Genomic DNA, 144,179 nt, shown 5'->3' with positions numbered 1-144,179 from the left:
AAAGCAACACCAGAATGAATAGTGGATGTTGGTAAGTGGTAGTATTTTAAGCTTTGAGAAAACTACAGGAACTTCTCTTGTAACCTTGGGATAAAAGGGAATCTCCAAAGCTAGACACTAAAAGTATAGAGCCTAAAGAAAATTGTGGTTGTTTCTGACATTAAAAGCAAGCACCTCTGTTGATCAAAGACCCCATAAAGAACAGGGAAGAACAAGGTAGACTGGCAACTTACAGAATCCGGTGGGCCACACTTTCTTTGCAAACATGTTTCCGAATTCCCAGAAATCTATAAAGATGGACAGTCCACCCAACACTTGTATCACATGCCCTCCCCCTGCTCCACATGCACAGCGCACGTGGGCCCTTACGCCCTCGGAAGCATACCCTCCTCTCAGGGAGACTTCTGCCCCCTCCCAGAGTGGGAGAGTCGGGGAGTGAGGGCACAGAACCCTGCACCCCCTGCCTCTCCTGGAGCTCCAGGCTTGTGGCTTGGGGGCATCTGCGTGCTTCTCAGAGCTTCAGGAACAAAGTGCCATGAGCTGGGGGTTCCAACCAGTTTTCTTCCCTCCTATTTTCAAAAGTGTTTTTAAAATGACTCACTTAAAATTTTATTGGAAAGGATCTTCCATCCATTGGTTCCCTCCACAAAATGTCCACGTGAGTCAGTGCAGGGCCAGGCCAAACCTGGGAGCCTGGAGCTCAGCGTCTGTGAGTGGCAGGGTTCTGAAGGGTTGCAGCATCACCTGCTACCCCTCCAGGTGTGCACTGGCAGGATGCTGGACGGGAAAGCGGAGTAGCTGAAATCCCAACCCAGGCAACTCCAGCACGGGCTTCAGGTGTGCAAACATCCTTGCCACAGTCCCACCACGCCCACCTCCACTCCTACTTCCTCTAAGGACACCAGTCAGAGTGGATGAGGGCCCGCCCAATGACTTCATCTTAACTGGTCACATTTACAAAAGATCTGATTTCCAAATAAAGCCGCATTCCCAAGGATTGGGAGCGAGGATTTGTAAATGCATCTTTAGGGGAAATGCAACGAAGCCCTCAGCATCAGCTTCCCTATTTTGCCTTTCTAACCAGGTCCTCTGTTGTCCAGACCTGGGGCTCCCACCACCTGGGTTAAACGAAGTCATGCATTTTTCTTTATTTTAAAGGCAGGAAATCAGAGAGAGAGTCTTCCATCTATTGGTTTAGTCCCCTGGTGCCCACACTGCCAGGGCTGAGCCAGGAGTGGGGCTTATGCACAGACTACCCTAGGGGTTGTACTTGGACCCACCTGCCTCCAAGGCTAACATGAGGCCAAGCACAGTGTGGCAGCCAAGAATGGAAGATCGAGTCCTGGGTCTGCCATTCACAGGCCATGAAAACTTAGACAAGCGGTGTCCATTGTAAGCCTCAGTCTCTCCATCCATAAAATGGAAAATGCTTACAAGTCTCTCCAAGCTTTGTCCTAAGGCGCAGAAGGGGCGATGTGTGTGGTGTGGACCAGGCATGGGCTCGGCATTCAGTGAGTGCATCTTCTCCCCGCCGGCTTCTGTGCACGCCTCCGGGAGCGAGCCCCGCCAGGGTAGCGCTGTGTCATGCACTTCCTAATTCCTGCTTGCATGCGTGGTCTCTGCTGCTGTCCCATCAGCGTCACCGTGTCTGAGGCCAATGACCCGGGCAGGGGAAAGAGGCCTGCCTGAAACCAACAGCAAGTTAGTCACTCCTGGGAAAGCAGTGGGAGGCACCACCCCCATGTCAGGAAACAAAGTCTTGACCCCAAGAAAGGACCTAGAAGGACACAAACTGGGACCTCCTAGTGGGCAGCTGGCCACGTGCTTGATCCCTTTCCCCGTCTCTAGAGTCTGGGCCCACCGAGATTTGGGGATGTTTATTTTCTTTTTTGGTGGGAAAGCAGAGGGGATCAAATCTTTCCCTGAGACTGGAAAGCTATTTTGAGCAGGGCCAGCCTCGGGTGGGGCTGGGGGAGGCTCCTGGTGATGGACACTGGCTGCCCCAGGCTGGGCCCTGGCCTTCTGGTCCTTCTCCCTCCCAGGACCCAATGTTTTTGCAGCCACCAGGCATGGGGGAGTCTGGGCTTTAATCCCCGCCTTGGGACTCAGCCCCGGGGGTGGGCGGGGGTCAGGGAAGCCATTGGTGCTCCTTGGGCTTCAGGCACGGATGGGGAGACCGGGGCCTCTGCTGCCCCCTCCTGGCAGGTGGCCTCGCTGCAGGCACCCTGAGGGTGTAGGCCAAGCACTGGCCTACCACACAGCTTGTCCAGCTCAGGACAAGCCCCTGCCAGCCACTCTCCCAGCCCCTTCTCTCCACTCCGTGGCCACCCTGCACTTCTGGTGGGCCAATGATTCGACCCCAAACTCTTTAGCTCACCCCTAAGACTCCCATTGCCAAAGGAAAGAAGTCAAATTCACTTATGGTCTGCAGACTCACCTGTGGTTCTAATATATCCACCTGAAGTCAGTACGCTTACCTGGTGTCTGTGCTCACCTGTGTGCTCACCTGTGTGCGATCTATACACTCACCTGCAGTCTATTCGCTCACCTGTGTTCTGTAGGCTCCCCATGAGCTGCCCTCCTTCCCCTGCCCCCACCCTAGCCTCCTCTTTCTTCCTGTTCTGAAGCCAGGCTGGCCTCTGTCCACTCCCCACACTTCTTCTTACTTCCCTCCCACCCGCAGTGATGCTTCAAGGCAAGCGTATGTTTCAGGGTCAATGGGTGGCCGGAAGAGATGTTTGTGAATTTGCCTGCCATACAATAGGACTTTAATAAATGTTAGTTTCTTCCTTCCTTGTGGACACGCACCCTCTCCTCACAAAGCCCCGGTGCTATACACATAAATCCCACCCCCGAAGGTGCCAGTGGGAGGCCGGGAAGTGCTTGCTCATACCGGCCAGCACAGCCAGGCCTCCGACCAGACCCCCAGTGGCTCTGCATGGGGCAGGGGAGCCAGGAGCTGGGTGCCAAACTCCCAACAGCCACAGGGATGGGCGCTGGCTTCTGTCAAAGGCAAGCCCCAGGGGAGATCTGAAGGCAAGCAGGAGCAAGTGGGGGGAGGCCCAGGAAAGGAGGAAGCAGCCCCTCCCTCTACCGTCATGCACCTAAAGGAGTTCCTCAAACCCACAGGCCAGTTCAGCGAGGGACAGGATGAGAGAGGAGACGTGGGTCCCACAGTTCCAAGACCTGGAAGCTCCTGGAGCAGCAGCAGGCCCCCCTGGGTGCTAGCTGGAAATGCAGAGTCACAGGCCCAGCCCAGGCCTGGAACTAATTCAGCAATTGAAAGCCCATGAAGTCGGAACAGCATCGTTGTTGGTGATTCTCCCACTTAGAAGGAAGCTGCAACAGTGCCTCACCTGGAGGCCAGCCCTGCCCATCCTCCCCCAAGCTGCCCAGGCAGGGTGCCACCTGCCCTCCCTAGGTGGCCTCAGCACAAAAGCAAGGAAGAGACCCTGGCGTTCAGTCCTGGCCCTGTTACCAACTCAAGGGAGACCCAGTGCTCCTGAGGGAGCCTCAGCTGCCCCTGGGGAATCCCTGAGCTGAGCCAGGCTGGGTTCGGCCATGTGGTCAGGTGGTACCATTAGTCACGCTAGTTATCTCACAGCCACCTGGTGAGGCAAGTGGCCAACAGACAGTACCCTAGAGAGGAGGAAGCCAAGGCCCCACAGGAGGTACTTCTCTGGAGGTGGCCAGCTTCCACTGCTGCACGCAGCACAGGGGGGCTCTGCCGTGGGCCCCCACCACAGCCTTCCTTTCCAATAGCTCTACTGGCTCCTGTCAGATACCAGGGGCCCTGGCTTGGCTGACAGCCAGCAAGCATATCAGGTGAGGGGGCTTAGGTGCCCACCTCCCTGGGCTGGGGGTGCCCAGTGGGAGTTCTGCCTGGCTGCGCAGGGTGAAGGGGAAGCAGGATGTTTGGGAGGCGTCAGGAGGTCATGAACCTTCCCCTTCCCCTCCCCTTCTCTCTGTTGGGGGCACAGAGGGTACCTTGAAGGCTGACAGCGCAGGGCTGGCTCAGGCATTGATTCCGCCAGACCCCGAGGCTCGGCTCACATGGCTGTGTTCCTGGGGAAAGGAAGTCTGAGCAGGGCACCAGCCAGGGGCTGGCCACGGGACAGCGTCTGCACCACACAACCCAAGAGCTCAGGTGAGCAGGATGGATCTGCTGGCTCGCCCACCAGTGTGCGACCAGAGTCATTTCTGACCGCAAAGTCCTGCAGAAAGTTTCAGCACATACAGAGGACGCCTGTCTGCATGAAGCCAGGGCGGCTCGCTGCAGTCATAGGGCGTGCTCATGCACTTCTCGCACTTGAAGCTGCTGGAAGGACCCCCCACCTTGCAAAGAAGCAGCACTGGTAGGCTCCTTATCTCAGCTCTCTCCTTCTTCTCCTGCCCTGAGCCTGCTTGGTTCCTCCCTCCTCAAACCCCTGCCCTGACTCACCGAGAAGACGCTGCCTTCTCCTTTCAGCTCTGCCCTTTACCAAGGGGCCTGCTATGCCAGAGAGGACCTCTCATTGGGAGACGGAGCAGGAAGGAGCCCAGTCTGAGGATGGAGCCCAGGAGGGAGACCTCACTGACTGCCATCTCACATACAGAAATCTACACACTGCACGGCCTCTGGCCTGTCAAGGAAAAGGCTGGGCAGACGACCAATCACAGTGTCCCTCAAGCCCATCAGAGGGCTGAGGTCAGAGCACAACCAAGTGTCCTGGACTCCAATGAGACATGGGCACCTCCAGGACAGATGAGGCCACGGCTGGGCTCACCAGAGTCAGGACACTGCAGGGAAAGATGCTGTGGTCACTGCACATGCAAACAAGAAAACAGCCAAAGGCTGAATGCATTACCTGATTGGCAGCCTGGAGCTCCAGGCTCAAGGAGACACATCCTGCAGAGCTCCTTGCCTTGGCCTCCACCAGGGCCTGGAGAGCACGCCTTAGGGTGTGCATTCCCGCAGGATGGGTTCAGCAACTAACTCAAGAAAGATACACAGCCCAGACCCTCTCCTCATGGACAGCTGAAGCTTTAAACACCCTTGGACACAGGCAGAATATTACTACTATGGGGGCAGCACAGGGGGAAAGGAACTCACCCAGACCCAGTGTCCTAAAACAAATATCACTGGAGATATTTCCTACTGGCTGGGGAGGGCAGGAAATCTCAGTTGGTACAAGACTTGCCCAGGTGAAAGAGAGAAATTAGCTTCTGGGGAAGAAGGGCAGGAGTGTTGCGGCCCATGCCCTGTCTGGGGCCCAAGCTGGAGTATGTAACAGAGAGGACACCTCCTGCCCCTGACAATGAGCCCAGCAAGCTTAGGGGAACAAGCAACATCAATGTCCTACAGGAGGAAGACCAAGAGTGCGGGGAGAGACACCGTCTCTGCACCAGTGTGCAGGGGTGGCTGAAGGCTGAGGGGAGAGGTCACTGAGAGAAACCCTCCAGCATCCCAGTTCCAGTCCTCACCATGAGGCAATTCTGCAGGAATCTGAAGGCCGCAGTGCACTGAAGATAACCATGATAACAAACCCCAAACCCAACTTGATTCCGCATGCTAATGCTCTGACAGGAGGCATGCCTGATTTAGGTGTAATACCTACCCTACATTGCTGAATCCTCAGACAAAACTGAGACATACACAGCCCATTGTCCAGAGACAAGGCTATCGATGAACCCAGACTCAGAAATGACCCAGAGGTAGGACCTAAGAGAAGGGTGGCTTAAAGCAGTTGAGGATGATGCAGTGCAGAATCGATGACTCACGCATGTAAGGGCAGGCAGAGGGCTTCAGCAAAGAGCTGTCAACTCTAAGACCAACTCGAACAGAAACCCTAGAAACAAAGATCACAGCCCCAGAGATGAGGAATTTACTCCCATGGCTTATCAGAAGACTCAAAATGTCTGAGAAATGAACATGGACTTCAAAGGGGGCCTCAGAAATGATCCAGACTGGACAAAAGGAGGCAGAAATGCAAACCAAACAAACTCCAAAAACAGAACAGAGAATCCAAGAGCTGCAGGGCAACACCAAGCTGACTTAATGAGTTGTGTTGGGAACCTCAGAAGGAGAGATAGGAGATGATGGCTAAAATTTTTGGCAAAAATAATAAAAAGTACAACTCAAATAAAACCACAAAGAATCGCCAAAAGAATATTTTAAAAAGCAGATAAATAAAGCCTAGAGGCTTTCATTTGAAAGCAAAATATAAAAAAAAATCTCCAATGCCACTAGAGAATAAAAATGAAGATACAACAGATTTCCACTAAGTAACTCTACAAGCCAGAAGACAAGTCAGATCCACAAATTACTGGAAGAAAAAACAAGGACTATGAGCCAAAACTCTATTCTAAATTAAGAAAAAAATATTTCAAAAGTAAGCAAAATACCTTTTCCAGACAAACAAAAGCTGAGAGACATCACTACCCAAAAATCTGAGTTAGAAGTTCAGGCAGAAGGAACAGGACACAAGATGAAAAAAAAAAATCGTGATACACATGAAAGTTGAGCCACTCTGGAAATCATTTTAAAAAGTTATTTATTTATTTGAAACTTAGAGTTATAGAGGAAGAGACAAGAGACAGAGATAGATATTCTATTCACTGGTTTACTGCCCAGATGACCATACCGGCCAGCACTGGGACAGGCTGAAACCAGGAGCCAGGAGCTTCACCCAAGACTCCCACATGGGTACAGGAGCTCAAGCACGTAAGCCATCTTCCACTGTGTCCCCAGGCACGTTAACAAGGAGCTGGATCAGAAGTGAAGCGGCTGAGATGTTGGCATTGCAGACAATGGCTTCACCTGCTCCATTACAATACCAGCCCCTTTGGAAATATATCTTTAATGTTTTTATTTGCCTTTATTTTCAAATAAAAATAAAGAAATCTTTAAAACATCGCCTTTATGTTTAATTATTGTGAAATAACTATGTAAAGCAAAACATGGTAATAATGCAGTGTGGGTCTTCTATATGAAGGCAAAATGTGTGACAATAGTAACATAAGGGGCAGTCAGGAGGAACTGAATATAGATTGTAAACTTTTACTGTTTACATGCAGGTCGAATGTAATAGGATTTTATGGCCAATTATAACAAAGATACACTTAAATTTCTAAACTAAATTTTTTAAAAAGATAAGGGAAGGGAGAAAGATTAGGAGAGAAGCAGAGAGAATCTCTTATTCCATTCGCTCACTCCTCAAATGATCACAGTGGTCAGGACTCCCAGATGGGCGGCAGGGACCTGACTACTGGAGCTGTCCCTGCTGCCTCCCAGGGTGCACATCGGCAGGAAGCTCGACTCAGGAGCAGAACCAGGAGTGGTCAAAGGCAGGAGTGGTCAAGTGGCTGCATCAGTACTTCAGGCAATAAGCAGAAACACAAGCGCAGCAACCGGATTCCAAGCAGTCTAAGCCCCCATGCCAAATGACTATAAGAAGACTTCAAAGCCCAAGAAAAACGATAGAGGAAAATTTTAAGTAGAAAATTTTAACTAACATGCCAATAGCTAAGCTAAAGTAGAAATTAAGATATTCCTGACCCAAAGGAAGGCAGAACAGGAAAAATAGAACAAAGAAACAACAAGACATTTAAGGGGGAAAATAGTCTATCAAGATAGTAGATGTAAATGCAATAATATCAATCGTTTAATTAACTGTAGATAGATTGAACAAACCAATTGAAAGTTAGAGCTTATCACGTTGGATTAAAAGGTATAACTTAACCATGTGTCGTTTCTAAGAAACACTTCAGGCACCCGTTGGAACGCCTGCACGTCACGTTGGATGTCTGGGTTTGAGTCCCATCACCATCCCTGACTCTGGGTTTCTGCTGATCACCATGGAAAGCAGCAGGTGACAGCTCAACCCACACGAGCAACCTACATTGAGTTCCTGTCTCCTGGCCTCCTCCTGCTCCAGCTCCAACTGTTCCAGGCATTTGAGCAGTGAACCATCAGGTACAAGCTTTCTTTCTGTTTTTCCTTCTTTGTCCCTGTGCTTTTCAAATAACCAAGTAAATAAAACCTGGTTAAATGCATATACACACATAGGTTGAAAGCACGGAAATGGAAAAGAATACACTGTGAAAACATTAATCGGAAGGAAACTCAAGTGGCTGCATCAGTACTTCAGGTGAAGGCAATAAGCAGAAATACAAGCGCAGCAACCGGATGCACGCATCTCAGAGACAATGCTGAGCAGAGCACCCGGGGAGCGAGCACCCGGGGCCAGAGCCTTTTTCCACCGGTGCAAGGGGACTGCAAGAGGACGCACAAACCAGCTCACGCTGTCAGATGTCAGGCTGGCAGTGGTCCTCCAGCAGGTGACGGTCCCCACTGCGCAGGGACATTTCAGAGTGCTGATGAAGTTCCCTTTCTTGATCTGAGACCTGGTGACAGGGATGTTTTCAGTCTGTGAAAACTCACTAAGTCAACATTTTTTGCTATATGTAGTTTTTCACACGCACATTATACTGCAAGACGAAGTTTCTTTTTTGAAGTATTTAACCGAGCAGTTGAAATGCCCACATCCCATGTCAGAGTGCCTGATTCAGTCCCCTCCTCCAGCCTCCTCCGGATGCGGAACCCGGGAGGCAGCAGTGATGGCCCCAGTAACCAGATTAACCAGATTTCTGCCACTCACATTGGATACCTAGACTGAGTTCCTGGTCCCCAGCTTCGGGCTGGCCTGTTCTTGCAGACATTTGGGGAACTGGTGGATGGAAGCTCTCTTTGTGTCTCTTTGCCTCCTAAATAAATGTCAACCAAGACTTTAAGGTATTAACAATGTTTTCCTTAACAAAAACATTTGAAGATACATTACAACAATAGCATGGAGTTAACAGAGAAGGATAAGTATGTTCTGAGGTTTAGGAGGAGGTAAAGACAATGACTGCATTGGATTTTGGGTAAGTTCAGGAAGATCTAATAATTTATAAAGAAACCACTGAAAAGATTAAAATAGCTTATATCTCTTGGGGATGGCACGGTTACTTAGTGGTTAAAGTCCCTGCCTTACAAATACCAGGAGCTCATATGGGCACTGGTTCGCATCCTCACTGCTCCACTTCCCATCCAGCTCCTTGCTTGAGGACCCTGCACCTACATGGGAGACCTGGAAGAAGCTCCTGGCTCCTGGCTTCAGATCAGCTCAGCTCCGAAGAAAGCAAAACTCCGAGAGGAATAAAACATTGGACAGAAGATCTTTGTCTGTCCTCTCTGTATATCTGCTTTCTGATAAAAATAAATAAATCTTTTTTAAAAAAAGCTTATGTCTCTACTAGTATAAGGAAGATCAATGAGATGAATAAGAATAAGCACAAGTGAATGACAGCTGTCAATCCAGTGTATTTGTGCTTAAATGTAAATAGAAGAAAAGCTTGAAAGACAGATTTTCTGTCCACTAAAAGGTATCAGAACGAAAAGCAAGTCAAGAAGTAAAAAAGTTGACTCTGTGGCAGAGCGGGTAAAGCTACTGTGTCCAGTGCCAGCATCCCATACGGGAGATCTTTCTCTTGCTGGTTCACACCCTCAAATGGCCACAATGGCCAGAGCTACACCAGGCTGAAGCCAGGAGCTTCGTCTGGGCCTGCCATGCGGGTGGCAGAGACTAGGACACTCAGCCATCTTCTGCTCCACTTCTCAGGTGCGTTAGATGGGAGCTGGAGCGGAAGTGGTGCGTCCAGCACATGAACTGGTGCTCAAAAGGCGTGCTGGCATTGCAGGGGGCAACTTTACGCACTACACCACAATGCTGACCTCCAAAATGGGCAAAACCTTATCAGGCATTCTAGTAAAATGAAAAATCAAATGGCTGATAAATGCATGAAAATAATTCAACCTTAATTATGACCTCAAAAGTGAAAACTAAGAATATGGTGACGTCCAAAAATTGTTTGGCACCAATGGAGTGCAAATTCAAACAGCCGTGAGGTTCTGCTTCCTGCTTCTTAGAATGGCTAAAATCCTCAAACCTCACAATAGCAAACACTGACTGGGTGAGGACAAACAGCAACTCTTACCTGTGGCTGGTGGGCAAGCAAAAAAGCAGAGCGACTTTGGAAGCTGGTGTGGCAGTTTCTCATCAAGGCAAGCACAGCCACGCCATATGACCCAGCAATGACACTCAGCATGTACTTGTTCAAGTGAATCTGTAACTCAAATAACGCAAAAATGGTTATGGTAGCTTTACTCATCATTGCCCCAAGCAGGAAACAAGCAAGGAATCCTCCTCCTTCAGTAGGTGCAAGTATAAAGTGTATGTGAGAATCAGGATTGTCCAACAAAGGCTAGAGGGAGGGAGGGAGGAGGGAGAGAGAGAGAGAGAGAGAGAAACAAGAGGAAAGACAGGGAGGTATAAGGGAACAAGCTCGTGTATTGTGGGATTGGCAGAGCTGCAGTGCATGGGTTCTGTTCTGAGGGGCTCACCCAGGAGCATGCAGGCTAATCCGTCAACTGTGGTGCCAACATCCCACATGGGTGTTGGTTAATGTCCCAGCTGCTCCACTTCCCAATCCAGCTCCCTGCTAATGGCCTGGAGAAGCAGAAGAGGGTGGCTCAAGTCCTTGGGCCCCTGTGCCCACATGGAAGACTTCGGAAGAAACTCCTGGCTCCTGACATCAGATCATCCCAGCTCCAGTCGTTGCAGTCATTTGGGGGAGTGAATCAGCATGGAAGATCTCTCTCTCTGTAACTCTTTCAAGTTAAATAAATGAATATCTTTAAAAATTGTTCCAGCTGATTGGCTGAAGCCCCCCACTTCACCCAAAGATTACCTCTTTCACTTACAGATAACTGTTGAGAGATGTTAACCACAGTTGCAAAGCACTTATCCAGCAGCACCTAAATCATGACTGGGCCTCAAGCCTGGCCAACCTGACTCGTAGAATTAACCAGCACTCCATAGCACAGTGGAATGCTAGTCGGTGATCAAAAGGAAAAAGCTATCAGTTTGTAGAGAAAGTATGAATGAATGTGAAATGTGTTTTACTAAGTACAGGAAGCCAGACCCAAGAAGCTACACCTTATCTGAGCCGATGTGTGTGACATTCTGGGAAAAGAAAAACCACCAAGGGGGCCAAAAGGTCAGTGTCTGCTAGGCTTTTGGAGAGGGAGTGTTGCCTGCAGGGGCTGAAACTGCGGGGATGTCGTGGGAGGATGGCGTACTCATCCTGCCCAGTGCTGGCGCTGCGCTGCTGTCTAAGCCCATAGAACGGCAGTGCGTGCAAGTTTGTTTTTTAATAAGAATGCATCAACCAGGAGGTCAGGGGCTCCTCAGCTGGAATGTAGACCATGAAAAAGAATCTTAACTGCACTGCAGATGCGTGGCGTGGCATTTAAAGAGTTTGGGGGGTGGGGGGAAGAGCTGACCTAAGTAACTGAAGAAACCAGTGTTTTGACTAGAGGCTAAAGACGAAGGGAATGCTACCCACTTTGTTCTACCTGGTCGAGATTTCTCACAGGCATCCACACGAACAATTCCAAAGCTGTCACAAATGTACATGGGAGGCTGAATGCCCGGCTCACCGGTGGGTGGTGGATGAAGAGAGCTATGACTCTCACTGCTAAGGAGCAAAACTATCGGCAAGGAGGAAAAGCTGTAAAGAACACTGCAATGTTGGCTCAGAGTCAGAGCTTTCAGGACCGCTAACCACGTAGATGCAGAGGTCAATCGGCCTGTATTCACGCACGGTGCGCGCGCTACTTCTGACCACTCTCCACTGAAGGGCTGGCAAAGACACTCCAGCAGCCAGAAGCACACTCAGCACTTCGTCTTGTTTTTGTTGCTGTTTTAAGATTTAGTTTATCTTTATTGGAAAGTCAGATATACAGAGGAAGAGAGACAGACACCTTCCATCCACTTATTCACTCCCCGAGGGCCTCAACGGCCGGAGCTGAGCCGATCCAAAGCCAGGAGCTTCTTCCAGGTCTCCCACATGGGTGCAGGGTCCCAAGGCTTTGGGCTGTCTTCCACTGCTCTCCCAGGTCACAAGCAGGAAGTTGGGTGGGAAGTAGAGCTTCCGGGATTAGAACCTGTGCCCATGTGGGATCCCAGCGTGTTCAAGGCAAGGACTTCAGTCACTAGGCTACCACACCAGGCCCTCAGTCGTGGTTTTATGATCATTCTTCACTCAGAGAAACAAGGGCTGCTTGGACAAATGGCTGACTAGACTGAGACAGGGGTGGGAAAAACACCAAAAACCACCACAGGATATTGCAGTGCCAGAACATTAGAACGTATTCTAAGAATAGATGGGCATGGTTAAGCCCAAGCGCGGAGTCAATGGTCAAAGCTGAAGCCATTTCAACAACAAAATAAATATTGTAGTATTATGATAGGATCCAAAGTATCAAATAAATATTCATAAATCCCATTGAGATACATGAATCAGGAGAGAAAGCACGTCTCCCAGACAAAAGAATTCCAAATAATGCATGTCCAGGTGTCCCCCAGTCCTGATGGGGAGCGCAGTGTTCTAGCACCTGGAGGGTGAGCCGTGCTTAGTCATTTCCTTCTGCATGGTCGCGTGTGGGAGGGGTCGTCACCACTGATAAGTCATACTGATAGTGTGTGCTCTTGATGTTATGTGATGAGAACTTCGCTTCTGTGGTATTCTTCCCCAAAACCCACAACCCAACTTCAACCAGTAGGAAAATACCAACCTGCAGTGTAACACCTTCTTCAGAAATATTTGATCGATACTCCCTCAAGTTGTTCAAAGTCATGAAAAACCAGGAAAGACAGAGGAACTGACACAGACAAGAGAAGAGCCTGGAGAAATTTGCACACATGGAAAAACACTTTTAGCCTCATTTTCGTAGTAGCAGAAAGCTAGAAGCCACCCACCTACAGCAGACTGGAAAATAAAATGAGATGTACTCACTCAATAGCAGCCTAATCAATAACAAGCATGAACACAGACCGGTCTTGTGAACATAAGGTGGCATAAAAAGGGTTAATCATGAGAGGAATCCTTCATTGTAACTATACTCTTATGAAGTTCAAAAACTGGGTAATACACTATTTAGGTATTTTTCTGCATCAATTCAAATAGTCACATTTTTAAAAATTGGGAATGAATTAGTTCATTTCAAATGTTAAACTAACCTTGCATTTTTGGAATAAATTTCACTTGTTCATAATACACTATCCTTTTAAAGTTATATTTAGTTTGCTGAAATTTTGTATAGAATTTGTGTATCTATTTATAATCTTAAATTGCACTTCTGTTGTTATTGTTGTTGTTGTTGTTAGGTTTTGCAATCAAGGAAGGACTGTCTACTCTAAATGTAGTTCCTTTTCTTCCACTTTCTGCAAGAGTTCATATAGAATCTGCATTATGGGCTTGACACATGGCTCAGGATCCTATGTGGGTGCCTGTTCACATCCCAGCGGCTCCATTTCCAACCCAGTTCCCTGCCTGTGGCCTGGGAAGGCAGTAAAGGATGGCCCAAAGCCTTGGGACCCTGCACCCACATGGGAACCACATGGGAAGAGGTTCCTGGCTCCTGGCTTCAGGTTGGGTCAGCTCTGGCTGTTGTGGCCATTTGGGGAGTGAACCAGTGGATGGAAGATCTTTCTGTTTGTCTCTTTCCTTCTCTCTGTAAATCTGATCTGCCTTTTCAATGAAAACAGATAATTTTTTTTAAATTTTATTGTTGTTTACATTGTATTATGTGGTGCAGTTTTATAGGCGCTGGAGATTCCCCCCACCCTTCCCATACCCCTCCCCCCATGGTGGATTCCTCCACCTTGTTGCATAACCATAGTTCAAGTTCAGTTGAGATTCATTCCTTGCAAACACATGCCTAGTATAAAGTTCAGCGTCTTATTGTCCAGATAAGTTCAGTGGCCTCTTGGGGAGACCTTCTATGGTCTGAAGGTAGGGCTAACAGAGTAAAGATCCGGTCAGTTAAAAGCCCCAACAAGACCTCAGTATCAATATACAACATTATGGAATTAATTGATTGACATAGTATTGGGTAAACAATATGTTAAAAATAATGCAAGTTCCATTCTTCGAAACATCTGGGTTGAGACAGTATCAATGACAGGTTCAAAAAATAACAAACAACCAAACAAACAAAAAAAAATTACAGGTTAAATCAAGGCAAACATGTGGTATCTAACCTTTTGGGATTCGCTCATTTCCCTTAGCATTATAGTTTCCAGTTGGGCCCATTTAGCCACAAAGACCTGCATTTTGTTTTTTTTTTAATAGCTGAGTAGTATTCCATGGAGTAGATGAACCAAAGCTTTCTTATCCAATCTTCTGCTGATGGGCATTTCGGTTGCTTCCATGTTTTTGCAATTACTGATTGTGCTGCAATGAACATAGGGATGCATGTTGGTTTGTCGTAAAACAGGTGTTTTGGATATATTCCTAGGAGTGCTATTGCTGGGTCATATGGTATGCAGATTTTGAGTTGTTTGAGTGTTCTCCAGACTGATTTCCATAAAGGCTGTACCAATTTGCAGCTCCACCAGCAGTGGAGTAGGGTTCCCTTTTCCCCGCATCCTCGCCAGCAAGCGTCGTTGGTGTTCTTGTTTATGTGGGCCAATCTTACTGGTGTTAGGTGGTACCTCATCGATGTTTTAATTTGGATTTCCCTTATTGCCAGGGAGCTGGAACATTTTTTCATATGTTTGTTTGCCATTTGGACTTGTTCCTTTGTGAAATGTTTGCCCATTTCCCGTGCCCATTTCTTGAGTGGCTTGTTTGTTTTGGTTTTTTGGTTGTTTTGAAGTTCTTTGTATATCCTGGAAATTAGCCCCCTATCGCCTATATCGTGTGCAAAGATCTTCTCCCACTCTGTGGGTTGCTTTTTTACTTTGTTGATTGTTTCCCTTGCTGTACAGAAGCTTCTTAGTTTGATGAGGTCCCATTTGTTTATTCTGTTCTCAACTGCTATTGCTTTTGGTGTCCTTCTTAGAAAGTCGGGACCTACTCCTAGGTCTTGCAGGGTATTTCCTACATTTTCTTGCAAGAGTTTGAAGGTTTCTGGATGTAGGTTTAGGTCTTTTATCCATGTAGATTGGATCTTAGTGTATGGTGATAGATGTGGGTCTATCTTTTTGTTTCTACAGGCTATCAGCCAGTTGTCCCAACAACATTTACTAAAGAGGCCTTCCCACTTGCTTGGACTGTCATTGGTCTTTTTGTCAAAGATTAATTGGCTGTATCTGTGTGGGTTCCCTTTTGGTGCTTCTATTCTATTCCATTGATCTTCTTTTCTGTCTTTGTGCCAGTACCAGGCTGTTTTGATAACCACTGCTCTATAGTATGTCCAGAGGTCTGGGATTGTGATAATTTTTTTTAAAAAAAGAATTTGTATTATTTTTTTCCCAAATGTGTAATGGGATTCACCAACAAATCCATCTGAACCTATAGTAATCCATGTGGGACAATTTGAAACTATAAATGTGTCTATTTCTCCTTGTAGTTCTATCCATTTATTTCCCCTGTATGATTTGAAATTCTGTTATTAAGTGTGTATGCTTTTACGTTTTCTTGATGATGGCCCTTTTCTCAATATGAAATCTTTATCTCATAAAAATCCTTGCTCTGAAATCTACTGTGTCCTACATTTATGAAGTCATTCCAACTTCCTTTGCATGAATGTTGACATGGTATCTATTTTTGTATTTTAATATATTTATTTGGAAGTTATTTTTTTAAGCAGTCTGCTTTTTTTTTTTTTAGATTATTTATTTGAAAGGCACAATTTCAGACAGGAAGAGGCAGTGAGAGAGAACTTCCACCCACTGGTTCACTCTTGCATCCTTTGCTTCAATCCCCAAATGGCCACAATGGCCAGGGCTGGGCCAGGTTGAAGCCAGAAGCCAGGAGCATCACCAGAGTCTCCCACATGGGTGCAGTGGCCCAAGTACTTAAGCCATCTTCAGCTACCTTTCCCGGCCATTAGCAAGGAGCTGGATTGAAAGTGGAACAGTTAGGACTCGAACCAGTGCCCATATGGGATGTCACCTCTGATGTTCAATTTTTAAAGTGCTTCTGTAGCTTGTTCTTGCTTTTAAACCTAAAGTAATTGGACCTGGTGCAGTAACCTAGCAGCTTGAGTCCTTACCTTGCATGTACCAGAATCCTATGTGGGCTCTGGGTCATGTCCCTGGGGACCTGCTTCCCATCCAGCTTGTGGCCTGGAAAAGCAATCAAGGATGGCCCAGGGCCCAGCATGATGGCGCAGTGGTTAAGGTCCTCACCTTGCACACCTGGAATCCCATATGGGTGCCGGTTCTAATCTCAGCAGCCCTGCTTCCCATTCAGCTCCCTGCCTGTGGCCTGGGAAAGCAGTCGAGGACGGCCCAAGGCTTTGGGACCCTGCACCTTGTGGGAGACCCGGAAAGAGGCTCCTGGCTTCGGAGCTCCAGCCATTGCGGCCACTTGGGGAGTGAATCATCAGACGGAACATCTTCCTCTCTGTCTCTCCTCTCTGTAAATCCGCCTTTCCAATTTAAAAAAATTTTTTTTAAAAGGAAGGCCCAGGGCCTTGGGACCCTGCACCCGCATGGCAAATCTGGAAGAATCTCCTGGCTCCTGGCTTTGGATAGGTTCAGCTATGGCCGTTGTGGCCACTTGTAGGGGGAATGAATCAGCGGATGGAAAATCTTCTTCTCTGTCTCTCCTCCTGTCTGTATACCTGACTTTCCAATCAATCAATCAATCAATCAGTAAGTGTTAAAATATCTAATCTAACCAAATGTCTGTCTTTTTAGTTGGACCATTTACAGTTAGTGCAATCATTAAGTGTACAACTAATTAGGAAGGGGAAACACAGACATAGAGATGATGCACCACAGAGAGCAACCACTTCAGGAGCGTGGGCCCTGAGGCCAGAGCTCTGGACGGCCTGCCTAAGGGCCAAGAGGACATTCAGGAATGTGGTGCAGACCCATGGAGGGCAGTAGAAGCAGCAGGTGGGAGGAGTATCTTCATCTGTGCTCCCCAGCAGACCCCGAGGCAAGAAGTTGGGAGGTCAGTCCTTAGTTCAGAAAGATCCCAAGAAGGCCTTCACTGGAGTGGGAAAGCAAGACAGGGAAGGGTAAGCAGCATTTAGAGAAAATGCCACCAGGCAGGTCAGCACAGTGAGCAGTGTGGGGCACAAAGTCTACAAGTTACCCCAGTTTCCAAGAGCTGGGCCATAATGCTGTCAGCTCCCATTATATCTTGCTGGCTGAGCAACCCTGATTCCCCAGTACTCCACGGCAGAGGTCAGCAGTCGTGTTCAGCTAGCCTTGAAAGGCTTACAGGATGGGGTGCCTACAGCACTGTAGCTCATGTTGCAGGTGGCACTTTCAGAGAGCTGCAGGTGGGTGGTGATCCCTGCCACACAGGCCTTTAGCACAGGGGAACAGTCATTCATTTCAACTGGGTACACCACAGGGGTGTTCATGCAACCCTGCTGGCAGCATATCATGGTGCCATGAGGCCACTGGGCTGTCCGTTGCTCACAGCACAGAAATGACGCAGGACAGCAAAAGGCAGTGCAAGGTACTTAACACAGATGTATGCTTCTGGCCTGATAGCCATGCCATGTAAGGAATGGGTTTCCCAGTGGGTGGGTTAGTGTGAGGATACGAGAGCCCCAGTTATAAATTTTAGAGTGGTGTGCATGCCAAGGAATGACCACTGCTGGAGATCACCTGGAGACACTCCAGAGGTTGTGGCATAGCCAGTTAAGTTGCTGCTCACAGTATCAATATCCCATGGGCTCTGTTTTGAATCCTGGTTGCATCAACTTCCACCCAGCTCCCTGCAAGTGCACCTGGGAAAGCAGCAGATAATGGCCCAAGGTCTTGGGTCCCTCCACCTATGTGGGAAGACTTGGAGGAAGATCCTGGCTCCCAGCTTAAGATCAGCTCAGCTCTGGCTGTTGCAGCTATTTGGGGAGTGAAATAGTGAATAGAGGAGCAATCTGTCTCTCTCACTGTAAATCTGCCTCTTACATAAAATAATCTTTAAAAAAATACCCCAGAGAAGGAACCACTAAAGTTTCTAAGATCGTAAGAAAACCTCCAGGAGGTCAACAATAAGATGTAGGAAGTGGGGCAGAGGCCAGCACCATGGCGCAGTAAGTTGGACCTCTGCCTATAACACCAGCATCCCATATGGGCTCTGGTTCAAGTCCTGGCTGCTCTGCTTCCCACACAGCTCCCTGTGAATGGCCTGGGAAAGCATTGGAGGATGGTTCAAGTCCTCAGATCCCTGCACACCTACAGAGGACCCAGAGGAAGCTCCTGACTTTTGGCTTCAGATCAACTCAGCTCCAATTGTTTCAGCAATTTGGGGAGTGGATCAGTGGATGGAAGATCTTTCTCTCTCTCTCCTTTCGTAACTCTTTCAAATAAGAATAAAATTAAAATAAATCTTTTAAAACGTGAAGATGGGTAACAGGTGGTTGGCCTCCAGTAATACCTTTGTGTCTCATACTCCAGTGCTTCAGTCAAACCCAATCTGCTAGTGCAGCAGAAACGGCTCAGCTTGCCGGGTCCTTGCCACCCATGTGGGAGTCCTAGATTTGAGTCCTGGCTTCCAACTTCACTCAGCCCAGTCCTGATCACCCTGGCCATTTGGGAGCTTTCTTTCTCTTACTTTCTCTGTCTCTCAAATTAAACACGTTTTAAAATGCAGAACTCAGATCTGAGCCCAGAACTGAATTTGGGTTTATTGGATTAGTATCTGCATTTTACTTTATTATTTTTTTTTCAAGATTTATTTATTTGAAAGGCAGAGTTGCAGAGAGAGATTGAGATCTTTCATCCCTAAATGGCTACAATGGCTGGGGCTTGACCAGGCTAATACCAGCAGCTTCTTCCTTCCTACACATGGGTGTAGGAGCCTTGGGCCATCCTCTGTTGCTTTCTAAGTCATAGACAGGGAGCTGAATGGGAAGTGGAACAGCAGGGACTGGACCCGGTGCCCATATGGGATGCTGATGCCAAACAGGTGGATTAGCCTGCTACACCACAGGTGGAGTTTAAGCTTGCTACATCTCAAGTACAGGACTGAATTGATTGCCTGCCACACTGCAGGGTCGGCTCCAGGAATTTGTATTTTAACAAGATCACCTACTGCGATGTACAGTAAGGCCAGGAACTCACTGGTCCTGAGCTTGCAGTCAGGCCTGACTCTTTCCCTCTGATTTCTGAAGCAGCTCATCTGCCTTCACTTTAGATCTGGGGCCACAGTCAGGATCTGTTTTGGGCTGAGATGGAGCCTGCCTCCCAGGTGCCAGCCTCTCTGCATCCTCCTCTAGGGAGACTGTCATCTCGTGGCCGAGCTGGACAATGAATAGAAAATCATGTTCACCGCAATGATTCTGAAGAAATAAGAGATGACAGACTCACGTGCTAAAAAAGTATTTTACCATCTCGCATAGTTAAAGTGAACAACAACAACAACAACAACAACGTCCTGTTGTTTATTTGAATTGTCACAATCCGGAAAAGTCGTCAATGCAAAATGACTCACTCACTAAAGGTTCCGAATAAGAGTCTAAAATCACCACCCATGGTTTTCCTGCACTTTGAAGTGACAGAACAAATGACAGCAGAGATGGGCACTGTCCCCTGAGTCCAGAGTGAGCGATACATAAACATCTCACAACAATAACATCCTTGTCTAAAAACAACCCGAAATGAGGATGTTATTTCTGGGCTTGCTTGTACATTTTAGGTAGTAAGCATCTGCACACCTGTGGCAGAGAATGGCTTGTGGGGTTTCTCTTTCTTTTCTTTTTTCTTCTCTCTTTCTTTTTTCATTCAGTTGATCACCATACTCGGTGGTGCTGCCTCCAGGCCGTGCACTGTTCTAAGGGCATGAACCTGCCCCCACGTCTCAGAGAAAAACCCGTGTGAAGCTAAAATTAGGAACAGAGCCACAAAAGAGAGGAGAAAGTCACAGGAGAGGGCTGGACTAATGACCCAGGAAGTGATTCTGGAGACGAATGCTCAGCAGTCAGAAGGAAGTGCATTCCACACACAAGGTCCAAAGGGAGAGAGGCAGATACCAGGAAGAACAAGACACACAGCACTTTGGCCAAGCAACCAAGCCACTCTGGGTCTTCCACACACTAGGGTAGTGTTTTGCGGGCATCTTGGAGTGTCATATTTGGGCCCGGTGTGCCACCATGTCTTTGGGAGATCTGCCCATTTCCTCCTTATACCCCATTTCCCACACAGTGAACGTCCATTAACCTTCTCAGCTTCATCCCAGGGCCAACCATTCCTCCCCTTGGCACAAATGGGATAAGGTGGACAGGTAGTAACAAAGAGAGAAGGAAAGGCCTTGGCTTGGCTTGGGACAACTTGATGCTGAAGCATGCACAGATTTCAAAACTTCCCTTTGACACTAAGATAAACTTTTCATTTAATTTCATTTTCCAGGAACTTTTTGATGCACCCATGTACCTTCAAGGAATCCAGTTAGGTATAACCCAATGCAATGGGTTTTTGAAAAAATCATTTCAGAGATGAGGAGACAGAAAAGACAGGAGAGAGGAAGGGAGCATTGCCATCCACTAGCTCATTCTCTGAGTGCTCACATCAGCTGGCACTGTAGTGGGGCCACAGCTAGGAATATAATTCAGGGGTCACACACAGGTGGCAGAGACCCAATGACTTGAGCCATTGCAGTCACCTGCCTGGGTCTGCTTTAGCAGGAAGCCAGAAGGCATCCAACTCAAGTATGCTGATGCCTTTACCACAAGGTTAAATACCTGCTCCAGAAGATTTACTATTATTGTTACTATTATCATCATTTACTTGAAAAGCAGAATTACAGAGAGAAAGAGATCTACATGCTAGTACACTCCCCAAATGCCCACAACAGCCAGAGCTGAACCAATCCAAAGCCAGGAGCCAGAAGCCTCCTCTGGGTCTCTCACGATGGATGCATGATCCCAGGGACTTGGGTCATCCTCCGCTGCACTCCAAGGCCAAACACAGGGAACTGGATGGATAGCGAAGCAGACAGGACTTGAACCAGTGCTCATGTGAGCAGAGCTTAGTCTACTACTCCACAGAGCCAACCTCCAGGAGTGTTTTGACTCAAGAAGACATGGTGATCATACAGATGAAAGCAAATGCACCCCCACTTACCTGTTTTTGTTCCTGCACCTCTTCCTTCTGTTAAAACGGATGATCCCTTAGCCTCCACTAGACCCCATCCCCTCCTAATAGTTAAGGACAATGTACCAGCCAATCCTCCTCTTTCTTAAATCATAAACTTTCTGTTTTTCATTGGATCAGTCCCATCAGTAACTCCAATTCCATGGACAGATGACAGATACAAGATAGATCTCTAATTGCTCTTCCAGCAAGTTTTTCAATTCTCTGCTCTTCGTTAGTGATTTATTAAATCATTCGGGTTTTGTCTTCAGTTCTCCCTTCCCAGTTTCTTATTTTTGTCCCCAGTTCCACCAAAACTCCCTTTTCCAAGGTTATCAAGGATTTCCACATAGCCAATCCCATGAGTTCTCATCTCATTTGCCTTAGCAGCAGAAACACCGCACCTCCAGCTTTTCCTCCCAGCCTGTCACCTCCCCTTCTTAGTCTCTTGAGTTCTGCTTAACCTTCCCAAGTCTTTATCTGCCACATTGCCCAGGGCTCAGTCCTCAGGCCTTTTTTCTCTTCTAATTGTCTACTTCTCTCCTGGATGGCTCCTAGGTATCCTAAATATACTCCACAGTAGCCCTGAGGTTCCATTAAGTTAGATTGTCCCATCACCTTTCCCATCTCAGCAAATTATTATACTCTTTCAAGTGTGCTTAATATTGAGAGTGATGTAAGAAAGTGACAGAGCAAGCAGCCTCAAATCCCCATCCCCAACCAAACAAGAGAGAACAACCAGAAGCCATTAGAACCAACTGGGTCAGAACCCCCAGAAAATAACTAAACAAGTGACAGTGCCAACTGAACATTTTGTTTAAAGAGAGAGAGAGAGAGGCAATTTAGCAGTAGTTAGCAGTGACTGGGGTGAAGAGGTGGGGAAAGGAAAGAGAAGTCATTGTTTAATGGGTGAGGAGTTTTAGTCTGGGTTGCTGGAAAAGTTTTGGAAATGAACAGTGGTGAAAGTTGCACAACAATATGAATGAACTTAATGTCACTGCACTACATGCTTAAAAATAGCTAAGATGGAAAATTCTGTTATGTGTTTTACAATTAAAAAACAAGATTTAAAAAAAAAAAAAACCATAGGAAAGCTCTGTAGGATTTTTCCTAACCTGGCCCTACTTCCTTCCTTGATAGCTATCTTGAAAATGCCAGTCCACTTTGTTCTGGAATCAGACTTTAGCACTCATCTCTGTTTTGCCTGTGCTCAGAACTCAGGCTGCACCAGAGCAGCAGCAGCCTTTATAAGGCTAACAAAACACCTGTCCATGTCCAAGGCAAAAGATGTGGGCTGAGACAAATTGTAGACCACCCAATGCCAGCAGAAGGCGGGGAGAGCTTCTTGAGGAAGTGAGGGCACATCGTTAGGGAAGGGGGATGTGGAAGAGACTGAAATTTTCACTCAGGCTGGCTGAGACTCAGGAGAAGTCTGGGTAAATGCTGAAGTGGGTCAGAGCAAACAGACTTTCTGCAAAGACTCAGAGCAGGACAGCACTCCACTTATTGAACTCTTTGCATTCAAACAAAGCAGTCAAACATCAGTTGAACACAAATGATCAGACAGGGACTGAGATGATTACATGTGAAAAGGAACACAAATGGAGTACAAGAGCCTTCAATAAGCAAACAAAGGGGGGGTGCAGAAAAATATAGAGAGTGGGTGATATTAAGACAGGATTTAGAGGAAATCAAGATGGCAGAATAGGGTAAGGACACGTTTAAACGGATGGAAAAACATTTAATCAGGATCAAGTAGAGAGGACACATTCCAGGAAATAGGAGAGGACAGAACAACAGCAGAGTGTAGGTACCTGGGGAGTGACAGACACAGGAAAGCAGCGGACACAACAGTGGTATTGCAGTGACAGATATTCCAGCAGCATTCAGCTACCGGCAATCTGAACTCCACCAGCAGCCTGAACTCCACCAGCAACCAGGTGGGAAGGGACTTTCACTAGGAGCTTGGGAGGTGAACCCAGACAAAGAACTGTCTGTCCTGCTGGTCCGTTTGATTTGACCAGGAGCAAAGACAGAACAGCAGATCTCAGATGGGCAGTGCAAGAACAGGGTGGATTTCACAGCCCAGTCAGCCCCCTAGAGCCGAATTGGGTGCCATTTTGCATAAGGAGGCAAAGGCAAGGGAAAGGACTGAGCATACGCTGATCTGGGAGTGAACTCATTTCTGACTCAGTGAACTGTGTCAACGTGGCATTCTACAGGTTCCACCCAAGACAGGTCTGGGTAGCCCACAGACCTGATGGCCAGCAGCTCAAGAACTGTAGTAGTGGTACGTCAGGTGCCATTTTGTACACTGTGGGAAAAGCTTTAGGACTACAGGGGACAACAGTGAACTGCACATGTGCTGAGCTCACAAGAACTCACTGAGTTCAGTGGACTGCACTGGTCCTGCAGGAAAATAATACCGACTGGGCATTATACAGGTCAAAATAGGTCCGTGTGGCACCCAGATCTAACATCCAACCGGTTCTGGCAAGATCAGCACCACCAACAACCTAGCTATATAGGATACCTGGTGTCTCCCTAATCCTGGGACCTACTCTGATTGGAAGTGGGAGAAAGGTTGTACAGACAACAGTGCAGCCTCAGCAAGGTATCACAGGAGGTGGAGATTGGTGAGCCAGAAGTTGGAGCTATGGAGTTCTCTGACAAAATCTAACATAAGAACCCAGACCTGGAACTTGCTGGAGGGAGTGGCACAATTGACTGCAAGCAAAGAGTTGTGTACCAACTGCAATAAGTAAAATCAACCTTGGGCCTGGGGGGTTGAAATTTCCAGCAGCCTGCTAGCTGCTGATGGGTGCCAGGCTGGGGCATCTCCATACTCGAATCCCTGACTTCAACCACTGTGTCGTACATGGTGAGCTGTCCTTGGGCCTACCTGGGCTCCAGGGGCTGCTCCCTTCGGGGTGAGTACACCGAGGGGGGAGGTTTCAAGGGCTGAGCATGCTCAGGGTCCACCCACAGCCATCATTGAGTGGTGGATGGGATTGGGGAGGGGCACCACCTCGGGCCTGGGCGTTGAAACTTCCAGCAGCCTACTGGCTGCTGGTGGATGCCAGGCCGGGGCGTCTCCATGCTGGTATCCCTGGCTCCAGCCACTGTATGCACTTGGTGAGCTATGCCCAGGCAGCCAGTGCACCATTTGGTACCAGGTCCACCTGCTGGCTGCCTGGCCAGGAGCTCTGGGGTTTTGCTTCTTTGAATTGCTGCTTAGGTAGCTCCACATTGAACCACTGTGCTTCTAGGACATGGAGCAATCATAAAGATTCCCAACAACAGAGTAACTTTTCCTTTGAAGAACTTGTAATCACTGAACAATGCTGACCACTGAACACCAGTCTACGCAAAACCTAAGACTCGGGGCTTGTCTAGCAGAATCCTATCCTGTTATCTGACATGATGATGGATCAGGAGACGGGTCACATTAGGTAGGGTCACGACATTAACTAGCACTTGAGAGAACCATATACGGGGGTAGATTCTGTAAGGGATGTGTGGGCCAAACCCTGTGGAAATTCTAGCCCAACTGATTAGCTCAAGAGTTGGGGTGGTGATGGACTAAGCTAGGTGTGACCAAGGAGCCTGCCATCAATCACAGGTAAAGGAACCCCCAACAGTCTGGACTGGTCAAGGCAGCACCGAAATTGCATCCTGAATAGGGTGTAGGGTGGGCCGGACTGCAACATTCACCAGTTCATAAAAGGCCAAATAGAAGGCCAGACTACGCCGGAACCTGGCCTAAAACCCAATGGCATGTATGAGAACTGGGTCTGGGAGTGGATCAAGTGGAGGAACTTGGGAAACTCCCCTGGCAAGTCATACCTCCTGCTGGTGAACATGTGGTCCAGACCTGGGGGTCGGGCAAGCTGGGCATAGTAGCTATAATGGCTGGCTAATGTGTGAATTGAAAATAGAACGGGGTATACCGGGCAGGACTAAACAAATCTTAGCCCACAAGCAAAATTAGAAACCAGGAGGGAGCACAGGTCATGCTGAACTAGGCTCTTGCACCTACTGGTCTGCATGAGCCAGGAACGCTAAGCCACAGTGTCTAAGGCAGGGGTTGGAACAGGTGAGGGGCTGTGCCGAGCTGAGTCAGAGCAACCACTGGCATGTATGTGATCTATGGTTGGGAACAGGCTCAGTTGGGGAGCTAAGGGGACACCCTAGCTGGGTTGAGGTTCCCACCAAGGGGTGTGTGGGCTGGAATGGGGGCTGCGTTCTGACCAGGACACCGTTGTAGTCTCCCTTGGCACAAGTGTGGACTGGGATTGGATGCACCAAGCCGGGCCAAACTCCAATACCCTCTGGTGTTCTGGAGGACCAGGGTAGATGTACGACGGACTAGGCTAGGTCTCAACCCCTACTGAGCCATGTGTGAGTCATATGTGGGTATGGACAAACCATGGCTGGGCTGAAACATCCAACAGCAAGAAGCAGGTTGGGTTGAAGACCAGTCAGGAAAAGCCACTGTTCCTGCTAGGATAGGAGGTGAACTGAATAGGGCTGGCTCATGGATCCACTGGTATGCACAAAATCTGGCACACCTGAGTACCAGGAAGGGAGGGTACAGAGCCGGCAGGGGAATATGAGGTGGTTCCCTTGCTGGACAGCTACTCCCACTAGAGAACATGAGCTGGGATTGGGGCAGACCAGAGTAAGCATGGGTATAACACCTGTGTACCTCAGGTGGACTAGATCAAGGAAAATTCAGGCTGGGCTGATTGTTCCTACTGGTGCAAACAAAATTAGAGTGGGTGAAGGTTGTTGGGGCTTAGCCGCAGCATTAGCTGGCAGAAGCTGGCACTGGGGGCTAATTCTGTCAAGTTAAACCACAGAACCACCCGGAGAGTGAATAATCCAGGAGTAGTAATGGTCTGGGAGGGAAATAGTGGGCTCCTCCCTCTTGGGTTACCACTCCCATGGGAGGGCACGAAAACTAGGACAGGGGCTGGGGTGGCTAGGCAGAGAGGCACCCAACAACATCCATGAGGGCTGGATAGTTGAGCTGGTTAGATGAAACTAAGCTTTAATACCCACTGACATGTATGAGAGCCGAATGGGATGTGGGACAGACTGGACTAGTCTGCTGCACATACTGGCAAACCAGGGTAGGGGGCAGGCCTGGTGGGGGTTATTGTGGGTCGCTCCGACTAGGCTGCAGCTCCCACTGGTATATGTGAGGGCCGAGTGTGTGCTGGGCAGAGCCAGGCTGGACTGTAACACCCATTGGTTCCAGTGGAAATCAGGGCTGAAAACAGAACCAACCCAGCAATTGTAACCACCAGCTGATCGGGGCGATGGACTGTGCCGGGCCCTGTACATACAAGAATCTGGTCTAGGAACACCTCAAAATTTCTTTGGAGACCTCCCCAATCTAACTGCTAGACTCAGAACCCTAAGCATGAAAAGACAGAAGACAGAACAAGTCAATCAACCACGTCAGCTATATGTTGGCAGTGAAAAACTGGGCAAACGGAGACTCTATGATGGACTAAGTAAATCAGTGGATTTGTCAACGACCTCATTGTGCTTAGAGTGGTGAGACTGGCAGCAATTCAGAACTGTTGAGCAAGAATCTCAGAGCATGTCCCACAGCTGGGACCTGGGATGGATGGGAGACTGGGTGGGGCTTCTCCCTTAAAATCTCCCTTTACCTCAGATACATGAAGGAAATAACATGGAAATATGGGTCTTACCCACTTTCCTGTAGCCCTTGAACCTTCTTTACCCTAGTTAACTATGTAAAAATTGTCAAAAATAAAATGAAAAAATGGAAAAAGTTAAAAAAAAAAAACAAGTAAAATCAAACTCTAGATTTGTGGGTGACACAGCTTAGAAACCTGTCCCAAGGAGAAGACTCTGATAACCAGAAGTACAACGACCAAGAGCAAAAGAAGAGACAAAGGCACAATTAATAGTACCGAAAACTCCCTGCAAAAGAGCAAAACCCTCTGCCAACCTCAGAGTTAACTGAGGAAGACATCGAGACCTGTGGGTGACACAGAATTCAGAAAACTCATTTTAAAGCTTCTAATCAACAATGAGAAGCACATATAAGAGTTCAAAGAATTTAAGGAATATTTTACACAAGCAGTAGCAGCAATAAAGCAAACCAAGGCTGATATATCAGAAATTAAGAACACAGTAGAGCAAATTAAAAGTACGGTGGAGAGTCTCCAAAATAGCAAGCAGAAGAAAGAATCTCAGAATTGGAAGGTATTTCCTGTCATCAGGGGGAAGCAAACAAAAAGCTGGAAGCAGAACTGGATCAGGCCAAAAAAAGTATTCAGGAATTGAAAGACACTATTAAGAGTGTCTTTTTTTTTTTAAGTTATGGGAGTCCCAGAAGGTGCAGAAAGAGAAACTGGTTTTACAAATATATTTAATGAAATAATAAAGGAAAAATTCCCTAATCTAGAGATCCAGGAGGGGCATAGTACTCCCAACAGGCTTGATTAAAAGTGATCTTCACCAAGACACATGATTATCAAGCTCTCTTCAATTGCACATAAGGAAAAGATCCTTAAATGTGCACGTGAAAAAAAAAATCAAGTGACATATAAAGGAATGCCAATTAAACTCACAGGAGATCTCTCACAGGAAACTCTACAGGAAGAAGAAAATGGAGTGACACAGTCCAGAATCTAAAAGAAAAAACTGTCGGCCCAGGATAACATATCCATTTTGTCTTGGAAAATGAAATACAATTCTTCCACAGTAAAGAAAAATTGAAAGAATTTGCCTCTTCTAAACCTGCTCTACAAATGATACTTTAAGATGTTCTCTTGACAAAGAGGAATAGCACCAAACAAAACCAAAGACAAATGCAAATAACATCCCAGAAAAATAACAACAGAAGACTACATCAATGAACAACCCATTCCTAAAATGACAGAAACAATGTATCTCCCATACATATTAACCCTGAAAATAAATGGCTTAAGCTCAATCAAACTTCATAGATTAGTAGACTGGATTAAAAAAACAAAACCCATCTATTTGTTGTCTAGAAGAGACACATTTCACCAACAAAAATCAGCGGAAACTATATCACATGGGTTTTGATGTTTTCTGTTTCACCTCTTCAAAACACTTTCTTTCGATTAAATTCATAGATTCATAGGTCATACAGTAGCATCATTTTCTGCAAGAAGCTTCTTGATTTTCATTTCTTCAGCATCACGTTAGTCATTTTAGTAGCATGTTATTTAGCTTCATGGTGTTGTTAATTTCTTTTTTCTCCCTGATATTGATTTTGTTTTGTGGCTTCTCATTTAAGGTGCTGTATAGTAGCTGTGTAATGGAGACTGTCATATCTAGTAACATGTTATTTAACTTCATGGCATTGTAAATTTCTACTTTTCTTTGTATTTTTGATTTTGTATTATGACTTTTCATTTGAGGGGATGTACAGTAGCTGTGAAATGGAGACTAACATATCCAGATATGAGAATACAATGCATTTCTACTTCCAGACAAAGATGGACTTAGGATGAAACTGTTTACTATATCTTGGCAATAGGATGATGGACTCTGCCATTGTCCATGTCTGCAATGATGGACATATGACTGTGTATGAAGAATTATACTTTAGTAATGAGATAGAGGAAGTAGGTGGTGGGGGATTGGGGCTGGGATAAGGGAAATACCAGAAGCTTATGGAACTATATCATAAAATTATAATGATAATAATAATAGAAATAAAATATAAAATGTAAAAAAAGACAGGATTTAAATGAAAATAGGGCAAATGTATAAAAATAATATCAACATGTTATTTGGTATATAATTTAGAAAGGTATAGATTATGACAACATAAAGAGGGAGAGGGACAGAGTTGTATGGGGCAGAGTTGTTGCCACTTACATTGTTGGTATAAATTCAAATGCATATATTTTGATTGCTATATTTTAGGATTATATGTTAGGATATAATCTCCATGGTAATCATAAAGGAAGCATATGTCTAAAAGATATACACAATAAACATTAGAAGGGTATTAAACATTTCACTACAAAAAAACTCAATTAAACACAAATGAAGGCAATATTGGAGGAAATTAAGAATAACACATGTGAGAAGGTAGAAAACATTTGAAAAACAAATAGCAAATTTTCAAAGTTAAGTCTTTCCTTATCAGTAATGTATTAAATATAAATGGGTTAAACCCTCCAAATCAAAAGCAGAGACTGGCTAAAAGGATCTAAAAACCATGATTCAGGGTGGGCATTTGCTTCCTGCTAAAGCAGATTACAAGAAGCCTCAGATGGTGGCTCAAGTGACGGGGTCTCTGCCCAACCACATGGGTGAGCCAACTGAGTTCCCAGCTCTTGCTCCACCCAGCTGCTGCAGACATCTGGGGGCAGAAACAGCAGAAGAGAGGTCTGTCTCACAAACAAGTAAAGACCATCTATGCAAAAGACTAACTTTAGAGTCAAAGATACAAATAAGGAGGTAAACAAAAGGATGAAAGAAGATAGTTCACACAAATTATGTCAAAAAGAGAGCATGATTATACAATAGATAATACAGAATAAAAAACACACCTTCTACTAAAAATGGTTTTAAGAGATAAGAGAATATAGTAGGGGTTTGCACTGTGGTGTGGCAAGCAAATCAGCCACATACAGTGCTGGCATCCCTCATGGACACCAGTTCACATCCTGGATGCTCCATTCCTGATGGTCCTTGCTCACGTGCCTGGGAAAGCAGTGGAGGATGATCCAAGTCCTTGGGTCCCTGTACCTATGTGGGAGACTCAAAAGCATCTCCTGGCTGCTAGTTCGGATGCATCTAGCCCCAGTGGTTGTGGATATTTGGGGAGTGAACCAGTGAATGAAAGACCTCTGTCTCTCCCTCTCTCTCACTGTAAATTTAACTTTCAAATATTATTTTGTGAAAGTACATCTGGCATAAATCGTACTTCAGACTTTCTAAACCAGCAATAATCTAAACACAATTGTCTTGTGATACTGAGGAAGGGTGGTGAGCCAAAGCTGCCAGTCAGCTACCCAAGCATGAGGGTAAACAACTGACACTCTACAGAGTGCTATGTTGCTAGGCTATGAGGTCTGGAAGCTCAGATATAGTGACTGCATGTCCAACTTAAGATATTTCCTACACACGCTTGAGTTTCTCAGGAAGTAATTCCATCATAAGTTGAGGAGCATCTGCACATATACACTGAACAACCAAGTCCCAAAACATATGGGGCAAGTGGTAATGGCATTAAAGGGAGAAACAGGTCTACAATACTGGCGGATTGTAGAGATTTTTTTTTTAAGATTTATTTATTTTTATTGGAAAGTGAGATATACAGAGGAGAGACAAAGATCTTCCATCCACTAATTCACTCCCTAAAGGGCTGCAGTGGCCAGAGCTGAGCTGATCCAAAGCCAGGAGCTTCCTTCGGGTTTCCCACCCGGGTGCAGGGTCCCAAGGCTTTGGGCCATCCTTGTCTGCTTTCCCAGGGCACAAGCAGCGAGCTGGATGGGAAGCGGGGTTGCTGGGATTACAACTGGCACCCATATGGGGTTCTAGCATGTCCAAGGCGAGGACTTTAGCTGCTAGGTTACCATGAAGGGCCCAGTTTGTGGAAATTTTAATACATTACTTTGGATAATGGGCAGATCTAGATACATCAATATGGACAAAGAGGACTTGAATAACACCACATGTGAACCAGACTAGCAGACACTACAAAACACATCAAATCACAATGATTAGAGTACATATTCTTCTCAAGTACACATGCAACATTCTCCAGCTAGACCCTATGACTCACCACAAACAGTCTCAATAACTTTGTGAAGTCATACAAAATATCTTCCCTGACCACAATGAACAGATAGAAATCAACAGAAGGAAAAGTGAAAAATTCAGGCATGGAAACTAAACATGCTTAAACAATAAATGCATTAAGAAAAGCAAGCATTAAGGAAGCTACAATAGATCTGCAGATGAATTTTAAAAATACCCAAATTTGTGGGTTCAGCAGTGTTCAGAGGGAAATTTATAGCCATAAATGTTGTTTAAAAAAGACCAATCAGTAACAAAACTTTACAGCTTGAGAAACTGGAAAAAAGAAGAAAGTCTAAACCCAGAGTTAGTGAGAGGCAGGAAATAGTAAGAATGGAGTCAAATAAAAGAAAGAACAAACAGTAAAATCACAGGAGTCAAAGGTTGATTCTTGTGAAAATGTTGGCAAAATTCAGAATGCTGTAGCTAGACCACACATACTCACAAAGCACAAATAACTGAAATCCAAAATGAAAGTACTTACCAAAATAAGTGGGATTTAAAATAATTACACCACAAATATTAGATTTTTTTGGATGATAGGACATTTTTAGAAACAGACAAATTACTTACTGATTCAAGGATAAACAAAGCTACAAGAGGTAGGGGCTGATCCAATCATCAAAAATTTCACAACAAAGTGAAGTCCAAGATCAGATAGCTGCACTGGTGAATTCTATTGCATATTTAAATAATGAGTACCAGTCTTCCTCCAGCTGTTCCAAAAATAAAATGGGGCACATTGCTGCTGCTGCTTTTTAAAAATGAGTTATTTATTTTTATTGGAAAGGCAGATTTACAGAGAGGAGAGACAGAAAGATCCTTCATCCACTGGTTTACTCCCCAAGCGGTGGCAACGGCTGGAGCTGAACTGATTCAAAGCCAGGAGCCAGGAGCTTCTTACAGGTGTCCCAAGTGGGTGCAGGGTCCCAAGGCTTTGGGCTGTCCTCAATTGCTTTTCCAGGCCACAAGCAGGGAGCTGGATGGGAAGTGCAGCAACGGGACATGAACCGGCTCCCATATGGAATCCCAGTGGTTATAAGGCAAGGATTTAGCTCAACATAAACTAGCAATTGGACCTAATGGCATACTGAAAGAATTAAATAACATAAATATGTGGGATTTATCCCAAGATTGTAAAGCTTATTCAACATAAATACACAAATAAATAAATACCCATTAATCGTCCAAAGGGAAAACGCATGTGACAAAACCCAACATCCTTTCATGAACACTCAGAAAATCAGGAATAGCTCCCTGTTCCCTCCCTCCCTTTGCATTCTGCCATTCCCTGTCTCCATTTGTTCTATCTTGTGCCATTCCTCTTTGTGCTTTTCTTCCATGCCACACACATACCTCAGGCCCTCTGCATTTGCAGTTCCTTCCTCCTGCAACACTCTCTATGCACACACATTCTTGGCTAGCTCCCTCACTTTCAAGTCAGTTTCTCAATAACTTCCCTTGTCTATACTACCTAAATGCTCACTGATACACTTACAAATCCTATTTTGCCCTTTGATACTTTTTCTTATTTTCTCTAAGAGACTATGGAGTTTTCATGTATTGCCTATTTAGAAGTTACCACAGGGCAAGTAATTTGTACAGCTGTGTTCACTACTGTCTCTCCAGTAGTTGGCACAGTGTATTAGCTTTTTATTACTATCACAAAATACCCGAGAGAAACTAACTTAATCAAGAAAAAGGGTTTACTCAGCTTATGGTTCTGGAGATTCACAGTCCAACTTCAGGCAGGCTTCATGGGCTTGGCTGTTGCTGCTGCTGGCACTCCTGCTGAGCTCCAAGGTGGCACACAGTACCTATCACATGGCACCAGGGGAGCTTGAATGTGGTCCCACCTATGTGAACTCTTACAAAGGCCCAAGGATTTGGGGTAGTACCACGGCATAGTAGGCTAAAACTATCTGTGATACCAGTATTCCATAAGGGCATTCAAGTCTTGGTTGCTCCACTTTCCATCCAGTTCCCTGCTAATGTTCCTGAAAAGGCAGTTGGAAGATGGTCCAAGTCCTTGGATCCCTGCACCCATATGGGAGACCTGGAAAAATACTGGCTTCTGGTTTCGAACCAGTGCAGCTCCAACTGTTGTGGCCATTTGGGAAGTAAGCCAGCAGACAGGTACAAGATGTCTTTCTCTGGGTCTCGTTCTCTTTCAAATAAGAATAAATTAAAAAAAAAGCCACCATGATGGTTTCATTAGATTCCATCTAATTCAATCATTTCTCAAAGGCCTCAGCTTCAGATCCCATAATTGGATTAAGTTTCTTAGGAACATTAACTTAAGACTTTAGGGAACCAACCAACACAGACTTTTGTGGGACATACAACATCCAAGCAAATATCCAGACTACGGCCAAGTGTCTTGAGACTCAAGTGATATACAATCAATGTACCACTTAGCAAAGCAATATGAGCTGAGAAATGTGTCATCAGGCAAATGTTACAAGTGTATTCACAGACCTGGACAGTATAGGTCAATCACGTGGTCTCACTTGATAGAATCCAGTACCTGCTGGTCATCTTTGACCAAGCATCATTATGTTCTATAGTCAATGACTCAATTAACCCATATGTAGGTGAAGCTGTTGTTGTGGCATTGATTGAGGGACCCAGAAGACTGCAGAGTTAGAAGGGACATGGGTTGAGAGCAGCATTGTGTAAGGGAATAGAGGACTAAATAGGAATACTACTAGAAGAATGTGAAAGTGAATCTCATCAAGTTTGTTAGTGATCTCATTACACTTTGTGTTAATGATGGTAAATATTAAGCCCGAGATTCAAATAAGAGAAAAAGAGCTGAGAAATCTAGGTACCTGGAGAGTGGTTTTGAGAATGATTCGCCAGAACTCTAAATTTCAAACAAGGCTGCAAAGGAACCCTCACACTGCGGCATGATGCACAGCTAGAATTTCTGTTGGGAGATCAGATGATAAATCATGTGGTAACTTGAAAGAATAACATGTAAATCCTTGCTCATTCTGAGGATCCTTGAGCACTGTAAGCAAAGTACAAAAGGTGAACATCGTTTCCCCCAAAGCAGGAGGAAGCCAGCAGTGGGTGGCATGACTCTTCATTAAAGAGATCTGGACAGTCTTAACGAAGCAAGCAGATTTCAAACCAAACTTTTGAGGACTAAAGAGACTCAGAGGCAGAACATGCAGTAGGTAGGGGGAAGATTGGCAGTAGGTCAAAGCAGTGAGATGGAATACAAGCCCAGCAATGTAGGCTGAGGCTTTGGCTAAGAGCCTTCAACACCAGATTCATATGTAAGGAAATGAGACCGATGTCAACAATGCTGTTAGAATGAACCAACACAACTCCAAATACTTCGGATAGAATTCATCCATTTTGCCAGTTTCAGTGACTTACAACTTCTCAATATCTATTATCCTTAGAATACTCACACCTGCTTCAACCTGCAAATGTCATACAGCTGGGTCTCCAATTTCTGCTTTGACCACACTTGCCCTTGCTCCCCAAATCACAGTCCAGGTTCTCTTCCCCCAGAGCTTTTGCACCTACTATTTCATGTTTGGGGACAATTTCCCCTCTTTTCTTTGCATCCCTGAAGGAGACCCTCCCTCCTCTCCCATGTCATAGTTCTGCACCTTTCTCTGTATGTTAACTCATAATTTAGTGTTTCATTTTATTCTTTGACTTATGTGACCCCCTTACCAGGCTGGAAGCTCTGCTGAGTGCAGAGGCTTTGTTCCCTGATAACTGTACCTTCACTGAGTATGCACAGGAAGTGCCCAATAACTACTGCAAGGAAGAGAAAGTAAAAGTTACAGCACCAGGCAGACTCATTTGAGTGGAACTTGTTTAGGTAACAGTCTTTCTTAAAGAATCAGATAACGTAGTACTCAAACTTCATCCTCTACTGTTTCAAACCTTGCAAAGTTTATCCAAGCTCACAATCGTGCCCGGTTTGTTTTGATGCTTAAGACAAGCATGTTTTCAGTGAGTGGATGTGGCAACAGGGAAGAAGACAGAGGGCAGCTTCTCACAACTACAAACCTGATTTGTTTCTTCTTTGTGAATATATAGGTCATTGAGTCTCGCCAACTTAAACTCGTGTAAGTCTGTCACTATCTTTTCTGGGAAAGGCCTTGCTTATGTGGTGCCTTTTCACTCCACTTCCTCCTACATGGCATTTGTGACACATAATTGAACTAAAAAAAATTTTTTTAAAGACCTTATTTGAACATTTCTGTGTGATGGCAGCTAATGCTGATGAACACACAGGACAGTGGCCAGACCTGTGCGGTGGTACAAACACCTCCTGTAACAGGCATTGGCATCTAATCTGTGAATTGTGGTGCATCACGAACCTGCTCTGAACCTTCAGCACACTGTGATAACTACTGGACCAAAAAACACGGCACACCTGACCCTGGGTCTGGTATTTTATAGACACTGGCTGCCTGCTTGCCACAATAGTTCTGTTAGGTTAGAAATACCATGTTACCATGGAAAAACTAACTTGGACAGGGACTATTACTCGCTTAGCTCACATGCTCATAAGCAAAGGAGCCTGCGACTCACCTGACCACTATTTCCTTTGTACTGTCTCCTTCCCCGGGATGCTGTTACACTGAAGAGGGAGGACCAGAGTCTAAGATGTAAAGGGAGAAGAATGCATTGCTGGGGAGAAGAGCAAGTCGCTTTTCTCTGACAGCAGTGGTATCTTCTGCACTTCAAAATTCTCAATCTAAATAAAAAGAAATTAGCTCAACTGAAAAATGGGTAAAAGGTCTGACTAGATACATCCTCACAATGTTCATGGAAAATGGAAGTAAAAATGTTGAAATCCACACTGTGTGTGTGTGTGTGTGTGTGTTTTCTGTGAGCTAGCTGAAGACACCTGACAGGTATGGATTTCAATATTTTTGCACCAAAATAAACTTGACTTTTAATTCCATTTCCAAAGTATGCTCATACCATTAGCCAAGATGGACATGAAAAGATGCTCATTACTAGTCACCAAGGACATGTAAATTGTAACTATCATAAGGTACCATTTTACATACCAGGGAGCTATAATAAAGTACAAAGAGGGTCCAGTGCAATAGCCTAGTGGCTGCTGGGATCCCTCACCTTGCACATAACCAGGATCCCATATGGGCGCCAGTGCTAATCCTGGCAACCCCGCTTCCCATCCAGCTCGCTGCTTGTGGCCTGGGAAAGCAGACAAGGTCGGCCCAAAGCCTTGGAACCCTGCACCCAGGTGGGAGATCCGAAGGAAGCTCCTGGCTCCTGGCTCTGGATCAGCTCAGCTCTGGCCATTGCAGCCATCTGGGGAGTGAATCAGCGGACGGAGGATTTTCCTCTCGGTGTATTTCACTTTCCAATTGAAATAAACCTTAAAACGCACACACACAAGTAATGGCAAACGCTGGCAAGGCTTTGGAGAAACTGCGGCCCTCCTGTACTTTTGGTAGAAATGTAAACCATTCTCTTGCTGTGGAAAGCAGCCTAGCAGTCCCTGAGAAAGTTGCCCACCAATACTGTCTGACCCAAGTGATGGCACTCCTAGCTAGGTATATTCCCTTGAGAATTCAAATCACATATAAAGCTTGGGCCCACGTATTCTTAGCACCGTTATTCATAATAGCCAAAGTGGAAATAATGCAAAAGCTCATTAGCTGATGAACAGATAGACAAAACGCGACCAAACTAAGTGATGGCATGGCCATAAAAAAAGGAGAGGGGAGGACAGGCTTTTGGCCTAGCAGTGAAAACTCAGGTAACTGGGTTCCTCTCTCCCACATAGAACTGGCCTGAGTTCCCCATTCCTGGCTTTGGCCTTTGCCCATTCCCAGGCACTGCAGACACTTGGGAGTGAACCACAGAATGTGAGTTCTATCTCTCTACCTTTCAACAAAATATTCTGTAAAAGAATGCAAGCACTGAGTTTCTTCAGCGTGCTACACTGTGTGTGCAGATGCGTGCTACAACCTGTGTGAAGCTGGAAAGTAGATGAGGTCAGACACAAGAGACCATCTATTGAATGATCCCATTAATATGAAATGTAGGAAGAGCCAAATCCACGGAGATGGAAGTAGATTAATGGTTGCTTAGGGCTAGAATGGTGGTGGGGTTTCAGGAATACACGGTTCCTCTTCGGGTTGATGAAAATGTTCTAAAACTGACTGGTAATGGGTTGCCCTCCTCTGTGAATATACTAAAAACTGGATAACTGCACACTTTAAATAGGTGAGTTGTATTGCATGTATATTTATCAACAAAGTTGTTGAAATTTTTAAGTTCTTGAAATTTGCCATAAATTGCATCTGCAATATCACTTATTAACATTTACCATAAAGCAAATGAATTTTTCTTATTACAGCCTAACAGTGGTCATGACTAACAATAACCATGTATCATTTGCACTGTCACCTCTGAAAATCCCTCACAGTGATTACTCAAGATGATTTTTAATTAGTGAACTTAAACATTAAAAACACTAATAATAACTATAATGCTAAGACTTTTTGTTTGGAGATCCACATCACCATTTGTCCCCATAGTCGAGAAACCTAATAACCATTCTTGTTTTCTTCCTTCCTTCATCCTTTAAATCCATCTTATCAGCAGGAAGTCCTGTTTATAAATTCCATAAAAGGAATCTTCCATTTGTTCACTATGGTGTCCCCAGTGCTTAAAATAGCAACTGGGAAATGGAGGATGCTTAACTAATATTTGTTGAATAAGAAAGGAAGCTTGCATTTGAAATTAGCCCCTTAAAAACACTGAGCATTTGGCCAGGTATGAGTGCTGCCTCTGTTCCAGATTCCAGCTCCCTACTAATGTACACTGGGAGGCGGCAGGGGATGGCTTACATGGTCGGGCCTCTGCCCCTCACACAGGAGGCACGCACTGAACTCTCAGGTCTTGACTTTGACCCGGTCAAGCCCTTGTTGTGGACATCTAGGGGGTAAATCAGCAGATGGGGGTACTAACTCTCTTTCTCTCTGTCTTCTAAAAAAAGAAAGAAATTTTAAATGACTTCTTTGATAATTTGTCAATACACCATTTCTTTTTCTCAGAAATCAAAGACTACAGCAGTTTCCTATGTCATTCCAGTGGCTGAGGCATGTTAAGACTAAATTTTCAGAGGGACACGGGTATAGGTTATGCTGTCAGTAATGCAGACCACAATTTTATTCAAATTTGCTTTCATTTCCTGATTCACGAATATTTAAAAGATACTTTATTTTTTATAAAAACTTACATACGTAAGTAACGGATTGACCATAAACAGAGGGCTTAACCTGGAATACATGAATAGGCTTGGGGCTCACGAACCCGTAAAATTGTATGCAAAGTCTAACATGTATATTGGCATGTATATCTTTTTGGTGAGAGAGTTTATAGTTAAATCAGTTTCAAAGAAGTCTATGACCCAAGAGAAGTTAAAAAAAAAAAAAGTGACCTAACTAGAAACAGTCACAAATTTTCTAAACATGAATTTTGTACAGTAAAATAATATCCAACAGCTCCATCTATGGGCAAGTCATTATCACCCAGCAGAAATATTAACGGCCACCAATAATGGGTGCATTTCATGAATCTTTATGTTTAAATCTTCAGTGTCACTCTAGTGGGAATTTATTAAGTATAGTATCACAGCTTTCTTTTCCAGATGCAGGTGCCAAAATTAGGAGGCTGTTGATGAATTACTTACAGTACTTCAGCACCAAAAAAGTGGGCAGTTATGCTGATACACATATATACAGTTCAACATTTGTCAGTCTTAAAACGCTTATTTATAGTGAAATCTATATAAAACCGTTAAAAACTTCTCTATTTACATTTTTTTTTTAAAAAAAATGGAAAGTATAGTTTCCTTTGCCACAACTTGCAAAACTGACTCTTACCCTCCCCACTCCTTTACCCTTTACTCTACTGGTGACAGATGGCGTTCACAAGACCAAAACATACTGCGTAAACAAACTGGACCCTAAACAGGTAGAATGCTGAAAAATATTACACTTAGAACTGTAAATGAACTTTTTATACATTTCAAAGGGGCTTAAACCAAAGTATGTAAAAGTTATTAGCAACGTCTCAGTCCAACATGAATGTGCAATTTCAATGTTAAGAAAGCATCACACGAATGAATAATCTGTTCTCCTTAAACATAACTGAACATTTCCTTTGAGACAGAAAATGCTCCTTTTCCTCTGCTTCATAATGAAACATTTTCTACTAAGTTTTCTTAAAGGCGGAGAAAGACGGGAGGTGGAAAGGGCAGATGATCCTGGTTTACAAGAACTCTGCCAGAAGGCAATGGCCTGCTTTGAAAGGCTCACACTTAAATAAATAGAGGACCAGTGCGCTGCATGGAGCACAAAGGCCGACAACACAATAAATTAGCACACAACTGAGGGAGAGTGCACAAGTCACCCACACAGCACTTCCCACTGGGTAGGGATTTCGTGGCCGCCACCCAACAGGATCCTTTAATGCCAGTATTTCTCTAGCTATTTATAGGCTGAGCAAATGTAAAATCTGAACCAATTCAATGCTTCCAGGGACTTGCAAAAAACATACAAGATTCTTAAAAAATTGCTCCTGACACATCATTTCAAAATTCAAACTATTCACATTTGCCTTTTTTTGATGGCATTCTGTTCAGTGGAAACCAGCTGAGGAACATTCACAGGAAAAGTCTCTTTCCACTGCCAAACAAAACATTTCCGTCAGCCGTGGTCCAACAAAGAATATTGGGTTTTAGGTCACTGTAGATGTGCATCTTCTTCCTTTTTTTTTTTTCCTTTTTCTATTTTATTTTATTTTTTTTTTAAAAAAGTACATTCCCCTCTGAATTTTGTCTTGTTTTAAAATGCTGCTCCTGCAGCAATACCTTGTCGAAACACTATTGTTTCAGGGTCCACAGCCTAAGTATATGGGCAAAGTGCTTTTTTAGACATCAAAATACAAGAGATTCCCTGGACACTTGGTAACCAAGCAGGTTTTAAAGTGCACACTCCTGTGGCCACAACACTAGGACCGTTCAGCAGAACTCTGAGAGGGGCTGGGCTCAGTTCCATCCTCCGTGCTACTGTCTATGTCCTGCTCCATTGCTGTCTCCTCGTCATCCAGTTGCTGACTGGTGAAGTTGTTTAGCTCAAGAAGTCCGCTGGGCTCCACAACCACATTGGAGCTGGAGTGACAAGGAATAGCATACTGGGGAATGGCCTGGAAGAGAAGACACAGGAGAGATCCTTTATGGTAACAATAGGAAACACAAGGACCTCCCCAATAACACTAAAGAAGGGAAAAAGAAAACTGATTTTTATTGGACCACTATATGTCAGGCACTATTCCAAGTGCTTCCATATATGATATGCCACTTACAACCCATGACAACTATTACAAAACTACTGCTCCCGATTTACAAATGAGGAACCTTAACCAAGGTTAGGGTTAAACCCAAGTCTTTGCAACTAAAAGTGACTTTTCTACTACCCCTTTATTGGCGACTTACAACAGACGATGCTGTCGTCTGCTACTCAACTCAGGAGGCAGACCTGTAATAGTACTTTTATTTGATTGCCCAGCAAGTTTAAATGTCAATTTTGCTCAAATTTTCTCTCTTAACTGAGTAATTAATGTGCCAGCACACCAATATGTTTCAAACCTCTCTGGTGGTCAAAGGAGAAGTTGTTTGTTTGGGCACAGAGTAGTGATCCATAATGAAAAATCAGAGTGGTGGAAGCATTCACATATAGCAGAGGCTAAAATGTGCCACTGAAGCCTTAAGAACACCAGCAGACAAGCACCTCCTGTGGGCCTCAGACAAAGCGGTATCAGGGAAAACTGTTTCATCAAATTCTTCTTCCTCATCCTCAGACACCTTTGTAAAAGGTGTATTAGTTCATGTCATGTCCCTACTTAAACACACTACAGCTGTTTCGTATGTACTTGCTATCCAAACAGGCTCTTTATAATGGTTCCACAATCAGGCTCTTTATAATGGTTCCACAAATGTGTTAAGGCATTTGTACTAGATGATGCCTCTTCCTGAAATAATTTTCCTACAAATCTTTGCAAGGCTGGCTCTGCCCTGTCATCCACAACTCAGCATAAAGGCTTACAGAAGCTTCCTACCATAACTGAAAGTAGTAGGTGGGCCTTACCCCCACATCTATTACACCCTTTTCTTTTTAAAATTGCATTTGTCATCTGCTTGCTAAACTGTTTCTCACCCTTTAAGTGTCAACTGCAGGAAGGTACTGTGAGCATACATTTTGACTACCTTATTCACTTGCAGATGCCCATAGTACCCAAGAGGGGTTGTGACGCTCAATGAACAGTTGATAGCATGAATAATAGTTAAAAATCCCAGAACAAAGTTGAATGTCAATATTTTATTCTGTGTAAATACAACTGACCAAAATAATCTTTTACTAAGGAGATGAAAATTTAATTATACCACTGTCAAGAAAAACATAAGATGTCCAGGAATTAATTTTAGAGTGGTGGATTTTGTCTGTTTCTCTCCAACTTTGACATAAATTAATATTATGAAAAAGTACTAGATGGGGTCAAAAGACCTGAACTTCCATTCAGCTCTGGCTCTGACTCGCTGTGAGCTTTTTAAATAAGTCATTCCACTTCTTTTAGCTTCAGATTAACCTTATATAACATCAAGTAGTAAAAGACATGGGTTCTAAAGACTTTTGCAGTTCCAAGAACATATAAATTCTACATATACAGACCTCCTCAGGATAGAAGAATAGACCTATCTTGCTTATTCCCCACACTCAGCACTTAGTATGATGCCTGGAACATGGTAGTTGAATGATACACATGGAATGAATGAGTAAATGAATGAATGATGAATGAAATAGACAGTTTGTTTACTAAAAACAATGATTTTTGTTCAAAGTACTTAATAATAAACACACTGAGTATTCTTCAAGGAATCCCAGCAATTCAGTCTTCCTCCACTCATTCCCACAGGTATTTTTACTGAAGTAATCAGTACTTCAGATGGAAGTTAAACACAAATAAGATCTAAAAATGTTCTAAAAGTAGATTCATGGTGAGTATAATAATGAGAGTCAACTTTATTTAGAACTGTTCTACATCAGACACTTGACCAGGTTCTTAAATACATTTTCTTATTTCATTTTCAAAACTATCTCGTGAGATAAGTGTTATCATTTCCACTTTATAGGCAAAGAAACAAGTACAGAGGTAGATTCAGTTGCCCAAAGCCATAGTGCTGTTAGAATGTTTGTATGTGGAACTCAAAACCTGGGAACACATATATCCAAAAGCTTAGTTCTTAATCATTCTGCTGTCCTTCCTCTGACATAGCAGATCTAGCACATGCAGCAAATTACCTGAGAGTTCTGTGGATAATTTATTAGCTATTGCCCTCAATGCAAAACAAATTACCTTTTCATTCGTGTTCATAAAATACAGAAAAATTATCTCCAAATAAGGCATCCAGAATTTCTAATTTACTGAGTATTCCAATTTAAATCCTAGCAGCCACAGTAAATTTTAGTAAAATGTGTCCTCTATGAGACAATTCCTATGAGTCAGGTACCGTGCCAAGTGCTTAATTTCATATGATTTCATATCACCTCAGTCCTGTAAAGTAAGCATTTCTTATTCCCATTACTGATGAGGAAACTAAGGCAGAGTGAGGTTAAATAGCCTTGCCCAAAGTCACACAGTTGGTGGTATAGCCAGAAAACTGTTCCTTTTCCATATTTATTTGTCCAGAATTATTTAATTCACTAATATTTAATTTTGCAGAAGGAAACAAATCACTGGAGTAATCCAATGGCTACTTCTAATTGCTTTTCCATACTTCTCTATAATTAATTCTACCTTAGTTGGCTTAACATTGGTTTACTATGAGAATTTTCAAGCCAGAAGTTAGTGAATTTATGGTAAATCCTAGACTCTCCACATTTCAATAATTCCAGATTCTCAGCTAACTGAAATATGCTGCCCTGATACCTTTCAAAGCAAGCATCAGTTTAGCTAAAATAAATAAATAAATAAATAAAATGTCAAGAAAACAACAAAATACCATGGTGGGAAGCAGGAAGGAAAGGCAGGGAGAGAGAAAGAGAGACACAAACAGAAACACAACTCCCAAGGGCTGGCCTGATTCAGTAATTCTTAACCTTGTCTGACATGCATGATGACAGATGACTTGCAACATGAAGGGAATGTGCAGCATAGGCAGATCTACTATCAATGAGTATTTCTATGATGTTAAACTAGCCTGTACTTACCAAGACTTTTAAAAACAGCAATTGAAACAAAAAGCAAAGTTTATGGTTAATCCCAAATTGCATAATTAATTACTTAGAAATAGCCCCACAGAACATGTTCCTCCAGACATTCCGATTAACTGAGGTTTGAAAGACCTAAGAGCCACAAATTTGGATCAAGAACAGAACTGTTTCTCCAAGAAGAGTCCCTGTGCAATCTAGTTATATTCCAAGTCTTTAAGCAAAGATTAAGACGCCCAAATTCTGAACCCAGGCAATGGCTAACCTTCCCTGGGCTAACCTGCTGAGTCAGCACATTGGTAGCCGTGGCTTGTGTCATAGAAAATCAAGCCGATACATGGGCTTGATTGCCTCAACAGTGTGCTTTGTGACAATATCCACCCATTTTCTGAGTCTCCTCCAGAAAATGAGTAAGTCCGCTTGTTTGTAATAAGTATTAAGTCAAATTTTTATACGCTGTCTCAAAGAAAATCTCTGTCTCCTTGTCATCTTGGCTTAACTGCCTATGACATTTCCAAATACATCAAACCCACAACCCCCAAGATGCCCATGATTTCTCATTTTCCTTTCAATTCTTACCTGGATGATAATTTCTGCTGGACTCTCTTCAGCTTTCTTTTGGCCTACATTCTGAATACGCATGAACTGGCCTGCCGGAGGCACTCCTGGTGCATCGCTTTTCCTTGTCGTTAGGGAAGGGCCAACAGCAGATGGACTTGAACAGGACTCTCTACATTTCTGTTGCTGGGGAGTGGAATTCGCCACCCCTGCCACCACCATGTGGGTGGAGGGTAATGATCCTGCTTCACCAGTGAGCATGCCAGTGGCAAGAACTTTCTTTGGGGGATCCACTACCATATGCTCTACATTTGTATCAATCTGAGCTTCCATCAAAGACATTTTCAAAATGTCTGACACTGCTGTCTTCTCAGAGGCCTGAATGGGAGATATGCTTGTAACTGGTGATGTCAGCTTAGGCACAGAACTGCCACCAGCTATCTTTGTAACTGTGGGAGGCTGGCGCCCCTCAAAAGTTATCTTTGTAACAGAGGATCCTTGGGTTATAATTGGCTGCTCCACCTGAAAATAAATTGGGGTTGTGTGTGTTACAGCTACATCTCTTTGGAAAAAAAAAAAAAAAACTAATCAAACACCCCAGACAGCATGGCAAAAGAAACATTCGTGCAGTATACTAGGGCAGCAGACTAGGAAGACTTTGAAGCTCAGTGTTTTAGTAAGAGGGCTGGACGGGAAGGACCTGGTTACTTTTAAGGAACCTAGGGAAAGAGAAGGGGTTGAAAGAACCTTTGTTCAGCCAGCCAAAATTTATAGCAACAAAGGAAAAAAAGTCACAGCAGCCTAGCTTTCCTTTGGGATTTACATCTCTAAACAGTATACCTTTAACCTGGTTCAAATTACTTCATATTATCTTCAATTTTTAAAAATAAAAAGTAGCTTTAAAAAAACTTTTGCTGCAAAATACGTTTATACATTCTCTCTAAATATGCATTTTTAGTATACACATATATACATGTCACTTGAGTCACTGATTTTTGCTGATACGATTTTCTTCCAATTATCTACATAATTTCTCAATCTAGAACATAAATTTAGAAGATAAATGTATTAAATAGATGGTGATGATGTAAACTACATCATTTAAAATTCCTTTACTGCAATTCATTAGCCTCATTACCACAGAAATAAAGAATTTTACAGCCATCAAAATAAATAAAAAAATAACTCAGGGATATCGCTTCTATGCACTACCAGTCAATGCTTAGGTGATTTCATTAAAAACTGTCTGGTAAATTGAGTTCTGAGCACTATATTAATGTGTACATCTCTCCCCTAACGTCAGCCTTCTGACGGGGCAAAGTAACTCCAGCATACTGAGGCTTTTGGGTTTTTTCTTGCCAGGAGAAAGCACTGCCACCATAATAGGGTCATGATGGTCTCACTTTTTTTTTTTCTGTGAACAGAGAAGTTTAACTTTGCATGCTATCAATATTCCATTACCTGGCTTGCCGGCTGTTTCTCTGACGAGGCTGGGAGCGACATTTGGCTCTGGGGGGTTTGGGGTTGCACGTAGATTTTTGGTTGGTTCGGAGCCTGCTGCAGTTTAGGAAGCTGCTGCGTGGTTTTCACTGCAAGCACCTGTACTACAGTTTGCGGGGGCTGTGCCATTAAGGTAGGAAGCTGCCTGTCTTTGGCCACCATGGAAAGCTGTGTGTGCTGTACATCTGGCTTGGGCTGTGCTTGTTCTTGCTGGAGAGGGGTGAGTTTTTGATGCCTGATGGAAAGCTGGGGCATTTGCGGGAGTTTGTGCTGGAGCTGGTCTGCCTGCAGGTGGATGGTCTGCTTCTGTTTAGTCTGGAAGCACTGCAGAGTTTTCACTTGCAGCTGAGTCTGTTCCAGCTGGGGCTGGCTAAGTTTCTGCTGTTTAGCTGACTGTGACTGAGTCAGGGCAGATCGGTAAAACAGACCTGTCTGAGGGTCTAAAGTGTCCATCTCTTCAACCTCGCCCTCCTCAGTTCCAAGTTCCTCGCTGTGTTTGGTAAAAGCAGTGTGACTGCTTAATGCCTAAGTAAAAAAGGCACAAAGTAAGAATGAAATAAGAAAAACACCTATATTGCTACATTTTCCTCAAATTGGAAAAGACTTGTTTCAGAGACTCATTCAATAGTTTTCAAAAGAACCTAAAAGATCAAGAAACCTGGAAGGAGCTTTTAAATAGAAACTTGTAACGTCAACTCTTAGTAACTACTTCAAACACTGGTCTAAGGGCCCAGACTGCACACTGGAGGAATGACATGGCCCTGCAAAAACATCCCAGTGCAGAGAAAGAAGAGAAAGGTTCCCTGGTTCAGGAAGTAGCTGACCCAGCTCTGAAGTAGTCACACGAATCTGTCTAAAGCAAGAAGGCCACTACCAAGGAGTGAGGTGTGTGGAGAAAAGCCGAAGGGCAGAGAAGCCCCTTGCGGCTGCACGCCTGTCCTGTGCTGGCTGCAACATCAGCGATGCTGTCAATGAGACACGCCTATCCCAGACCCCACAAAGGGCCTCCCTGGAGGGTGGAGTTTGCTTCTCAGGCTTCACCAATATCTGTGGGAACCACCTCTCTCTCAATTGCTCCCCTCTACTCCGCCCTGCTGATGAGATTTCAGCACCTTCCCTACTCCAGCTTTCTAGGGAAGGAGAGTGGGGAGGTTACAAGAGCACTCCTGTGCACGGAAAGGGTGTCAGATTGGCCGGAGTCAGTTGTAATAGTGGTGGGAGGAGGCATTAACAGGCAGTTGAAGGCCAGTCTGACCTCTGAGTTGTTATGAAAAAGATCAAAGTTAGGATTTGCCAGGTGAGGGCCAGACTCTAGGCTGAGACCCATCATCCAACATACCATTTGATTAGCTGATTTCCCTCAGTGACACAGTAAGATCTGCCCTATCCCCATCTTTCCCACTGCCTCTACTCCAAACTTTCAATTTCTGAGATTTAGTTGGAACCTTCCCCTATATGCTTATTTTACACATAAAGGTTTTTAAATCAACTTTTTTTTCATAGCAGTTCACAGTGTGTATACAATTAGGACCAAACACTATCAGTTAAGTGATGGTCATTGATGTGACTAGTAAAGATTAAGTCATGCTTAAATTTTTAATCCAGAATATAACTATATAACAGAGGCAGTTCTCTCTGGGCTTGGCTCCTGCTCTGTCACCTGGGACAAGTTACTTAACTTCGTAAGCATGAGTTTCCTCATTTGCAAAATGGGAATAATACACCCACCCTGCAGGATCAGGGTGAGAATCAAACAAATTAATGGACTTAAAGCTCAAAGCACAGTACCTGACACAAAATCAAATTATTAACATATTCTTTTCCCTCATTTCCCTTGACATCAGATACTTTCTGTTCAGTATTCGTTCATTCTCCTTCCTTCCTAATTGGTCACATGAAGTTACAGAAGTCAAACATTTATTTTTCTATTTATTCATAATATTTCATTGAAGTTTCATTATAAAAGCAGCAAAAAAAAAAAAAAAACCAAAACAAAACCAAAAACCTAGTAGCAAATAGCTAAGCAATTCAAATGCTATTTCCTTTGAACATCTATTTACCTTGGTGACAAATCCTTCCAGAACAACAAAATACACAGAAATGGTGACCAATTCTGATGTCATTATATTCATCTTAACAATCCTCTTGAAATGTGAAAAATTCACAAAAGATTAAATAATACAGTTTCTTAATTTTCTAGTGTTAAGAACCTCATTTCACTTCCTCTACTTTTCAAATATAAAAGATTTAAAGATTCAACAGTTCATTTATTTCTCCTCTTATAATAAATGAAACTGAACCTTATTTCAGAACTGAGGCTACTGCAGAAAACAGGAAGAAAAAAAAAAAAGAAGAAACATACCTGCTGCATAATGTGGGTGATGGTGCCAGGAGAAGCTGCTGGGATGGACTTGACCACCACTGATGTCTGGGTTGCCGTCTGGGACTGAGCCACGTGCTGGAGCAGCGTCCGCTGGGGCTGAGAGGGCTGTTGGGGCTGGGAGCGATGGCTGACTGAAAACAGAACAGGTGATAATATTTCTCTGGAAGTTGCTACAAATTCTATAACCAGCAGTCACTTTAAATAAATGTGAGCTTGTATCATAAAATGTAGTATCATGAGCAAAAGGACAGAGAACAAAGTCTGCCCACTTCTTCTCTAAGGCCGTGATCTCACTGGCAAATAGGGAATAATAGCGCTTTCCTAAACATGGGATGAGAAGCAGTGCCCAAACACTGTGAAAACTGTTGTTATAAGGGAGGAAACAAAGCCCTTCAAGTTACATCCTCCACCACTTCTGCACTTTCTCAGATGACGTTTACCTTGTATTAGGGTAACAAAGTAATCCTGAAATTACAGACTAATATCTTTGAATAAAGTAAAACACAAATTATTTAAGCTATTGATCCCTATACCAGTAGCAACACAGACATTAGAAGCAGTCACTAGCTCTGCGTCACAGCCTTACAGCTCAGTCAGGTTACACAACACAAAGAAAATTCACAAGCATCATATTTTTACTGATGTTCTGCAGATGCCTTCATAGGAAACAAGATTACAGGGAGCATCACCAGTACTCTTATAAATGCACTATAGCAACATATTAGACGTCTCGGTATGCTTTATATGTACATTTTAAACTACACCAGCTAATAAAATGTTCAACCAAACTGGGAAAAATAAGAGTCAGGGTTTTATATTAAAACATCTATAGAAATTATTTATAATACGACTAAGTGGGAAAAAACTAATTATAGTAATATTAAAACAAAGAATGCAAATTAATGACATTCTAAAAGTAGAAACATAATCAGAAATGAAATACACTTAAAATTAAATACATTTTGGAAAATTTATCATATTATATGGAACATTTCTGCTACCCAAACTAAGCATCATAATTATCATTACATTAGGCAGTTGTATTAAGAAACAAAAAAGACTTAATAGAAGATCAATTCAGATTATTCAGTAATCATTCTCCCTCAACATATTATGGATTTTTTTGTAATAATTCTCCAGAGTTCCAGAAAGTTAGAGAAACTAATACCCACTGCAAAATGATATAAAGCAGCTGACTACAAAATGATACAATAAGTCTGCAGGCATGATGGGTGGACAGCATGAAGGTCATAGCGTACATATGGAGAAGAGCTGATGTGACCTTAACTTGTCATAGCAATACCATAAACCAGACATTGACTATTTTAAATCGCTCCTTTTCCCCCAGCATCCACTAGTTCATTTCTAAGTATCTCTTTCCTTTACCTAAGTGGAGCTTACCTTTCCTCTACCAGATCAGAGTAGAGCGCATCCATTTAAAGTGGCTCCCCCAAACAATCATCCTTTACCTTCAATGACACTACAAATGGATGCACACCACTTACCTAGAAGGGGAAAAGCAACCTCTGTCCCCTCATCAGTGCGTTCTGAAAAGGATAAGTAAGGGAAGAAATCACAGGTCGTTTCATCTAATTACCATGCTATAGTCTAGCTTCAAAGAGTTAAAAAAGTGTTTCCCCAATAAATTGACCTCTGCTTGAATTAGTTGTTAGCTAAGTATCTCTAGAGAAAGATTCTTTGTTGTTTTCCATAATCTTAAACCATTTCCCTCCACTCTGGGTAATTTTAGTTTCTCAAGTCTTTTTTTTTTTTTCCAAATTGTCATTTTTTTAGATTGTTTGAACATTAATTTATCCTCGTTTGTAATCTAAAATCATCACCTGAAGTTTTTTTGTTGCGTGTGTTTACTCTTACTAGTTTCTCAAGTCTTAATAGTATCTCATAAAATGATGCAAAATAATTCCTTTTCCTTTATGATATTAATAGCCTTCAAATATAAACCATTTTTACACTCTCTTTTAATCACTGCTTGATAAAACTAAAGGCAGGAGTTCTCTACATGGAACTTCCTAAGTCATTTCTCCTAACTCCTTAATGATACAATCACTGCTCTTTGAATCATTCTAAACCTCATGGTACTGAAGTTGTCCAAAACAGCAAGCAGCATTCCAGAAGTGGTTTCACCAGAATGAGTGAAATAATCTGTTTATCTTATTTTACTTCTCCACATATGCCATCCAAAAATCTCACTAACACTTTGCTGTCAGATCACATTTTAAGCAAATACATAATCTACTTTCAACCATATCTCCTTAGTATCTTCATAAACACTTATTTGTAGATAAAAGGCATTTTTACTATCACCTTATATTCACAGACATTATTTACCTGCCAACTTTAAAACATTTTATTGATTTTTTTCTCTATGATATTAAAAAAAAAGGTAAATTCAAAAAATTATAGGAATTTTCTCTGAAAACAAACATAAAAACACAATTATCCCATGAAATCCACAGGGGTATCTTTCCCACCTAAACACCACATTTTAGGATACCTACCGGTAGTGATGTATTCAGCAACTAATTCTGACTCCACCACAGCAATTGATGGGCTCTCAGGAGAATGTCTCTTTTCCTGGGTCATCTGAATAGGCACTGCCATTTGACTCAAGTCAATAGTAGGTTGTCTTGGTTTAGATTCCAATTTTTCCTTTACTGAATAAAAAAGTTAAAGAAAACATTAACGTTTATTACAAACAAGTATCTAAACTAGAGTTGTCCATGGGAATAATGAACCAGACCTCTGTGGTGTCACATTGGACATGACTAAGGAGGCAATGAGTTGTAAAGGAAAAAGCACGCCACCATGCATGGCTGTCATAAACAACCTGCACAGCCATTCCCAGCCAACTAGCAAGAAGGACTCATAGGCAATCACACTAAAATCTTCCCTTTTGCCTGCTATCTCTAGGCCAAACAACTGGGTACTTCCTTTACCCTTCTACGGTAGTTCCTGATAATCTTTAGCTCACCAGCCTAAAACAAAAGGGGAATAAGCAGTATACACTACGATTTGTAAGGGCCAACTACCCAGAATAGCACAACAGAGTGACTGGTTTAACTTCACCTATCAAAAATTGAAGATCATTTCCAAAGAAATATTACAATGTCTTCAAGGCCTTAAAAAATAAAAAAATGTTTTTTTCTGTGAAGAAAAGTCTGTTCCTTTTTTCTCTGCAAAAATGTATGACAGAATGTCTGGAATCAAGAATGGTATCCATGAATAAATTCCCTTTCTATTTTATTATCACTTTTCCTATAAAATCTATTTAGTTCAAGTTTTCACCTCTCTGAGGCATTAATGAAAATGACAGTGTTTGTCAACCACATGGAGCGCAGGACTCCAAAGACTTTTATTAAAATGACATTAATTATTTGGAAGTATAGATGGACGCCACAATATGCAGTGAACTATTAACTAAACCCACTGAATGATCTTTCTCACCAAATAGATAATGGGACAAAATTACAGCAATCATTTAAACAAAGAAAGCAAAACAAAACAAGATAAATATAAAAGTCACCCCATCAGTAGAAAGGACATTGAACTAGGAATCAAAAGGTATGGAGTCTCACTCTGGATAAACTTTCTAGCTCTCAGTTTGCTTATTCATACAATGAAAGGGTTGGAAGAGATCATCACCAGGGTTCATTAAACACTCTGACAATCCTTAACCTAAAATAATAGAACAATCTCTATAATTTACATAGGCTTGCTCTAGAGTTTATCGAAGATATTTAATAACTAGAAATAATGATATGCTTATAGTAAATGAGAAAAGCTTTGTGTAGAAGCTGAAGTGGGTAGTCTACACAAAGAATTAAAACTGAAAATAAAAATGAGAATGCTAGCAAGGGCCTTACATCTTTATGACCACAAAACTACTTTACTGATATCAAAGTGGATGGCAGGGGTCCTTGAATCTGCCTCCGGTTTAGTCTTGGATGCACACGGGAAACACTGCGCTTAGAAGTAACAGACTACAGCCTTTCTGGCGGTAAGAGGCAACAGAACTATCCATCTTAATCAGGAGACAGAGATAGACCAACACTACCATATTTTTTCTTTCTTCTACTGACTATATAGTCTGTCAGTGTTTCAGTACTCAGGGACATTGATCTTACAAGCAAACAAACTGCACCGATGATTATAAACAAGTCCAGAGGGGGGAAATGTGCTCAAATAATAGCAAAAATATACAACAGTGGTAGTATTTTAGCACAACCCATCTCTAGAGAAAACATGCTTCATTCCATTGAGCATGTGAATTCATACCTGTTGTCTGTTGGAGTTCTAACAGAGCTTTGATTGTTGAAGTAGCTGATTGTGATTCACTGGATACATCCTGATAAATTATGGTGGGGCTAGTCTCCATTGCAATCTCATGTTCTGACCAATCCTGACGCCGGGAAGCAATTACATGAACTACAGGCTGGGAATCTGTTTTATATTAGTTAAGAAAAAACAAACCCTATAAACAAAGTTTCTCTTTAAAGAAAAACAATTTGTCTTTTTTTTTTCTGTTTTATTTATGTATTTATTGTAAACTTCTTGAATTATCTCCCCAAGAATACTGTAAGCCCCCAAAGGGCTTTAATGTCTTTCACTTCTGAATCCAATTAATCTATTCATTATTTCCACAAACGGGACACCTATGTATTAGAATTTACACTTGTCATTAAAAATGAAAAGGTGCTCACAGAAAAACCACAGGATGTTCAAGAAGTACACAGTCTAGTTGGGGAGACAAACATGTTAAAAGACAAATTACAATTCAATGGGACAATTGTTATATAAATAGGTGTGCACTGGTGTAAGTGAGTGCTTTGTGTCTAATAAGAACAAAATGCTATGGGATTTGTATTTTCCTCCACAGAAAATGTGATCTGTAATACAGCCTCAGCATACTGAGAAGAAATCCTGTCCACAGACAGCAAGAAAAGACAGAAGTTCCAGAAGCAGAGTTTTGTAACAGACAAGTATAACATTTGAAGCTCTAAGTCTTGGGTTATAATTCCAATTTTATGAATTATTAGCAAGCTGACTCTTTGAGTCTTAGCTTCCTGTTTCTAAAATGGAACAATAAAATCATCTCTGGGATTTCTGAGGATACAGAGAAATAATAAATGTAACCAAGCTATATAAACTATGAGGGACAATATGAGCACTACTGTTGTGACTTCCAAGTCCTAGTTAGAACTCTGTTAGTTTGAAAGCAAATTACAGCTCTAATTCAAGGCACAGAATATTGATGCAAGTCAATACAAACAGGCATGAAATCAAGCAATAAATTATTTAATATATTTTCTAGCTATAAAATAAGTAGTTGGGACTTAAGTATTGATAAATTCCTAAGATGCTTTAGCCAAGACACCACATGAAAATCTTGGAATAAACAAAGGCATGACTTCTACTCTCAAATTTAATCATAATGGGGAAACAAAAAGATACATGATTCTGTATCTTAGCGTAAGTATAAAATGAGTAGGACAAACAAGTCAAACAATTAGAAAACAAGAGACGGCTTTGAATTGGGTTGTTCAGTAAAGCATCACAAAAAAATGAAATTCAAGTACCTCTAAACCAGATTAAATATTACAAAAGTTCAATCTTTTATGAACTCTATGTTTTTGAAAACCACAGAATTATCTGAGGTATTGGAAGTGGAAAGCAACTCTTCTAACAAGACAGTCTTCCTAGAGGAACAACAACAATAACAATAAAAACCCCAACAATATACCATATTATATACTACACTTAACAATAATTTGATATTTAGATTGCTGCCAAAATACTGAGTAGATTACCACATTAGGGATATAAAACTCCCATTAAAGAAACAAACAAACAAAAAATTAGAGATTTAAAGGACCCTATATTGCATTACCAAATGTCCACTAAAGCAAGTAATATTTTTGGTTGATCTTAAGTAGACAGGTAGAACTGAAATTTAACAGGATTGATTAGTCATTACTTTTATGTAACCTAACATCTCAAATTTAAGAAATTCTATAATAAAGATAAAAAAATGACTTAACTCACTGAGATATATTGAGTGTTTAGAAGGCAGAGATTGTGTTTGTAGAGACAAAGGTATAAAGAGATGGAAAAAGGGAAAATAAACTTTCACATGACAGCACCTATCAGAGGCATGCCCCCCAAATAAAAATCACCTGTTAGGGACTAGGAAGATTTTTCTGCTTCTTCCTATGCATATTCAAGAAAAGAAAACCAAACTACAGCAACCTCAACAGCTGTGACACAAAAATGAGTGTGAATCTAAGTGAAAAGCACACCTTGACTGATTCCTCTTACTATTTTTGGTGTATTCTGAGACCTAGATAAATCTGCCTATCAAATCTGCCACTGGAGCAAACAGTGCAATGACTGGGACAGCAGGACTCCAAGTTCACTAGAGCACCCTGCTTAAAGGAAGTAGTTCCATTTAATCAGTATTTATGGGCATACATTGCATGTTAGGTATTACAGACACACTTCAGCATTATAACCAAAGGCAGATCCAGGCATCTCTATAAGAGTATCTTTAAATTTTTTTAAAAACCAAAGATCTATTTCATATATTCATAGTATCTTAAAGCTTCTTTGACTAAAAAAAAAAAAAATCTTAAAGTTGGCTTAGTGCTGTCATCAGTCCTATACTAAAATCCTCACAATAATATCCAGCCAGTCAGAGAACTCAAGTACTAAAGAACTAGTTGCTAGCTCACCAATTTCCTTCCATCTCTGTACAACCCTGACAGTAAGAAACAGATACCCCTAAGAATTCTACTCAGTGGCACTAGTGTGCATCTAGGTATCCACAAAACCCAATTGTTTCCCTGTTCTACATGACAGTCCCCACGATAACTAACAGCTGTTCCCATGTCCGCCATCAACCCAACTCATTCCATCTTCTCTTCTCTATGAATATCCTGTCTCCTCTAACCATACCTCACAAAAAAATGACTCCAAGATACGTTGCTCATGGAAAACATTACTTCTAAATTAAACCTAAAATGGAAAATGTATCTTTCTGTGAAGCACTGTCATAAAGCTCAAGGCCTTCACAGTATTTAATTGCCTAGATAACATTATCCAAAATCTTCTGAGAACATTAGTTCCTCTAGATGTTCTGCAAAAGAAGGTTGCATGGTCAAGAAAGTTGGGGGGCATCGCACATTACATATTTCACTCTTCATCTTTCACAATACATCCAGTTGTGAAAAGTTCAGCAAACAGCATGGTTTGCTTAATCTGGATTTATATCTCACCCTAACTCCGACTTACTGAAATTATGGGTCTTCATGGAAAAAACATCCTAGAAACTGAGTTGGGATCTACTCAAAGCAATGTCTCTACAAAATACACTTATGCATTTGTCTCATGTCTTGTTCCATTTGAAAATCCCAGCCTTTGGCTTTGTCTCCTTGTTTCCTTTCCTTTTGCTTAATACAATCTTTTACATAATCTACTTTGTTTATTTACTTATTGACTTTTGAAGACTTTTTTTATTGGAAAGTCAGATTTACAGAGAGAAGAAGAGACAGAGAAGAGAGATATTCCATCCACCAACTCATTTCCCCAAATGACTTAACAGCTGGAACTGAAGCAATCCAAAGCCAGGAGCCAGCCAGGAGACTCTTTCAGATCTCCCACACTGGTGCAGAGTTCCAAGGCATTGGGCCGTCTTCCAGGCCACAGGCAAGGAGCCGGATGGGAAGTGGAGCAGCAGGGATTAGAACCGGTGCCCAAATGGGATGCTGGCACATGCAAGGCAAGGACTTTAGCCACTAGGCTACCATGCCAGGCCTATGTAATCTACTTTAAAACATTTTTAAATGAGGTAGGACATACTTTTTTTTAATTGTTCACATATGTTCAACATAAATCTAGAACCCATTAAGGTCTGCCCATTCCCTGTGACAAAGTGCAGGGGGCAGGAGAAACCCATTTAAGAAGAAAAGCCCAAGAGCTATAGAAAGCAAATAGTCCAATTTTCAGTAAGTAACCTAGACAAGTATGACCTTGAACCACTAGGCTTGGTTGCCTAGCTTTCTAGTAATAATCTAATAGCAGTCCATGAGTATACTACTTGAAAGACAATGTTGGGAGAAACCCAAAGAAGAAACACTTTGGAGCCAGGCAACACAACTGAGATTGTAAGGCTGATGCTTAACCTTATGTCACAGTGATTACGGTTGCTGCTCTGCAGGTTTTTCATTCACTGAACCTTTTAATAAATACCTAGTCAGATACATACAAATGATTAAGATGCTGAAGCTTGAGAAGTCAATACTCTACTAGAGAAGAAACAATTGTAACACATTAATAAAAACTGCAAAATGAAACAATCAATAGTAAAATAGTAGTACAATGCAGTATTGGAAGCATGACAGAGAAGGAAGGATGAACCCTCCCAGGCGGATTAAGAAATTCTCTTCACACAGTAATGGTGAAAGTTTCTGTTATAGCCTGTGAAGAGACAGTTCAGGAATTAAAGATGAGGCCTACACTTTTCCTTGGAGATGGAAGATAGAAGAGAAAAATCTAAAGATATCAAGTAAAATTAAGGCAGTATCTTGACATTAGACACACTTATTCCAGAACTTGTATAGGGAAAGCTACCAAAAAAATCTGATTCTTTCTTAGGTAAATGTACAAAGAAAAATGGCCTTTAGAAACACATCTATGGATGTTAAAACTGAGAGATGAGAGTTTAATGTTAAAACTTATATAGTCTCCAGCTACATTCTGATAAGTTACTATTAATCTCAAAAGAAAATGTTTTCATTATGAAAACAACTGGAAGACATCATCTCAACCGAGTGATCAGTGTTAACAATATCCATCTTAGGACAAACTAACATCCTATATTTCTTCATAACATAACATACAACTGACACAACATCATGTGTGGAATTCAAGCTGAATCTAATCATGAGGTAACATCAGCCAAAATCAAATTAAACAATATTCTACAAAGCAACTGACGAATACTATTCAAATACATTAAAGTCAAGAAATTCAAAGAAAGGTTGAGGGACTATTCTAAACTAAAGGAGAATAAACAACCACAACTGTTGGGGTGGCAGAGGTTTAGCAACCTAATCTGTCTGCAATGCTTGTATTCCATATGGGTGCTTCTTGAAGTTCCAGCTACTGGGAAAGCAGTGGAAGATGGCTTTCCACTCGTTGGGCCCCTACACACATGTGGGAAACATGGAAGAAGCTCCAGGGTATAGATTGACTCAGTTCTGACTGTTGCAGCCATTTGGGGAGTGAATCAACAGATGGGAGATGTCTCTCTCTGTCTCTGCTTGTCTCTCTGTGTAAATCTGCTTCTCAAAAATAAAGAAATAAATATTTAAAAAATAATAATAATAACTGCTACATGTAGCTAAGTGCAACATATTATCTGAACTGGAATGTGGACTGGGAGGTAGTTAAAATAAAGAACACAACCAGACAATTGATGATATTTGAATATGTAAATTATATAATAGTATTACAACTGCATTGAAATTCCTTATTTCAACAATTGCATGTTGAGGAGAAAAACTCTGGGATAGGTGCCATAGCATAATAAGTTAAGCCTCTACCTGTGGTGCCAGCATCCCATATGGCCGCTGGTTCAAATCCTGGCCACTTTACTTCTTTTCCAGCGCTTTGTTAAAGTGCCTGGGAAAGCAGAAGATGGCCTAATTCTTGGGCCCATGCACCTACATGAGAAACCCAGAAGAAGCTCCTACATTCCGGCTTTGGAAGACCCCAGTTCTGGCTACTGTCGCCATTTTGGGAAATGAACCAGCAGATGGAAAATCTCTGTCTCTCCTCTCTAAATCTGCCTTTCAAATAAAAATAAAAAGATCTTTTGAAAAAATAACATAAAAAGATAGTAAAAGAGCAAATGCCCTAAAAAGAAGAAAGAAAAATGTTAAGAAATAAGGACATATAAACACTATGTATGTAGAGATAAAGGAACATAAACCTATAATTTATTCAACCAGCCAAGATGTTAAAAAAAATTATGCACACACAGCAGAGTCAATAACAAACCAAACAGGACAAAACATAAACAAGTAGTGAATTTAAGCAGAGTAAGCACAGGAGTTTTTTACATACTTGCAACTTTTCTGTTAGAATTCACATCAAGAGAAAACAGTGACAATAAAAGGGAAAAGTGGCTGAAAGCTATTAAAGCAGCAATGTAATGAAAAAAGATTGCTATATAGCACCCACATTCCTGTTAGGTATGACCCTCATATACTTTAAAAATCATTATGTCATTCTGACCAAAACTTTTATTCATTTCCCTTCAAAAATACAGCAATATATACCCATAGCTCTTGTCTTTGTGAGGATATATTAAAAGGACATACAGAAATTGGGGGATAGGAAAAATGTAAATCGTGAAAAAAATTTCCTATATTGTCAGTGTTAGATGTGTCTAATTTGAATCGTGAAAAAATTTTTGGTACAGAAATAATACACAATAAATAAAAATATATGAAGTCTAGGCGGCTAAAGTCCTTGCATTGCATGTGCCAGGTTCCCATATGGGTGCTGGTTCGTATCTTGGCTGCTACACTTTGCATTTAGTTTCCTGCCTGTGGCCTGGGTAAACAGTCGAGGATGGCCCAAGGCCTTGTGACCCTGCACCTGTGTGGGAGACCCAGAAGAGGATCCTGGCTCGTGGCTTTGGACTGGCTCAGCTCTGGCCATTGTGGCCACTTGTGGAGTGAGCCAGCAGACAGATCTTTCTCTCTGAATCTCCTTCTCTTTGTAAATCTGCCTTTCCAATAAATAAATATATATAAAGTCCAGTATCTATTCCATTTTCACAATGAAAACTAAAGATTTAACTGATGAAGTAGCATGTTTAGGAAGTACTAATTAATTTATACCTCCCCTGCAAAAGGAATAACAATTTCAAAAAATGAATTGAGATAATGAATCTATAGATATCTATTGCTCCTGTCCAATTCTGTTTCAACATTAATTCAAAAACTAAACATTTTACCTGTACTCTGATAGTATGTCTTCATTCATGATGACCTACATATTCTATATCAAAACGTATAGTTTGAGTTCTGTTTACCAAGCTTCCAATCTAGCTTACTACAATGCGTACCTGGGAAGAGAGTAACAATGGCTCGAGTACTTGGGGCCACCAAAGTGGGAGACCTGGACTGAGTTCTGGGCTACTGGCTTGACCCAGCCCTGGATTTTATATGGAAGATAAAAGATATTCTTCCATCTATTTATTTTTCTCTTTCAAAAATGTATAAAGGGCCGGGCACAATGGCATAGCGGTTAAGGTCCTCGCCTTGAACGAACCAGGATCCCGTATGGGTGCCGGTTCTAATCCCGGCACCCCTGTTCCCATACAGGTCCCTGCCTGTGGCCTGGGAGGACAGCCCAAGACTTTGGGACCCTGTTTCAGATCGGCTCAGCTCTAGCCATTGCAGCTGCTTGGGGTGTGAAACATCAGACAAGATCTTCCTCATGTCTCTCCTCTCTGTATATCTGCCTTTCCAATAAAAAATAAATAAATCTTTAAAAAAAAAATATATATAAATTAAAACAGACATCAGCTGAATTTAGAATACCATTTGTATAAAATAAAATGGTAAATTTGTATATAATAAAATGATAATTCCAAAGAAATGACTGTGCAATAAATCATCATTCCTTCATAACTAGTATATAAACTAGCGAATAATTATATAAAATTATTTAGCAGATTGATTTATACAATATTACTATCATTCATAATTTTTTAAAGGGAATAATCCACTTTCTGAAACAAGTGTCATAGTGCTTGCCTTTAAAGTCAACATTTTCCTTTGATCCCATCAATGAATCTTCTACAACTATTTTAAATGCTACCATCTACTTCATGAAGAATTTTCACTGGCGGGTGAACATTCACCTTTTGCCATTTTGTTTTGTTTTTTTTTTTTTCCCTAAAAGAATTCTAACAGAATTCCATGTATAAGTTAAAATTGCCTATTATAAGATATTAAACTCCTGGGGGAGGGGGAGGAAGAAGGAAGAAGCATATTTTATTCAACCACTATAGGAAACAGTACAGTGCTTAGTATAAATTAATAAATAATTGTCAAACCCAATGCAATAATTGGCAATGTAAACCATGCAAAACTAATTTGGTAAGAACTCTATTGAAGAGTTAAAATAATAAATATGAAAACAAGAAATAAATACTCATGCCACATGACAATCAGCAATAGAAAAATTAAGGATGCTAAGAAATCACTCCAATAGCTGATGTTGTACAATGGGTTAAACCACCATCTGCAATGCCAGCATTCCATGTATGTGCTGGTTGGAGCTTGGGCTGCTTCACTCAAGAGCTAGCTCTCTGATACTACACCTGAGGAAGCAGCAAAAGACAGCCCAATTGCTTGAGCCCCTGCCACCCACATAGAACACCCATATGGAGTTCCAGGCTCCTGGTTTGGTCCTGGCCCAGACCTGGCCATTGCAGTCAATCAAGCAGACTGAAAATCAATCTCTCTCTCTCTCTCTCCCTTCATCCCTCCCTTCTCATTCTTTGTTTACACTTTTTCTGTAACTCTGTCATTAAAATAAATAAAATAAATCTTCTTTATAAAAATCATTCCAGTAAGGCTAGTGTGGAGGCAGGGAGAAGAAATGAAGTGAGTGAAGAAAGAACAAGAGAAGACAGTTTTGCTTACATGCACATGAGCACGTAAGCACAGGCACAAATATACAGATTGAGCATTCCTAATCCAAAAATCTGATATTTGAAATTCTCTAAAATCTGAATCTTTTTGAGCACCAATAAGGTTTCCCAAGTAGAAAATTCCACTCCTGAATCAGGTAATGAAAGATCACGGTCAAAATAGACGCATACTAAAAATGTAAGTTATATTTAGCCTTTGCAAATAAAGAGTGTATGATGAAAGTCAATTTTGTGTTCGAAGTTGAGTCCCATTCCCAAAAGATAATTATATATATATGTGTGTGTGTGTGTGTGTGTATTCCAAGATCTGAAAAAATACCAAGTCTGAAACACTTCTACTCTTAAGCATTTTTTCAAAAAGAGATCTACTTAATCCATACTCTGATAAAAGGATTGTTAAGGTAACTGAGACATGAATCCTAGATCTACAGAAGATTTCAAACCTATGATCTTAAGTTTATTTCAAGAACCTTCTTAGAAGAATAGCTTATAAGCACCAAGGACAAGCGTTTCTCTTCTAAGGAACCTTCCTTATAATTAGGATAATCATACAACTATCATCTGGGAACTTCAGAGAATGAAAGGAGGCACTTTTAATACCTACAGCATGTCAACGGGCATGACTACATCCTGCGCCATGCAAACCACAATGAACAGTCTATCATACTGCCCACTTCTGGCCACCTGGCTTCTTTCTTGGAATTCAGCAATAACATTTCAAAAGGTGTACTTACTTTCTTGCATACTGCTTCCCCTCCCTACCAAAACCAAGCAGGAAGAATAGGAAAATTAGAAATTGGCAGAGTTCTATTCAATTTATTATTACCCACATGATGAATTTAGCATCTAAGGCTTACCAGTCATCTGATGAACACACGCCACACAGAAAAGAATGGTAAATTTTACCAAAATTGAAATCTTAGTGCACTGACAAATAAGCTAAAAAGAACTGGCCCAAAGGATAAAAGCAATATAAGAATGTTTTGAAATCCTTAAAGCAAATTGTTTGAAAATATGTCAGCTATGTTTATATAAATCAGAAGAAAAAGGCATCTTCATCTTACCTTGGGAACTCTGCGAAGACTCTGTAGAAGAGGAACTACTATCTGTATAACTTTGTGGTTCTTCCTTTGCTTCTTGAATAGATGAATTACCAGCCTCTGCTACCCTGGATGCTTGCTGTAATGTTTCTGTTACCAACTGCCTTGTTTGTTCACTAACAACTGTGGCTTGAAATGTTACTGGTTTGGGTTTAATAAGAACCTGAGAAGAAAAGCAGAAGTATATCAGATAAAATTCTAGAGCACATTTAAAATATTCAACTTTTAAAGCCATGTATCAGTATTTTTCTGATATAAAAAATAGGATTCTATACACTTACTATGCTTTGGACAAAGCATTGCGCATCAAAGACTAACTCAATTTACAGATAAATTATAGTTACACTGGGGGCCTGCACTGTTTGGGAATGAGTTAAGCCTCTACCTGTAACACCAGCCTATCAGGTTGGCACTCATTAGTATCCTGTCTGCTCCATTTCTGACCCATCTGCTGCTAATGTGCCTGGTTCAAGTGGTTCAAGTGTTTGGACTGCTATTACCTATGTGGGAAACCTGTATGAAGTTTCAGATTCCTGACTTTGCCATTTGGTGAATGAACAACCACATGAAAGATATCACTCTCTCTAATTCCTTCAAATAAATAAATACATTTTTCTTAAATCACTGCTACTTAAAATGCTTTGAAAACTACATGCAAGTTAATAATAGCCATGATTCTGAGTCTCTGCATGTGTTTTCTTGCCTATGCAATATGTATACTCCAGTAGAGTAATAGCCACAAGCAAAGGATGGCCCAAACAAAAACAGACAAGAAACCTAAACTGCCATGGAAATTTGTGGATTTAAAACAGCAACAACACCACCACCATATTTGCAGCAAAACTAGTAACACAGAAGCATTTGATTGTTTTTATTTGTTTTTTTTTTTAATTTTAGGTCCCATATAAAAGAGTGAACATATGCTATTTGTATTTCCGTGTCCCAATGGAATTTTCAAACCATAGCATCAGTCAAGGTCTCCCTCCTTCTGAACTTTCATCAATCTAATAAAAATAAAACCCTATTTTACTTAACCCATTGTTTTTCAAGTATGTTTGCATTAATTCACCTCCTCAACACATGTGCAAAGCTTGCTTGAAATATACACATTCTGCAAGGAACTTGTTGGAGAATGAACACCAATTTAGGCATTATCATAAGTAACAATGGAATGTTTTGTGGCAAAAAGCACAACCATAGACACTGGAACAAGTGTAATAAGAAAAGTTCAAACCATACCATTCCACCTCAAAACTTAGAACCTAGGAGTTGATTTCAATTGGATTGATGAAATAAAAATGTCATTTTACCACAATTATTTTTATTTCTACCCTATATAAGATTCTAAATATTTTCAGGCACATAAAGTCACTTACTTCCAAGTGCAAGAATGAAATCACAGTTTTTATTATGCCTTAAATGATGGCATAAATGAAACTGTCATGGGTGAACTCAACAGGCAATTTGGACTTAACTATAAAACTTATGTTTTAGATAATATAAATTATTTGTCTACCATTCTGACAGAACAGGTTCTAATGACAAATTATTATAATTTGCCAATAAACCTAAGTCTACAGGTAAATATCCTTACCAAAGTTTTAAGATATCATCTCAGATAAGTCTCAGAAAAGCAATTCAAGGCACTGACAATCAATAGCCTAAACAACACGAAATTAGATCCTGAACCTTAAATTCCTAAGTTTCCAAAAAGTTGACTTATCTTTTCTTGATTGAAGAATGAACAGATCACTGACTTCGCCTTTAGACAGGGTTTAAGTAATAAAATGCTTTAGATGGCCATGTTAGTATACAAAAATGTGCTTTCACAGGTTCTACAAAACTACCATCTTCCACCAACAACCTACTCTTCAAGTTACAATGCACACCATCAGCAAGTTTCATTCCAAGGGGATTCTTCCCCTAATCTTTGCTTCTAACATGACAGAAATACATACATAATACACACATACACACACGTGTATATATAATATACTCATACATGTATATACATATATTATGAATCATATATACCATAGTGTATGGTTATATGCCATAATATATATAATATATTGTATATAAGTGTATGTTGTATACAACTTATAAGTGTATAAGATATGCTTATGTATGGTATGTATTATAGGAATATATATCATATATTATATATTACATGCAATAAGTATACAAGCATAAATATATGATACATAAAATATAAGTATAAATACATAAGTATACATATATAGAAGAGAAAAACAGATTTTTTTAAAGAACAGATGATTAATCAGTCTTAAATTCAAATAATCAGATTTTCTTAAGATGATTAAGTTTTTAAAAGATTCTTTTCCTTTAAATTTCTCCCTGGGAATTTTAGAAACTTAAAAACAAAAGCCAAGAAAAAATTACCATATCTTATTGCATACCTGTGTTTTCCCTTGCTGCCCATAAACAATTTTTGTTGGGATGATTTTAGCTGCTGGCTGAACAGTGGAACCTATTCCTTTTGGTTGAGTCACAATCATTTTGGTGATAGGCCTTGTAGCAGTAATGATGGCCGGCTTGGCTCCTGTGGGTACTGTCTGAAGAGTCTTTTCCCCCTAAGTTTAAGTCAAGGATTATATAAGAGAATTATACACATTTAAATGAAAATAACAGTCTTACTGAAAAATCACAAAATGTTTTACAGAGATAATGGAAAAAGAAAATCAACATAAGATGATATGAAACCTCTTCTTCACACACACGGACATGAGTATCTGTTCTTATTTTTTGCTCATGTGTACAAGCTCATAGCACTCATCAGAACAGCTTTTTCAGAAAATACCCTGGTGATTGTAGTCTTTCATTCGGATTGGGTCATCATTCTCGGGACACCTATGGTTCCTTCCATAGGTGATTAAAAATCTTAGACTTAGTTGAAATGATCTGACCAACTTCTATTCCCAAAAAAAGAAATCAATCAGTACATTTTTAAAAATGATGTAAGAATATCTATCATACTGTCCAACTGATAGAATACGAGTCAGAAAATCTTGGAATATATATATATATATATAAAATATTCACAATGGTATCTCTAACAGTTGAATTACAAACCTTATCCTCAATAATACCTTATTTTTCATATTATTCTTTATGTTCTAATTCCTCTGAATTAAATATTTATGTATATTTAACATTTCTGTGTAATATACTAGTACTTAAATGGTTCATACAAAATAAACTTAAGTTCCACATGCATAAAATCTTTTTTTTTTTAATTTATTTATTTTTATTGGAAAGGCAGATTTACAGAGGGGAGAGACACCTGCTGATTCACTCCTCAAATGGCTGCAACAGCTGGAGCTCAACCAAACCAAAGTCAGGAGCCAGAACTTCTTTCAGGTCTCTCACGCAGGTGCAGGGTCCTAAGGCTTTGGCCCATCCTCTACTGCTTTCCCAGGTCACAAGCAGGGAGCTGGATGGGAACTGGAGCAACTGGAACACAAACCAGTGCCCTTTTGGTATACCAGCGCATACAAGACAAGGACTTAGCCAATAGGGTATTGTGCCAGGCCTATCAAATAACAGCAATACACAGTACAGGGTGGGTGTTGTGGAACAGAAAGTGAAGTCACCATTTAGGTTGCTCATGTCCCATAGCAAAAGTAACTGGGATCAAGTCCTGCCTCTGTTTTTTATTCAGCTTCCTGTTAATGTACCTGGGAGGCAGCAGGTGATGGTACAAGTGCCTAGGTTTCTGTTACTCACATGGGAGACCCAGACAGCGTTCTTGGTACCTGAGTTTGGACTGGTATATTCCTCGCTGTTGCAGGCACTTAGGGAGTGAAACAGGAGCTAGAAAATCTGTCACTCTCTGCTTTTGTCACTCTGTCTTTCATATAAATAAACAAACAAAACTCACACAAAACACATAATAGAATGTCTGTAGAAAAGTATGGACAAAAGATAAAAACAGTAACTAGATTGATGTTAGTTCTAAGATTATATAGCAATAAGGAAAGAAAAATTTAGGTTATTCCCCACATCTCATTATCATTATGTTACTAATATCACTTTAGTTGTTTAGCTAGGTAGCTTAAACATATTTTCTATACTTTCATTTGCATTTTAAGTATCATTTCTAGCCATTCATGAGTCCAAAGTCTTTTTACTGAACTTAATTATAGTAAAATACAATGATTTTACTAAATCATTTAAAATCAAAAAATTAAAAAGGAAATGAAAAAACCTGAGATTTTTTGCCTGTTATTTTTTTCTTACTGTCTAACTTCTATCATAAAAAAATGTGCAGCCATTTAAACTTGGCAGCCAGTAAAAACAAAGCACCCAGGTGACCTGGTTCAACATCATTTCCTCTGAAATCAGAATATGATTACAAACATCATTAAGTTCAAATACCTGCTCTAAATTATTTAAGAGAAACATGAAGTGACTGCCAATCATCTGATTACTTATTTCAACACACAGATATCCTTCATATTTGTATCTCTGGAAATAGTTTCGGTTTATTTGCCAGGAACTGTTAGCTTGCAAGTGGGCATACACACCTATGAAACAGCTTAATAAAACTCTGTCCCAAGAATGATGACCCAATCCAAATGAAAGACTACAATCACCAGGGTATTTTCTGAAAAAGCTGTTCTGATGAGTGCTATGAGCTTGTACACATGAGCAAAAAATAAGAACAGATACTCATGTCCGTGTGTGTGAAGAAGAGGTTTCATATCATCTTATGTTGGTTTGCTTCATTCACTAAGATGCTGCTCAGACAGATCCATCTGACAGATGTGATCCACATATGTCTCTGAGATCTCTGTGAACATTTGGCATCCATTCCTAACCTCAAAACATTTACAGAAAATAGAACTAAAAGATAAGTACACTTAATGCCAAAAAATTTTGAAATCCCTGCATACAAGTTTTATATAAATGCATATTATAAAAAGTTTGCATAGATTTTTTTTGCACTAAAATATACTTATCTTTTCATTCTACTTTTCTGTTAATTTTTTGAAGTCCCTTCATATACCAAATGCTATTAAGCTGCAAAACACACTGAAAAGGGTTCCAAATATCTTATTCTCAATCCTGGCTTTTGTTTGGATTACTATGTAAATCCAGAACAGGAAAAAGTGATGCTTTTCCTTGTTGAAAAATTTTCAATCCTGCACCCTCCTAACACTGTAAAGACTGTTATGCCTAAGGCACCTTAGCGAGACTTTTCTTAAAGGAAGTATACTGTTCCGTTTTCTAATAAAGTAAGTCAGGCAAATCAAGCCCAGAAAGCACCAAGAAACACAAAAACAATGACTAATAACTTCTACCTGCCAGGCACTGTTTCAAGCACTTCCAAGCATTTTCAATATATATATATATATATATGGCTCCTGAAAATCTTACAAGTACAGAGCATCATCCCCAATGTACAAATGAGGAAATTAAGGATTAGAGAAAGTGACTAACTCACCCATGATCAAACGATTACACACTAAGAGACAAAGGCCAGTTTCTTCTAAACTCCTAACAACTGCCTTTAGGATAACAAATGAATTATTTTGTTGGTAATTTTTTTTACTAGTTCAAGCAGGCAAAAATGGAAAAAGAAAAAAAAAATCACCATAGATTATTTAGTCTTAATCTTAAATACTTCTCTCTGTTCAACCTAGACCAAGTAGTAGATAAAATAAAATTTTGTTCCTACATAAGCCTCTTGCAGTTAATACAATGGAATTTCCCATCAGGACCAAGCTAAATATCTAAATATGGTCACAAGCTAAAGATCTAAATTTAGCAATGAGGAATTATGAACAATGTGTTTTAAAAATTACTGTGAAAAACAGCATCAGTTGTGGTGTGTTAGTAGTTATGATATCACAGTAGTAGTATATGCAGTTACTCTGGCTATTGTGGAGTGCTAAAGTCCTTAGGCAATATTTATATAGCTGGTGTTTAAAATCCTCAATTGATTGCTGAATCTGAGGTTCAAACTCTTACTTACTCCAGCATTTAGCAATGTTGTGACAACATTCTTGCCTGGGAGGCCTTGAATGGTCGTTCCTTTTCCTGTAGTCTTTTGTACAACAATCACGTTGGGCTTGGAAGTCATCGGGATTGTAGTGATTTTGGTAGTCGTCCCTTAGAGAAAGAGGAAGAAAAGCAGGCCTGAGTTAAAGACTAGTGACATTTGGATATATTTTTCTGCTTATGTAGTACACAATTTATACATATAAGTCAAGGTCATCCCCAGATGATGCTAAGGTTATGACAAGGATGGAATGAAGGCTTGGAATAATAAGTATGCTACTCTAAAATGAAATTATTAAAAGACTGACTCTTAAGTAGTCAGTCATCTTTTGGGAAACTACCCAACAAACTCAGAATTCAAAAATATCACTGTCAATATTCCTTTACCTGACCAGTTAAATGAATAAATCATACTCTATTCCATTACATCTTTCTCTCCTAATTCAATATTTTATTTATGTGGTTGATATGATGGGAGAACTTTAAAAAAAAACTCTTACGTTCAAATATTTATCAAAATTTATACAGCATAAGACTCTAGAAAAAAAGTTATGAAAAGAAATGGGTCACATATTTTTGTGTAACTAAAAAAAAAAGGACAAAATGGGTAAATTTTTCAGTGTTAACACTGTTTTGGATGCTTGCACCCCTTATCGGAGTGCCTGGGTTCAAGCCCCTATTCTAGTACTGATCCAGCTTACTGCTAATGAGCTCTCTGAGAAACAGCATCTGTCGCTCATGTGCCTGGGAAATCAGCAGAGGATGACCCAGGTGCTTGGGCCCCTGCCACCCACACAGAAGACCCAGCTGGAGTGCTAGGCTGCTGCTTTGGTCTGGACAGATCCCTCTGTTGCAATCAGTGAAGCAGGAGATGGAAGATTTTTATTTTCTCGGTCTCTCAGTCACTATGTATTCCAAACAAAGAAATAAATATTGAGGAAGGAAGAAGGAAGAAAAGAGAGGAAAGAGGAGAAAAAGAACTCAGAATATGTCAAATTGGAAGAAGGAAGAGGTGGAGGAGGACAATTGGTTGAAAACATGTTAAATTAGCAAAAACCTTCCTAATCTCTACTCTGGTCTCAACTCCCTCTTGGGCTACAAAATCCTAAATTATTTTGTCCTTAACATACTATTAACTTCATTAATTTCTATCCTCCATAGTACACCATAATCTCCAGTCTAACAACTTCATCATTATGTGTTCTTATTGCTGGTCACACAAAATCCAAACTTCTCTGCCTAGTTTTCCAGGTTCTGTTAGATTTTAATTTTTAGGATTTATCCAACACATGCCCTTCCTCCAGTATTAGTTTCTACAGTGATCCTTGAGTATGCCAATCTCAATACTACTCTTGCTGCTCTAATTTCTTCTATGAAAATAAGGATGTCATATTCTTCTTTTAGAGAACTGTATTGTAAGTTAAATGACTAAACACAGAATATGACCTGCGGTCATGGCCACAGTTAAGCCTCAGCCTATGGGGCCAGCACCCCCTATAAGTGCCAGTTTGAGTCCTGGCAGCTCCACTTCCAATCCATCTTAATATTAATGGCCTGGGAAGGCAGAGGAGGAGGGCACAAATCTTTGGGTGCATGCACCCATATGGAATACCTGGAAAAAGATCCTGGTTCCTGGCTTTGGACTGGCTCAGTTACAGCCACCGTTGCCATTTGGGGAGTGAATCAGAGGGTAGAAGATCTTCCTGTCTCCTTTTCTTTGTAACTCTGCCTTTCCAATAAAAATCAGTAAAATATTTTTTCCCCAAAGATTGATTTATTTTTATTGGAAAGGCACAGTTACAGAGGAGAGACACTGATTCACTTCCCTAATGGGCATAATGGCCAGAGCTGACCTGATGCAAGAAGCCAAGAGTCAGGAGTTTCTTCTGGGTCTCCCACAGGGGTACAGGGATCTAGGCTTTAGGCCATCCTCTACTTCTTTCCCAGGTCAGAAGCAGAGAGCTTAGTGGAAGTGGAGCAGCTGGGACACGAACCTATACTCATATGGGATCCCAGCACTTGCAAGGGGAGGATTAAACAATTGAGCCATCACACTGGGCCCAGAAAAATACATTCTCAGAAAGAAAAAATAATGTTTAATTTCTTCAACAAGAAAATTTTGTCATTCCTTCCTAGAGTTTTAAAAATAATTCTGTGTTAAGAGTAAGAATATTTGAGGTACCAGGGCAAGTGTTTGGCCTAGGAATTAAGACGCCAGTGAAGATGAGAATATCCCATGTTGGATGGCCTATGTTCTACACCTGCCTCAAGCTCCTGACTCCAGCTTCCTGCTAATGCAGACTCACAAGGTATGTAGGTGATGATGGCAATTTGTGATCCCTACTCCCCAGCTGAAGACCTAGATTGAGTTTGCAGCTCCTGTGTTTGGTCTCACTTATTCTGGGCATTTGGAAAGTGAACTTGTAATTGAGAGTTTTCTCTTTCTTTGTCTCCCTGTTTCTCAAAAAAGTAAATAAAATTTTAAAAAACTCTAATTACATGTTACTTTTGAAAAATCTTGTTACAAAATATAATAATTTATTTTCCATTATCCAACATCTTATCAGTCCAAGATCATACTGAAAGGCTAAATAATAGCAGTTTTATCAATGGACTAGTTTTATAACTGTTTATCCCTTTATTTCCTTTGTGAAGAGTCACAAAAACCAAGTTACCCATTATACACATTTCAACTTTTGACTTTTAATTAGCTCCAATCCCTCTGTGACTGTGTAGACCTAGTTTCACAAAATATTTGTGTAATGAAAAAGTATTTTTAGAGTACCTAAATGAAATGTTAAGCCATGATGATAACTACACCAAAGCACAAGGGCCTCTACTGATAAAACTTGTTTAAAAGGAAAATTACATTTATATCTACTAAAATGTCTAGTAAAATTCTGGAACCAGCATCATGGCACAACGAGTGAAGCCAGTTCCCTGCTGCACCAGCAGCCTGTATGATGGCAGTGTCAGTTTCAGTTGTTCCACTGCCAATGAAGTTCCCTGTCAATATGTGTCAAAAGGCAAGGTAGACAGCAAAGCGCTTGCTACCCAGCCACACATGAGGAAGACTCGGATGGAGTTCCAGACTCCTCATTTTGGCCTGAGCAGCTACTGCAGCCAAATGGGGAGGGAACCACAGGATAGGAGCTCTCTCATTACATATCTCTTCCTTTGTCAATATGCCTTTCAACATAAATCTTTTTAAAGAGTTTTCTAAAATTTATTTTTTTTAAATTTTTGCTTGAAAGTCAGTGTTACAGAGAAAGAGGGAGAGACACAAAGAGAAACAGAGATCCTCTGCTCTAGTTCACTCCCCAAATAGTTACAATGGCCAGAGCTGGGCTGATCTGAAGCCAGGAGCCAGAAATTTCCTGAGTCTCCCATGTGGGTCCAAGATCTCAAGGATTCCACTGCTTCCCCAGGTCATAAGCAGGAAGCTGGACGGAAAGTTAAGCAAGGAGGACTAGACCGGCACCCATATGGGATATCAGCACTGCAGGTGGAGGATTAACCTGCTGCCAGCCCCAGCAAATAAATAAATCTTTCAAGCAACACATAAAATGTCAAATCTTTTCCATTACATGGTTATGAAACTGTTGCAAAGCAAGTCCATCAGCTTAATAAAATGAGGAGGGAGGAGAGAGGATGTTAGAAAAGGTAACAGCACAAGAAAAAGTGAGGGCCTGGCATGGTGGCCTAGTGGCTAAAGTCTTCCCCTTGAACAGGCCAGGATCCCATATGGGTGCCAGTTCTATCCCAGCAGCCCCGCTTCCCATCCAGCTCCCTGTTTGTGGCCTGGGAAAGCAGTTGAAGATGGCCCAAAGCCTTGGGACCTTGCATCCACATGGGAGACTCAGAGGCAGCTCTGGGCTCTTGGCTTTAGATTGGCTCAGCTCCTGCCGTTGCAGCCACTTGGAGAGTCAATCAACAGACGTAAGATTTTCCTCTCTGTCTTTCCCACTCTGTATATCTGATTTTGCAATAAAAATAAATAAATCTTAAAAAAAAGAAAAAAGTGAATGCAACACCACACTAAAATAGAATATAATTTGCGTCTAGACTAAGCAACTATAAATATCTGAAAGTCCAATGATCATGTTTCTACATCTCAAGGAACATCTAACTTATAGTGAAGAAGTATTATTAATTACATAAGAAGAGGTCATCTTCTGCTTTCTCAGTAGCTGATCTATACTTGTCATGGCAGAACAGAATGTATACAAGCTCATCTGTTTGGCATCCTTTAGGACAGAGAACGAAATTCATGTACATCCCTATGTGTCATGACACCTTACACAGTATCTGACTAGATCTAACTATATAGGCTTTATTTAAAAGAATCAAGAAACAACAGGTACAAATAACTATGATTCACATTTATACCACAATGGGCTGTGCTTTGAATGCATTCCAGGAACTCATGGTTTCAAAAAAGATGCTTATGAAACTTTGAGCAGCATGGTGAAGGACTTAATAATCACAAATTTATGGGCTAGCTTTTACAAATCACAGATTCTGAAATTATCTTAACAGCTTTGCCTTGTAGGTCATGTTTTACATTACTTTGCCCAGAGAAATCTGGCTATGAGTAAATGAAAAACTGCATAAGCATGGGCCACTGTTGTGGGATGAGCAGCTGCCTGCAATGTCTACAAGCTTAGCAGAGCACCACTTTGAGTCCTAGTTATTCTGCTTCCAATCCAGTCCCCTTGTTAATGCTCCGGGAAGGCAGTGGATGATGGCCCACGAGCTTGGGTCCTTGCCACCCACAAGGAAGATCCATGTGAAGTTTCTGGCTCCGGTTTTCACCTGGCCAAACCTCTGCCACTGTGACTATTTAGGGAGAGAACGAATGAATGGAAGATCTCTGTCTCTCCCTTTCTCTCTGTCACTATTTTTCAAATAAGTAAAAATAAATAAATCTCTCTTATAAAGTGCATAAACAGCTCAAAGTTGAATTAAATCAAGTGTTGCCATTGTATTTACAATTTGGCATTACAAGTGGATCTAATCTGTGTAAAATGGGCATGATTCTTTAATTCTCACCAAAGTTCACCAAAAAACTTAAAAATCTCAGTTATTTCAGACATACACGTTTAAATAATTATTTGACAGATATAATTACCTGTCAAGTCAATTAAGATTATTTTAATAACAATTTTTAAAAATTTGACCTTTCTTGAAAATACTTTGTAAGCATTAACTTCCATTACAAGATTTTATTTAAAAAATTAAGAACTACATAAAATAATTTATGCATAATTATATTTACCATAGTGTTATTTATAATAACAAAACAATAAAAACAACAAAAACATTTATTCATTAAGAAAATGAAAGAATATTATGTAGATATTAAAGAGAGGGATGACGGGCTGGCATAACTTGCTAGAGCCAGCATCTCAAATGGGTGCCAGTTCCTGTCCCAGCTGTTGCATTTACCGATTCAATCCCTTATTTATGGCCTGGGAAAGCAGAAGATGAGCAACCAAATCCTTGGGACCCTGCATTCACATGGAAGACCAAGAAGAAGCTCCTGGCTCCTAGCTTTGCACCTGCCCAGCTCTGGTCAATGCAGCTATTTGGGCAGTGAACCAGAGGATGAAAGGTCCTTCTCTGACTCTTCCTCTCTTATCTATTAACTTAGACTTTCCAAGTAAAATAAATAAATCTTCAAGCAAACAAACAAAAAGCAGATAGAAGAGCTATGTTTTTCCCTCTCTCTACACAGCTCTCTCTTATAATTATATAAAATAACCTTTTTTTTTAAAAAAAAAGAACACCATAAAATAACAGAACTGTGTTTATATAAAGAATAGTAATAAGTAACACAAAGATCAGGGTAGAAGTTTTTAGTGGGAGAAACTGTGGAATTAATATGTCAAACCATAAAAAGGGGATACAGACATCATGTGAAAGGAATAAAAATATTTCAACTATTTATCAAATACATCCTAGAGCCGGAAAATGTTAGGAACTCATTTTATGAACACCCATGCTCTTGAAATAGTAACTAACCATCGAATGGCTTTATACTTAAATTCAAACGTGGATAATACGCAAACAAGTACAGGCTATATAGTTCTCAGATAATGGCTCTTCTATGATCACATGGCCTACTTGTATTGCTCTATAAAGCAGCCGCACCATAAATAATGTCTGAAAGCACAACTCTTGTGACAACTAGACATTCTTTCAAGTTATATAGTACTATAAATGCATATATAAGTAAAGAAAAACCCCTCAGGCCATAAAAAGCTACCTACCAATGAAAAACGTTTTGAAAAAACGTTTGATTAAGTGTTCTATACTATTTAAAAATATTGTCAAGTAATAAATTATAATTTGAGTTTTAACTATGTTATTTAAAACACCCTCTTAAAACTTGGAGTACGATGATTTCTTCCCGACTGGTTTCACCCTCCTCAGTTTGGCAAACCTTGGATTTTCTCACTTACACTTAAAAGTAAAGCCAAAATTAACAGCTTTAAATATAGTGCATTATGCCAATACCATGCCCTGTTTTGCTTTTCTCACTCCCCGAGTTATCAGCAACATGGAATTACTGCCAAGAACTTCAATCCCCCAATGTAAAAATGTCAGAACAACTCATCTGGGACAAACAAAATATGACTAGCCTGGAAAAATGGTGACAGTTAAAAATCCACACGTCTTGTTCAATCATAATTATTTACTTTATCGTTTTAATTAAAAAATAATAATCAATGAAAACAGATGTTAACATTCTCACTTCGGGGTCCATAATCCAAATACTTCTGTGGGGATTAATGAGCCAATAAAAACGAAGGAAGGCTCCAATATTCCAGTAAATAGGCAAATGGTTAGCTTCACCATCTGAGTAAAATATTTTTAAAAAGCAGTTATGTTAAATGGTGAAAAGAGCAAGTAAAGATATTCATTTTCTTTTTTTATTTTCAATAAGCCTAAGTCACACTAGTATGCAAAATCATGAGGTGATATAGAATCTCATGAACAAATATTAGTTCTGTACTATCTTTCTTGTATGACCATGGGCAAGTCAATGTGACTACTTTCAACTCAAATCTGCCTTCATCTACAAATTGGGCACGGTACATACTACCTCAGAACTGTTACGAGGCCTGATTAGGTTTAACTGGGTTGTAAATGAAAACTTTCCATGTCAATATAACCTACAATCTTTCTATGATAATTAAAAACAACTAAACATTCTTTCTATTTAAGACTACCAAAAACTGCACGTTCAATGCAAATATTCAAAGGAAAAATCCATACTTAATAACTAAATATAAAGAATGAAAACAAAGTTTTAGACTTGTAAGTAGAAAACCAAAAGAAAAATTGAACAGAATCTTTCAATAGTGAAGTAGATTTTTTCCATTCATGGAAGGTCATTTATATGTTTAACATATTTTAGTTATACCTACCAGAAACTATATTACTGCTAATTATCTTGCCCCCCAAAGTAGCTAATGACTTGGGTACGACTGTTATGATGCTCCCACTGGTAGTTTTCACATACGTTGCAGCGCCAGGGGTCGCAGCCATCCGACCTATGGATGGACTCACTGTTGGCCGGGTATAAGTCGCCTGTGTGCCTATAAAAAGGAAAAAGCCACAGAAAACTTTGTTATTACATATAAAAGAATGATAACCTACACCATTTAACTACACTTCAACCTAATGCACATGACTTCCAGCTCGAAAATGGAACTTCAATGTGTAAAGACATTATAATTTTACAGTCAGTTTTCAATGCACATAGGAAGAAGTGAAACCAGGCCAATTTGAATTAATTTTACACATAAAACTTTGTGATGTGTTGCATAAAATTACAAACCCAAGAATAATTACTAACCCTGTTCCCTCTTCCATTAGACTTCTTCCACTAGCTAAATGCCAAAAGAAACTTACATTTAATCATCTTTCCTGCCACAGCATTTTAGATACATTATAGATTTTAAGCTCTCTGCATCTGTTTTACACTGTTTCAACATCAAACTCAATGCCAGCATTCAACAAATAAGGCTATTTTTTGGCCTAAAATTTTTATAAACTTTTTCTGTTTTGTGCTCTGTTCCACTCTAAATATTAATTCCATCTTTAAAAAGGTTAGTAGAGACTAAAATTAAAGCTGCCAAGAATTGCTAGGAATCTTTTTCTTTAACTTTTTCTCTACATATTTCCTTAACTTTTGACCTGTTGAGATATTTTTCTTCATAACTTTCAAAGGATTTTACACACTACACCACTATTTCTAGGACTTCACTATATTCCCAAACAGGAATGAAAAACTAGCCAGACGAGCCCATTTTAGTTTCTTGCAAATTAAGCAACAGAAAGATTATCCTAAAACAAAGAATTTTTAGCCTTGGGAAAAACAAAGAAATAAACAAAAGATAAGTTAACACCTTCAACTGAAAAAAACTTTTCCTCAATAATTGGATTCAAAAGCTACCATGATACCCATTTTCAACAAACCCATTCCTCAAAAAGAGGGGTGGGAGGAGTGTGGTCTCATTAAGTTATTCTACTTTTCTTTTTTTTTAAAGATTTATTTATTTTTATTGGAAAGGCAGACATACAGAGAAAAGGAGAGACAGAGAGGAATATCTTCCGTCTGATGATTCACGCCCCAAGTGACCTCAACGGCTGGTGCTGTGCCAATCCGAAGCCAGGAGCCACGAACTTCCTCCAAGTCTCCCACACAGGTGTAGGGTCCCAAGGCTTTGGGCCATCCTCAACTGCTTTCCCAGGCCACAAGCAGGGAGCTGGATGGGCAATAGAGCTGCCGGGGTTAGAACCGGCGTCCATATGGGATCCTGGCATGTTCAAGGCAAGGACTTCAGCCGCTAAGCCATGGCGCCCGGCCCAGTTATTCTGCTTTTAAAAAGCACAGTCACTAGTCAAAAAGAAAACAGAGGGCTTTGTGATAAGCTGCCGCCTGCAACACCAGTGTCTCAAATGAACACTGGTTCAACTCCTGGCTGCTCCACTTCAGATCCAGCTCACCACAAAAGCACTTGGGAAAGCAGTAGAATATGGCCCAAGAGCTTGGGACCACATACCCTCTTGGAAGACCCAGAAACTCTAGGCTCCTAGCTTCAGTCTGGCACAGACCCAACCATTGTGGCCATTTGGAGAGTAAAGCAAGAAGATACCTTCCTCTATCTGTTTCTATAACTCTGCCCTTCAAATAAATAAATTTTTAAAGAAAAAAAAAAGAGAGATGTAGGGTCACTAAATATAAGTAGTTTGAATTGGATATAATCATATATTTGAATCAAACAAATCTAGTACAAAGTAAAGTCTGCATCATTAGAATTATAGTTAAAAAGATTTTCAGTAAAAGGAAGCACATATTCTAATTCAGACACATAAGCACAGACACAGTATTATTTCGCCACTTCTCTCTAACATGAGTAGTCCTATGTACATACCGTTATTATCCTTGTGCTAAATGAAAAGAAATTTAGGGTAATTGTGATAAACTTAATCCAAAAGGAACAGTGTTTAAAAGCATAGGCTTTACACAGAGAAAGAAAATAAAACCAGTTGCTAAGGACTGGAGGAAAAGTGGGGAATGGCAAATTATTATCCAAGGGGCAAAGTTTCAGTATGGGAAGAGGAAACAGTCAAGAGATACATAGTACTAACCGTTATGTCAATGTGAATATACTTGATACCAAAAACCGCACACTTAAAAATGGTAATTGGGTTGGCACAATGGTAGCGTCAAGTTGCCATCTGTGATGGTGGTATTCCATATCGAAGTGCCGATTTAAGTCCCAGCTGTTCTGTTTCTGATCCAGCTTATTGCTAAGCCTGGGAAGGCACTTAAAGATAGCTTAAGTATTTGAGCTCTGCCATCCATGTAACAGTCCAGCACAGTAAGAATTGCTGACTCCTGGCTTCAGCCCAGCTCACTCTCTCCATTTCCCTTCCTCCCTCCCTCCCTCTGTTCCATGCTATCACTCTACTTCTTAAATACTTTTAAATGGTAAATCTAATGATGTGTATATGTGTAGTCACCTCAATTTTTAAAATCACTTATTTACTTGAAAGTCAGAGTTACAAAGAGAGGTAAAGGCAGAGGGGACGAGAGAAAGAGAGAGACCTTTCATCCACCAGTTTGCTTCCCAAGCAGCCACAATAGCCAGAGTTAGACCAGGCTGAAGTCAAGAGTCAGGTGCTTCTTCCAGGTGTCTCACATGAGTGCAGGGGCCTAAGAACTTTGGACATGTTGCACTGCTTTCCCAGGTAATTTAGCAGACACTGGATTGGGAAGAGGAGCATTCAGGATATGGAACAGTGTCCACATGGGATGCCAGTACCACAGGTGGCAGTTCTGCCTACAATGCCACAATGCCAGAAATTACTACTATTTTTAAAACAAGAAAACAAAGGTTTTATTTGGACTCAAACAGATTTGGAGTTAAATTCCTCAAATTGACTGCACGGCCTTAGACAATTTTTTTTAATGTAAGGGGTTGAAAATGAAGGAAATGGAATCTAATGGATATTAGATTCTAAATGCAATGTTGGTACAAACTGGCCAATAAATCAGTTTATAAAACTTAAACAGTATCATCTTATACAATTAAATGCTGTCACCTAATATAGGCCCTCAAAAAGATGGTTAGGAACTCCACATTTAACATAATAGTAAATGCTAACTCTAATATTAGCAGCTATTGAGCACTATACTGGGAACTTCTTGTATATTTAATGCATGTAACACAATAAGTTCAGTGTGTATTATTATTTCATTTAAATGAATGAAGGAAAAGTTTTAGAAAGATTAAGCAAACTGCTCAAGGTTACAAAAGGTGGCTTTTATGGGTATAGTATGACCTGCTTTCCCAAAATTCATAAAAGATGCTTAAATTCTGACATCTTATTGTTAATTGCTAATGGATTAAAGGTGTAGATTTGATCCTATGGTTGCGACTTGGAGACGGAGCCAATAAGTCTTTGGATCACTGCGGCAAGGGGCCAGAGGGGGGTGGTTTAGAGGGTGGTTCTCCAAAGACAGGATTTCGAGTTTTCAGGTTCAGTCTATGTACTGGTTCACTGTGTGACTGCCTCGCCTCCACAGATGCTGGATTAGGGGGCTGCCCATCCTTGAAGAACTGTAATCTCCAAAGGGTAAGCTGCAATAAACCTTCTTCTTCCCCCAAAGCTGGTCCTCTCAGCTACTTCAGCTAAAGTAACAAAAACAGTTTTATACAGTGGCATTATCCAAAATATTCTGCACTGTTCTCCTCAGGTACATGGCTGCTCCCCTACCTGGACACAGTGGCATATTATGCCACCATCTCAGTAACACTAACCATATAGCAGGACCATGTTTCAGAATGAGGTCTAGGTTCATTTTCACCCACTCAATAAATCCTGACTGAGCATCTACTGACAGGTCTGCACTAGGTATATGCATATGATGAGTAAAAAATATATGGTTCCTCATATACACAGAGTTTATGGCTTAATAAGAAGAGTAATATTAAACAAATAAAAAATAACTAACTAGGTAATTAGAAATTATGGTAAGTGCTATGAAAAAAAAAAAAGAGGATCACAAAAAAAGAGTAACAAGAAGTGACTAATTTTAGCCTTTTGGGGTAAAAGTCAAGAATGACCACTTTGAAGGATTGCCTCATTAATCTTTCCATCCCCTTTGTTACTTAGGCATATTGCTGGTAGGACAGAGAAACAGTTCATGAACATCCGATGAATGAATGGACTAATGCTTTAGAGAACTTACCAGTAGGAGTGGTTACCAATTTAGTTGTCATAATTGCACCATTACTGCTAACCACCATAATAGGGGAATTGCTACTGGTAGGTAGGGTTGCCGTCACTGGTTTTGGTAAGATTTTACTTGGTTGAACCTGTTGTGTGATGATTTTAACACCTTTGAAAGAAGAAAAATAAATCTCAGCACAAATTTTTAAAAACATGCCCCTTATACTATCCCAAAAGGGCAGCTACTCACACAAATTTATGTCATCTCTCCTAGAGAGAAGCTCTTTTTATTAATATTGATGAAACTCTTCAAATTTCCATTTCTCAGATTCCCATATTTCACAATTTCTCTCATGCAACTAGACTACTATATATTAGCTAAGCTCTTTACCTCTTAAGGTTTATTTTTTAATTGAAAGGCAGAGTTACAGAGAAAAGGAGAGACAGAAATCTTCCATCCACTCTCCAGATGGCCACAAATGGTCGGAAGCCTGGAACCTGGAGCTTCCCATGTGGGTGTAGAAGCCCAAGGGCTTGGACCATCCTCTGATGCTTTCCCAGGTCATTATCAGGGAGCTAGATGGAAAGTGCAGCGACTAGGCCTCCAAACAGGTGCCCATATGGGATACCACCAGCAGAGGCATAACCTGTTAGGCCATGGCACAGGCTGCTAACTAAGTTCTTAAGGAAAATGGAACCTTTTCCTTTGTTTATAGTTCTGCCATACATGCATTTTCAAATCAAAGTCTGCCATTGGCCTTAACCTTTCAGAGGCAAATAAACCATCTGTTTCATGGAAATGCTTGCAATAAAAGGACTAACATAAAAAGTCAAAACAGAAGTTAATGCAGCATTTACATATTCCCAACTGCACCAAGATTTCCCCTAACTCTTTAAACTTACATAAAAGCTGCTGAAAACTATGCAGCAATAACAATTTTGGTTACATTTTAAAACTATTTGCTATTCAAGCTTTTAAAATTTATTTTACTTATTTAAGGGGCCAATCAATATTGGGTATAGCTATAATACAGCAGGTAAAATCATCAGAATTCTGGGGCCCCAGAATCCCATATGGGCATTGTTTAGGGTCCTGGCTGTTCCACTTCTGATCCAGCTTCGCACTAATGCTCCTGAGAAAGCAGGAGAAAATGGCTCAAGTCCTTAGGACCCTGCACCTATGCTGGAGACCTAGAAGAAGTTTACAGCCCCTGGCTTCAGCCTGATCCAGCTCTGAAGGTTGTGGTCATTTGAGAAGTGAAGCAGCAGAACAAAGAGTCTCTCTTTGTAACTCTGCCTTTTAAATAAATACATAAATCATTATAAAAATGTAATAATAATAATTCCAATGTGTTTAAAACCATTCTAGAGGTCAATCTTAAAGCAAGATAAGGAAAGAAAGATTTGTGATATATAAACCCAGATTATTTTCTCCTTCCCCTTGTAACAGCTCAGTAAAGGGAGACTCCACTCCGGACTGCTGCATTCAAGGACACAGGCTTCCTTCTTCTCCTGGCTCCAAGCTCAAGAACTTCAACCTCAGCAAGAGCAGAACCGTGGCTTACCTTGTTCTGCCCTAGCCTGTCTAGTGCTAAGGCTAAGCGGTAGTGAGGGCAATACAGAGGGATGCTCCCCTCCGCCCTGCATAATTCATGAAGTAAAGCTCATTCTTAGGCACAACAGCCCTGAGAAAACTGGAGACCTAGTTGCCTTGTCCTAATTTGCAAGGCAGCAGCTCCACCACCTGGAGAGGCAAGGTAAGAGGGCCTCAGATTGCTACCCAACCCTGCATGCCTTTTTTCCCTATTCCATGCCTGCAGCAGGGCTGTCACTCAGAAAATGCTGCCAAATGATTCCATCCAAACTATGGCTCAGGGATTTACCTAATAAAGCTGAACACTCTTAATCTCTTCCCAAAGGAACTGATTTTATTTAGAACAAGGAGAAATCAAGCATAAATGCACCGTCAAGAATAGTAGAAAATATGGTAAAAGGCAGTTGGAAGGAGATTCACCAACTCAATGAAAACAGTCTAACTTACAGGTTAGATAGTTTGGAAGAGAGAACTGAGGAATAAGAAAGATGGGAGAAATCCTCCTGGAGTCAGAAATAAATATCAAAAACAAATCTCCCAAATTATTTCCTCAACAGAGTTGAAATATGGATTTATTTATGGAATAATATATGTTTCACGGTGCTTCTGAAAACAATAAGAGAAATCAGCCAGCAGTTAATGGAACTTAATAGATGGGTATGGTCAGAGAAGTCACGTAAGACAGCCATAACAATACCACAATCACCCCAAAGTGAATGGGCATAACCAGACCTGTGCATCCCTAAGGAGTAATACCAGAAGCTCAATACTGTGAGGAGTCAGGATGAGAATTCATTGCAATAATTGCTCCGTCTCTTGAGAAATATTCAAAAAATAACAGTAACGAATTTTGGAGGAGAGACCAGTAATCAATCACAAAATCTTCCAAAATGTTTAATTTCTAACACAAGTATTTGGAGATATTCAAAGAAACAGCAAAATATGATTCACTCACAGAAGAAAAAAGCAGATATACCATGTTTTTTTACAGTGTCCTGATATCAGATCTAATAAAAAAAAAAAACCTGCAAAGCTGTCTATACAATATAGTCACAGAACTAAGGGAAGCATGATGATAAAAGTAAAAGAGAGTGTGGTGGGAATATTATACTTAATAAGATATACATGAGACAGAAATTTTAAATTAAAAAAAAAACAAAATGGGGAAATAGACCAATAAAGATGATCTAAGCTTAAGAAAAGAATGAATTAAGAATAATGAACAAAATTCAGCGAAGCAGGTAACATAATTAATCATACTAATCATACCAACATACATGTAATGGAGCACCAAGAAGAGGAAAGGAGGGAAAAAAGATTCAAAGAAATAACTGAAAACGCAAAAACTATACATCCAGGAAGCTCATGTAAGACAAACACAAAAACAACTATATATTTTAGTAAAAATGAAGAAATTCAAATACCAGAAAATACTGAAACAACATCACTTACAACAGACACAATTACAAAAGGGGTTAACAACTGACTTCTCAGCAGAAATAAAATGAAAATAAAATCTTTATCAGATAAACAAAACCTGAGTGTATTCCTAGCTCCTAGGAAACACTCCTAACAAAGGACAATAAAGAAAAGTTGTACAAATAAAATAAACATGGAACAAGTCTGCTCTTACCATTTCTATTCAATATTATACTAAATGTTCTAGTCAGGAAAGAAAAAAATAACTCAGCTGAAGCAAAAAACTTTATTTGCAGATGGCATGAATTTTTCCTAAAAAAAAAAAAAGAAAGAAACCAAGGAATCCACTAAATCCACTTAAAAAAAACTATTAAGAATAACTGAGACCATAAAGTTGTAGAATGCAATACTACCACAAAAACATCCCTTACATATTAGGAGTGCACGATTCACAAAAGCAAATTAACAGGTACATTTACAATAGTATCAAAAAAATAAAACTTAGGAATAAATTACACAAAAGAACTCCAAAACGTATACTCAGGAAGATTCATACTCTTCATTCTAAAAGTTAATAAAAACAATGATGATCAACTAAGATGGTATTTATAAATAGATTGACATATTGATGAATAGAACCAAACTCAGAATCCAGATTTCAACTAATATCTGATAAGGTCGCCAAGATCGTGCAATGGGAGTGAAAAATACTTCTTTAAACAAATTAATCTGGTCCACCAGGAGAGGTATACTCATAGAACGAAGAGATACACTGACCTGACGCCATACACTAAATTAACTAAAAATGGACTGGAACAAATCGATCAACTACCCCAGCAAAGACTGGCAGTGAATTCCTGGACAAACAGAGACTCTAAAGTGGACTATGTCAGCCAATGAGTCTGGAGAGATTTCATCGCGATTGGAGTGGCAAGATCAACAGCAATACAGAACTGCTGAACTATCAAAACCACTTGAGCAGGACCCTCGGAGCATGCCCCACATCAGGGACCCTCAGATGGTTGGGAGGCTGGGTGTGGCTTCTCCCAGTATCTCTCCCCTCCCCCCAGATACAGGAAGGAAAAAAAGAGAATGTTTAAACAATGGTCTCACCCACTTTCCTCTTAGCCCTTGACACTTTGCTCCCTAATCAATTATGTAAAAACTATCAAAAATAAAATTTATACAATTAAAAAATAAGCAAATTAAAAAGCTAAATAAAAATGGATTAAATGCTTGCATAGAAGATGCAAAATTGCCAAATATTTAAGAAAAAGGGAAACAAAATTTGGATTCTTACATATAACAATATAAGTATGAGCAATAAAAGGAAAAAATAGATAACTGGATGCCATTAAAACTAAACTCTTGTATACTTCAAAGGATATCATCACAAAAAAGAAAAGTCAGAATAGGAGAAAATTTTTCTAAGTTATATATTATTTGCAAGTTACATATTTTGAAAACTACATATTACATATGGAATATATTAACATTTACAACTCAACTGTAACAGATATTTCTTCAAAAAGGATATATGAGAATTTCAAAAAGCACATGAAAATGCCATTAAGGTCATCATGTACATGAAATCAAAAGAACAATGAAATAAGATTTCACAGAAACTAGGATGGCTAGGATCAAAAAAAGAAGTATTAGCAGTGATGGAAATTGGAACCTTCACATATCACTCAAAGGAAGATAAAACAGTGCATCTGTTTTGGAAAACAGACTGATAGCTTCTCACACAATAAAACAGAGTTCCTGAGATTCCATTCCTAGGTATACACACAAGAAAACTCAATACTCAAAACTTGCACATAAATATCTTCACAGTATTATTTATACTGGCCAACATTCCTGGATTTGGATAGGCTCAGACCTGCCTGCTGCACGCATTTGGGGAGTAAACCAGAGGGTGGAAGGTCTGCCTCTCTGACTTTCAAATAATTTTTTTTAAAAAAAGAAAATCTAGCAAGATCAAAATTTTAAATTCTTTTATCATTTGACAAAGAAATTACAGTTCTGGGACTTTATACTACAGATATAATTATGGACATACAAACTAGTGAGGCACAGATTTGGTCACTATTGTTTTGTTTGAAAAAAAGGAAGATTAAAAACAATTAAAGGGAATTCATAGATTTTTTTTTAAACATTTGGAAATTAAAACAACTCTGACTAATTTATGAGTCAAGAGGAGAACGCAAATGAAATTTTAAAACACCACTAAATGAAATTGAGAATATATCAAACCATATGGGATGCAGCTAATGCAATACTAAGAAAAATTCAGAAATATTTAAATAAATGTGGATACAAATTCTAAAGGTTTAGAAAAGAGAAAATCTACTCAAAAGAAAAATATAAATTCTATTCTCAAAAATCTAAAAGAGCACAATAAAACTAAGAAAGCAGAAGGAAGGAAATAAAAAGATAAAGAAACCGACAAGAGGAAAATGATGTAGGAAAAAAAATCATTAAAAACAAAAATCAATCAATCTTAAAAGAACAAATAAACTCCATAAAACTGACAAGCCTCCAGAAGTTTACCAAAGAAAATGACACAGAAGACACAAAACAACATTAGAAATGAAGCAGGCATCAAGGCACACTTAAATAAGAGACTGATAGAATTATGATTCCTTATGAAAGACTACACCATTGTAGTAAAATGGGGAAAATCTGTCAGGGGATGGGAGTTTGGGGGTGAGTCCCAGCCTATACGAAATTGTACCACATAATTCAAAATTCAAAATAAAAATATGTTAAAAAAAGAAAGAAAGAAATGAAGCAGGCAGGCCCGGCACAGTAGCCTAGTGGTTAAATTCTCACCTTGCATGCACCATGATCCCTTATGGGTATGCCACTTAGTATCCTGGCTGCTCCTGAACCTGCATGGGACATCAGGGAAAAATGCCTGGCTCCTGGCTTCAGATCGCTCAGCTCCAGCCATTGTGGCCACTTGGGGAGTGAACCAGCAGATGGAAGATCTTTTTCTCTATAACTCCTCCTTTCTGTAAATCTGAGTTTCCAACAAAAAATGATCTTAAAAAACTTTTTTTAATGAAAAAAAAAAAGCAGATTTAGGGAGTGGTGGTGGCAGCAGCAGTGCTTTGGTGTAGCGGATCGTACATGGGCTTGAGTTCTAGTCCCAGCTGCTCTACTTGTGATCCAACTTCCTACTAACAGGCCTGGAAAAGAAGATGACCCAAGTTCTTGGGTCCTTGCACCCACATGGAAACTTAGATGAAGCTCCTAGCCTAGCCCAGCCCAGCCCTGTCCAAGATGGCCAATTAGCAACAAACCAGTAAATGGGAGCTCTGTCTGCCTCTCCACTTCTCTGTAACTCTGCCTTTCAAATAAGTAAGTAAATTGTTTAAAAAAAAATAGAAGAGTGGTGGATCTCAGGACGGGGCGTCTCATGCCTGGATCCCGGACAGCCCACCATGTGTACATGGTGAGCTGTTCCCCGGGTGGCCAGTGCGCCATTTCTGCCAGGCTCCGCCTGCTGGCGCCCGGCCGGGGAGCTCTGGAGATTTGGTTCTTTGAGTCGCTGCTTAATTAGCTCCAGGTTGAACCCATTGTGCTTCTTGGACCTGAAACAGGCAGTAACTCTTCCTTTGTAAAACTTGTAATCACTAATAATGCTGAGCACCAAATACCAGTCCATGCAGAAGCTATGGCTTGGGGCTTGTCCTGCAAAAGTAGCTCCAACAGCTGGCTAATGTGTCAACTGGTAATGGAACAGAGTAGATCAGGCACGACTGAGCAAACCTTAGCCCACAATTAAACTAGAAACCAGGAGGGAGCAGAGGTCATGCTGAGATAGGCTCTTGTACCTACTGGTCTGTGGGAGCCAGGAACGCTAAGCCACAGTGTCTAAGGCAGCGTTCGGGACAGGGGAGGGGCTGTGCCAAGCTGAGTCAGAGCATCCATTGGCAGGCAAGTGATCTATGGCTGGGAACAGACCCAGTTGGGGAGCAAAGGGGAAAACCCTAGCGGGGCTGAGGTTCCCACCAAGAGGCGTGTGGCCTGGAAGGGGGGCTGCGTTCTGATCTGGAAACAGTTGTAGTCTCCCTTGGCACAAGTGTGGACTGGGATTGGATGCACCAAACCGGACCGGACCCCAACACCCCCTGGTGTCCTGGAGGACCAAGGCAGATGTGCGATGGACTAGGCAAGGTGTCAAACCCTTACTGAGCCATGTATGAGCCATACGTGGGTATGGACAAACCATGGCTGGGCTGGAACATCCAACAGCAAGAACCAGATTGGGTCGAAGGCCAGTCAGGAAAAGCCACAGTTCCTGCTAGGACAGGAGGTGGACTGAATAGGGCTGGCTCATGGACCCACTGGTAAGTGTGAAACCTGGCATTGGGAGAGGTTCTGATGGAGAAGCCTGGACAACTCCTCTGGCAGGACACACCCGCCAGGTAAGCGCAAGAAACATGATAGGAAACAGCCCAGAAAAGGCCATGGAAAGCTACACACTAGCATACAATTGGCAGACGTGGGGGCAAGACCAGGCTGAATCTGCCCACATCATCCACTGGCAAATCCAGGCACCAGTGTGGGTCGACCCAGGGTTGGTCGCAATAAAGACTAGTGCACAATATGGAATGCCGAGGTGAGGTTGCCTGTACCGGAAGGGACCGCAGCGCCCTACCAGCCTGAGAACAAGAAAGGAAGTGGGCAGAGCCAGCAGGGGAATAAGGGAGGGTTCCTTTGCTGGACAGCTACTTCCGCAGGAGAGCATGGGCTGGGATGGGGGCAGACCAGACTAGGCAGAGCTACCACACCTGTGCGCCTCATGAGGACTAGATCAGGGAAAAGCCGGGCTGGGCTGATTATTCCTACTGGTGCAAACAAAATTAAAGTGGGCGAGGGTTGTTTGCGCTTAGCCACAGCATCAGCTGGAATCTGGGAGTGGGAGAGGCCTGGGAGGGAAATAGTGGGCTCATCCCTCTTGGGTTACCACTTCCACAGGAAGACATAAAACCAAGATAGCGGCTGGGGTGGAATGGGGTGTGGGACAGACTGGATTACTGCTACACTTACTGGCAAACCAGGGTAGGGGGCAGGCCTGGTGGCGGTTATTGTGGGTCGCTCCAACTAGGCTGCAGCTCCCACTGGTTTATGTGAGGGCCAAGTATGTGCTGGGCAGAACCAGGCTGGACTGCAACACCCATTGGTTCCAGTGGAAGTCGGGAGTGAAAACAGAACCAATCCAGCAATTACAACCACCAGCTGATTGGAGCGATGGATGGTGCCAGGCCCTGTACTTGTTAGCACATACAAGAAGTTTCTTTGGAGATCTTCCTAATCTAAATGCTGGACTCAGAACCCTAATGAAGAAAAGAGAGAAGACAGAACAGGTCAACCAACCATCTCAGCTATGATGGACTATGTCAATCAGTGGATTTTTCAAAGACTTCATAGTGCTTGGAGTGGCAAGATTGACAGCAATTCATAACTGTTGCAATATCAAAACCACTTGAGCAAGAATCTCAGAGCATGCCCTACATCCGGGACCTGGGGAGGGTGGGAAATTTGGTGGGCCTTCTCCCTTAATACCCCCCTTTAAGCATGAAGGTAACAATATGGAAAACATACTAGTATTATCCACTTTTCTGTAGTCCTTGAACCTTCTTACCCTAATTAACTATGTAAAGAATGTCAAAATAAAATTTTATTAAAAAAAAATAGAAGAAAGAAGAAATGAAGCTGATGAAACATATGGGATTAGTGTTTGGCACAGTGGTTAGAATCTAGGGACACGTGCAACCCTTATCATAGTACCCAGGTTTAAGTATCTATTCTATTTTCAATTCTAGCTTCCTCTAAGGCACATGTTGGGAAGCAGTAGGTAATGGCTCAGTTACTGGGATCCTGCCACCCACACTGGAAACCCAGATTGAGTTCCAGGTTCCTGGTCCAGTTTGACTATCGCAGGCATTTGGAGAGTGAAGCAGTGGAGGGAAACTGTTTCATCTGTCTCTGTCTGATCTCTGTGTCTTTCAAGTACATGGAAATCAATTTTAAAATTAAAAATTAAAGAAATGAAGTGGGATAATAATATAAATCCTGTATTGAAGGGATAATTAGTAATCCTACAAAACAATTAAAATAAACTCAACTTTGGTAACCTAGAAGAAGTATACCAACTCCACACAAGCCACAGATAATCTAGACAGTCCTATGACTACAAAAGCTGAATTTCTAACTTAAAAGTTCCCAACTCCCTAAAAAAATTCTAAGCCCAGATGATTCTATAATCCCGTAAAGTCTATTAGATAGTTGAATGGTACCAGAAGCAGCATTTGAGATGCTGTTTGGGATGTCTACATCCAGTACCACAGCACCTTGGATTGCCTCAACTCTGCTCGTGATGGCTGCTTCCTGCTAGTGCACATTCTGCGACGCAGCAAGTGATGGCTCAAACAGGGGTCCATGTCACCCACACGTGGGACCTCGATTAAGTTCCATGCTCCTAGCTTCAGCCTGGTCCAGCCTTTGCTGTTGTGGGCACTTGGGGAATGATCCAGCACAAGGAAGTTTGTTTCCCTTTTTCTCTGCCTTCCAAAAATAACTAAACAAACATGCTTTAACAACAACAACAACTGTGCAAAAAACCTAATAGAAAAATCTATTTTAGAGCAAAACGTTTTGAAAATCTTGCACAGATTTTTCATTAAACATATTTTTCACCAATTTTGGAAGCATCATCATATAAAAGGAATGAGCAAATAGGATTTATTTCAGATACACAAAGTTAGTGCCACTGAAAAAATCAATCGATGTAAGCATATCAACAGGCTAAACAGGAAGAAAAAAACAATCATTAATAATTGAGAGAAAATGTGTTTAACAAAATTCAATATCCATTCACGACAAAAACTCCCAGAAAACTAGGAACTAGACAGAACTTCCTTAACTTGGATAAAAAAAGAAAACAAAAACAAAGGCTAAGATGTTGGTTAAGATAATAATTTTCCATATCACAGTATCTGGGTTCAATAACTAGTTCCAGCTCCTGATTCCAGCTTCTTACTAATGCAGATCCTGGGAGGCAGCAGTGACAACTCAAGGGACCAGGCTGCTACCCAATGGAAAACTGGCTTGAGTTCCCAGCTTCAATCCAGGCTCATCCCAGCCTGAAGGGCACTGGGAGGTTGAAGTGGCAGATGGGAGTCCTCTATTTTTCTGACTCAAGTAAATAAACAGATAATCCTACAATGGCATCACACTTAAAGATTGGAAACAAGGCAAGCATGTCTGCTCTCCCCACACTTACTCATTCAACATAATATTTAAGTTATAGTCAGTGAAATAAGATAACCTTTAAAAAGAAATAAAACTGGTAACTCACTACTTATAGATGATACAAACAGAAACTCCTAAGCAATCTATGCATGAACGAATTCAATAAAGTCAAAGATATAAGACCAATAACATTTTTTATATTGATAGACTCATAGAAATTAAAAACACAATGCCATTTGTAGTAACTGCAAAATGAAAATTTGGGGCATAAATGTAACAAAACATGCACTGGATCTATATGCTGATAACTATAAAAAACCGATGAAAGAAATCAAGTAAATCCTAAATAAACTGACAGATATAAAACGCTCATGGACTGCAAGACTCAGAGAACTGGCAACTGGACAAGAGTTATGGCATCTTACAAACGTCTTCTACTTACCTGATTCCTGTTTGATCTGGATGGTAGGTTTGATGCCAGGTGGTAAAGCAGACTGCTGAGGTTGTTGTTGATGAGATACTGGAGAAGGCTGGGCCACCTGCTGCTGTGTCTGTTGCTGTACTGGATGTAACTGCTGCTTAGGGGACTGTTGGTGCTGCTTAGGAAACTGTGCAAGAATCTGAGTTGGGGCACCCACTAAGCTCTTAGGGGAAGGAAGTCTTGTTGATGCCATTTTGATTGCTGATGTAGATACACCTATAGTCAAGCAAGGAAAAATAAATTTTGAGAACATAATTAAAATAATTTCTGGTTACTTTAGTATATAACAAAGATAAGCAGACCAGTATTATGACACAGAAGGTTGTTATAACTTGCCATGTTAGCATCTCATATTAGAGTACTGGTTCAAGTCCCAGGTACTCCATTTCTGATCCAGCTTCCTGTTAATGCACCTTAGAAAACAATGGAAGGTGGTCTAAACACTTGGACTCCTGCCAGCAATGTGGAAGATCAGGAAGGGATTCCTGGCACATGGATTTGGCCAGGCCCAGATTGGCTATTGAGCCTTCTTATTTATTAGATTGATTTATTTGAAAGGCAAAGCACAGATAATAGAGAGAAGAGACTTCTATGCTGCTTCACTCCCCAGAATGTCAAAGACAGCAGCCAGGACATGAACTAGGGTCTTTATAAGATACTGTTGTCACAAGCAACAGTTTAAGCTGCTACACAACATAACTGACCCTGTGGCCATTTCTTGAGTGAACCAGTAAATGGAAGATCTCTCTCTTTTTCTCTGTTGTTCAGTGTTTCAAATAAACAAAAAATAATTCTTGAAAAAAGATGAGGCAAATCAATACAAAGTATGATATATTAAGCACTGGTTTTAAACATAATAATGAGGTTTTAAATAACTGACATTGAAATTAAGAACAGATTCTACATATTCCAGCCTCCCCTGCTTTTTTTTTTAAAGATTTATTTTTATTATTTTTTATTGGAAAGGCGGATATACAGAGAGGAGAGACAGAGAGGAAGATCTTCTGTCCGATGATCCACTCCCCAAGTAAGCGCAACGGCCAATGCTATGCCGAACCGAAGCCAGGAGCCTCTTCCAGGTCTCCCACACGGGTGCAGGTTCCCAAAGCTTTGGGCCATCCTCGACTGCCTTCCTGGGCCACAGGCAGGGAGCTGGAAGGGAAGTGGGGCTGCTGGGATAGAACCAGTGCCCATATGGGATCCCGGGCGTGCAGGGCGAGGACCTCAACTACTTGCGCCACCGCCCTGGGCCCCCTCCCCTGCTTTTAAAGCCTCCTTCCCATAGTTTTAAGTTCCCTTTGCCCTGTTTTAGGTAAAATGAATTCAATGAATTGAGGCACTGCAACAAGGTCCCTAAACACTGACTTATGAAATCATTTATTTATTTTAAAGATAACACTTTGATGTTTGATCTTTTTATTCTTAGAGTTTCTTTCCCATAAATCCAATCCCCAAGTAAAAGGTAATGATTATATGTGGACCCAAGATTGGTGCCCATTTTGTCATCATTAAAACTCTCTGAGGCACAGTGATAACTGACCAATCAAAGGAGGGCTATGAGTGCTATGAACTGATGAGGAACTTGGACACAAGTTGAACATGCACCATTCAGCCCCAATATGCCCACTCAGTTGCCAGCCAACACCTGGGATATCTACAGCCTACATTTCTTTCCTTTTCTTTTCTTTTCTTTTCTTTTCTTTTCTTTCTTTCTTTCTTCCTTTCTTTCAAGATTTATTTTTATTGGAAAGGCAGATATACAGAGAGAAGGAGACACAGAAAAAAAGAACTTCTACATGCTGGTTCTCTCCCCAAGTAGCCACAATGACTGGAGCTGAGCTGATCCAACGCCAGGAGCCAGGAGCTTCTTCTGGGTCTCCCACGTAACTTTACGGTCCCAAGGCTTTGGACTGTTCTCAACTGCTTCCCCAGGACATAGGCAGGGAGCAGATGGGAAGTGGATCAGCAGGGATTGGAACCGGCACCCATTTGAGATCCTGGAGCATGCAAAGCAAGGACTTTAGCTACTAGGTACCACGCCAGGTCCTCTACAATCTACTTTCAAGTACCTGGTTTGAGTCCCAGCTGCTCTACTTCCAATTTCGCTTCCTCCCAACATCCCTGGGAAGGCAGGAGATAATGGCCAAGCACTGAAGTCTCTATCTTGCGCATGGAAGACCTGGATCTGGTTTCAACCTGACCGAGCAGCCTCAGTTGTAGATAATTGTAACACAAGGTAGTGAATGGAAGATCTTTCCCTCTCAATGTTTCTCCCTGTCTGTGTCACTCTTTCAAATAAATAATTATGCAAATCTTTAAAATTTGACATTTTTTTTGCGCCATAGCACTCTGCAAACATGCTGAATGTTCCAAAACTGCATCAGATCTTCTCCAAGATATATGCCAAGCACCAATCCCACAAAGTTACACAGAAAAAGAAGGGCAGACTCTCTAAGTCCAAGGAAATGGCATTATGATAAGAAATAGAATCACCATGCAGGACAATCTAAACCAATTTTCTGGAAAAGGTTAAAACTACAAAGAAGGTTGTTACTCAATTTTGAGTGTACAGAGTTCAACCGAAGATCCAAGAGAAAGTTGGCTATTATAAGAGCAAACATTTCAAACAAAGGAGATGAGAAAACGGTCAACTAAGCCAGTTCTAATCTTTGTCCTCTGCTTTTGTTCTGAAAACAGTAAAATCTTAATGGGTCTAAAACAACGACTCACTGGCTAAATCCTCCTATTATTATCTGCTAGGATCCCACAGGAGTGCCCAACTCTTCCACTTCCAGCTCCCTGCTTGTGGCCTGAGAACTCATTGGAGGATGGCCCAAGCCCTTGGAATCCGGAACCTACATGAGAGACATGGAAGAAGCTCTTTGGTTCTGGCTAAGGATCAGTTCAGCTCCAGCCACAGTGGCCATTTAGGGAGTGAACCAGATGGAAGATGTTTTTCTCTGTCTCTCCTCTCTGTAAATCTGATCTGCTTTTCCAATAAATAAATCTTTTTAAAAAATGCTTAAAGTTATTGTTCACATCATTTGTTTTTGGGGGATGGAATAAACTAGAGCCATCAATAAAATTCCTCTTGTGGGGAAATCTTTAACCTTTTTGGTTCTGATGAGCAATGATATCATTGAATCTGGTTCAGCTCACATCAAACATTGAGATTAAATGCGGCACTTGAATTTGAAAAAGATGTAATTCCTGATGCAAATAATGTAGAAAACAAACAATTTTCAATCTTATTTATTGGTAATACATTTCTCAAGTATTACTCTTTCAAAAAAGATTTTTTTTTTTTTTACTTTTTTATTGCAAAGGCACATATACAGAGAGGAGGAGATACCATCCGCTGGTTCACCCGGCAAGTTGCTGCAATGGCCAGAGCTGAGCCGATCAGAAGCCAGGGACCAGGAGTCAGGAGCTTCTTCTGAACCTCCCATGTAGGTATAATGCCCCAAGCCCCTGGGCCATCATCCACTGCTTTCCCAGGCCACAAGCAGAGAGCTAAGTGGGAAGTGGCATAGCCGTGACACAAACTGGTGCCCATATTGGATCCCAGTGCATGCAAGGTGAGGATTTAACCACCAGCTATCACACCAGGCCCACAAGTATTATTCTTTAGGTTCTAATCAGTCAATTTAAACATGGCATCATACAAATAGCTCAGACTTTTGAATTACTTAGCTTGGGAAAGTAACTTTTCTTTAGCACATTCCAAAAGGCTGAGTCATTAAATAATTGTGTGAGAAGAAATTCCAAGCATGCACATGCAACATTTGTACAGTGAACATAACATGATGATGAAAGGTTCTTTTCAGTGCAGTACTAACACAGCAAGTATTCATGTTTATGAGGTACTAGCAAAGCTGTACGAGTTCAAGAAATTTTTCCAGAAATCTCATTTGCAATTTTGTTGTAATTAACTAACTCCTTAAAATTATTATGTCCATCCGTACTCAGTGGCTGAATCCTGGCCCTACAACTGCTGGATACCATCTGGGTGCTGGTTTGTATCCCGGTTATTCCACTTCCAACCCAGCTCCCTGCTCTGTAGCCTGCGAAATAGAGAAAGATGGCCCAAAGACTTGGGATCCTGGACCTGCACCTGCATGGAAGACCCAGAAGAATCTCCTGGCTCCTGCCTTTGGATCAGGTCAGCTCTGGCCATTGCAGCCATTTGAGAAACAGACCAGTGGACAGAAAATCTTTCCCTCTGTATTTCCTTCTATCTGTAAATTTGATCTGCCTTTCCAATAAAAATAAATCTTAAAAGAAATTATGTCAGTGAGTTAAAAATTCCTAATAGAATATTACAAAAGTAACTCAATACATTACCTTTTAAAATAGTGTTGAAACAATGAAATTAATAGCTTATTTGCAAGTACTTGGAATGTTATTTCACATCAACGCCATCATGACATTCATAAAACAAATTGTAAAATAACAATATCAATCTTAGATATCATTCTCCCTAGAGAAAGATAAAGATGGAGAAGGATAAACCTTGAGAAGTTACTCTTACTCTCCAGGTTTCAGCTTCCTCCTTTGCTGGATTTTTTCCCTTATTCTACAAGTCTTTCAAGAGTTAAGGTAAGATTGAGTAACAATATGAAGAAAGAAACGGTATAGTCAACATCACCTGGGAGGCTGACTCATGTTTCTGATATATTCCTCCACATCCCCCACTCCCATCGCTACCTCAATACTAGTGCATCAGGGAGCCATATTAGTGACATGTGTGTTCTGAATTTGAAACTGATACCCTACCATGGGTGGGTAATGTCCAGTCTGAGAGCCATGTAAGGATTGAGAAATCACTTGGTCTGACTCTGCCAAGGCAACCACAGGCAGACTGGAAGGTCAATATAAATCTACAGCATGCTGATTTTTAAGTTGATAATTCTGTATGGTGAATATTATAAACATCCAAATGGCCCTTGGCAAGAAAGATTCACTACCCATGCTACAGTTCTTGAATGTAGATGAAAGGTAACACTAGGTCCCAGTACCCTAGTCTGTTCTTTAAAATTTCCTAGGACTGGCACAGTAGCCTAGTGGCTAAAGTCCTTCCTCTGCATGTGCCAGGATCCAATATGGGTGCCAGTTCATGTTCCAGCAGCCCCGCTTCCCAACCAGCTCCCTGCTTATGGCCTGGGAAAGCAGCGGAGGACAGCCCAAAGCCCTAGGACACTGCATCCACATATGAGAGACCTAAAAGAAGCTCCTGTCTCCTGGTTTCAGATCAGCTCAGCTCCGGCCATTGTGACCACTTGGGAAATGAATCAGTGGACAGATTTTCCTGTCTCTCCTCCTCTCTGTATATCTGACTTTCCAATTAAATGAATAAATAAATAAAGTTTCCTAGTCCAGCTTTCATGATCACAAATGAACTACTTGTTAGACTTAACTCACTGAACTGAGGGAATAGTGCGGCTTACCCTACAAAGTCCCTAATCATATTCCCGAACTCAGGAGATCATTGTGTCTCCAGTAAATAACATCTTGATGTTCTGTCCTATCTGGAAGGGCTTCTTTATTAGGAACTCCAAGTCCATGCAATCCTAAAACTGAATGCAGCCCTCTTTGGCATCATCAAAATTTCATAAGGGGCATGACAATGTCAATCAATCAAAGCAGGGCATGAGTACCTCAGACCAGACAAGAACCTGCACACATGCTCAACACATTCTTCTCATTATAAAACACATTCTTCTCACATTATAAAAATCTCTATCACCAACTCCCTCCGGGAGTCCAGGAATTGAGCAATAGTTGCTGAGCTCTTGTTCTATGGTTTGCACTAAACACTCCTTCCTTCTACCTTCTCCACATATGGCAAGAGAACCCAGCTTGGGAGACTCTATAGCAACTCCTCCAACAAGTTGTGGGGGCTATTCTGTTACAAACTCTGCCTTCTCTGTTCTTCTCAGTCAGGGGTGGGAGTTTGGGGGAAACCCCAGTCTATACGAAATTGTAACATAATTCAAAAATTCAAAATAAAAAAATACATGTATAGCTAAAAAAACAAAAGAAAACAAATTGGGCCTTCTCTGGAGTCCCTTTTTGCACCAACATTTGATGATTCAACACATAAAAAACACTATATAAGTGACAAAAAGCTTAAATTTTATATTGGCTAAATTAACTGGCGCTAACTGTATACATGGGTAATTTCCTAACTAAACCATGATCTCCATGTATTTTTTATTTAGGAAAAGTATTCAGCGTGACTTCAGAATCAAAGAATATTGAAATCAGATGTTCAGAACAGACATCTAAGAGCAATGTGACTTTATTAAATAGTAAATCTCTGATACTTACTCATTTAATAAAACTCATAATTTGGGGACAGTGCAGTATTAAACTAAACCAACACCTGTGGATACCCATATGGGTAGCAGTTTGTGTCCTGGCTGCTTCAATTCTGATCTAGCTCCCTCCTCCCTGCTCACAACCTGGGAAAACAGCAGAGGCTGGCTCAAGTCCTTGGGTGCTTGAACCCACAAGGACCCCAAGAAGACACTCTTGGCTCCAGGCTCCAGGATCCAGGATCCTGACTTGGGATTGGCTCAACTGTGGCCATTGCAATCACCTGGAGAGTAAACCAGCAAGCAGAAGGTTGCTGTATCTCTTTCTCCTCTTCCTTTCAAATAAAAACAAATAAATCTTTTGTTAAAAAAATTTTAAAGAAATAAAAGGAAACAGTCCATGGCAGGGCAGGGTTGGGGTTGGAGCAGAACAGGGCAGGTCTCAACTCAGACTTTAGCCTAGATACCAAACCATTTTATAGCCATGAAACAGTCTCTGCCTTCAAGGTTAAAGTTTACAGGAAAAGACAGGAAAATGATCACACCAATCTATCTTTTTCAGCCTAAAAATACATTACTTTGGTGTTAATAAGCAAAAGGTCCTCTTTCTCTTCCTTGCTCCTGGTGTCCCCAAAAAAACTCAATGCTAAAGACATGAGGGGACACAAAGCAAGACCAACAGTTATTCAGCTAAGAAATACAGGCCAAGATGGGATGTTAGAGCATGATGCAGACAGCCCCCGTATGAATCAAAGTAGAAACTCGAGGACTTCCACACTGGGAGGAGTTCAGATTACAGCTCAGCACGTAGCGCCCAGGTGGGATGAAGAAGGCTTCTGAGAGTGAGAGCTACCTAGCTGAGGGCCTCAAAGCTTAAGCTGGATGTCAATAGGAAGAGAAGGCTAAAGATGAGAATGCCAACTATGGAAGGCTTTCTGGGTAGGAAGAGTTCCCTGGCAGAGATGTCACTGCTGCCCAGCATCCCCTGTGGGCCACATTCCCATCCAGCTCCCTGCTTGAGGCCTGGGAAAGAAGCAGAGTTCTTGAACTCAAGTTCTTGGGACCCTGTACCCACGAGGGAGACCTGAAACAAACCTCTTAACTCCTGGCTTCAGATTGGCTCAGCTTAACTAATGCAGCCATTTGGGGAGTGAACCAGTTGATGCAAGATCTTTCTCTCTGTCTCTCCTTCTCTCTGTAAAAAAGAAAAATCTGCCTTTCCAATAAAAATAAATAACTATTTTAAATGAATGACAACTACACCATAGACAGGAGAAAATGGAAATATACATAAAATTCTAACATAATACTTTGTTATATTATTATAAAGGTAGCTCATCATTAATTATAAATGCATGCCTTAAGTACTAAATTTTGGCTCTGAACCAACAGTAATTTTGCAAAAACTACCAACTCTACCCTCCTTCCACCTCTGGCATCTCGGACACTCACCAAAGACATTTCTGATTATCGCAACAGAGGGTATGCTACTGGCATCTAGTGAGTAAAGCAAAGGATGATGCTGAACATCCTGCACCCCACAGGTCAGCCTCTGGACCTTTTCTAGTCTAAAATGTCAGTAATGCAGAGGTTGAAAACCCTGCTCCAGAGACTATTCAAAAGCAGAGCATGAGAGCAAGCATTGTGGTACAGTCAGTTAATCCACTTCTTGAGACATCCACAGGCCAGGTGACTTAAGTGTCTGAGACAGAGTTGTACCTCTGCTTCTATCTAGCTTCCTGATAATGCCTGGGAGACAAGTGGTGACTCAAAGGTTTGAGTCCCTGCTGCTAACATGAAGACCCGGATAGGGCTTGGGGCTCCTGGCTTCAACCTAGCTCAGCTCTATTACAGCAGTTGAGAACTTATCTCTTTCTCTTTCTGCCTTTCAAATAAATAATACAATAAGGCAACAGAGGAGATACAAGGTAATCTTAAAAGAAAGAAACAAACAACAAACAAACAAGGCCAGGCGTGGTAGTCTAGCAGCTAAAGTCTTTGTCTTGCATGTCCCGGGATTCCATATGGGCACTGGTTCAAATCCCAGTGGCCCCACTTTCCATCCAACTCCCTGCTTGTGCCCTGGGAAGGCAGTCGAGGATGGCCCAATGCTTTGGGACCCTGCATCCACATGGGAGACACAGAGGGCTTTAGATCAGCTGAGCTCTGACCTGTTGCAAGCACTTGGGGAGTGAACCAGCAGATAAAAGAACTTCCTCAATCTCCCCTCCTCTCTGTATATCTGACTTTCAGATAAAAATAAATTAAAAAAAAATTTTTTTAAATCAACTCTTCCAAAACTGTTATATAATCTAACACATCATATACTCTTGACTGTTAGTCAAACTTCATTTCTCCTCTTTTCTTCTTAACACAATCTCATTTTTTTTCTTTTTTTTTTTTAAGATTTATTTCAAAGTCAGATATACAGAGAGCAGGAGAGACTGAGAGAAAGATCTTCCATCTGATGATTCACTCCCCAAGTGCTTGCAACAGGTCAGAGCTCAGCTGATCCAAAGCCCTCTGTGTCTCCCATGTGGATGCAGGGTCCCAAGGTTTTGGGCCATCTTCAACTGCTTTCCCAGGTCACAAGCAGGGAGCTGGATGGGAGGTAGGGCTTCTGGGACGAGTATCAGCAACCATATGGAATCCCAGTGGATGCAAGGCGAGCCAGTAGGCCACTGCGCCAGGCCCAACACAATCTCATTTTCTGCTCAGGCATTGACATGTACTTTGAGAAAGGCTGGTAACTGCTGAGGTCATGTCCCAATTAATCTGAGACAATGATGATGGCTGCATTACTTTTGCAAGATACAAGTCAAGTCAGGGTATATAACACAGTTGTGGACAAGCTATTAAACTATCAAAACCTAAAACTATCAAACAAACAAATAAAACAAACAAATAAAAAATGGAATATCCAACTATAAAGGAGTAACTTAATAAAGAAACTGTTAAAGAAATATTATACAGTACTGAAAATAATTGGGATCATTATACAAGAAGAAAGCTTGCTACCAAATAGAATATGAAAAGCTTTATTGAAAGTAATGCACTTAGGCAAAAGCTATCAGTAGCTACTGAAACAAGTGGTAACACTTTTATTTACCCATCAATGTTAACATCATTATAAAGAAATACAGACATTATTCCCCTCCTAAAGTGATGGAAAAAATATTCCTCTTTGGGGCCACCACATTTGCTCAAAAAGTTAATCCTCTGCCTGTGAGCTCCAGAATCCTATATGGGTGCCAATTCATGTTCTGGCTGCTCTACTTCTGATCCAGATCCCTGTTTACAACCTGAGAAAGCAGCAGAGGATGGGCCAAAGCCTTGGGACCCTGCACCTACTTGGAAGACCTAGAAGAAGTTCTGGCTCATGGCCATTATGGCTGTACGTGGAGTGAACCAGTGGGGATGGAAGATCTCTCTGTGTCTCTCGTTCTTTCTGTAAATTCGCCTTTTAAATAAAAATAAATTAATCATAAAATTCTTTTTATCTCTTCGTATCTTCTACATCCTTCTATCTCCAAAGTCATCAGACTTGATCTGGCCCAGTATCTAGATTTAACTAATGGTTTACAGAACATGAGGACACATCAAAACACCCCACAGGGATGAAGTCAGAAAAATTCAAACTATACAATCTCCCAATAAAAATTGCTTATTTCTTCAAATATATCACAAGAAAAAAGAAGGTGCCAAAGGAAAGTGATGTGTAAATTATAAGAAACATGATCATGTCAACCAAAGTAATATGTGGATCTTATTTGGATTCTAAAATTAAAAACTGAAGAATTATAATGTGATGAATTAAATTGATTTTAACTAGACATCATTTCATTATATAAAGAAGTTGTTGGTGGAAATATTTAAGAATGATATTGTAAGCTTTTTTAAAGAGATATATGCTAAAGTAATACAAGTAAAATCATATGTCTAAGATTTGCTTCAAAAATTATGAATTCGGGCCGGCGTGATAGCCTATCAGCTAAAGTCCTCACCTTGAATGCACCAGGATCCCATATGGGTGCTGGTTTTATCCAGTTCCCTACCTGTGGCCTGGGAAAGCAGTCAAGGACGGCCCAAAGCTTTGGGACCTTGCACCCACGTGGGAGATCACAAGAAGCTCCTGGTCCCTGGCTTCAGATCGGCTCAGCTCCAGCCATTGCAGCCGCTTGTGGAGTAAACCATTGGACAGAAGATCTTCCTCTCTGTCTCTCCTTCTCTCTGTACATCTGCTTTTCCAATAAAAACAAATAAATCTTTAAAAAAAAAATTATGAATCAAGGTTATACAGAAGGAACTAGTGAGTATAGATAAACAAGGCTGATCATCACGAAGCTGAATAATGGGCACAGGGGATTCATATTGACCATTCTCTCTACTTCCATATACTTTAAATTTTGTATAACCGTGAAATTCCCCTTTTCTCTAGAAGACTAATTTAAAATGGCTATCCTAACTGCTGTTTTTTTAAGAATTATTTATTTTTATTGGAAAGGCAAGTTTACAAAGAGAAGGAAAGACAGAAACATCTTCCGCCCATTTGTTCACTCCCCAAGTGGCCTTAAAGGCTGGAGTTGATGCAACCACCAGCTGATCAGGGTGATGGACTGTGCCGGGTCGGGTCCTGTGCTTGCTAGAACACGCAGGAATCTGGACTGGGAATACCGCAAAATTTCTCTGGGGATCTCCCCAGTCGAGATGCTGGACTCAGAGTCCTAACCAAGAAAAGACAGAGCAAGTCAATCAACAACCTCAGCTATTTGTCGGCAGCGAAATACTGGGCAAATGGAGTCTCTATGAGGGACTGTGTCAATCAGTGGATCCTTCGACAACCTCATCATGCTTGGAATGGCAAGACTGGTAGCAATTCATGAATGGTGAACTATCAAAACCACTTGAGCGAGTATCTCAGAGCATGCCCCACATTCGGGACTTGGGGTAGGTGGGAGACTGGGTGGGGCTTCTCCCTCAATGTCCCCCTTTACCTCAGATACAGGAGGGAAACAATGTGGAAACAATGGTGTTGCCCACTTCCCTGTAGCCCTTGCACCTTTTTATCCCGGTTGACTAGGCAAAGATAGTCAAAATATAATTTAAAAATATATATATATTAAAAAAAAAAAAAAGGCCGGAGTTGAGCCATTCCGAAGCCTTCTTCTGGGTCTCCCACATGGGTGCTTTGGCCATCCTCCACTGCTTTCCCAGGCCACAAAGCAGAGAGCTGGATGGGAAGCGGAGCAGCCAGGACACGAACTAGCACCTACATGCTATCCTGTCACTTGCAATGTGGAGTCTAGCTACTAAGCCATTGGACCAGGTCCTAATTGCTATTAATTCTACAAGATTTATATTCCCTTTCTACAGTATATATGAGTCAACCATCCGTAACCCACATCTCTTGTCAGAATCACCCCTATACTTACAAACAAGGAATTATCCATCTAGTTAAAGTTACCACCTTGTAGCCAAGGAATTAACACAGGAACTACCAAAAAAGTCCTGCAACCGAAACCACAACTGCAGTCCATATGTTACTGTTCCACTAACATTAACCTTTTGTTCAAATGCTTTAAATTTAACACAATTATAACTGAATGAAATTCTCAAATAAAAACAAAATAATTATGTAGTTTCTTACATATCAGAATTCAGTAAATTACTTCCCACCTCCCTTCATGCTCAATTACCCTTTGTGGGAGACCTGGAATGCACTCTGAACTTCTTGCTTCAGTCCTAATCAAGCCCCAGACATTGCAGGTATTTGGAGGAGTGAATCAACTGATAGAAGTCCACTCTCTAAATCTCTTTCTGTACCTCTCAAATAAACAAATTAAAAATTTTAAGTTTTACTACAGTCCCATATTTGTACAGTCCTTCAAAATTTGTCCTAAGATTGAAACTACATATTGTGAAAGTTTACCTAAGTGATTAGATATCACACATTTGGTGGTGGGGGGTGGTTGCATGTTCATATAGTAAATGTAAGTTACTACCCACTGTTCTTGACATTCTCTAGCTGGAAGAGTGGGAGAGGTTATCCACAATTTAACAATAACGATCTTCACAGAGAATTTTCTTCAAAATTCTCACTATCAACAAGGGTAGGTAGAAGTAAATGGTGAATTACCACTGACCTTGTGCTACTGTTGACATGACCACAGATGGTGTGGAGGACACCACAGCTGTCACTGCAACTGTGTTAGGTACAGGCGATGGGGTGGAACTGCTGCTGCCATTGCTGCTACTGCTGACCAGAGAGGACTGGGAAGCAGTGAGAACCACCGGCGACTTCTGGGTTGTGGAGGCAATGACTGATGTTGGTACAAGCTTAGTGACTGCAGCATAGTTATGGGATTTGGAGAGAATGTTGGGCACGAAGGTTGAGCTTGGTGATGTGGTCACTATAATAACCTAAGGAAGGGAAAACAAGTTATTTTCATGTACCCACTATACTATGACTGTATTTACATTCACGATTAGTTACATTCAATTCAAAAATAGCTTGTGAAACAAGCAACAATTCAACAAAAAGGAACACACAACTAAAGATCTATGAAAGTTTTCCTTTAGTCCTGATCATCAAAATGCACTTAGAGGCAACAATAATGACCAAGCAACTACTTTATAAAACATAACTAATTGCTGTACAAGATACAGCAAAGTAAACATTTGAATATACTATTTAGGGAATATAAATTGGTGTAGTTGTTCTAGAAAGTAATTTGGACATTGACTCATTTATATTAACTGAGCATCTACTATGTGCCAGGCATGGTTCTAGATGCTAAAAAAGAAAAGAGAACAAAGCAAAGTTCCTACCTTCATAGAGTTTACATTCTACTAGGGAGAAACAATAATTGAATAAAAAAGTAAATGTCATATTAAAATGGAAGAGACAATAAAGAGAAGTAAGTGAATAAAGGGTGATGGGAGTGCTCTAAGATTGTTTTTAATCAAGCACTCGATGACGGTCTCTCTGTAAGATAGAGTTTGGGCAGACAGATACCAGCAGCAAGGTGTCAATCACATCCCTACCGAGTAGAGCATCCAGTGGGACAGGGAGCAGCAAACACAAACACCTGGAAGCAAAAGCAAGTTTGATTTGCCCAAGAAACTCCAAGGACCCAATGAACAGGATTAAACGCTCTAAGGCAGAGAACAGTAGGAGACAACTGCAGAGAAATAATAATGGTTTATACTGTTGGTACGATATGATGAAAACGGTACTTTCTATCGTCTTTCTCCCCAAAACTGGAACCCAGTATAACTATGAGAAAAATATCAGCCGAATTCTAACAGTGGGCATCCTACAAAATACTTATTTACTACACCTTAACACTGTCCAGGTCATCAAAAACAAGAAAAGTCTAAGAAACTTTCAACATTAAGAGGAATTTAGTAAGTAAATATAATATCATATCCCAAACAGCATCCTGGAACAGAAAAAAAATAGTAAATAAAAACCAAGGAAATCTTAATAAGCCATGGACAATAGTAAATGTTAATACAATAATACTATTCAATGGTAACCAATGTATAATGCTAAGGTAGAATGCTAAAAATGGGAAATTGTAGGGGGAGGAGGGAAGAATGAGAAATTGTGTATACAGGGTATATAATAACTCTGTACTATCTTTTTGATTTTTCTGTAAATTTAGAACTCATACAAAAACAGTAGTTTTTTAAGAGCACTACACTATCGTCTTGGTAAAAAGCACAATAAGGCAATGAAGGCAGAAACAAAGAAACAATTAGGAAGTTCCTAAAATATGTCAAGCAGAGATGACAGAAACCAAAATGTTTACAATGGAAGTGACAAAAAGTGAAGAGATTCTGAATATATGACAAAGCCTATAGAATATCTGTTAATACAAGAAATGGAGAAAAAAAAAGTAGGAGAGATATGTCAACATTTAGACAGCATGGCTAGAAAATTGTAGAACATTTGGGACAAATCACTTCTGAGAAAAAAATTAGAGTAACAAACCTAGTTAGCCTAACATATTTGAAAACGGAAAGCTAGTGTAGCAAAAACATTTAGAAAAGTGAGGAGACAGAAGAGTAGAAGAGTCATGTCAAACCTGCAAGCCAGAGTAAAAGAATTCAGAATGTACACTAAGCATAATAGGAAGCCACAGAAAAAACTTACGCAGGGGATAAGATTCAGAATATTGTGAGTAGAGGAAATAAAACTTGTTAATGGAATGTTAGCATTAAGAAAAAGAACAAAATCAAGAATAGCTCCAAGAACTATTATTGCTTACTATATCTCCCAACAATCCTATTACAGAGATACTATTATCCCCATTTTATAGCTGAGAACACAAAAATCATTAGTCATTCTGTAGTTACCCAGCTTTAACCTGAGAAAACCTATACAGAGTATGGTATCTTTGTCTTTTACTAAAATCATCTGTACCTAGGACAGAAAAACTGTTATGAAAAATCCAAAAAATTCAAAGGAGAAATTCTGTTTCAGTTTTGTGTCAGTCCTAAAAAAGACCTGAAGTTAAATCAGTCATGATTTACTGAATATACCTGGACTCAGTATCTATACCTCAAGGATGTTTTGACTACAATATTTGCATGTATTAATATAAACATATTTATTTTCAGTGTTATAGAAAATTACAAGACAAGTGTTTTTGTCTGTTACTTGAAGGAGTTTATTAATGATCTGAAGAGTCAAGATAGATGTAGATCTTGACCAGTAAACACCTATGTAGGATGGATCAGCATACTTACATACAAACTCGACCAATAAACAGCTTTCCAGGATTATTCGAAAACAACTAGCCATCATTTAAACAGAGAGGTTGATCGATATGGTGAAAGGATAAGCCAAAGAGTCAAATAAGTCTACACTTAGAATCTTCATCTGCCTCTTACAAATGGTAGTTTCCACAACATGTGAAACTCTGAGATCCAGTCTTCATTTATAAAATGGGGATAATAATACCTACCTTGCAAAATCATTACTAGAATTAATTTAAGTGAAGCATCTAATATAGTGCTAGGCACATAGCAGATGGTCAATATCTGGCTGTCAACAACTGAAACATATTAGCAGCCTACTAGTATTACTACTTAATATATGTCAAAAGGATAGCAGTAAAAGCACTTTAGACCAAATTAATCTGGAAATGGGTTTTTATGTACTTCATTTTTCTCTCTATTAAAAGCATTTTCTGTATCTTTTCCCAAAATTCAGATACATACTGATGAGAATGCAAAGAACTCATAGCTACCACCACAGCCAAACCAATTAGAGTAGCAATGGCATTAGGGTTCATGTTTACCAATTCAGAGATAACACTTGTAGCTTCCTGGTGTACAATGCTCATACTTATAAAGACTCTGTGGCACAAACAAGGATTCCCCAAGCCTCAGCAGCCAAGTATGCCACAGTTAATTAGCAACAACTGTCATGGGCAAGGAAAGGGGTGCAGTGCTCACATTAGCATAAAATTCTCAATTTCAGAACTAGAGTACCCATGCATGTAATGAATTCCAACATTAAGACAATAAAACTTCAGCAAAATAAATCTAGAGTCTTTAAGAGCATGTTCTATGTTATAGATAAAAAGGACATAACGTATTTTCAGATTTCAGACTGAAAGATGATTTCTAACCTGAAAGCGGGTTGATTGTCTAAAATTAGAGATTCACCTTTGCAGGAAATCTGGCACTTTATAGTTACTTATTACACGGGGGAAATAAAAGAATTTTTAAACCAAGTGAACCAAACAGTGTTTATTCAGGCCATAATTCAAATTACTGACCTTCTAGCACTCACAAAAACTCCTTAAGAGTGCTGGGACTTGCACCCTAAGGACAAAATGAAAAATATCAATCAAGCACATGAAAGCATAAAGCTATATTCTGTTGCTTTGTTTATATAAGTGCTGTACCAATGTTATGTTTAAAATAAAGGCACCACAGTAACAGAGGTGAATATTTGTATACCCTAAAAAAATATATAACCTACTTCAAATTTTAAATACTGATTTATTTATTTGAAAGGCAGAGTAACAGAGAATGAGAACAGAAAAAGAGAGATCATCTATCTGCTGGCTCACTCTGCAAATAGCTGGAACAACCAAGGCAAAGCCAGGCTGAAGGCAGGAGCCAGGAGTTTCATCCAATTTCCTACACGGGTGGCATCATTCACCAAAGTACATTAGAAAGGAGCTGGATAAAAAGCAGAGAAGCAGGGTCTCACTGGCACTCTGATACATAATGCTTATGTCACAAGTAGTTGCTTAACCCACTATACCACCCAGCTGGCCCCACAACCTACTCCAATTTGAATGAGATTCTTAATTTCATAAATAATCACAGTTAATGTAAAACTCATTTTGCCTACAATAATTCCTAAGAAGCTGCCTCTACAGATTGGTGACAAATCTAAAATGAACGCAGTAATTTCCACAGCCTTCTCAAGAAACCCAACTGTCCAACAAAAATGTAAAAGAAAAAAAAAGATGTATCAGTCCTTCTCATATTTACCTTGTCCATGAAATAATTGTTGTTACCAAGTACGAGAACACAAAAAGTGTTATTTTGGAACAAAGTACATGCTCAATAAATATTTGTGAAATGACAGTAACCTAAACTCTAATGACATAATTTATATATGACTTTGGAGAGAAATAAACCCTCTTATTAGCACTTCTCTCCATTCTCAATATAAAGCTCAGAAAAGAAAAATAAAAGTAAAGATATTGGAAAATAAAGAATTGAAAACAAATCCATAGATGCCAGTTATATGTGAACCTCTACCTTGTACAACTATTTTTATACAAGTATACCAACAAAGATTGGAAAATTAATAATTTTATGTGGTATTTACTGAATGTTCACTAAATTTACAATATTAAATATTTTCCATGAATCTCTCATTTAACTCTCCCAATAACTCTTGAAAGTAGTATCATTGTCTTGTTTTATAAAGAAACTTAGGCTCAAGAGAAGTGGCAAATCTATCTTTGCAGTATTAATTAATTTAATGACTCAGTCAACAAACACTAATTAGTACCAACTATATGCCAAACACAGTTTTAACAATGGGAATACAATGATGAATAAGATGAAATCAATTCTCTCAGAAGCACATGGTCTATGGTAGAAATAGACAACAAACAGCTTTATAATAGAATATCAACTAGTGAGAAGTATAATGAATAAAAATAAAACACAGGAAGAGAATAGCAGGATATGGGGAGAGGCAGGTGTTCCTCTGGCTGTAGCATTCCCATGCTATTTGGTAAATGCCAAATTCAAAGAGCAGATGAGAAGGCAGAAAAAGTAAACAATCACTGTTAAAATAAAATAGAATAACAAAGGCATGTTGACGATAAAAGCACTATGGGATGTAAACTTAACTGGCAGTACAGCATGTTGATGCCACATAATATTGCACCAACCCAGAAAGTAATAATCATAATGCCATAATAAATCTAACAAGTTATCACAGTATCATCAAATAGACTGCAAAACTTATATTCAGTATAGCACATAGGAAGCCATCAAAAATAAGTTATTTCTATACACTAAGTAATAATAGGCTTATGGCTGGCAAGTTAAGCCATCACCTGAAACACCAATATCACATATGGGAGCTGGAATCCCAGCTCACTTTCGACTCAGCACTGCTAATGTGCCAGGAAAAGGAATGGTGATGTTGGAGAGTTGGAGCCCTGTCACCCACATGGGAGAACCAGATGGAGGTCTAGGCTTCTGGCTTTCGCCTGAACCATCCCTTAGCCATGGTGCTCATTTGGGGAGTGATCCAGCAGACAGACAGATGATCTCTTTGTCTCCTTTCTCTCTGGCTTCCTCTCATTCCTTTATAACTCTGACTTTCAAATAAATAATTTTGCAAAAAGAAAACTAAGCTTTAGAGAACCGAAGAATCTATTTTTTGGAACAGTTCATTATCAACAATGTAAATAAAGACAACACAGTGTTCCATAAAATATCTACAGGGAAAGAAGTTAACATTTTTGAGTACATACCTTATGTTGCTCTTTGCCTAATCCATTTAATCCTAATAATAATCTCCTAAAACCAGCATTTTCATCTCATAGATGAATAAGAAGATTAATTTACCTCAGATTATACTAAAACAACTGGGGTCCCAACCTAAGACTCTATGACTTTAAAAATTCTTGCTTAGTTTTAATACTACACTGTAATCCCTCATCCTCAGATTAAAAATGTAATTATATTCTACAGATCAACTCATTTTCACTTCTAATTATTAAGAAAGTAATGATAACTTTTAATATATTATATAATGATATCTTTTTAAGAAACTCAAGGAAGTTCTTTAAATGAAAGTCAGGACTTGGCTGAAGAGTCAAAGATGAAAAGATCAGACCTCAGACACAGAATTTATCTCAGCTCCTTCCCCAAAATTCCTCTAAAATAATATGAAGGAATTTTCATTTTTGAAGGGAAAAAGACACAAAAAGCTACAACATCAAAACAAAAAAGAGCAACAGCCATAAAGCTTTGGGAACTAGAAAACAGACAAGCTAAAATGAATTAAGTATACCCAACAAAGCAGAAACCCTAAGGCAGCAAAACAGAAGAACAAAACACACAAGACAATTTGCACTCTCCCAGAAAGACTCCAGACTGTAGGCCACCAGATGTGGGTAAATGTGGGGTTTAGAGAGAAATTGGTTGAAATTTCGTGAAGCTTTTGGATCCTCAGCCATTCTCACCTAAAAGAAGACTATGAACTAATCTTGAGGTAGAGACTGACTCTGAAGGAACCTAACGACACGAAAGCATAGCTGAGAAGGGCAATGTTATCCTGAAGACAAGCAATGTCTATGTAATGAACAGTGAGGCTGCTCAGCCATCATCCTCCATGCATCACAGGGAGCCAGATACACACTACTTAAGGAAAGAGGCTGGATGACTCTTTCTTCTGAGTAATCTGACCAGTTCCCCAAAAAAAGCCTAAAGATAGTGACTGGTAGAGGTAAAGGGGTAGTGAGTGCTTCTTAACAACACAGCCATACTAGGTCAATTTACAATGAAATCCTCATTGTAAGCATGTCCAACCCATATACACAGAACTTGATCACCTTCTTAGCGCCAATTTTATAAATTATTTATAAGACAATCAATCAAGGAAATTATGAAATGAAATAGATCAATATACACACAAATACACAGAGAGAAAATTCACAGGGGACAGAACTGTGGCATAGTGGATAAGGTCACAATCTGTAGTGCCAGCATCCCATATGGACACAGACTTGAGTCCTGGCTGCTCTGCTGATCCAGCACCCTGCTAATGTGCCCAGGAAAGCAGCAAAGAGGATAGCCCGAGTGCTTCAGTCCCTGCACCCACATGGGAGATCCAGGAAACGCTCCCGGCTCCAGCCTGTCCCAGGCTCTGGTCCTTCTGGCCTTTTCAAGAATGAGCCAATGGATGGAAAATCTCTTTGTGATTCTCCCAATCTTTCTGTGTAACTATGCATTTCAAATAAATAAGCTTTTTTTTTTCTTTAAGAAACTTATAGGTGAGAAGAGGAAGAAAAATTAAACAAAAATTATCACGAGAAGCCAGTATTGTGGCACATGCATTCCCACAGGAATGCTGATTCAAGTGCCAGCTGCTCTACTTTCCATCCAGCTCCCTGCTAATGTGCTTGGGAAAGCAAAAGAAGAACAATGGCCCACATATTTGCACCCCTGGTACTTATGGGGGTATCCTAGATAGAGTTTCTGACTCCCAGCTTCAAGTGGGCCCCACTATGGCTACTGCAGCCACCTTGCGAGTGCTCCATAACTAGTGCAGGATCAAGTTAAAAGATAAAGAAAATAATAACAATATTTACAGAGCATTTACAATGTGCTAGCAGTTTTACAGTTTTATATACATTATCTCATCTTACTTATTTACACTCTTCGATCGTACAGGAAAAGCCCTACATTACAGATGAGAAAACCTAGATGTACAGATTAGTTTTCCCAGTCTCTCCACTGCTAAATGGCAAAAGCTGGGATACAAATCCAGGAGATCCAGTTCCAAAACCCAAATGGAAAATGGTAATGAGAAAGGAAAAATAAAAGGATCAATCCAAGTTGTTCAATTTTCCTTTTCTGTTTTTACGATTTATTTATTTTTATTGGAAAGGCAGAGTTACAGAGAAAAGGAGAGGCAGAGAGAAAGATCTTCTATCTACTGGTTCACTCCTCAAGTGGCCACAATGAAACCAGGAGCCAGGAACTTCTTCTGGGTCTCCCACATGGGTGCAGGATCCCAAAGCTTTGGGCTGTCCTCTACTGCTTTCTCAGTCCACAATCAGGGAGATGGAAGGAAACTGGAGCAGCTGGAACATAAACCAGAACCCAAATGGGATCCCAGCACATGCAAGGTGAAGACTTTAGCCACCAGGCTACCATGCCAGGCCCCTCAACTTTCTAAATAATTGAATAACCAAAGAAGTATCTCAAAAAAGAATACACTGAGCATAAAATCAAAAGAAATTTCTTTGAAATTTCAGAACTTCAAAATTACTAATAGTTTTCAAAGAAAAAACATTTAAAATCAGAATGGAATTGAGATGTCCAAAAACAATACTGAAAATCAGAAGCCAATGGTACAATATATCTAAAATTCACAAGAAAGATGATCTAAGCTAAGCCAATCGGTAAGTGGGAGAGTAAAAAGAACAGAAACTTACAATCTACCACACAAAAGGCCTCAAGAAAACTTACTTTTTATTTAGTCATATACCAGAGATGCTACTGGAGTATGTAGTTTATCAAAACAATAAAGGAGACAAGAATGATGACAAATGGAGATTCCAGAAGTACACATATGCAACAAGCCTCCAAAGCCATCAGGATCAGGCTAGTTTGAGAAGGACTGTCCCAATAACACGAAATTGATAGGATATTCTAATGACTTGAACATACTTAAAGAAGGGTTTGGAAATGAATCAATGATATCATATGAAGAACAACAGAAAAATTGACTTAATTATGCCTTTCTTGTTTCTAACAAAGATTGTGTTTTTAAAAGAAAGGTCATATGAATATTCATCAAGGTTTCAAAAAAACGACTCCATTTTTTTCTCCAAATGGTATAATAATTACAAAAGGCCACACAAGTCTCAGAAGATCTGATAGATGGGTCAACTAAGGCAAGTCATTGCCAAAAGTGAACTAGTTACAGTTACCCCAAAGCTTTATATGCAAAATTAAAAACAGAGAAATGGTAAGCATCTTCCATCAAGCACACAGCAAGCACTGAAGGCACATTTGTTCTATCTGAGTCATACAAAGTGTTAGAGATGAAAACAATAAGTAGTAGGGAGAATATCCCCCTTACATACCTTCTGTGTCGTCGTATTTGTCGTCTGTGTAGATGGCTTGGTGAAGGTTATTTTCACGGGAGACATGTGGGGCGGTAAGGAGTTGGCAATACTCTGCATGATGTTGCTCATCTTGGGACTGCCACTCACAGGGACAGTGATTGTCTTTGAGACAGGAACAACAGCCTTTGGAACTTCCTTTAGGACAACGGGAGAGGAGCTAGAAGAGTTGGTTCGCCTTCGTTTCCTGGGTTTTTCATCTTCATCCGAACAGCTAACACCTGAAAGGCAATGACAAACCAGCCATAGTGATACCAACCTAATCCTGCATTTTTATACAATACTTTGAAAATCTTTGTGTCATCAAGTCAAATTTGACCTCCTCCTTTGCCTCACAATAAATCAGAAAGCAAGTCTCACCAAACTTTCCTCAGAGTTGTCCCTGAATGCCTTTCATCTTTAAAAAAGAAAAACTATTTATGTATTTATCTGAAAGGCAGAAAGAAACAAGAGCACTCCCACCTGCTGATTCAATCCCCAAACGCCTGCAACAACCCAGTGACCAAAGCTAGCAAACAGGAAGTCAACCCAGATTTCCCACATGGGGTGGCAGGAACTCAATTACCTGAGCCATCAAAGCTGCCTTCTAGGGCCTACCTTTACAGGAAGCTGGAATCAGGAACTAGAGCTGGGAGACAAACCCAGGCACTCCATTATGAGATAGCAGCATCTAATGCTACTGGTCCACACCAGGTTCTATTCTCCTGCCTGCAGGCAACCAACAACCTCCTAGGAGACATCAAGTATCCAGACTCTCCAACACTGTTCCATCTTCAATCTTAATACAAGTTAGAAAATTTCACATCTAATCATGCCAATGTACTGATTAAAATCCTGCAACAGTTTTATCTCCTCATAAGATGAGGCATAAAATCATTATCATTTCATTCAAGGACCCATATCATTCCAATGCAGTAATACCCAGCTGGATGCAATTCTGAACACTCCTACAACCTTGACAAGCTGAACTGTTCATCATTCCCCAAAACCACCTTACCACACTCTATTTACTCGGTGTCTCAAAATACTTGAATGTTCTTTGGGAAATATCAGTCAACATCAACAACTTCATCATCACACAATCATCATCCCCATAACCTACCTCTTCGGTGAAGCTTTCCCTTACTCCTCTAAGCAAAGATAATTCATTTTGCTCTGAGTTTACAGAGTACTTGACACATTCTCTTCTGCAGCACTTGCCACATCACAATGTAACTGTAAGCTCATTTTACACTATTAAGAGGTTCCCAGAGGGGCATGACTAAGTCTTACTGGTCTGCTGCTGTGGGACAGTGCCAGCACAGGTATTTAATGCAGCAGTGAAGATACTGCTTGGGATGTCCACATCCCATACTGCAGTTCCTGCTCCATACATTATAAGTGAATGATGGTATCCCAAACTAATGCAATCATCATGGTTTCTGGGTAGAAAGCAACAAACTCCCTGGTAGCTAAAACTACATATAATATGACATGGTTTCTTCACGTTTGAAATTCACTTTGTGTTTAAAATTAAAAATAGGACTTCGGTTTATTTTAAAGGCCCACCTTTGCTAAATTCACACTAACCAGAAATATACTGAAGTAACAGTTCCTGATGTTTAGTTTTCTCTTTACATACTAAAGCCTCAATTTTTTCCAAGATTTGCTAAAAACTGAAAAACATACATAGTAACCTATACAGGCTATCACTATGAACAGACATAAGAAATTACACAACATAACTATGGAATTGCTAATAAAATATAACTCCTAAAATTTTCCATTTTTTAGACTCTAATTTAAACAGGATAATGGCCTAGAATCACTCCTTCCAAACCTCTACCACTGAAAGTGACAAAGAAAGCAAATTTATAACTATACTGGGAAAAATAAAAATTAAACTATAGCCGATATCAAGCAAAAAGCAAAACACAAACAGGAAATAAAAGAAGCATTGATACAACAGAAAACATAAACAAAAAATGAGGTGGACATCAAACTGCTTCATAAGGTTAAATCAGAGTTAAAAACTACAAGTAAAATTTCCAAAAAATTACTGTTAACTAGAAATATAAGAGACAGACGTCCTATAATGTTTCACTGAAATCAAAACTTTTAGATGATATGTTCTATGAGAAAACAATACAGGGTCAGGTGCTGTGGCAATGCAGGTAAAGTTCTTCCCTGTAGTACAGGCAGCCCATTTGGACTCTAGATCCAATCCCAGCTGTTCTATGTCTGTTCCACCTCCCAATTAATGTATGTGGGAAAGTAGTGGAAGATGGCCCAAGTGTTCGGGCCCTTATTCCCATATGGGAGATCTAAAGAAACTCCGAGCTCACGGATTTAGCTAACCCAGTCTAGCCCTTTTGAACACTTGGTGAGTGAAACACTAGATGGAAGACCTCTCTCATCTCTCTCTTTCTCTCTCTTTTCTTTTAAGGAGTTATTTATTTTGATTGGAAAGGCAGATATACAAAGAGGAGGAAAAGACAGAGAGGAAGCTCTTCCATCCATCCGATGGTTCACTCCCCAAGTGGCCGCAACAGCCAGAGCTGAACTGATCCGAAGCCAGGAGCCAAGCAAGAGCTTCTTCCAGCTCTCCCATGAGGGTTCAGGGTCCCAAGGCTTTGGGCCATCCTCGACTGCTTTCACAGGCCACAAGCCTGGTAAGCCAGGCCACCAGGATTAGAACCAGTGCCCATACTGTATCCCAGCACATGCAAAGCAAAGATTTTAGCCACTAGGCTACCAAGCCGGGCTGTCTCTCTTTTTCTATCTGTAATTTTGCCTTTCCAATTAATATAAACCGGGCCCGGGGCAGTGGCGCAGTGGTTAAGGTCCTCGCCTTGCACACCTGGAATCCCATATGGGCCCCGCTTCCCATCCAGCTCCCTGCCTGTGGCCCGGGAAAGCAGTCGAGGACGGCCCAAAGCTTTGGGACCCTGCACCCGCGTGGGAGACCCGGAAGAGTCTCCTGGCTTCAGATCAGCATAGTATCGGCCGTTGCGCTCACTTAGGGAGTGAATCATCGGACGCAAGATCTTCCTCTCTGTCTCTCCTCTCTGTATATCCGCCTTTCCAATAAAAAAAAATAATAAAAATAAATCTTTAAAAAAACATTAAAAAAAAAAACCTCAAAGTTTACAAGAAGTAAGGTTTGACTAAATCACATAAGCACATAGCTACTTGTTTACATTCACATTTCTCTTTAATGATTCATTTATTTATTTGAAAGGCAGGATGACAAAGAGGCAGAGTAAGAGATCTTCCATCTGCTGGTTCACTCCCACACAAATGGCTGCAACAGTGCTGCAACCTGCAGATACACCAGGTCAAAGCCAGGAACTGGGTTTCCCAGCCAACTGGATCTCTTACAAGGCAGCAGGGTCCCAAGTATTTGAGCCATCATCTATTGCTTTGTAAGAACATTAGCAAGGAGCTGGACTGGAAGCAGAACAGCCAACACTGGAATTAGTACTGAGACATGTGAACCAGTCCCTGCAACTTCACGTGCTATGCCACAAGACCCAGCCCTAATCACAACATTTCTAGTCTATGACAGTCAAAACAAGTAAATACTTGAAGGATAGCAGTATTCAAGGGAAATTCCCCAAAGAGCAAAAAAAAAAAAAAAAAAAAAAAAGCAGTCATTTCTCCAGCCCCAGAACTGATTAAAAAGCAATGTACATCTAATCACATGTGAAGGAATTCTTTAAAACCTTCAAAAATTAACTGCTGCCAATAGCTAGTGGCCATGCGATTTATGCCAGGAAAGCAGATCTAATCAGATCGTTTATTGCCACATTTAGCCAAGATGGTCCTGATAACACTGGGAGTATCACTTACTTTTGACATAAACAGTACTTCCACTTGGCAAGACAACTACATTGGAGGCAGGGCTGGCAGGTCGTGGAGATTTAACCGTTGCTATGCTGCCACTTGGAACGGGGGTAGAGGTTGGGGTTGACGTAGTACTTGTGTAGGAATAGCAAACCACTACTGAAGGAACGATAAAAAAGTCTGCTGTTAACTTTCACCAAAACTGTCCAGGCATACAGAAAAAATATTTTTATTGCAGCCCAATCTGAATGTTTTCGTATGATCAAAAGGCCAGAACTAGGTATTAGATCCAGAGGTTGAAAAGTGTTAATAACCTTTCCTGAAAAATTATTACTTACATGGATTTTCCCCAAATATTTAATAGCTTATCTACAGATGATGTCAACAACGGAGAAGCACAATTATAAAGAAATCAAGTTTAAAACTATATTAATAAAAATACAATATACTTTTCATTCATATCGGGAGTTGGACAACAGAAAACCTTTTTTGAAAGATTTATTTATTTGAAAGGCAGAGTTATAGTGAGAGAGAGAGATGGCTTCCATCTGCTGGTTCACTTCCCCAAATGGCCACCATGAGGGGGCAGGCCAGGTTGAAGTCAAAAGCCAGAACTTCCTCTGAGTCTCCCATGTGGGTGTAAGGGCACAAGTGCTTGAGTCATTCTCAGCTGCACTACCAGGCAAGTCAGCAGCAAGCTGAACTGGAAATAGAGAAGATGGGTCTTGAACTAATTGCCTCCATGAGATGCTAGCACTGAAGGCAGTGGATTAACCTGCTGTGTCACAGGGCCAATCTCAATGGGCACACTCTTATTCTTCCTTTTCATATCACTGGTGGGATCAGTGATGGAGTAACAGATAATTTTCCCCAACCACAGAAATTTCCAATGAGGCTCCCAAAGGAAAAACAAGGTAAGATTGTTTTTCATAAACCAATTCTCTAGTCATCTATCACCCAATCACATTAATGACATATTTCAACCCCTTTATCACTCAATGACAGGACTCAACTCCACAAGAAAAACTCATAAGCAATATTTACTAGGTGCCAAGACTATGAGAAATCCTTTCCATACATTATCACTAAATTCTCATAACACCATATCCTCCTTATGAAGAAAAGAAATTCAAGGCTTACAAACACTAAAACTTGCTGAAAATTCAAACACTGATTTTACTAATGGAAATTCTATACTTTTTCCACACTGCCAGAGACTTGGCAAAGGTAAAAACGGGAAGAAAGGAAGGATACCTTTCTGACAACAATGAAAACAGGAACTTAGAGAGTCAAATTTCAACATTGGTAACCAGTCTCCCTCAAATGTCAACTCCTTCAGCCTAAAGTTAAGCCTGGCCTTCATGAAAACAGTGTCTCAGTCTTTTCTACAGCCCATTAGTATACAAAAATAGACAACTCCTCAGAGGCATCTGACAAATACTTTCAAGCTTCTTGTCAGGTAAAATTAACCTATGCCACCGGAGTCAATACAAATATTCTTTTTCACATTTAATATTAATTCTCAGGAGATTTCAAGGACTTTTTTTTTTAAAATCAAATGTCAATCACTAGATTAAATAACACTAAATCTTTCTTCCAGGTAATGGATTTAGCACACTGACAAGGACAGAAAGAAAAAAAAAAACATATTCCATTGATACCAGAAGATAAAAACACAGCTTTATTTTCTAATGCTATCAATTCAGCATATTTTCCCAGCAGCTAAATGACTTCTGTCATCCTAGTCTCTAATGTCACCCACTAAGCCCTTTTACTCATTTGCTAAGATACACTGATAGCAAAACTTCACAGTTTCACAGAAAGGATGGTTTAATTTTGGCTGAGACAAAAAAAATGTGGCAGTTTCTAGTTTCAAAACCAGAATTGTCCACCCTGTCTCATTACTTTTAAACACTGGAATAAGAGTAGATGAAAAATAAGCCCATTTCTCTAACACAAATATTTGTCTACTCACCTTCCTTGCTTCCTGTTTCTGCAGGTGCTGGCAGAGATGCATTGTGCTGGACAGCTGCATTGGCAACAGCATTAGCTGTTACAGTGAAGGCAGTTTGGGGAACCAGCCGGGGCATCAGTGGGACCAGGCGACGACCTTCAATGGACCACTCTGAAGAACTATTAGGTCCAGACATACTAAACAAAAAAGAAAATGCTGCTACAAGGGTTCTCACCACTAAAAAATGAACCAAACAATGTAACTTCTTACATCAGAACAACATCCTGAGAGAAGAGGAGAGGCTTTATTTTCAGCAAGATCATATTACAAATAATCAGAAGTCAAAGAATGATGCACATTTGAGCCCTTACACATTTTTATCCCCTAAACTAAATTTTATAATGATCACAATTGAAACTATCAAAATTTTTCCTATACATGTTAAGTAAATATCAATGTCAATTTCATTAATTTAAGTCTGGCATGAATATGAAAATTTCCACTAGTTGCAGAACTTAATTTTGTAGTTTATCCTAAAAACGAAAATCACTCATAATTTCTAAAAATCAGACATTTCTTAACAACACAGAATAGAATTTATTGACTCTTTGCAAAATTATCTAACTGCCTGCATGGCTAGAGGTTCTAAAGGCTTTTAAATAAGGGAAACTGAGGCAGTAAACGAGGGGGGTATTAGAAAATGGGTATGAAGACAGAAGAATACTAGATAACAGCATGTGTTGCTGACAATGTATTATATTTCCCTTCCTGTTAAAGACTAGATCTGAGAACATAAAACCTAACACTGCTTTATTTTACTTACTTGTACTACCCGTCACTCTAAGGATTCTAAGCAACCGGACTATTTCTAAGGATACTTCTATACCCTATATTTTTTTAACACAGTTTATCCCAGGAATACAACCAGAGGTTGAAATACCACAAATATCTCTTGACTTGGCTCCATGAAAGACCTTAACTAATGACTTGTGATAAAGTACAAATTTCAGTCAAAAGCAGTCAATCTCTTTGCTAAATCAGAAGTTTCTGCATTTTTCTAAAACCACAGATTCCTTAACCAGAGCTAGAAGTTAAAACTCTATAAATCCACTGATTCTTCAAATTTAGATACAGTAGACAAAAGCCCTTGTTAATGGAAAGTAGAATAAAGATAATGATGATAATGGTGATGACAGTTAACATTAATTAAGGATTTATAAAATGGCAAGCATTGTCCCAAAACATTTTTCCTGTAATAATTTATATAGTTCTCTAAACAATTTTATGATATTGATAGTATTATCATTGTAATTTTAAAGACGGGGAAACTGAGCACAGATTGGCTAAATAACTTGCCTAAGATCACACAACTAATAATTACTTCCTTCAACAAATATATGATACTGAAATCGTTTGCCACTTTATAAATAGAAGATAAAATTTTTCAAATAGGTTTATGTCTAATTTTTGTCTTTGGTTAACACAAATTGGATACTGCTGCATAAGTACTACCAACTTCCACTGGATGGAATAAATAACAACTTAAGGAAGATTTAATCTGTTAAGAAAGGACTTTCTAGGAGCTGATGGATCTAATTGGGCTACTGTGGGAAAACTTATAAATTCTTTCATAGCTTAACACAGCACAAACTAAAACAAGAAAAATGGGGGCTCCTAAAATCCCAATGACCCTCACAAATTTGTTATTTTATAATCTTCAAGTCAAGGCTTGTTCTAAAACAAATAATGGTAAAATCAGAAACTATAGAAAAGGGCTATTACTAAGTACGGAAAAAAATTTTTTAAGTTACTCAACTTTCCTGGCTTCTTCTCTGCTATCATTTGGTTAGATAAACTAGCTTGGTCAGAGTTTACTGTGAAAAATTAAGTAACATCTACACTTACCTGGTGCATTGTTTAAGCAGCAGCAGAAATTATGGAAGATTAATAATCTGAAGCACATCAACATGTGCTAGTGAAAAGGCAAAGCCTGCAGCGCAAAGGACACGACTGCAATTTTTCAAAGATCCTAAGAATCTTCCAAATTTCTACTCATGCAAACATGATCAAACTTTTTTAAGAGTGAAAATTAAATATTAGACCAAAAAAATCCTACTCGCTTAGTAATGACAGTGTAAATATAAGCCATTTACATTGCATTGTAGACTTTAACACATCTTCTGGCAGGGCTCCCTTGGATACTGTAGTCCTAAGGTTAAGAATGCCACTTTATTTACACTAAGTAAGACAAGAAAGGGTGGAAATCTTGCTCCAGTCCCTTCTGAGAAATCTAAAGATGATACTAATAAAATGTTTTTGGACCTCACATCCTCATCCTCACTTACAAACACACAGGGCATTCCGTGTGACAGACTCACAGTAAAAGGATTTAAAAGAGCAGAAATTCCAGAAAGCCAATTTTTTCTAACACTACAATGAAAGCAAGAATGGGCCAATTAAAAAAATATATTGAAAATTTTCCTACTCCTAACATATTTCAAAACTGAACTTGAGTATCAAATGTGATAAATGGCTTGATGCCAACAATAAACCCGTTGCTTCGCTTCAAGCCACAGCTAAGCCTCGCTTTGATCCCAGACACTCCACTCCTTTTGTTCCCCCTTCTTTATACTCAATCTTCTCTGCTTTCTCTTTACCTTTCAACTACATTCCTTCTGGCCTAAACTGCTGCTTGAGTGGGGGAGGGCAGGGAAAGGAGAGAGGGAACACAGTCAGTTAGGACACATTCCTCTAGCTGTTTTCTCAGGCTGGGAGTAGGAGGCCCTCCTACAGATAATCTTTGCAACCAGGATGGGTCACTACTTCCCAAAGGAAGAGAGCAGTCAGCCATCCCTACTCACTGACCCTTGGGATCCACAAGTAAGTACATCTCAGCAAACTAAAACCATAACATAAAATATTAAAACAGGAGTAGAGAAAGACCTAAGAAGCTTAAAATTACACACTGAAATTCTTTTCAAAAAATGAAATTCATGTATAAAAGAAATCAGAAAGGAGAGGAGCAGAAAAGGAAACACAGGCAAATAAAAGCCAACTCTCAATTATCCATGCTAATGAAGAGAGGAGGGAAAGGGAGAGGTCAAGCAGATTAAACGAACTCATACATTATCCAAAGACATTTTGGCAAATACTAGCAAGCAAATTCTTCAACCAAATCTTTTCCAGGACAACTAACAAGCAACAAATGACTAATTAAAAATGACGCCTCCTCTCCCTTCCCACCCTCTGACTAGGTCTCCCAAGCAGCAAAATGGCTAAAAGGTGGGCAGTATTAGGAGAGGGCAGAAGGGAAGAAAATGAAAAAGCAAGGGGCATGGTTAATTTATAAATGGAAAGAATGTGCCCCTGAATAATTGAGAGCTTCAATCTGGAAATAAATACAAGAAAAAGCCTGAAATAATAATAACCTAGTTGCATACCTGTAACTTGGTCTTTCACCCAAATATAAGGATAAATTCATTCTTTAAAGGGGAAAAAAGGAAAAGGAGACTAAATAAATGTTATTAAGTATGAGACTGACACATCATCTTACAACTAGTTGTCCCACAATATTGCTCCAAGGCTTCTTAGGTACTCATCTGGTTTCTAAATGCCTCTGAACTCAAGCTATAGTTTATGTATTATTTAGCACATATATTTCCTATTGCCAATTCTAAAGTTAGCATGTAAGCTCGAGTTATTATTTTGGAAGCATCCCAATTCAAAAGTGTAGAACAAATTAAAGAAGAAAACTATTAATACCTGAATATGTCAGTGACGTTAGCCTGACAACTAAATACTAAATGTCTCTAAAGGAAAATTTCCACATTTTTGTAGTACACACCCACCACTGAATTCTAGAAGAGCTAAACTTTCAACAATGCTGTCAAAAAGGTAACACCCCATTTTATGTGTTAGGTAAAATGAGAGACACAGAAGCACAACATGAAGCTAATAAATCTTTGAGGTCAATTCCAGTATGCCAGCATTTGGCTCACATATACTATTTAAGTTATTACACTTTGGAACTGCACTGAATCTCTTCCTGTAGTTTTATCTCACATTGAAGCATAAAAATCAAATGAATGAATAACACTAAAGTATAGTTTATAAAATGTTTCAATATCTTGTATTAACAGCTGCAGGAGACTAGGTTTCATTCTAAAAGGCACTATCTCTACACCATGAGTGCTAGTTCCTGCCTTCAATTCACCACCACCCTCACCCCATCTGTCATTAGCTGTAAGGCTCTGAAAACAATTTGATAAGAATACTTCATCATTTTATTTTCCATTTTGAAAGTGAATTAAGATATATTCACAATTCTTAAAAGCAGAAAATATATATATATTCTTTCTTCTGAATTGAGAAATATGACATAATCAGATATTAAGAAACCTATTTAGAAATCAACACACATATCAAATACCATTACAAACAATCTGAGGAGCATCAGTTAGAGGGGGAACACTGCTTTATTACTGAGCTTGGCTTCAAGTGAGTTATCTGCTACACTGTGGTGGCCTTTAGTTATACAGAGATTATGCTGTAGCAGTATTTGACCTGAGAATTTATAAAACTTGCCTACCAAATGCAAAAGACAGAACCAACTGAATAAAAGTTAATACCACTTTTACTGCTCTGGTCAGGTTCCCTGAGTACATATCATGTTATTAGACTCAGGAACCTGCTACGAAATAGGAAGATTTCAAAACTATGTTATACTATGTCATAAAATATCAGGGGTGGTACAACTAATGGCTTACTTATGTGCAATTGTTGTTAACCGTTCATCGTTTACTGCTCTCCGAACTTCAGCACGATGGCGTTCTGTTGAGATGCTATGAAAAAAAATAGCCATTATAGAACTCTGCCAAGCAGGCAGCTCTTTTCTATATTTTTACTAATTGTCTAAGTCAACATTTTGTTTGGGAGAGGACAAGACTGCTTTGTGAAAAGATATAAATAGAGGACTAAAAATACATCTTCAAATGCTTTTAAGTCTTAGAAAAGCATTCGTACCAATTATGTGTAACTGCAGAAAAGAATTAATTACAAATTAGAAGTCAGTAAGAGACAAACTCAACCTGATAACAAGGCATTACTGGCAAATCTCAGAAGGAACCCTCAGATCACGGACAAGATTGGCAGAGCTTCCAGTTACCTAAATATGCAAACAGCTGCTGAATGACTCCTAATCATGACTGCTGGGAAGAGGATTTGGGCAAGTCTTTCCTAAAGTGCATCAGTCTATAATTTTATGCTCAGTGAATGTAATAACTGAGAGTGGCTAGATCATCTCTTTCCTGTGGCTATATGCTATGAAACTTGAACCAGGACAATACTGCTTATTACTTAACACATAGATGTGCATATACTACAATGTATTACCAATGGTTAAAAAAAAAAACACAGATTATATTACTCCCGATTAAACAGATGTAGAGGTAGTAGTACCAAATACCTTATAAAAAAAGGCTTAACCTATTCCATTTATAAGTACTTCATAAAATCCAAACCACTCTTTCCAATTGCATCGTTTTTTTACTACTTAAGCCACATGTAGACAATGAGCCAAAATACTTAAGAGATTGAAAGGCAAAATTTGACAAAGCAAACAACAAGTACAAAATATAAACTGTTAACTGAAAAGACTGAAAATCTGACAGTAACGTTTCTATGTTAACATTATTAAATAATAAGAAAAGGTTCTCCCATATTTTCACTTAAAAATAAATGCAACAAAATTGTTTCAAATGCAGAAAGGAAACCAGCTAACACAGAACAACTTCAAGAAAGGTCCATTTGTTAGAAAGAATCAAGGCAATATCACTAGGAACCTTTATATTAGCATTTTTTATTGGATGCAAGTGCTATTACTCTAAGTGGGAAGCTGAATGGACAATACTTAACTACTATGACTACATAATCAGCACCCACATCTATAAATGACAGCATCCTCCTTGCCTTACCCTTTTCCCTCCAATAAATGCCATTCTAGATCTCCATATCCAGTTGCTGCCAATTCTTTTTTCCTTCATTTATGTCAAAAGGACCTCTCTTTCCCAAGTGGCCCAAAATTAAAATAACCAGCCATAAATATCTTCTGACTGAGTTACAAAATGTTAAGGTATGCAATTTTCAGTGACAGATTATACAATTAAAATGTAAGCATCAACAATTTGAACACTACTTTTCTTCAGTTTGAGTTAACTGGGAGTGAAAAATAATGAAACCCCTCAAAATGAAATTCTTAGAATCACATCTCCCAAATTTGATAGTAATTTACCTAAGAACTTTTGAGAGTTCTCCAAGAAGATCTTTCTTTTCCTTGGTGAGATCCCCCTGTGCCCGAAGTGCACTGATAACGCCAGCATATGCCTCCAATTCTAGAAAAAGAAAATTATTTTATCAAGATAGGCTTTCAATATTTTACTACTATGGGTATGTATAGTGAAACTTAAAGGCAAAAAAATCTGAAAACCAAGCAAATGTAAGTATTATACTCCTTCCAAAAATGCTACCTAATATCATATTGCAATGGGATTTTTTTAATATATATCGAGCTGTTCTCATTGACTCATAAGTCATGTACATAAAATGTTTGGGCAGAAAAATCTAACAGTAGATAGTTTGCTTCATAAATTATCACAGAAGAATATTTAATTCAGCTACTACCAACAATGTAAATAGGCTCTAAGTTATAGAATAAGGCTGATAACAGAAATGCTAAGCATTATTAAAAGGTACCTTCACTAATCAACCCTTGAAATAATTCCTTAGGCCTGCCTAAGAATTCAAACTATATTCCATCCCTCTCTGTGGTACTTGACAGTGCTGTTCAGTACAATGCAACCAAATAAATAAACAAATAAACTTAAAATAATAAAAAATAAATTTTTAAAATTTGAATAAAGTCAAGAAATACAACATTAAATTAAATTAAAACAAAAGATCCTGGCCCCAGCACTGACATTTGATGATTTTGTGGCCATGGGCAAGTCCTTTCTCATTTCTAAGTCTGCTTCCTTGTTAGAAGTGATGTTGTAGGTATCTTCCAGAACAAAATTCCTCTTCATCCAGGAAGATTACTATCAAAATGACCAATTCAGAAACAAAATGTTACAGCAACCTCACATAAAATACTAAATCCTAATATAGACAGCTTCATTCAGTACCTTCCAAAGAAACTACCCTTTTAAAACAAAACTGTTCATCACTAGTACTGGTTAAAATATAAAACCTAAGTCCTTAGGCCAGTGTGTGGTTCCCCACCCCACAACCTATGTGGACTACCATTGTTTAGCCTCCTCCCATACTGTTCCAAGACTTGACTGCCCACTGAATTACCTGCAAACAAATTGCAAACAGAAGGTCTCTAAGCACTTATATGCATGGCCTTGACCTCTTAGAATCTTGAGATCAACAAGCAGTGAAGAAGCCCAGAACAAAAAGCCACATAAAAAGAGGGACTTGGTCATCTCAACTGAGCCCACGACCCAGTCAAGCTGCCAACTAAATACTGCTGCATGGAGGTGACTCAGACAAAGCCACCAACCAACAGAAGGAAAAGAAATAATAGTTGCTTCAAATCATTTAAACAAGTGTATCTGAACAAAACAGAATAGAGGGAAATAAACGGTTCAAAACGAGAATCATTTTCACACTTGAGTTGCTATGTATATGTGTTATTTGCCAATACCTGACACACAATAGGCAGTAAATGTGAGTCAAATAAAGAATGTAGACTACGCACTAAACCAATAAAAAGTTAGCAGTCTCCTGAATAATGTGCCTGAGAAAGTAGCACAAAACAGCTGAAGAGTTTAGGCCCCTGCACCCACATAGGAGACCTGGAAGAAACTCCTGGCTTCCATCCTCAGTCTGGCCAGTCCCAGCTACTGTGGCCATTTGAGGAGTCAAACAGTGGGTGGAAGATTCCTTTCTAGCCTTCTCTTTCTCTATACATATCTCTGCCTTTCAAATAAATAAAATAAATCTTTTTGTAAAAGTTAGTAGTCTCATTCAATTTGCATGATTCAGTTCTGACCATGGAAAAGAAACTTTATATCAAGAGTGGTCTAACTATTCCAAACCAAAATGTCCGGTCCAGTTGAATTCCCTAAACGTGAACACCCTGTACGTTTAATCTGTGCTGGATACTCTACAAGACAAACCTCTGCTGCTCAGGAGCAAGGAAGAAAACACTTCATTCCAGGAAACACATTTTCAGCTGTCTCAAACTCAGACTAGACTTCAGGAAGACATGGGATAACCAAATCAAAATGTACTGTATTATAAATACTTATACCCCATTTGTGGGATATTTTATTCAACAAATCAATATTGATTCCTATTATATACATACCAGATAGTATGTATATATAAGTCCTACCCTCAAGGAATAACTCTAAATTATAGCTACAATGAAACAAGTCACCAGACAATCACAGTACAGTTTATTCACACTGGACACAGTTCAAATACAGCGATGGAGGATGGAGGCACTGACAGGCAATACACCCTCAACCAACCGTACTCCAGGCAAGCAGACAGAAAATGCAAGCATGCACAAGGAAGAAATAAAGACAGAAATGTTTCATATTGTTTCAGTAATTTTTGCTGTGACATACATTTGAGGATTTTACAATAAAAGGGAAAAAAATCTGGATGTACATAGTCACTAATTTAGACAAAACTACTAATTAAGCATTGGTACTATAAGGTTCCATGGAGAATATTCACTGGAACAAAACAAAGTCTTTATCTTTAAGCTGATTAAAATACAACAAAGGATATTAAAAAAAAAAAACACAAAGAAATAAAGAGTTTATGGGCCAGCACCCTGTGTCAACTGGCTGATCCTCCACTCTACCTGCAAGCATCAGCATCCCATATGGGCACCAGTTCATATCCTGACTGCTCCATTTCCCTTCCAGCTCCCTGCTTGTGGTCTAGCAAAGCAGTTGTAGACGGCGCAAAGCCTTGGAACCCAGCACCTGCCTGGGAGACCCAGAAGAAGCTCCTGGTTCCTGGCTTCAGATTGGCTCAGCTCCAGCCATGGCAGCCATTTCGGGAGTGAACTAGCAGATGGAAGATCTTATCTCTTCTCTCTTAAAATCTACCTTTCCAATAAAAATAGTATATAAATCTGTAAAAACTAAAGATTTTAGTTCATTTATATAAAGGAATAGAGAAAAAAAAGTAGTTTTATGGAAAAGATGAAAATAATTTGTAGCAAAATAGAGCAATGCTTCTAGTTACAGCCTAAATAGATCAGGTAGAGGATATGGTTTGAGGAAAACAGTTCACTTTGGGCCTCTAGAACTAATGGTGATCAAGACATTTCTTCAAACAAAATTAAGTTTACAAAAGAAATGACAAATATTTCTGATATTTCCGGTCTCATTTCAAACCCAACTAAAAAGCCATAGACAAAATCAGGAGGAAGCAACCAGACACAAACAGCACTAGAACTCAGAACAGAGTTCTCAAAGTCAGAAGTTAACAAAATCCAATTTCTTCTCTTCTAGACATTTACTCATTATAAAGAACCTTAAGGGCCCTGCACCAGCATAAGCCTGCCATGCGTGCTGGCATACCACACGGACGCCGATATTCCACTTACAATCCAGCTCCCTGCTAATGTGCCTGATAAAGCAGCAGTAAATGGCCCTAGTCCTTGAACCCCTTCGCCTATGAGGGAGACCCAAAAAAAATTCTGGACTCCTGGCTTTGGACTGGCTCAGCTCCAGCCACTGCAGCCTTCTGGAGAGTATATTGGCAGATAGCTCTCTCTCTTACTCCTCTCTCTGTAAATCTGCCTTTCAAATAAAAACAAATCAATCTTTAAAAAAATAAAAATAAAAAGGAGGTGGGGAAGAAACTTAAGAGTTCTCCAACCTCCTGCACATTTATTAACATCAATTTTTGGAGATATATTCAGGTACTGACTTATCTCAAATTTAGTTAAAATTCTAGCTTTTTTTTGTAGTGTTAGTTCACATATAAAGTATAATGAAATAAACACATGTAACATGTTAGACAGAAAACAAAAAAAATTGCGTGTCATTTTTATGAAGTCTTTGATCGATTCAATTTAAATAATCAGTCATTCAATCATACTATAGTTCACAAAGCCCCAGGTTAGAGTTACAGCTCATGAATGGTCATGATTAGCCAGGGAAGGGAGACAGAAGGAAAGAAGCATGGATCTATTATCATCACTCTCTATTTCCGATTCTTTTCACTTGAGTAAAGTCTAAGAATTTAGCATCTTACATTAAAAACCCCAATTATTTTTAAAGAACAAAGGCAATTCTTAAAATATTTTAAGCCAATTCTTAAATACAGTACCTAGTCTAAACTTTGGACCTGGAACTGGTGCTTGAAGGCAATTCAAAGGTTTCATTGTTATGTTAATGATCCAGTGGGTGGGAGGAAGTCTTTGGGCAAATCACTAACAAAGCTCACCTCCCAAAGGGAGCTCTAGTCACTGAAGGTGACCTTGTCACCTAGGTAGGCTGTTTTCTTTTGCAGACAATCAGCATGGCCCTAACCAGCTCTGACTAAAATTACAAATCTATTACGATTTACTTTCCAAGTTTTCTTTGCATTCATTTATTTCCTGGACCACAATGTTTAAACGTTTTTTTTTTAAGTTTGTTCTGGCATATTTTTTTCTTCTCTGCAATATCCTTGTCTGCTTTAAGAACAATTTGCTCTTTTTCAGTAAGAATCATCTCTATGTGCCCAGTGTGGTAACCTGGAGGCTGGATCCTCATCTTGCATGCACCAGGATCTTAGGTGGGTGCCGGTTCTGGTCCCAGCTGCCCAGCTGCCCATCCAGCTCCCTGTCTGTGGCCTGGGAAAGCAGTCGAAAACGGCCCAAGGCCTTGGGACCCTGGACCCACTTGGGAGACCTGAGGGAGACTCCTAGCTCCTGCCTTCAGATCATCTCAGCTCTGGCCATTATGGCTGCTTGGGGGAGTGAATCAACGGATGGAGGATCTTCCTCTCTGTGTGTCTGGCTTTCCAATAAAAATAAAAAGGCAATCTTAAAAAAAAAAAAAAAAAGGCCATCTCTATTTGGAAAAGGGAGCTCATGTGTGGGTAAATTTAACTAGTAAGTCTGTATGTACAGTGGAGTATCTTTAAAAAAATGTATTTGAAAATCAAAACAACAGGGAGAGACAGAGGCAGACAAAGAAAAAGATTTTCCATCTGCTGATTCACTCTGGACCAGACAAAAGCCAGGAGCAAGAACTCCACTTGTATTTCCCATATGGGTAGCAAGGGAACAAAAGCTTGGCCCATCATTTCGCTGCCTTCCCAAACACAGCAGCTGGGAGCTAAAGCAGAAACAGAGCAGTGGAACTCCAATGAGCATGCCAGAATCACAAGTCAACAACAACTAACCTGCTGTGCCACACTGGTTGGTACTTCGTTCACTTGATATGCTTGCTCCACAGCTAGAGCATCTACATCCAAGCCCTCAAATTCAGCATTATTCTCTACATGTTTAAGCATGTGCAGGCCACGGACCCAGTGTCCAACTCCATTGGCTAGCCTGGGAGCCCCTTCAACTCTACCACTGAAACAGAATAGTACATATTGCAGCTGTATAGGGACATTTTTCAGACACTTGATGACTTTCTGGATATGCATACCCCGATGGCTCGGGCAGTTTCCCAAAAGTTCATGCACTACACAAGAAGATTTGAAACCCTTGATTTGCATGATTTTATGGGGCTTTCTGAATCCAGTGAATAGTGAACCATTTCCACAGATGATCTCAGATAGTTTACAGGAAGAGCCAAGAAATAAGAGGTTATCATTTTTACATTTTTATATTTAATTAATTTACTCTCTTGAGTTGAAGCCACCAAAAACCAAAGATCTCAATTCAATCTATAGTCTTTGTGATGTTTCTCTAAATTATTTCAGGTGTGAAATAAATATTAACACAACTTTATAATTGATAGTTAATAAGTTATACTGATAACAGCAAACAAACTTCAAATTATCACTGAAAGTTTGGATGCAAAGTAAAAAGTCATAAAAACAAAATCAAAAGAATGATTTTCTGCCCTCAACCCAGCCCCTAAGAAAAATTCAAGTCTTTCTGAATCTGCTAAAACAAAACTGTAAAAAATGGCCTGAAACGTGACCTGAGGGAAAACAAGAATAGGGAAAAATTAGTAGTAAGTAGGGCTATTAAAGCTATGATTCTATCTGGTTTACAAGTAAGAATCCCCAACAAAGATTTCCTCAGGGGAAAAAAAAAGTTGCAAGTTAATAAGCAAACATCTGAAAGCAGCTGCTTTACACACAAAACACTCAGGTCTGGGCACTGTCACAGACCCTCACACATACTACACGGGTCTGGGCACTGTCACAGACCCTCACATACACCACATGGGTCTGGGCACTGTCACAGACCCTCACATACACCACCTCTGCTGTCTGTGTAATAAAGAGAACTAATGAAGCAAATACTACTATCCTTCTTTTACAAAAGTGTCAACAGAAAACAATTTGCCCTTAATCATATGGGTCATTATTTAGAGGATCAAGACCTTACTCTAAATTTAAGACACACTTTCCCATTCAAGATCAAAGATTCTAAATAATTAATAATTAATTAATAATTCATGGCAGCACATTTAATGTGTTTTGTGAAAGTATTTTTTTATCTACTGTGGTAGCCTGAGGCTGAAGTGGGAAATAAAACAGGGTACCTATAGGTTAAGGGTTTATGGCAGCATTTTGCAACCAAAAGTCTCACTGGAACCAAAGAGCACAGAAAATGATTTGAGTAGTCATTTTCTCAATTTTCTCAATAACGGTGCATGACTCACATCATTCCAGGGATCTGGAGAGAAGTTAGTTCATTACACAGTGCACAATGCCTTGGCACTATGGCTTAATTCTCTCCCTCAAAGGTAGTTGAGAAAGGCTGCAATAAGCAACAGGAAGAAGTACATAATAATTTATAAAGTATAAAGCTTGCCTTATTACCAACTGTAAAAATATGATTTGGGAAAATAGGCAAAGGTTGCACTAACTTGGAATTCATAAACAGGGGGCTGGCACATGGGCACACAAGCTAATCCTCTGCCCTGTGGGCACCAGTTTCTCTCCTGGCTGCTCCACTTCCCATCCAGCTCTCTGCTTGTGGCCTGGGAAAACAGCCAAGGACGGCCCAAAGCCTTGGGAACCTGCAGCCAAGTGGGAGATTCAAAAGAGACTTCTGGCTCCTCGTTTCAGATTAGCTCAGTTCTGGCTGTTGTGGCCACTTGGGGAGTGAATCAGCAGATGGAAAACCTCATCATCTGTCTCTCCTTCTCTCTGTAAAATCTGCCTTTAAATAAAAATAAACAGATCTTTTTAAAAAAATGTAAAGGAATAAACAGTATGTAATTCACAAATTCATGGAAATCCATGGCATCCTAAACTGAGACTGCAGTCACAGTATCTGGGACTTACTATCAAACATTCTGATCTTGGGTTCCAAGCTTCAACTGTAAAACGGGGACAACAAGCTATTTTTACATTTTGATCCCTGATTAAATAAGATATTAAGGTGAAGGGCTTGGAAAGACTGACCAGCTTCCAGTAAGTCTTAGCTACTGCTGCTGTTGCTGCTGCTACTTTGGATATGCTTACTATGTGAAAGCACTCTGCTGGGCACAATAAAGACAGAGACTACCCTCTAAAGAACACTGAAGGTAGCGTCAGACATCAATGCAAACAGCCAAGATCCCAACAGAAAGGGAAGAATATACTAGAAAGATAGAAAATCTAAGAAATGAAAAACCATACCCAATTTTCGAAGAATCCTTTTGCATTCATCCCTGCTGAGATCCAAAAGGGTTGGCCACACAACAGGCATTGCTGCTTCTGTCTGGTAGCCCCAAAGAGCTTGTTCTCCCTATCAGCAGAGAAAAGCAAGAAATCAAATTACCAAAATGCATTCAGGGTCACTCACCTGGAGATCCAGCCAGCAGCTAAGAAAGAGAAGAAACTTGTTTAGATACCTCACAACTGTTTTCATCATTATACTTTCCAACTTCTGACAAATGAAGAATGAAACAACCATTTGAGAGCCTCTGATTCCAAACTACAACAAATTAAAGAACACAAGTTTTCAAGGCACTGACACCTCTAGGCTCTTTTTCCAGTTTTTCCACTTGCTGACTGCTCCTTAGATTAACTGGCTATCCAGGCCTAAGTTTCATACATCTGTTCAGACAGTGTCATTTTTATGGATAAAGCAGTGGTTGGGGACAAAGACATCCCACAGAGGCTGGTTAATGTACCAACTGCTCTAGTAAAGATACAACTCTCTGTTGATGGACCTAGAAAAAGCAACAGAACATGCACCAAGAGCTCGGACCTCTGTCATCCACGTGGGATGAAGCTCCTACTTTCCAACTGGCTCAGCCCTGGCACACGAGGCCACTATGCAAGTGAACTAGGGATGAAGCTTGCTCGCGCTCTCTGATGCACTGTTCTCTGTAACTGACTTTAATAAATCAAACCTCTAAATAAAAAAGAGGTCACACCATCCAGTGTGCTAAAAGTATTAAAGAACAATATCCATAAAGTTGTTACCTAGTGGCTACCACTGCTTTAATAAATATGCACTGCTACTCGGACAACTTTGGGCTTCCTCACAAGTTCCATGAGACAGTACAGAAAGCTGCTAGCATGTTCCTGGGGTTGATGGAATTCATAAAGAATTCTCTCCTCAAATCTTAAACAAAGAAGTAAGAACAGAGATCCTGTGGTAATGAAACAACCGCTTACCAAAAGTTTAGATGCCAAGAACTCACTGCGTAATGGGAATTCCCTAGAGGGCGGAAAGCGCGCGGCGGGGAGGGTGGGTGGTGGGGAGAGGCTTACACAACACCTGCTTATAACACAGTAAGCAGCCCTGCTGTAAAACTCTGCAGAAACGAATGAATGAACGAGGGATTAAATGAGCCCAGGTTCCAGCCTAGAAGTCAGACAGCGAACGGAAATAACTGCTCTACCCCGTTCCAGGCGCTTTCTGGGGCCGCTAACTCCAACTCCACGCCCCGAGCCGGACCCCCTCCTCCTACCTCCCACAGTCCTCTCAGCTCCGAACCAGCCCACAGCGGGCGGAACGGACTGCGCGCCCGGACCGGCAGGATGACATAAAGGAAAGGGGTGGGGAGGAGGAGGAAGGGGCCGAGCCAAAGGAATCCGCTCCCTCCACAAACCAGTCCCCGCCTCCCGACAGGATCCTGGAGGCGGCCGGCGACCGCCCGGATCCAGCACCACGTCACGGCATCCCAACGCGTCCCCCCGCCAGCGGACCCCACCGCGGGGCCGCATCGCCTCGGAAAGCTGGGCCAGGAGCCGCCGGAGCCCGCCCGGGGAGCCGGGAGGTCGCAGAATCCTCCTCCCCCCCCCAAAACACACACCCCAGCTCAAGTGTCAAGGAGGCAAGCCCGCCCCGCCCCCTCTCCAAACATGCACTCTTCGCAGCACCACAACAAGAGCAGCCCGCCCAAGCTCCTCGCCTGCGCCTCCCGGCGCCAGTCCCAGTGTCAAGCCTGCGGTCCGAGCCTCCCCGCGGTCAGCAGCGGGGGGTCAGGGGACCCAGCCGGCATCCGCGCCTCGCTCCCTCCTCCGTCCAGAGGACAACGGAGACGCTGCAGGCGCGCGGACAGCCGAGCCGGACGCCCGGGACTCACCGGGAAGCTCTCCGAGCTGCAGCCCAGGGACCCCAGCACCCGGCCTGCCGCAGCCCACCTCGGTCCACCTCGGGGAGCCCCCACGATCCCGTTAGGAAACAACGGAGGATGGGGCTGGGCGCCCCGAGTCGGGCTCTGAAAGCTTAGCCCGGCGCTCCTACACCCTGGCTACCCTGCCAGTTTTTCCCAGGACCCTGCCTGAGAGTCACCCACCTGCCCGGTCTTTCGGGGCTCATCTAAAAGGCTCCTCCGCCAAGACTAGGGGACACCAGGAATTGGGTTTGTTTGCGGTGCCTCAGAAGGGGCAAGATGGCGACAAGCTCCAGGGCGCAAGCGCAGCCGCGCGCTGCTAGTCGGGAGGTGTAGTTCGTCTTTCCCGCCTTTCGGAAAAGCAGACACCGAGAGGCCTCCATTCATACTGTCCTTCTTTGCCTCCTCGTTATGAAAGGGAAGGACGGACGTCGCGAGGGGCGCTGGGAGTTGTGGTCCGAACTCAAACTGCATCCTCTTTGGCTCCTGGGCAGCCGTCGCAGCGCAAGGAGGGCTGGGATTGTAGTTCCCTTCGCTTCGCCTACGGACCCCGGTCTCTGGCTTCGCGCGCCTCTCCTCCAGCTGCCGTCACTCAGCCAATCAGCTGCGCTCGTGACGCCACCCGCAGCGGCCAAAATGGCGTTGGTGGCTGCTCCGAGCCTCCGTGCTGGGGTTAGAGACATGGAAACGCAGCTTTGTCCTTGAGACGGCGCTGAGGAGGAAGAAGAGGGGGCTCGTATTCCTCCAGAGACTTAGGGTGCAAGTGATCAGCGGCCTTCGTTACGCCTCATCCCCAGGCGGGCAACTCCCGGAGAAATAACCCGCCCGGACTGCGGAAACCTCAGTGGAGGTCGCAGATGCCGTCCGGGGTCTTGGAGGGGATTGCGGAGTGGAGAAGAGGGCCCCTCACGTTGTCGGCCGCAGGCGGGTTCCCGAGCACGTGAAGCGGGAGCAGCAGAGCTTAGTTGTCCGAGGCCAAAAAGAAGGAACGGACTTGAGGGCTACGACGTGGTAGGCTCTCCCTGAGCCCTTTGTTGCAGCTTAATCCCACAGCACTTTAGAGGGAGATGATTTCGTTTTCTCTGGCCGACGTAGGAGAAAGGGGGACCCAGGGAAGTGATTTGTGACCTTAAGTCCGAAGCCAGTGCCTGGTGGTGCTGAAGAGGCCATCAGCTTTTTCTTTTCTTTTTTGTGAAGGATTCTCTAGATTTCTATGCTTTCCGCAACATCAGATGCGGCAGAAATACCCAAAGACCAAAGGACTTCATTGTGTGTGTTATGCTGTAACTGTTTCCTTCTGGGAGACTGGGGCTTCTGTTACTCCGTGGCGATGGTGTGCTACACTCTGCACAGAAAAGTTAACTTGTAAACCACTAGGTAAACAGACTTCATGTTCCTGGATGGAGCCTTACCTCAAACAGAAAACCTCAGCATTTAAATGCCCTACTCCTATTTGCCCATTAACTAAAAATGCATTCCTGTTATTGCTGGAACCTAAACTTGCACCTTGAGAAGAAAGTGAAGTAGGATAAATTAGTCTCCGAAGCCTATCCCAACACCACCACTGCCTCCTTAATCTTACTGTTTTAAGGCTAGTTGCTGAAGAACTCTTTGTAAAATTGTAGCGAAAATTTAATAAGACTGGAATTTAATGTTAATCCCTACAACAACTTTGTACGTGTGATACTCTCCCTACTTTATATTTGAGGGTTAAAACGGCACAGATAGGTTAGGTAGTCTTGCTCAAGGTAACAAACTAGCAAGTAGCAGAGCCATGATTTGAATCAAAAAGCAGTAAGGCTTCAGGAAATGTGTGGAATATATAATTAGAGCCACCCTACACTTCACCTTCCAAATAAGAGAAACTTATTCTACCCTACTTCAGAGGAATAGCACTACTTATGATCAGGGAACGCATACAGCACTGGTCTCACACCTTTATTCCTTCAAGTACTTTATTCTTTAAGTCATAGGGCTTACAGCAGAAGCTTCTGAGAGCATGGCATGCTGCTTGAGACATCATGTCACATGGAGTCCCAGCTCCACTTTATTCTAGCTTCCTGCTGGTATATACCCTGGGAGGTGGTAAGATGATGGCTCGCACACTTGGGTCCCTGCCACTCAGGTGGGAAACCTAGATTGAGTTTCAGGTTCCTGGCTTCAGTTCAGCCATATCCTCTGTGTTGTGGATATTTGGGAAGTAAACCAATGGCCTCAAGATGGATCTCTCTGTGGTGCTGTAATGGAAACAGGAGGTCTCAAACTCTTACGATGTTATGTGAGAATACTTCCAAAAATTTATGGAATGAAAAGATAAGTTTCGGTGTGGGAAAAAATTTTAAATCCATTGAAGCTGGCATCGTGTCATAGCAGCCAAAAGCTGTTACCGACAGTACCAGCATCCCATATGGGTGCCAGTTCATGTTCTAGCTGCTTCGCTTCTATTCAGCACCCTGCTGTTGACTTGGGAAAAACAGCAGAAGATGTCCCACGTATGTGGGTGCCTGCCATACTTGTAGAAGAAGCTTCTGCTCTCAGCCTGGCCCAGCCCTGACCATCTGGGGAGTGAACTAACAGATCTCTCTCTAAGTCCAGCCATAGTTTTTTCAAAATATGCATTTTCCATGAACTTTTTGAAAACTCTTTATATAACTGAAATGCTAAGTCCCTAGAGATTTGTTATTATTCTGTATGAACAACAAAAAAATTAAGGGTCCAAAGAAGTCATGTGAATTAACCAAGGTCAATTAGAATTGCATGCCAAAGATTGAAAATCAGTTCTTCGCATTTAAAAGTTGCTGTGCTTTCCATTGTATCACTACTCCTAGGTTCTTTTTTCTTTTTTTAAGGTTTGTTTTATTTGAAAGACTGTTAGAGAGGAGAGATAGAGATAGATCTTCTATCAGCTGGTTCACTCATCACATGATCAGAGCTGAGCCGGCCAGGAGCCTGGAACTCCAGCCAGATATCCCCTGTGGTTAGCCAAAACCAAAGTAACCAGGCTATCATCCACTGCTTTTCCAGGACCATTATCAGGGAGCTGAATGACAAGAGGGGCAGCCGGGATTCGTATGGAATACAGGGGCCAACTTAACCTGCCACAATGTGAGCCCTTGCCTTTAGATTCTTAACCTTCATAAAGCATGTTACCAAACCAATGTAGGCAAGATGTGTACTAAAAATGAAAATAGCAAGAGAAAAAAATAGAATATCAGTACATAGGTGAAAACAAGTGACTGTGAGAGGGACAAAAAAGGAAAGGAAACAGAGTAACTGACAATGACACACCCAGGCTCAATGGAGTATCAGAAACCCTGATGAGCCATTTAGAACAGCCTGAGACAGGAGAACGGAGAGCTGCCCAGTGGCCGATCAGCCGTCTCCATTCTGCTCCCTAACCTTCATTGGATTCTATAGCTTCTGCTTCCTAAATAACTGACCTCATTGTTGTGTGGGGAATGACGATGGAGGCCTCATCACCTCTGTGGAATGAACCTTTTTACAAACCTCTTCCTCTGGAGGAAGCTTTGTATGGAGTGCATCCATCATCCTGCAGCTGCTGTCAGAGCAAGCCCTCCAAGCGTGTCATGTCACTTCCCCACTCCAAATGCTGTAGCATCCCCCAACTGCCAACAGAGTGAAGTCCCATCTCTGTTGCAAGTAAACTCAGGCTAGTGCACACTTTATGGTCTAGCTAACCTTGTCCTGGACTACTGCTGCCACTCTCTGTCTTGTCTGAAATCAGGAATTTTCTTTGAGTTCACTGCTGCTTTTGAAGTTCTTTCAATAGTTCTTCCTACTCTCTCACCTTCAGTGTTGAACCAAGAATAAAAGCTAGTGTTCTGGAAATCTGTCACTTCGACTTTCAGAGTATCAAGCAATGCAATGTCTCATCCAGCCTCATTTCATCTCTCTTAAAATCCTTGACAGTCTACTGTCATAACTGAACTGCCTTGCCCACCCTGCCCCTGGGCTCCCCACTATAAACACCTGTAAACACGGCTGCTGTACAACCACCACCCTCTGTGACTGCATCTGCACCTTGCTCCCCTGAACTGTTCCACCTCTGAAATCGCTCACCAAAACATTCCACGTTCTAAACAAAACTTTCTTTTATTCCACATTACTTACACCTTTATTTTCACCAAACCTGCCCTTCCACTTCAGGGAAAACTGGATTCGCTTTCTTCTTTTTTCTTCCCTGGACCTCATGGTGACTTATTTCAGTCTGATCAGCACTTTCAGCCAACCACCTGCGTCTTCCACATTTGACCCTGAAACAGTTGTCAACCTTGGATCATCTCTCCTCTGTGTCTCTTCCTGGGTTGGTGGAGCTGTCAATTATCAGTACATAAGAAATTACCTCAAAAGCCAGTGGTATTTTTCTGCAAAAATGCTGTGCCTGTTGTATTCTGGAGTGGCTTAGTTGGGTGGTTCTGTATCAGGGTCTTCCCAGAGGCTGAGATCCTCTGAGGGTGATGGGACTGTAGGGTCATTTGGTCAGGTAGTTCACTCCCATGCCTAGCATTTGATGGTAGCTTCAGGGCACCATTTCTGACTACAAGGCAATAGGAAAATCTACAGGAAAAAGCAGCTGACTTGCCACAGAACAAGTGATTGAAAAGAGCATGTTGGAGAGCCACAGGGTTGCAAAGAGAGAAATAGGTATAAAATGGTTGTGTATGTGTATGTTGGCACATGTAACACATACCCTGAAGGAGAATTTGTACAAAGCAGTAAAGCTAAAAATGATTTGATGGGAATGAGTTAAACTAATATTAAGTAGTATTTATTTAACATTTGTTATAAAAAGAACTTCTTGGGTGTGTTATCTCATTTAAACCTCACAGCAATCTTATGACATAGTCATTGTTAACTTCAATACCTAAAGAAACCAACCCAGGCATGTCCTCCAGTCCTGGCTTGCATGTGTACCAGTGAGCAGCAGGCAGCGCTACTTAGCATAGCCCACATGGGTGGGTGCCTGACCCAGACAGGCCCTCAGTTTCCCCCCCCCCCTTTCAAAATCACTCTCAGCTGCCATGCCTACCCGTAAGTGCAGTGGCCTGGTCAGTGGAAGCCGTAGAAGCCATTCCTCCCCTGTCAAACATGCCCTCCGCCCTCACTCAAACAGGTCCCCAAACTCTTCCCTGAGCAATCTGCAGTCCCCCACTGGCACACTGGGTGACTTGCTTCAGCCCATTGTTCCCTGCCTTCCCCACATATGTTAAAATAATAATAATAATAATAATAAGCAGGCAAAGCACAATAGTAACTGAAGTCCTCACCTTGCGTGTGCCAGAAGCCCATATGTGCACCAGTTCTAATCCCAGCAGCCCTGCTTCCCATCCAGCTCCCTGTTTGTGGCCTGGGAAAGCAGTTGAGGATGGCCCAAAGCCTTGGGACCTTGTACCTACGTGGGAGACCCAGAAGAAGCTCCTGGCTTCAGATTGGCTCAGTTCTGGCCATTGTAGCCACTTAGGGAATGAATCAGCAGACAGAAAATCTTCCCTTCTGTCTCTCCTCTCTGTATATCTGGTTTATCAATAAAAATAAATCTTAAAAAAAATGAATAGGCAACTATGTTAGCACATTGGTATATTCAACACAAATTTGATATTAACCAGCTCTTGGCTGCTTTTCTCCCAGCACTGTCACATTTCCCTCGGTACAAAGCAACCTAGGTTTTCACAGAAATTCCATGGTATTTTAAAGATCTTGAAGCAATGTGGCTTAGAAAGACCTTTGTCTTAAATGCCACCAGAAACCTGAAGATTTTGTAATCATGTCTGGGATTCTTTTTTAGCCCATGATGTCCTGATAGTACCCTGAACGTAATCTCTGCCTAGAAGCATGTCTTGATTTTCCCATCACTTGGGGATTAGAGAAGCTAGGAATGAGAGAATTTTACCCCCAAAATTAACAAGCTCTGGCTCCTTTTTTTCTTAGTGGTTTGCTATTTTTGCCCTCTCTCATCTCATGATGAGCAGCTAGAAGCAATCAGGGACCCTGGACATCTCTTGAATAAGTATGTTTCTATTTCCATGCTGTCACAGGTAACAATGTGGCTGAAATTGCCTCTACTATGTAGTCAAGGATTGCCAGCTCCAGACCAGACTTCTTGGGTTTTATTATAACATCCCACATCTGGTACCAAAAATATGATCTTGTTATCAAAGGCGAGACAATAAGTCGCGGAACTTTCTGGCCAAAAACAAGATTTATTTTTTCTCGTGGATCTGACATTTGAGCAGGGAGACTAGAGATTTTTGGGAAATACAAACTGTACCAGAATCAAATCAAGACTGAGATTTGGGTCTGAGTCCAACGCATATGCTTCCTTCCCTGCATCATGCTGTTTTTCTTAAATGGCTGAATATTACATATTTTAAAACCAAAATGACCTATGTGAGAAAGAATTAAAAAGCTCAATCTAAAAAGCTACACAAAGCAGCATACCAGCTGGGTACCTACAAGTACAAGTGACCATTGCGAAAAAAATATATACATATGCTATGTAAGCCAGAGAATAATGCTATCAAAATAATTTCAGTTGATCATTAAAGATGTTACATAAAATAAAGTTCATTTATTTACCACTGAATGCTCACTCTGAGTAAAGCCCTATCCCAAACTCTGAAGGAAAGATGGATAAACATAATCATTGCTCTTTAAAAAGTCACAGTTGGGTGAGCAAGACAAATACATAAAAACAGATAATTCTCACACAATATGGTTGCTTGCGCATGGGGTTGTGGGAAGGGTTGAAAAGCCATTTATTCTTCCTGGAAGCTAGTGGGAAAAGGCCACCAAGAAGACAACATTTAAGCAACAACAACACAAAAAGCAGTTAAGGGGCTAGCTTTGTGGCAGAACAGGTTACACTGCTGTCTGTACTGCAGGCATCCCGTATAAGTACCAGCTCAAGTCCTGGTTGCTCCACTTCCAATCCAGCTTCCTGCCTATGGCCTGGGAAAACAGCAAAGCAAGTAGAAGATGGCAGTGCTCCTTGGGCTCCTGCAGATTGGGTTCCTGTCTCCTGGCTTTAGCCTAGCCCAGCCCTGGCTGTTATGAAAATTTGGGGAGTGAACTAGTGGATAGAAGAATCTCTCTCTCTTTCTTTCTCTTTCAAATAAATAAAATAAATCTTAGAAAAGAAAAAGGAGTTATACAGAAGGAAAAAAGGGTATTCAATGAAGAGAAAGAAACAGTAATGGCAAACACAAGGGCATAATATTGGAGTTAGGGGAACTGCATGCATTTCTGATTCTACTGAGGTTTGTCTGCCTCTACCCTACCAGGGGAGGGGAGAGGCATTATTGCCTTGGGCAGGTGGATTGCTTCCACTGACCAGGGGAGGGGGAAGTAATAGAATAGAGCCTGTTACTGCACATTGAGGATCCAAGACCACCTCTCCTACTCTGCCTTCTCAGATGCCAGCAGAGACGCAAGAGCATAGGGTAGCCTCTTCACAGGCTGGCAAGGGCAGAAGTCTAAGTGCTCCACTTGGTCTTGGCCAGTGAGGGTAGAGTGAGGCTGATGCTCATTTCTGTGGTGTTTAGCTGGGGCTGAGTGATTGTTGCCCAGGTTTCCTGTCTGGCAAAGCTGCTCTTTCACCTAGGTGAGAACAGGCTCGTCTCAGCTTAGCCCTTTGATTTGTGTCCACTGGCACTTTCTCTAGTCATCTGGGACAGATGAAACACAAGGAAAACCCATGGAACTATCACCATGGGTACTGCTTGTGTGCTAAGGCCTTAGCTGCTCTTCCTTGTCTACACCTTCCAGAGCTACCTCCCGTTGGTTTTATTGATATATAATATTTTGCATATAACATCTAGGGTTTTAAGCTGTACCTAGCAGGAGGAAGTTGGAAAAACAAACATACAAGTGTGCCATCTTTCTTTAACTCTGAGGTGAAATGATTTCTCACAAAGGCATAAAAGCAATACAACATGAAAGGCACAGTTGAAAGAATCCAGGCAGGCCACAGACTGGGAGAAGGTGAGCACTTGACAAAGGACTTGTACCTAGGTAATAGTTTAAACCTGGACAATTTAAAAAATGGCCAGGAGCAGGCATTTGGCCTAATGTGTAAAACACTTACCTCCCATATCGTAGAGCCTTGCTCTAAGTGCAGCTCCAGCTCCTGACCCCAGCTTCCTGCTAACGCAGACCCTGAGAGGGAGCCATGATGGCTGTTAGGATTAGGTTCCTGCCACCCACAATGGGGACCTGGATGGAAGCTCCTTCTGGCCCTGTCACTTTGTCTCTGCCTGTCAAAATAAATGAATACAGTCATTTAAAAAAATCTATTTTTATTTGAAAGTCAGATTTTACAGAGAGAGAATGAGAGGGGGGGGAGAGGTCTTCCATCCACTGGCTCACTTCCCAAATTGCTGTAATGGCTATAGCTGAGGCGATCTAAGCCAAGAGCCAGGGACTTTCTCTGAGTTTCCTACATGGGTGCAGGGACCGAAGGAGTTGAGTCATCCTCCACTGCTTTCCCAGGTACATTAGCAGGGAGCTGGATGAGAAGTGGAGCAGCCAAGACAAGAGCTGGTGCCCGTATGGGATGCTGGTGCTACAGACAGAGGATTAACCTGCTACGACACTGAATTGGCCCTGAAAACATTCTTTTAAGTGGACAAAAAATTTTGCCAAGACACTTCATCACTGTGTGCATGCAGATGGCAAATAAGCACATGGAATGTGCTGGATGTGATTAGCCATTCAAGAAACGGAAATTAAAGTCAATGCTGAAATTAAATATCCTGACAATACCAAGTCCTGGTGAGGATGTGGAGGAGTTGTAACTCTTACACATTGGCAACAGGGATGTAAAGTGGAACAAGATGTTCATCTAGAGGCATAAGCAGGGCCTGGGGAGCAGGGAGCAAAGAATCCTTCCCTTCACAGAGGGCTTCCCGGCAGAGGCAGCCTTGGAGTCGTGCCACCTAAGACCAAAAGGCTGTCCGAGGCAGAGAAATGAAGAGAGTATTGAGGATCTTCAGGCAGAGAAAGAGACGAAATGAAGGCACAGAGATGTGAAAGAGCCCTCGGAATGTTGACCTCTAAGAGTTATGAGACTTTCCCTGGTCCTCAGCTAGGGCCACTTGTCAGAGTAGCTTGGGGAACCTCCAGCTCATTGCAAAAGAACATGATGGATGCCCAGTGATAAAAATCTTCTACGGTCAGGGAGCTGTGGTGTGTTCCCTAAAAACTTGGGGGTCTGCAATGACCATAACACCTCGTGAGAGAACAGCAGACACATTATTGCCATCTAATCCACATTGGAACTCCAGCAGCCAAAGTACTGTCTATTTTCTGGCCAGTGATTTGACACTGATTAATGGCTTGGTCATTAGAAAGCTGAAGGGAATTGCAAATGCAAATAGAAATAAAGGCATAGTCTCACACAGAGAGATTTCCCTGGCTCATTTTGGCGGTGGGGTGGAGCAGGGTTCACCCAAGTGCCAAGATGCCTCAGGTGAGGAGCTGATGATAATCAGTAATTATCCAAGGTGAGATCCAAGATTTCAGGAAGATGGAAATAATAACCCTGTCAGAAAGCTGGAAATCAGCTAGCACGGGGGAGGTGTCTATAAACCCAAACTTAATATCCAACCTGTCTTCACCTCCAAGAGTTCCCAGCTGTTTGTGATGTTCTGCCGTGATTTGCCAGAGATGAAATGGCGTTTTTGTAAAAGTCTGTTCCAGCCAGCTGAACCAAGGGGCTCCTAGCTCGATTCTCTTTCAAGCAGCGTTGAGTCGTTGGTAGCTTGTTGCAGTGTGGTAGAAGGCAGCCACTTTTTTGTCGGTTTCAATTAAGATCCTTTTCACGCAACCCCTAGAGTGTATCGTTATTTTCTAAGTGAGCAAGTGGGAGATCAGGTCGGGTCTCTCCTGCGTTAAAAGGGTACTTACTGAGATGCTATGAGCTTTCAACTTAGCACTTCCAGGCCAGCAGTTCAATCCAAACCTTGCTACAACCAAAGGTAATGAGAGAACACACGCTTATGGAGGACCCAAGGGGCAGTATGTGTTGAGAAATGATTGTAGGAAGGAAATAATCCAAATACTGCTTGTCTGAGGATGTGCAAGTGAGTATGGTGCACATATGTGCTCACACATACATACATGCTGCCCTGGTACATACACAGGGCAGCCAGTAACAGCAATGATACCCCCAGATTATAATTAGATTGAAGACCCTTGAGAGCAAACCCTGAACAATCTGAACCTCTGACTCTTCAGCAGTGGTGAGTTGATGAATGATGTATTGAATCTAAGAGGACAGTTGTATGGGATGTGGCAACATCTCCCCCACGGTCTTACCCACTGCCTGAGGCCCCTCAGCTAGACCCCACCCCTTGGCATCCTGCCGTCTGTCTGTACCTCTGCCTAGAATGTCTTTACCTCACCCCTTCATGCACCTTCAGTAGTCTGTCAAAATCCTTCCCATCTTTTTTTTTCTCTCTATCTTTTTAAAGATTGATTTGAATGGCAGAGTGACAGTGGCAAAAAGAGAAATTTTTTCATATACTGGATCACTCCCCAAATGGCCTCAACAACCAGGACTGAGCTGGGCTGAAGCCAGAATCCAGGAGCTTATTTTGGGCCTTCCATATGGGATAAAGGGGACCAAGTGCATGTTAACATGGAATTAGATAGGAAGTACACCAGTTGAGATGGAGCCTACCTCCACCTGGGACCCACAGGGGCACAACACCCACCCCCATCCTGCTGTCTTTTGAAAAGAATTCTTCAAGTACACATAAGAGCAGGAAATGTTCTTGCTCTGAGAACAAGTCAGAAATCTGGATTTGAATCCCAGTGCTACTGCTTTCAAACCCTTGAACA

General features: G+C 40.9%; 1 protein-coding gene across 11 annotated transcripts; it reads right to left on the bottom strand.

Moving 5' to 3' along the window:
- Window positions 1-38,158: 38,158 nt before the first annotated feature.
- Window positions 38,159-133,606, bottom strand: EMSY (EMSY transcriptional repressor, BRCA2 interacting). Of its 11 annotated transcripts, XM_040964377.1 has the most exons (22): window positions 133,503-133,606; window positions 131,389-131,497; window positions 123,854-123,953; window positions 122,331-122,405; window positions 121,005-121,046; window positions 117,586-117,761; window positions 115,617-115,769; window positions 111,747-112,006; window positions 102,519-102,795; window positions 90,020-90,274; window positions 79,318-79,467; window positions 74,981-75,151; window positions 67,522-67,658; window positions 63,944-64,117; window positions 61,488-61,686; window positions 51,972-52,136; window positions 50,195-50,350; window positions 49,181-49,222; window positions 47,655-47,806; window positions 45,254-45,817; window positions 43,814-44,314; window positions 38,159-40,172 (listed from the first exon to the last, which is right to left on the bottom strand). In XM_040964377.1, the coding sequence occupies exons 2-22, from the start codon at window positions 131,456-131,458 to the stop codon at window positions 39,978-39,980; spliced, it is 4,014 nt and encodes a 1,337-aa protein (XP_040820311.1). In that variant the 5' UTR covers window positions 131,459-131,497; window positions 133,503-133,606; the 3' UTR covers window positions 38,159-39,977. The 11 variants fall into 11 exon arrangements, with proteins under 11 accessions (XP_040820311.1, XP_040820312.1, XP_040820320.1 ...); XM_040964378.1 differs by lacking the exon at window positions 133,503-133,606 and having other exon boundaries at window positions 131,389-131,878; XM_040964386.1 differs by lacking the exons at window positions 43,814-44,314; window positions 115,617-115,769.
- Between the last annotated feature and the right edge of the window lie 10,573 nt (window positions 133,607-144,179).

Source organism: Ochotona curzoniae, unplaced genomic scaffold (genome assembly GCF_017591425.1).
Source record: "Ochotona curzoniae isolate NIBS_2020 unplaced genomic scaffold, NIBS_Ocur_1.0 scaffold_3223, whole genome shotgun sequence".
NCBI classification, from domain to species: Eukaryota; Metazoa; Chordata; class Mammalia; order Lagomorpha; family Ochotonidae; genus Ochotona; species Ochotona curzoniae.
The sequence above is the reverse complement of the archived record's forward strand: the minus strand, read 5'-3'. Positions and strand labels throughout refer to the sequence as shown.

Bases quoted from the DNA above. Each gene is read 5' to 3' on its own strand.
- EMSY (XM_040964377.1), bottom strand. From the start codon at position 131,458: ATGCCTGTTGTGTGGCCAACCCTTTTGGATCTCAGCAGGGATGAATGC. The intron at 64,118-67,521 runs GTAAGTAAGAGT...ACTTAAACTTAG, and splicing joins CAACATTGCTAAATGCTGGA to GGGGAAAAGACTCTTCAGAC. The intron at 47,807-49,180 runs GTAAGTGGTGTG...TTCTGTTTTCAG, and splicing joins GGTTGCTTTTCCCCTTCTAG to TCAGCCATCGCTCCCAGCCC.